This window comes from Fundulus heteroclitus, chromosome 15, assembly GCF_011125445.2.
Source record: "Fundulus heteroclitus isolate FHET01 chromosome 15, MU-UCD_Fhet_4.1, whole genome shotgun sequence".
NCBI lineage: Eukaryota > Metazoa > Chordata > Actinopteri > Cyprinodontiformes > Fundulidae > Fundulus > Fundulus heteroclitus.
In genome coordinates this window covers 472,836-587,987 of record NC_046375.1, presented here as the reverse complement: position 1 = coordinate 587,987, position 115,152 = coordinate 472,836, and the positions used below count along the sequence as shown (strand labels likewise).

The 115,152-nt window shown below is 39.6% G+C and overlaps 4 protein-coding genes across 8 annotated transcripts; 1 reads left to right on the top strand and 3 right to left on the bottom strand.

Moving 5' to 3' along the window:
* Positions 1 to 20,257: 20,257 nt before the first annotated feature.
* Positions 20,258 to 22,530, bottom strand: uts1 (urotensin 1). Of its 2 annotated transcripts, none has more exons than XM_036147154.1 (2): positions 22,193 to 22,530; positions 20,258 to 21,944 (listed from the first exon to the last, which is right to left on the bottom strand). In XM_036147154.1, the coding sequence occupies exon 2, from the start codon at positions 21,889 to 21,891 to the stop codon at positions 21,457 to 21,459; it is 435 nt and encodes a 144-aa protein (XP_036003047.1). In that variant the 5' UTR covers positions 21,892 to 21,944; positions 22,193 to 22,530; the 3' UTR covers positions 20,258 to 21,456. The 2 variants fall into 2 exon arrangements, with proteins under 2 accessions (XP_036003047.1, XP_012737985.2); XM_012882531.3 differs by having other exon boundaries at positions 20,258 to 21,894; positions 22,193 to 22,528.
* Positions 22,531 to 27,689: 5,159 nt separating this feature from the next.
* On the bottom strand, positions 27,690 to 46,627 carry mpv17 (mitochondrial inner membrane protein MPV17). Of its 3 annotated transcripts, none has more exons than XM_012882558.3 (8): positions 46,560 to 46,627; positions 45,836 to 45,909; positions 38,931 to 39,046; positions 37,244 to 37,336; positions 36,994 to 37,089; positions 30,222 to 30,254; positions 28,510 to 28,562; positions 27,690 to 28,303 (listed from the first exon to the last, which is right to left on the bottom strand). In XM_012882558.3, the coding sequence occupies exons 2-8, from the start codon at positions 45,906 to 45,908 to the stop codon at positions 28,234 to 28,236; spliced, it is 534 nt and encodes a 177-aa protein (XP_012738012.2). In that variant the 5' UTR covers position 45,909; positions 46,560 to 46,627; the 3' UTR covers positions 27,690 to 28,233. The 3 variants fall into 3 exon arrangements, with proteins under 3 accessions (XP_012738012.2, XP_021164299.2, XP_021164302.2); XM_021308624.2 differs by lacking the exon at positions 46,560 to 46,627 and adding an exon at positions 46,435 to 46,523; XM_021308627.2 differs by lacking the exon at positions 46,560 to 46,627 and having other exon boundaries at positions 45,836 to 45,912.
* A 633-nt stretch (positions 46,628 to 47,260) lies between these two features.
* Positions 47,261 to 88,418, bottom strand: si:ch211-243j20.2 (uridine-cytidine kinase-like 1). Of its 2 annotated transcripts, none has more exons than XM_036147179.1 (15): positions 88,285 to 88,418; positions 86,146 to 86,354; positions 78,165 to 78,271; positions 74,839 to 75,009; positions 72,596 to 72,667; positions 69,045 to 69,234; positions 68,778 to 68,839; positions 61,189 to 61,208; positions 59,038 to 59,136; positions 58,771 to 58,864; positions 58,575 to 58,637; positions 53,985 to 54,107; positions 53,806 to 53,913; positions 50,855 to 51,011; positions 47,261 to 48,769 (listed from the first exon to the last, which is right to left on the bottom strand). In XM_036147179.1, exons 1-15 carry the CDS (start codon positions 88,371 to 88,373, stop codon positions 48,693 to 48,695), a joined length of 1,641 nt encoding a protein of 546 aa, XP_036003072.1. In that variant the 5' UTR covers positions 88,374 to 88,418; the 3' UTR covers positions 47,261 to 48,692. The 2 variants fall into 2 exon arrangements, with proteins under 2 accessions (XP_036003072.1, XP_036003073.1); XM_036147180.1 differs by lacking the exon at positions 61,189 to 61,208 and adding an exon at positions 64,759 to 64,775 and having other exon boundaries at positions 48,656 to 48,769.
* A 1,704-nt stretch (positions 88,419 to 90,122) lies between these two features.
* slc30a2 (solute carrier family 30 member 2) lies at positions 90,123 to 113,404 on the top strand. Its single transcript, XM_036147240.1, has 8 exons — positions 90,123 to 90,277; positions 101,886 to 102,097; positions 103,392 to 103,538; positions 104,499 to 104,652; positions 106,834 to 107,053; positions 107,403 to 107,508; positions 108,515 to 108,649; positions 112,440 to 113,404. The coding sequence occupies exons 1-8, from the start codon at positions 90,195 to 90,197 to the stop codon at positions 112,583 to 112,585; spliced, it is 1,203 nt and encodes a 400-aa protein (XP_036003133.1). The 5' UTR covers positions 90,123 to 90,194; the 3' UTR covers positions 112,586 to 113,404.
* Positions 113,405 to 115,152: the final 1,748 nt, after the last annotated feature.

The window sequence follows — 115,152 nt, the reverse complement described above, 5'->3', positions numbered from 1 at the left end:
AGAGCATAAAATTGTCAGGGCTGCACTTAGAATACATGTTTTGAATTTGTTGATAAATAGAATATTAATAAATTCTATTTTATTAATATGTTTTTTTCTATATCGTCCAGCCCTATCCTCACAGCTGTTCTTTAGGGTTTAGATCTGTGCAGAATACGGCTGGTTTAGTGTCTGATGAATCAGTTCTGTGTAAATGTTTCCACATCCTTTGGATCATTATCCAGCTGAAAGTCTGAGTGATGACCCATTTTTTTCAGTTTTATAGCAGTGGCTTGTTATTTTCTGTTCAACATGTCCCGGGTTTGTGACGCTCCCTGCTCTAACAAGGTTACAAAGCCCACAGCATCACCGGTCCTCCACCGTACTTAACAGCAGGCATGCCGTTATCCTCCACATGTTCATCTGTCATTTATTTTGACCTGATGGAGCTTTTGCTCCTGAAAAGCTCAGTCTTAGTGTGGTTTAACAAAAGCCCTCACCTCCAGGTACAATCCCTGTGCGACCCAGAAACGGATCAATTTAACACAACATCATTAATTTAAAAATGGGCTCAAGTTACATTTATTTTCTAAGAATTATTATGAGTGCCAGTATTTGTGACATTGGTAATTTATAATTACGATTTATTCATAACTAAATATTTGTTCTACCCCTTACTCAATAAATGTGCTCAAATTAAAAAGTTGGATTTTCTAAATTATTATGTGTGAGTTTATGCAGCTTTGACAAAAGATTGATTTATTTTAAAGCAGGGGTGTCCAAACTTTTCAGTGCATGGGCCAAAATTGTCACGCCAAAAAGAATTAATAAAAAAAATTTTCAAACAAAAAATGTATGTTAATTTTTTACCTGCTTTACAAAATATGATAATTTTAAAGAAATACATTAGTCATATTTTCTGTAGGAAATAAATATGTAAATCATTGTAGATCCAAAGGTTAAAATAATTTGTCACATTAAAAGATGGTCGTCCAGTTTGCAAATATTTTGAATAATTTAATTTAACTTTTTAACAATAATACACTTTACTCTTTTTGGTCTAGCAACATATGAACATTATTAGGGTCAGTTCTTTGTAAACGCTGTAATTAGCTCATTTTAATAACTGAATTCAAAGCAGATTTTAATGCACCAAAGTCTGCATTTGAGGAATTAAATATCATTGGATAGATGTTATTATGAAATTAAAGAGAACGCCAAAAGTGTGTTTATTTAAAGATGAATACTTTGTGTTGTACTTAACATTTTTAATTGTAAGATTTGAACTTTTCTGTAATAATTTTGCCTTAATTAAAAACTAAAATCTTCCATCTGCATCAGACACCTGTGCTGGTGGAGAAAATCTTTATTGAAATCAGCCACAAATGGCCCCTGGGCTGCATTTGGACATGATTGTTTTAAGATTTTCTTTTTTTTTTATTTTTTATTTTTTTATAAATCTTTAGGCTGTGTTTCTATTAAAGTGGATAGTAGCGGTGTCGTCCTGAGTGGGAACCAACAGGGGGCAGTGTTACATTTTCACTGCAGGTTCACAGGATGCTGACCTGCAGTGTTTGGAAGAAATTTCACAGAAGCCATAAAAAATTATAGCAGCTAATCTCTAAACGATGAGCAGCATATCTGGGACTTTTACCACTAATTTAAGATTGTTTGAACCTTTTGAAATTCCCCTAATATTTTGGGATAAACCCCTTATTTTACATTAAATCATCTTTGGTCCTTTTAACTAGATGCAGATGAAAAAGTAAAGAAAAAAAAGAAGAAAATACATTCAGGGTTGTCCCTGGTTTTCTTAAATCCAGATGCAGGAATTAATTACATTTTTACAAATTAGAAACAAAGCAAAAGTGTTATTTCAAAATCTTATCTTTGATAATCAGGCTCAAAGATGTAAAATTTTCTATTGTTATTCAACAACTAAAGTGCTTATAATACAATTATTATAATCTAAATGATCAACTTTTTTCTTTTTAAATTCTTTTACAACATAACTTGCAAAGCAGTTCTCAGAAATTAGATTTATCAGAGGCTCTCTACGAGTGATATTGAAGTCTTTATCAGTGTAAATCTGTCATTTTGACTCCAGAATAGAAGAAGAATGAGTCACTGAGGGAGAAAAAAGCAGGGATGTTGGCAGAAGACACAAGAATTTCCCTAATTATCTCTGTGGGTTAAAATAGATGCTTCACAAATGTTCTTTTAACTTGAATTTTCTCACCTCTTTAAAAGTTGTCAGCTAGCCTTCATCTTTTTTTCATTCACATTTATTAAATAATCTTAATTGTGGTGATTTATTCCAAGAGTAAGTGAGTTTTAAGTTAATGTCACAGCTCTTACTCCAAGTGATAATAAATAAATAAATGAACAAAATCCTTGTTTGAGCCAAACTCCTGGTGAAGCTGCTCCATCATCTGCTGACGTTACGTGACGTCAGCGACAGCAGAAGTTGAATAATGCAGAACGTTTTGCCAAGTCCTTCCTGCCAAGGATTGTGTTTGCTTAGCAGACAAGAGGCGATTAAATAAAAAAAAGTGGAGCAAATATCCTGACAGATTCCCTTAGGCAGCACAGAGAGAGGAGACAAATATGAAATATTTACCAGTGAACATGAGAGACGTTTAAGGGAAAAATAAGACAAGTTACTGCTATCATTAGCAGCTCCAGGGTGGTTCTGGTGAAGATGTTTACAGCCTGACAGATGAGTTCATGTGGGTCATATGTGTTTATGGAGCTGTTTCCAGGTTCAGTGCAGACGAACTGGGTCCCTTTCCCAGAATGCACCTGAACGAGGAGATAAACGTGCGTTAAGACAGAGGCTGGACTGTAGCAATGACCTGTATGACGTCGTTGAAAGACACGTGAATTAAAGCTGCTGAGGAGAGAACGGAACAACAATGATTTAAAAACAGCAGTAGCTACGGTGAGAGATCTCTGAGGCGGAAAAAAACTAGTTTTCTACCTGTTTGTTTGTGTTTGAGGGGCTTTGTGTCTCCTCCCAGGTGGCGGCGGTTATGCATGAATCAGTTCAATTCAATTTTATTTATATAGCGCCAATTCATGAAACACCTCATCTCAAGTCTCTTTTCAAAGTCAGACTCCATCAGATCCTCCAGATTGGTCAGAAAGTTTCCTCTCTAAGGAAACCCAGCAGGTTGCATCAAGTCTCTCCAAGCAGCATTCACTCCTCCTGAAAGAGCGTAGAGCCACAGTGGACAGTCGTCTGCATTGTTGATGGCTTTGCAGCAATCCCTCATACTGAGCATGCATGAAGCGACAGTGGAGAGGAAAACTCCCCTTTAACAGGGAGGAGAACCTCCAGCAGAACCAGAACCAGGCTCAGTGTGAACGCTCATCTGCCTCCACCCACTGGGGCTTAGAGAAGACAGAGCAGAGACACAGAAAGCACACAAGCTCACATTGACCCAGGAGTACTTTCTATGTTCGATGGTAATAGAAGATGATCTGCCTCCCCTGATGATGTCACAGCTAACAGAACGCCAGACCAGGTGTACCTTCTATGAAGAGAAAAATGACAGAGAACAAAAAGTTAAAAGTTGAAAAAAAACCCTGCAGATTGGAGAGCAGTAGGAGAACTCAGAGAGAGAGAAAAAGGCCCTGATGTCCTCCAGCAGCCTAAGCCTATAGCAGCATAACTATAGAGGTAGCTCAGGGTAACATGAGCCACTCTGACTATAAGCTTTGTCAAAAAGGAAAGTTTTAAGATTCATCTTAGAAGTAGACGGGGTGTCTGCCTCACGGACCAAAACTGGGAGTTGGTTCCACAGGAGAGGAGCCTGATAGCTAAAGGATCTGCCTCCCATTCTACTTTTAGAGACTCTAGGAACCACCAGTAGACCTGCAGTCTGAGAGCGAAGTGCTCTGTTAGGAACATACGGGGTAATCAGAGCTCTGATATATGATGGAGCTTGATTATTAAGGGCTTTATACGTTAGAAGGAGAATTTTAAATTCCATTCTTGAGCTAAAATTGGGGAAATATGATTCCTCTTGTTGATTTTCATCAGAATCGGGTCTTTACAGATGCTTTTAGCCTTCCTGTGTTGTAGATGTTCTTCAGCTTTGGGAGTTGAGTTCCTACAACTCTTTATGGCCTTTCTGTGCATCAGAAACCATGTGGAGATGCATCATGATAAAAACGTCTTCATCAGAGCAGCAGTAGAGAGGTAGCAGTCCGGTCTTTTCTTTCTTTATTTTTAGCAACCTCAGGAAGAACAGCTGTCGTTGTTCCTTCTTCGCCTGAGCTGTGGTGTTGGTGGTCCATGTGAAGCTGTTGGAGATGTTCTCACCCAGGAACCCTTTCCACCCTCTCTCCGTTGAGTGGCATCGGCAACTTGGAGTTTCCTAAGGTTGACAACCAGGTTTTAAGTTGTTTTAATTTTTAGTTTTTTTGTAATTTTCTCTTTTTTTTTTTTATTAAAGTTCTACTTAATGTCACAAAGTTTCACAAACTTCAACATAAACCGTCTTCGTCCCCTGGTGTAGTCTTTATTGGATCCCCTGCAGTTTGCCTACCAGCCTGGCATCGGGCTGGATGATGCCATCATCTTTCTATTTTGCTTTACAGTTTATCTTTAAATTAGCTTTTTATCCAGATTATTTTATCCAGTGTGTGAGGCTGCTGCCTTCTGTCATCTTGTTTTTGCCGCTGCGCCGCCCTAATTTCCCCACTGAGGGACAATAAGTCAACGTCAACGTCAAACTTACTAATAAAGCATGTTTAAAAACAACAGGATGTTGCTAAAGTGCTGAAAAAACCCCCAAGATAAATTAAAACACATTAATACAACAACTTCAGGTCAGAGCGCAGATATAAAACACAATAAAGACATTTCTATTCTATGAAGGGTTACAAGCAAAGTTCCACTCACACCAAATGTGGCCGTCATTTCTCAGACACATGAAAGCTGGTGATTATTGTGTTTTTATCCCACAGCAAGATGGAACAAAAAGAGATTGTACCCCCTCAAAACATTGAATAATGGGTATGATTAACCGCTTTTAAAGGTCCTGATTTTGTCAGCTCCAATTTGTGGCTCTTCAGAACCTCTGTGGTGGGTCTTTATAACATTAATACAGAAATAAGATGTAATTATATGAACGATTTACATAGAAAAGGAGAGATTTTACAGTTTTTTTTCCCCCTGTCGAAATTTCTGCAAAATCCGTGGAGAGTTTCAATGATGCAGATTTCTTGTTAAAACTTGATAGCCAGTGAACGATCAGCTGGATGGAAGATGCATCGCTCAATCTAAAGCTAAATCCTATTGACCTTTGTTTTATTAAATACTTTCTAATCCCTGAAGATTATATCAGACATGAACCATTTTACAATCTCTGGTGTTTGTGAAGCCTTCACCGATTTGACCCGATTCTCATTTCTATAATTTATTACAATGTAAGAATTAATAGCGTTCAGAAGATAATTTGAGCCGTCATTAACTATTGAAATATGAACAGATATATATGTGTGTGTGAGAGAGAACAGAAGCTGTAAAACAAGGTTGTGCTAATTTAAAACAAAGACTAAATGGCTACAGAGTTGACATTTAAAATTGTGTTTAGCGGCGTACGTTAGCGATTAGCCCAGCTAGCATGACTAAATCAGCATTTTATGTGGATCCTCACCTTTGTTTTAAAATTTCTTGAAGCGATGCAATGATTTCCAAATCCAGCATGTGCTGCAACAGACAGGTTGGAAGTTTAAAAGGATAAAACAGAGCAGCCTTATTTTATTCTCGCTAACCTTCCTGTTATCTGCTGATTTTATTGCTCTCTCTCTGTCTCTCTCATTCTTAAAGAACCAGACTTGTCTCAGGATATTGCAGATAAAAAAGTTTCCTTTTAAAAAATTTTTTTTACCATAACTTTGCTTCCTGTCACTGTTTTATTTCACACAGAAGAGAAATATTGTCCGTGGCACCTGGTAGCTCTGATTAAAGATCAGAACCTGATTATTACTCTCAGGCCCTCAACAGTAACGCTTAATGTTTGCTAAAATATTGTGTTGAAATGATTTTTTTTTTAATTTAAACAGTTTCTGTAGTTTTTCTTTGTGTTTTATTGTTTTATTAAAATTTTAAATTCTATAGAATGATGCAAATGTCAGCAGGTTTTTTTTTCTTATTTTGTTTTCCCTTTGGTGTTTGGCTTAAATCTGTGTGGTTTACTTTTCTGTAAATATGGGATGTTCAATTAAAAACAGGATCTTGTTCTGATTTATTTTAGATTTTGATGTTTTTCTTTGATCTAAAACCTAAAAGCAGGAGTAAAATTGCGGTTGTTTAACTTACGGCGTACGTGAGCAACCTGTTTCTGACAGGTCATTCGGGTTTTGTAGCCAGACGGTCAGAACCGGCGCATCGGCCTGGATTTGGCTCCAGCTTCAACCTAATTAAAAACAAGTGGACTAAGCTTCAATGTTTAACTGTATAACTATATAAATCTGAACAGGATGACTGCTCTGTTATCCACCAGAAGGTCGCCTCTGAAGGAAATTTAACCAAATGTTATGGAAAACAATCTAATTTTGTTGTAAAATCCCTCCACCCTGCAGAGGAAATGGCCAAATAAATCCGCCTTTAAGCCAGAAGGAGGTGCACGGCTCTCTGCATCCTGCGTCCAGTGTTGTATAAAGCACTGAAATCTCACAGTCAAGTAAAAGTATAGGTACTTCTCCAAAATATGACTTTGGTAAAAGACCAAGTCACTGACTAAGACTTTTACTCAAGTAACATTTCAAAGTATCTGAAATGTCTTGTACTTAAGTATGAAAATTACTGTAAAAATAGATGTACTCAAGTAATGTAATGAAAAGTAAAAAGGTAAAAAGTAAAACAAAGCAAGTGCAGTTTGAATTGACATTTTTTAGATTTTGGTAAACTTTGAAGGTCAAATTCACTTAAAATAATATAAACAAACAAGTGCAAGGGAAATTTAGACCAAGTTTAGACAAAACATACAACCTTTTTGTAAGATTTCAGTTTTCCTTCTTCAAGTAAGGTCAGTGCTATGCACTTTAAAATTGTACACAACCAAGTGCAGGCAAAGGGGGTGTATACTAAGAACATGGTTAGGTGATAAACCAGGTCCAGCCAACCTACAGGAAGTGGTAAACCTGCTAATAGATACACCTGCAGGTTATCATTTAGTTAAGAAAATTAGGACTCTCTGCTATTAGGTGCTTTACCTATACCACAGGATTAATTTAACCTGCTTTACCACTGAACCAGCTTATTATCCTGTTGGTGGTGACTTTGTTGCAGTCAAAACACTTGCATGCGTCTCTCTCTCTCTTTTTGTAACGAGTAACTAAACCAAACATTGAAAATTTATCGGAGTAAAAGTATGCAATTAAGTTTGAAAATATAGTGAAGTGAAAGTGAAAGTTATCAAAAAAATGTTAGACTCGAGGAAAGTATAAAGTACTCCAAAATATACTTTAGTACAGTAGTGAAGTATTTTTCCTTCGTTACTAAACAACCCTACCTGCGTCTTCATCAGCCCAGCTGTGAAGAACATGGAGAGGATCAACATCTGCTGCCAGACGCTCACCTGCTGCAGGTGCCTCCCAGATCAGAGGAGAGCCGAGGAGCCGAGGAGCGACGTGTTGACGCTGAAGGTTCTTCTAAAGGGCAGAAGAGTGTTTAGAACGGGACGCTGACCTTTATCTCCCGCTCTTCCTTCCCTCGTTCCTACTTTAACCTTCTCCTTTTTATTTAGATGGGTCAGTTCTGGATTCCTGTTAAGCTACCAGATGCAGTTCTTTCGGCTCGTGTCTCTCCTCATTAATGTGACGCCAACGTTTGGCTGGTGTGGCACTGAGAAACCTGCCGTGTTCACATGACCGTCCCATGATCTGGATAGTTAAAAGTGTTGTTTGGTTTTCCCTTTTATCACTTAGTGGTCCTCACAGTAAGTATAAGGACGCCTTTCCTCCCCTCTAGTCTCATTTGGTCTTTCCCTTTTTTTTTTTTTACTAACATGAATTCAACCCCCAGAGAAACAAGCAGCTCATACTGTAATGTGCTCCATGTCCACATTGGGTAGTTTACTGATGCTCCGTAATATAAAGCTCCCAGTGACTTTAAGGCAGACCAAAGCGTTCCCATACGAAACTCTGGGGCCTCGGGCCAAACGCTGAAATGATCGAGTCAAAATGAGAATCTGCACTGCAAAAAGGGAACTAAAAGTTAGTAAAATTTTCTTGAAATTAGTGTATTTTTCCATGTCAGCTTACATAATAATACATATGATTTAGCAATGGCATCTAGGTGTTATTCGATTGTATCTGTTGCTTTATGTCTGTTGGTTGTGCTGTTCTTTTTGCATCTCTCTTTCCAGGTGATGGAGCAGAAGGAGAAGGTTTTATCATTCTCTCCCTTTTATCTCTTCTTTCTTTCACCTCTACTCTTTTTTTTTCTTTCACTTCTTGTTCTTCCTTTACTCTCCCATTGTAATGTCCATATAATTTGAAATTCTCCTTGCAGGAATCACAATAAAGCTATTTACACGCATAAATCAAGTGGAGCACTGTGGCGAAAGCTGTTCGCTCCACTTGTAAAAGCAAAATCTGTCGAGCTCTATTTGGCATTGAGACATCAATTCCTATTGCCATATTGCTAGACAGGACACTGGAAAAAAAAAAAAGAAAAAAAGAAAAGAAATTAGTGTATTTTTCCTTGATTTGGGCTTGTAAATAAGATTATTTGCCAATGGAATGAGTATTTTGATGCCTAAAATAAGATAATCAGATATTCGGCACTTGAAATAAGATGGTGGAGATCAATTGTTCCTATTTTAAGTGCAAAAATCTTATTCCATTGGCAAATAGTCTTATTTACCTGCAAATTGTCACAGCCAAGTTCCAAATCAAGGAAAAATACATTCATTTCAGGAAAATTTTACATATTTTTAGTTCCCTTTTTTTGCAGTGTGTTTAAAGCTGCTGTCTGAAACCCTCAGCTTCTCCGTGTCCACGAGTTTCAGAGAACAAATAAGTGGTGTTGAGGTTTTTATTTCCTAGCCAGGATGTCTCCAAACATCAGAACCGGCAGCGTCTGGTGTTCTCTTTGTGGACTTCTGTCTCCTTTGCAGCAGTTGGACGCAGGAAGGCCTGCAGGGGACACAATGTCCAGAGGTTTCAGAGGAGCAGTTGTCTGCGTTGACATTTCAGCGCCGTGTCTCACTCTCTGCCTCTGAATCACTCATGAAATTCAGATGAGGCCCCAGCAAAGTTTGACGAGAGAAACTAGCGGCAAAAGTTTGGTGATTTCATTTGGCCGGCGCCGAGGTGTGAATGTTTCTCCCATCAAACGGCTCGTCGGCTGCAGATTGGCTGTAAGGGACGATGAGACGGGCCGTGATGTCAGAAGCTACTAGAGACAGATGCACAATGTGCTGAGTCATGCCGGCCGTGGGCTCGCTGAGTCACTGCGCCTTCCTGCAGCAGAACCCGACGACTCCTTACAGGAGACGTCCTGCAGGGTTCCCACGGAGCCTGGAGAGGGCTGCAGAATCTGGAATCTGGTTCAAGCTTTTTCCAGGATAAGATAAAAAAAATAAAAACAACAGAAGACAGGTTAGAAAAAAAAAACTGATAATTAAAATTTTCTGATTTTATTCCCTAATCCATTATCTTAACCCTTTAAAACCTGATATGGGTATCTGGCTTTAAAGGGTTAAAACAACGGATTTAAATGCATTAAAAAAATTATCTTTTTTGGTTGCCTTAAAAAATATAAGATAAAACGTCAGGCATTTAAATTTTCTTTGTGTCTTAATTGATACATTAGACCAAAAAATTAATTTTCCTTGTGTTTTCTGCAGTTTGATGTCGGGTGTGTAAAATAAATGAATTTCTATTCTGTAAATTATGTTGAGAAAAATACTGACTTTGTTGAAGAGGAAGAGTTCATCAAAAATTATACATTTGGAGTGATAGGGTTACAGCTTCCTTCCTTCCTTCCTTCCTTCCTTTCTTTCTTTCTCTCTGTCCTTCCTTCCTTCCTTTCTTTCTTTCTTTCTTTCTTTCTTTCTTCCTTTCAACCTTCCTGCTTTCCTTCCTTTCAACCTTCCTGCTTTCCTTCCTTTCATCCTCCCTTCCTTCCTTATTTCCTTCCTGCTGTCCTTCCTTCCTTCTTTCCTGCTGTCCTTCCTTCCTTCTTTCCTGCTGTCCTTCCTTCCTTCTTTCCTTATGTCCTTCCTTCCTTCCTTCCTTCCTTCCTTCCTTCCTTCCTTCCTTCCTTCCTTCCTTCCTTCCTTCCTTCCTTCCTTCCTTCCTTCCTTCCTTCCTTATTTCCTTATGTCCTTCCTTATTTCCTTCCTTCCCTTCTTCTTGATTTCATTTATTCTTTATTTCCATATTTCCTTCCTGCTTTCCTTCCTTCCTTCCTTCCTTCCTTCCTTCCTTCCTTCCTTCCTTCCTTGCTTCCTTCCTTATTTCCTTCCTGCTTTCCTTTCTTTCATCCTTAATTATTGCATAATTACTTCTGCTTGCAGTCCTTTCATCTTTCTTGACCTTACTTTCTTACCTTACTTCTAATGATTTCTTTCTGGAGGTAGTTTCTTGTCTTTCTTTCTTGCCTTTGCGGTCTGGTTTAGTTCTATCATTTCTTTCTTTCTTTCTTTCTTTTTTTCTTTCTTTGCAACCTTCCTGTTTCCTTCCTTTCATCCTCCTTCCTTCTTATTTCCTTCCTGCTGTCCCTTCCTTCCTTCACTTCCTTCCTTCCTTCTTCCTTAGGTCCTTCCTTCAGTCCTTACCTTAATTCCTTTAATTCCTTCCTGTCAGGCTTCCGTCCTCCTACCTTCCTTCCTTTCCTTATTAATCTTATGTCCTTCTTATTTCCTTCCGGCTTCTTAGTGATTCATTTATCTTTATTTACAGGATTCCTTCCTGCTTTCCTTCCTTCCTTCCTCCTTCCTTGATTCTTCTTATTTCCTTCTGCTTCCTCTTTAGGAATGAATTTGCCAGTTCCTTCCGGATGCTTCCTTTCATCCTTTCTCTTTCTTTCTTTCTTTCTTTCTTCTTCTTCGTCTTTCTTCTTTCTATTCTTTCTTTCTTTCTTTCTTTCTTTCTTTCTTTCTTCTTTCTTTCTTTCCTTCCTTCCTTCCTTCCTTCCTTCCTTTCTTCCTTCCTTCTTGATTCCTGTATTTCCTTCCTGCTTTCCATTCATTTCAACACTTTGTTTATGTTGTTTGCCTGAGTACAGGACGTTTGTGCAACTTATTAGAAATCTGCATAGGAAAAAAAACATGATTAGATTCTGAAACATCTCAAAATGGCTGAATAACACCTTCACATTTTTATCCGACCACATGATTTTACAAAATTAGCTCTTTATTGTTGAAGCAACATGCTTCATTCAAACATTAACCTTTGTTTTTTTCTGGTTTATGTTCATCCAAATCCAAACATCTTCCTGGAACATGATGTAGGAGCTATTTAGAGGTGGCAAGTGGTTAAAAAACAGCTGAGAATATCACCTGTGATGTTTTCATGTCACACGTGGTTGTGTCTGATGGATTCTTCTGAGATAACTGAAGCAAAATGTGGGCAGCTGTCTCCATTTGCACCTTTCTGTCTCTGATGCTCCCTGAAAGAGCTTAAAGGTAATACTGGAAAGGAACTTTTTCACATTGCGTCACTTTAAAACAAACTTAAATGTATTTTATTTGGATTTTATGTGATGGAATGGACCAACACAAACTTTCTGACTCAGATGATTGAACTGATCTCTAGGAGATGTTTAAAGCTTTGGATGTTGTTTTATAACCTAATCCTGCTTTAAGGTTCTCCACAGTCTCCGCCCTGGCCTGTCTGCTGGGTTCCTTGCTTTCCATGTCGCTAGTTGTTCTCTAACTTTCTCCAAAAAACCTCTGAGACCAGAAACAAGGCAGATACATTTAAACTGATATATAAGTACATGCAGACAAACTCAAGATACTAATCAGGTGATTTTTATTAGTATTAGAGTAAAGGGAGCAGAATATATATGCATGCCACACTTTTCAGATTTTTTTAATTGTAATCAATTAAATTTTATTTATATAGCGCCAATTGATGAAACATGTCATCTCAAGTGACTTTACAAAGTCAAGTTCAATCAGATTGTACAGATTGGGTCAGATTATAATAATAAAGTTAGAAAATCGTGTATCATTTTTACAGGTCGGTAAGGTGTGCTGCAACAGAACCCCAAGAAACAGTAAATATACTCCCACTGTCTTCGTCATCAGTAATTATGGATTCTTTAAAAAATATTTAGAGCCGAGGTTGCAAAAGCAGTTTTTTTGTGTCCTTTCTGGCAATCTAGCGTTAAGAATTGTTGTCTTAATGCCAAAAAGAGCGCAAAAGATTTTTCTTTCAAAAGCGGAGGCTTACGTCTTTCACCATAGTGCTTTGGTTGATTTATATATGCAGGAAGCTTTATTAGATTTTATGCTCAACGGACACAGAAACGGGAAGGTAGAAGAAGAAAAAAGAAGAGATACAGATGAGACAAAATGCTAAAAGGGAGAAATGGTGAAAGAGAAAGAGGATACGAAAGGGAGAGAGCAATATAACATCCTCTGAGTCTGCTTCTACACCTGCAAAGAGAGATATAAAAAGAACAGCAACACCAGCCGATAAACTATTACAGGTAGAAACAACCAACGCCTTGATACCATCAAGTTGGCCACAGGGTGTAACTAAAGGCCCTCTTGTAGAGATACGCCTGTTTCTGAGTTTTTACAGCTTGTTTGATGTAAAATAAAGAACAATGAGCAAAGTTTGACCCTTTTTATTGTTCAGTTGTTTCATAACATTTAAATATACCTTCAAAAGGCCAAGAACCTATCAAAAGAACAAGAGCGTCACGCCTTCATATTGGGACCGTCTGGGTTTAACGCAACAAGATCAGAACCTGGGTGGAGAATAGGTGAAAACCAAACGTTTCAGTGGCCAGTTTTCTCCAAAAGCAGTACACAAAACATCTGTTGGCTAAACTAAATCATGAAAGTAAAATTTGAAAAGAAAACACCCAATAATGATTGAAATAACTAAACTCCTTTTTGTGTTTGTGGATGTTTTGCACTGGCTGAACCGGTCCAGTCATCACCTCCCTGCCAGACCATGTGTCGCCTCTCATGAATTATTAAACGGATGATCCAACTGTTGACATTAGAAACCAAACAAATCTGTCGAGCCATCGCTGTCGGCCGCGCGAGGACAGCCGGGCGTCGGCGTGTGTGTTTGGTTTGCTGATGGATCGGGTCAATGTTGGCCTTTTATGCGGATTTAATATTTATTGTTACAACTTAGGCTTGGAAATTAGAGGTGAAACTAAACAAGGAGGGATGGGCTGGGTGTTGTTTTCTTTAGCTTTAATAATTAAAAATGAGTTAAAAAAAATTCATTTTCTGAAATCGGAACAAGACACTGCAAGAAAAAGGTAGTTTGACTCCTTTTTTTTTTAAAAGACAAATAACTCAAGCACATTTTGTTAGGGTTCTATTTTTTTTCTTTGTAAATTCAAAAGCTTGTTTTTAATTTTGGTTTTAAAAGCTGACACATATTTTTAGACACATAAGCCATAACAGCTGAAAATCTTTTAAAAGGGAAGTGATGGTAAGAGCAGAGCGCTTCCTGGAGAGGACAAAAAAAGATGCTCGGCTACCGACGCGGCAGACCCTTTCTGGTTTTATCTCCAGATTATCATGATGATGTGTCCTTTAAAACTTTTATCTAACACCAATAAACTGTGAAGAGACTCAAATAAAGCTGGACATCCCCTCACCTTTAACTCTTGCATAAAACTGTTTGAACAGACCAACGCGGCACCTTCAGGGATCTTGAAATTGTGCCAAATAATGAACCTGACCACAAGTCTCTTCCTGATAGCTTGTATGTATATTTTTTCCCCCAATGTTATTACAGCAGGAAGCCGTCTGCTTGTGTTGTTGCTTTAAAAATACATCCATTGATGAGTCCCCTAGTAACTGAACTGTTGTGAATCATCTGACGCATACAAATGCGGGACATCATCATCTAAAGGTTTTTCATATTCTTCAAAAGTGTAGCATCCTTGGTGTTCTTAAATGCAACAAATATTCTTTATGCATTTAATTTCTATCCAAAGGAAATTCAAAAAAGACTGATGACACTGAATCAATAGACCACACTGTGCTTTGAGAGCTTATAAATACCGCAAAAACAGTACTAAAAACAGCTAATATTTACATGACATTTGTGTATTTGTCCTTGATTTTAGCCGGTAAATAAGATAATTTGCCAATGGGATCAAAGTTTTGCACCTAAAATAGGAACAACTCATCTCCATCATCTTATTTCGTGTGATATATTTGATTATCTCACTTTAGGGGTAAAATTACTCATTCCATTGGCAGATTGTCTTACTTAACTGCTCAAATCAAGGACACATACAGTAATTTCAATAACATTTTATTATTTTTAGTTCAATTTTTGCAGTGAAATGACCTATAATATGTGAAGAAGCCAGACTTTTTGGGATTGATAGACCCAGGAGGTCAGATAAACTGCAACAAAATAACCCCAAAGAACTTTATTTCAGACTCTAAGAAATCCATCCATCATGGAGGGGCTGATGCCTATCATCAGTGGTCCAGAGATGGGGTGTGGACAGGTTGCCAGTTCATCACAGGGCGGTCATCGATGCACAGACTCATACCTGACGGCAATTAAGAGCGATCAACTAACCTACAGTCCTGTTTTCAGACTGTGAGGTGAACCTGGAGAGAGCCGTGCATTCACAGGGAGAACATGCAAAAGACCCCAGGCTGGGATTCAAACCCAGGACCTTCTTGCTGCAAGGCAACAGCGCCATCAGAAGCTTCTGGCACAACTTCACAACTTCCAAAGGTGCATAAAGCAGATCAATTAAATGATAAAATGAAACCGCCTCCTCATACTTTCCATCTTACCGTTGCATTAAACGGTTCCCATATTTGCCATGTTGTATAATAATGAATGACGGGACATCTAAAACAAAATCCTTTGGAATGATGAGACCAGTGGAGAGGATGTATGGTCAGAAAGCACAGCACCATGTTTGGAGGGAACCAAACTGTACATCAGCACAGCAGCAGCCGAACACGGTGGTGGATGCATGATGATGTGGGAACCGCCTTGTCTCAGCACCTTGGAGTCGCTGAGCTGACTGTAAACTCCTGCAGGATGAAACGTGAGGCCAGAGAAGCAACGTCGGAAGCTAGACCCAAACTGGGCCATCAGCGAAACAACGTACCCGAACACAAAGTGCGACTTTACAAAAGAACGGCTAAAAGAGAAAAAAAGAATGAAATTCTGAGGAGAGCTGCGCAGAAACAAATTCTGCAACCCTCAGCAAACTGAAGCAACGTTTCAAAGAAGAGGGGGTCAGAATTTCTGCACAGGAAACCGAACCAATAAGAAGTTTCTAAGAATAAACCAACCGCTCCCGCTAAAGTAGCACAAATGTGGCGCTTTGTGTCGCCATGCGCACAGAGGGAAAGTGTGAAATCATCTCCAATAGGGCCGCTTACGTAAAGCGAGCGGCGGCGTGAAGGACTCCCTGGACTCGCTTGTGCTGATTCAGTCACATCGGCACCAGCATCCTCCTCCGTGCAGCAACACGAGGCCGAGCGTCTCCAGATGCTCATCTTTTGTTCTGCTCACACGGTCCCTGCAGCCCCGAGGAGGACGAGGAAAAGCGAACACACGGATGCCTAAAGAAGCCTAACATAATCCCCCCCGGAAGAGAGCGCATCCCGCCACGGCAGACAGACACAACTCAGATTAAAGAGCAAACGTGGCATTGTTCTGTACAGTTTACAGATGATCCATCCGTTCGCTTCTGAGCAGCACAGACACAGGAATCAGATCGACTTTCTTCGCCTCCCACATCTCAGGAGACAGAAAGCTGCTGCTTTGTGTAGAAAATGCATCCGTCTACTTATAAATCACAGGAAATGAATGCAGTGGGTTTCGGGGGCCTGTGGGCGGAAAAGTGGAGAGGATTTTGTTCCTGAGGGTTAAAGCTTTGTAAAGCTGTCAGCTGGGTTACTAATTTAAGATTTTATGTAAATAATAATAACGAAACGGTGGGGATTAAACCCAGGAGGAGAGAAATAGTAAACTGTATGCTGTAGATTGATGTGGTCAGAGTTTAAATCCACTCTTCTTTGCTTGTATTTAGCCTTTTAATCTTTTCCTGTCGTCTTCGTCAATATTTCCTCAGGTTTTCTGAAAGTCTCTCAAAGTTTCTCTTTGGACAGTTTTCGACCATTTCCTGTCCCTTCTATGTACCTGGAAGCATGTAGTGCAGCATTTGTTTCCAGTATCTGAAGATCTTTCCCGCCATTTAAAGCCCAGCTCTCAGGTTTCCTGTAAGGATGCAGAGTTTTAACTCTCTAGTGTTTGAAAACAGAAAGAAACCTGATGTTGGATGAAAAGAAAACTGGTTATAAGTTTAAGGATAAGTTTGACAGCAGCATCACTCAGGACTCCTCTGTGGGTCAAAGCGGATCATCGCAGCCAGATTAATGATCGTGTTTGTCTCTGCGGTTGCCAATAAATTGATTTCTGAAACAAATAAACAGGGAAAGAGAAAAGAAAGAGTGTGTTTTCCCTTTTTCAGGCTCAGAAATACTTTATTGATCTGTTTACGTCTCATCAGATGGGCTGTCAAAGCTGTTTCTGGAGAGTTTGGGGTCTTTGTTTGGGACTTTGAGGCATCAGGCACCAAAAATGTTATTTCTTTGTTCTTTTTTTTACTTGTAATTAAACAGAAAATTTAACTTAAAATATTCTTTATGCATTTAATTTTTATCCAAAGGAAATTCAAAAAAGACTGATGACACTGAATCAATAGACCACACTATGCTTTGAGAGCTTCTAAACGCTGCAAAAGCAAAACTAAAAACAACTAATATTCACATGAATTTAGTGTATATGTCCTTGATTTTAGCCGGTAAATAAGATAATTTGCCAATGGAATAAGAGTTTTGCACTTAAAATAGGAGCAACATATCTCCATCATCTTATTTCGTGTGATATATTTGATTATCTCACTTTAGGGGTAAAAATATTCATTCCATTGGCAGATTGTATTACTTAACTGCTCAAATCAAGGACACATACAGTAATTTCAACAACATTTTATTATTTTTAGTTCCGTATTTGCAGTGAAATGACCTATAATATGTGAAGAAGTCAGACTTTTTGGGATTGATAGACCCAGAAGGCCAAATAAACTGCAACAAAATAACTCCAAGAACTCTATTTCAGACTCTAAGTCACCAAAAGTTTATTTCTTTGTTATTTTTTACTTGTAATTAAGCTGAAAATTTGACGCATAAAATATTTATTGATGCTCTTTGAAGATGATGCAGTATAAATATTAAAGGGAGAGACTTTATTAAATATAAGGTCTCTCCCTCCAACGACTTTGTCAGTTAATGAATTTATTCCTGATAATCTCTTCCGTTTGTTGTTTTGTATCGTCCACCAGGCCCTTACTCTCAGCTTTTAGATCATTTCTCAGACTTCTTATCTCATTTAATGTTAAACACTGACAAGGTTATTATAGCGGGGATTTTAACATTCATGTTGGCACTGAATGTGATAATTTATGTAGCCTTTAAAACTATGCTAGGTTCATTGGTTTTGCTCAAAATTTGCATAAACCGACGCACTCTTGCCTTCATACTTTGGACCTTGTGCTGATGTCTACTTTTAAGACTTGACTTGAAACCTTTTGACAAAGTTTATAGTTATAGTGGCTTAGGTTACTCTGAGCTACCTCTGTAGTTATGCTGCTATAGGCTTAGGCTGCTGGAGGACATCAGGGTCTATTTCTCTCTCTCTGCTGAGTTCTCCTACTGTTCTCCAATTTACATTGCTTGTTGTTATTTCAGCTTTTAACTTTTTGTTCTCCCTGTTATTTTTTCTTTTCATAGAAGGTGCACCTGGTCTGGCGATCTGTTAGCTGTGACATCATCAGGAGAGTCGGATCATCCGCTATTACCATCTAGCATAGAAAGTACTCCTGGATCAATGCGAGCTTCTGTGCTTTCTGTGTCTCTGCTCTGTCTTCTCTAAGCCCCAGTGGGTGGAGGCAGATGAGCGTTCACACTGAGCCTGGTTCTGGTTCTGCTGGAGGTTTTTCCTCCCTGTTAAAGGGGAGTTTTCCTCTCCACTGTCGCTTCATGCATGCTCAGTATGAGGGATTGCTGCAAAGCCATCAACAATGCAGACGACTGTCCACTGTGGCTCTACGCTCTTTCAGGAGGAGTGAATGCTGCTTGGAGAGACTTGATGCAACCTGCTGGGTTTCCTAAGAGAGGAAACTTTCTGACCAATCTGTATAATCTGATAGAATTTGACTTTGTAAAGAGCCTTGAGATGATGTGTTGTGAATTGGCGCTCTTATAGCAAAATTGAACTGAATTGATTTAAAATGAAAACAAAAACAAAAAACAAATAATGTGATCATATTGATGGTGATGATGATGTTAATAATTGTTACGAGTTTGGGTCATTATCACCACCTAGAGTAGACCAGTACCAGTGCCGGCCTGTGATTGGTCTTCTTCTTTTCTGCTACGTCCCACTGCCACCAGTTGCTGATTGGACAGCAGTTCCAGCCCTGGTGAACCGATCAGCACGTTGTGCTCACCTGGTAGTCAACGTGCTTTATTAGCGTCTGGCTGGTCCTACTAGGATTTTATTCTTAGAGGCAAACACTGGGTAGTATTTTATTTCCCCCTTTTCCTTTGAACTACCAGTTTTCTACCATGATTTGGCGTCGGTATGTTTAGGGGTGCTAGTATTGGGGTCTTTATATTTGGTTTGTGTGAGTTAATATTGTTTATCTTTAATGAGCGAGGATTGGTTGGTATTAAATCACTCTGGTTAATAATATTTTGTTATATTGATTTATTGTTTTAGATATTGCATTATGAGACTTTAAAATTATGACATGATTAACCTACAATCTGTAATATTTACAGGATTATGTGCAGGATGAGCTGAAAGAGGTGTGGGTTCACTGAGGCAGATGCCTGATTGTTTTGTTCACATGAGTAGAAACCAAGCCTATCTCTTCTTTGTGATCAATGTTCCTAGAAGTTGTCATAATTACCTTTATTGTTGTTACTTTTCAGAATTAGAATCGCTTTAATCAGGAAGTTGCTTCATCACTTTAGCTGCACTTTACTCTCAACAAGACATTTTTAAGTACAATATATAAAACAGTCAGAATGCCCAGATCAATACCAGGCCTGTTTGCACCAATCCACCCAGGTCTTCCTCTTTTGTCTGAAATATATATTGTCATATTTAGAACTAAACTGTTTCCATTTACATCTTTTATTTATTATACTTAAAATGTGTTCGCTGAGAGCAAAGTGGAACCAAAGTCATACTACTTGTCGCTTGAAGCAAGTTGGCACAAAGAACTGATTCTGATTGTTCCTCTTATAAAATATTATTATTACACACACACACACAAAGATGAAGAAGAACGATCCATTACACATCTCCGGTTGGAACTGAGTCACAGAAACGCAGGAGCCTGGAGGCCAATTTGCCTTCTGCGTTTGTTTTCGTCTCTCCTTCTCTTATCGTTTGTTCTCGACAACTTGCTCATGACTCCATCAGCTGTCACTCTTCATGAAACTTCATGCATCTTCAGCAAGGACTCTTGTCAACACGATGAGACGGAGCAGATAGCAGAGCGATGACACATTTCTCTCTAGCTTATTGGTTTCTCTCCAGCTCATCCGCTGCACTGATCTGGCAGTTTGACTTTTGTTTAAGCTGCAAAACTTCTGCCAGGATATTCAACTCTGCACAGAAAACAAGAAGCTCTACGCCAGTGCCTGATATTCTGGATATAATTGTCAATATCTGAATACGTCTACAAATGTAGGCGAAAAACAACAAAATAAGCGGAACAGAATTCCTGCAGGAGAAATCAGTGCACATAAATTACATCCAAAACATGCACAAAATGGATTAAAGTACCTTGAGCATGAAACGGCTGCATACTCAACCATGATACTTTTCTAAATGGATGATGTGTGCAGATGTGTTTTTACCGATGATCTCCTTTAATAAAGATAAAAGGAAAAAAACCTGACTGTAAATACCTCAAAGTTTTCTTCAGTATGATTGCTGCAGAGTATTTAAAAGACAGAGGTTAGATTTTAAGGATTTCAAACTAGAAACATTTTGTGTTTGATTTAATCTGCCCAGAAACTGATTGTTACAGTTTTAAGGAGTCATTTCTGACCTAATGAAACATTTATTTCTTGTCGATGGAGGTTATCTGAAATAGTTTTTACCAAAATCACGACCCAGGCTTGAAACATCCCAACACAATAACAAAATAAATCTAAATAAAATAAATGAGTAATAATCAGCATTAGAAAAGTCAAAAGCCACAATGTTTACCGTAATCTTTTTTATTACAAAATATAAATGGCAAAAAGCTTTTTAAAATTGTGTTGCTAAAACAAAGAGAAATGTGACAGACATCAATGAAACAAAGCTTTGTTTTTTTTTGTTCTTTTTTCCAGTTTACGTGCTACAGTTTATAACGTACAGGTGAGTGTGCACCTACTCACATAAAAACTTAAACTTACAGACATGAGCGTAAAAAGGATCAGGAAACTAGTCTTGATCTGAAGGAGTGTTGTATCATTCGGCACACAACTAAAGACAAAGCAGAGTTTTTTCCATATTTGCTCAAACAGCTGCAAACACAGAACCCTTTCTTTATTCTGGAGAAAAGCTATTCCCCAATTCTACAGCTTGTCAGAGATTCAATGAACTGAAAGGGTATCTTGTCTGAAATCATTAGACAAAGTACTCTTTTAGACCGGTTAACATGTTATGTTTAAAAGAAAGTTTTGTAAGTTTGGTAGGTTTGTCTCAACAACCTCAATAGGTAAATTGCTGCAAAACGATTCTGCAAATCAGATTTTTTTCAAAGTCATGTTTGGAAATTCAGCCTGCTGAGAAGAAAATTGGTTCTGTGTTGGGATTTGCTTGAGAACTATTTTTGGTGCCATTCACAAACTTGTTCAACACTCCACTGTTTTCAGCGTGGAGGAAAAAAAACAACTGATTTCCAAATAGCACACAATGACGCCGGATGGTTTCCACTTTAAGCAGATCCACTACAGTCCACTTTAGGGGATTGGGTGACCGAAAGGGCGAGGGGTGGAAATGAGGGGATCTGAGAAGTCATTTTCCACATCTTCCATCAATATTTTTTTTGTTGTTGTTGTTGAATAAAACAAAAATACATGTTATTGACGCGATGCGTAAAATGGCACCATGTGTGCGTAAAATGTTGTCAGTGGGAAGGCAGGCGCACGGGTTGAACTAATCTCAGAGGTCTTGGATACTGGAAAGAGGCGTTCTCTGAAGGCTTCACTTCCCCACCTCGTCGAGCACCTTGCGGTTGAGCTGAGCCTGCTCCCGCTGGCTCTCCATCTTGGCCATCTGGATCATATTCCTCAGCAGGTGGAAGGTCAGGTCGATGGAGAGCGGCGGCTCTTCGCTGCGCTTCAGCAGCTGCGCCGCGGTCCTCAGCGCCTCGCCCTCCTCGCCGTCAACCTCGGTGGGCAGCAGGTGGAGGAGGTCCGGGTCTCTCCGCTGGAGGAGCCTCAGCAGGTTGTCGCCCACCTGATCCGCGGCGGCGCTGTCCGTGGCCGCTCTGAGGAGAACGTCCTCCATTTGCTGCGTCTGGACGCGGCTGCTGCCATCCAGCCAGCCGGGGAGAGAGCGCGGTCTGCCGGCGGCGGGGCGGAGGTGTGACGAGAGGAGGGCCGAGGAGAGGAGCAGCAGGAGTGGGACGGGCTTCATGTCCTGCAGCGGAGGGAAATCACCGGGAAGGACTTTAGAAAACAGTCCTGGAACTTTAAAACACGCAACGGGACAATTTTATTTTCTATATCTCATCTATAATTATATGTAATTGATCTCATAAAGGGTATATAAATATAGGCAATAAATGAACAGTTATTGAAATATATAATAAGAAAAAAATAAAGATATATTTTCCCATCTAAAGATAACTATGACCTTTAAATGGGATTTTTCCTCCCCCTCGGAGATGCTTGTAAAGAAGATTTTATCTCGAACTAAATAAATCTGTATTACTCACTTGATGTTCTTCAGTTGATGCGGCTGAACTTTTCAGAGATGTCTGGTCCGATTCTGGAAAGTCCTGTGAGTGGAGCCTCCAGAGGTCCGCAGGGTTTTATACATCCAGCCCGCTCTTTTTTTGACGTCAATGCAACAACACGCCGCCGTTTTGGAAACTAAAGGACGCGCACAGCGTTGCGCAGCCCACAGGGGCAGCTGGAAGCGGCGCTGATGGACTGGGGATGTAAGGAGCAATTTTTACAACTTTGTTTGTTTTCCGTCTTCATTTAAGAAAGAAAACGCTAAAATCCCGACTGGGTCATTTTTAATGGGTTTAACAATTCGACATTTGATGATGGATTAAGAGATTGAGAGATTCTGTTTGGAAAGGAGTTTGAATTAAAGTCGGGTCAAAACATATGTGGCATGAAAAACTATCATTTCTGCAAACAATTATTTTTTTCTTATTTTATTTACATTTTCACAATCCGGCGTGAAAAATACAAGACATAAATTAACACCTCCAAAAAATTTATAAAGTAAATAAGAGTGAAAACCCAAAATATGAATACAATTTCTGGTCACATGGTTTGCACCAAATTCAGGAAGAGGTTAGTGAGTGGTGAGCTGTCCGTGGTGCTGAACCTGATGCTAGCAGAAAAGTGCGATATAAATAAACTTAGCTTACCTCAGACCGTCCACATTTCATCTCACATGATGAAAAACAGTCAGATCTGAAAAAACCTCAGAACGTTTTTCCAAATCTGTACTTTAGATATAATCGTGTTATTTATTTACTTTGGAAAATACAAACTCCATTTAAACAAAGCTGTGTGGAATCTACCAAAATGTCAAATTGTTTGGAAAAAATATGTTTATGTAGTTTGTAATTGCTGAAAAGTTCCCCAGTACTGGGGGCTGTATTCAACATAAAGTTTTTCTACAGGTGTTCGTTTTAAATCATATAAACATCACGTCCTCTTCAAATCTAATTAAAGGCTCAACAATCCTCCGCGTTTGGCATAAACGCTTGGAAACCATTTATCTCCCCTCACTTCTTCACACCTTGAATAATCAGGTTTGACATCACCACAGTAAAACAACAAAAACTTTTCTGTAGTTACATTTTCCCCTCTTTGCTGTCTTGAAGCAAGCCAAGGTTAATCATATTACAAAGTGTTCTCAGTTCAGTTTGTGTTAACCCTGGAAAAATTACTCACAGAAGTTGCTTTTTTTTCTTACCATTACTCTCTGTAAAACTGCCCAGGACCAACCTCTGTTTATAGAAACGGTAAAAAAATGCAGTTTAAATCAGAATGTTTAATCACTGTTTTATTGCATTCTCTCACCTTATGTGAATAATGAAGATCAGCATTATATCTTTGCTTGTTCAGATGTTTCGGCTGAGTCGATTCCTACAAACCGTTCAGGTGCAAAAAGGGTCCATGTTGCATCGACTCGTAACAGGAAACTAGTTTTAAGTGGGATTTTCTGGAGTTTTTTTCTTTTTGTTGAAAAGCTCACTTGACCACAATCCTTTGCAGAATCTCTGGACATTAGCCAGAGATCTTCACCCTTATGCACTTCGCAGCTGAGGAAAGTCTGTTTTCTCCCTAATTTAGGCTCAGATGGACCTCTAAGAGGGATATGGAAGAATGTTGATTTTGTGTCTGTTTAACCATTTCTGACTCCTTTTGGCCACATATTCTTTTTGTGCAACAAGACTCCCAGGGCCTTCGAGAACCAGGCTCACAGCACCACAGGTCCTCTACCATACTTAACGGGCTTGAGGCATTTTTCCATATATGCATCCAAACCCACCTGGACGTCTTGCTAGAAAAGGTCAGTCTGAGTTTCATCGGACCAAATCAAACAACTCCGGGTAGATTCCTTGCATCATTTAGCAAACTTCACGTTTGTGATGGTAGGACAGAACAGATTTTCACTGCCACCCCTACCAAACAACAGATACTTGTAATCTAGACTTGCTGATCCTTGATGCCATCCTTTGCTGTAGTTTTCAAACAGCTCGCTTTATTTTGCTTCCTTTAACATCTTCTTCAGACGTGGGCCACGGTTCCACCACAAACCCAGTTGTTTCCAACTCTTTGTCTCTGAGCACGGATGAGGGATTATTTAGGTATTCCAAAAAAAAAAAAAAAAGTAAAAAACAAAGCAACTGGACTTGTTTTTCGTAGCTGAAGATGTTTCACTTCCTCTCCAGGAAGCTTTCTCAATTCAAAAAGTCTGGAGTAATGATGAGTACCAAGCTTTATACTACTGCCCAAACAAAGGCCTTGTAATGGCTTAGATAACATGCAAATACAACAGAAACAGGTCCATCCCTTAGTAATGGGCGGTCGTTAAAGCCATTAAGCCAGCAGACTGGACCGAAACTGGTCCACTCCTCTGTAATGAGCAGTCGTTGGGGTTGTGATTGGCCTGGCTTAAAGGAACGATGTTTTGATCACTCGTATGAGGGTGAGAGTTAAGGTGATGATTGGCTGGAATGAACCCTATAGCTGTGTTGTAAGTTTTTGAGAGTTGGAACCTAAGGCCTCCTCCTCTGTTTAAGGTTGGTTTTTTTCTCTTAACGTAGATGGCTTCCTTCACACCCCTTTGACTGAGAATCTTCACCAGCGATTATTTAGGTAAGAAGACTTTTTGTGGTCAAACGCTGCTATGTAAACATCAACACATCTGCCTTACGTGAAGAGCATGTTCTCTTGTCTTTCCCTTTTTGTAAAGTGGATAAGAGAAAATGGCATTCGGGGAAACAGGAAGTCATGGATTGCCAATTAGAAAACACTCATGTTAAAAAGGTACAAATTGCAGAAAATTACAAACATTTTCCTAACAAATATTTTTTTTTAATAAATTTTGCATGGTGAGATGGGTTTTTATGTCTGAAACGTCTTTAATCCCTCCAATCCCTTTTTGGCGATTTTCATTCATGCTTGCCGCAACATGCCGTCACAACCAGATGCAAAGATTGGACCGAAGACCTGGGAAACGGAAGCCCAGGTCCACAGAAAAAAATAAATAAAACTTTGAAAGACCTTCAGAACGTCTGGAGAACTTTTGATCAAGGCCGCCTCCAAACACTACATGGGAGCTTGGCTGCTGGAAGTAAAACATGAGGAAATAATAGGTGGATTGAAACTTTTGTGCAGTGCTGCATTCAGATCAGCTCCACCCACCCTCCTGTTCAGGTTACTCTGCAACAACACGCCACACATTTTATCACCTTGGCTTAATTTGACAATCACAGGGAGTTGGAGGGCTGCTTCAAAAAACCTCCAGCTCTCTGGGTAGAGACGCTCCCATCCCCCGAGGGGTAAAAGAGGCTGTTTGGCGGAGTTTCAATTCATTCGTCAGATGCTCTCCGCTTGCAGATATAGCCTGAGTGTTTGTTAATGTGGCTGCCAGCGCGGCTCAGCAGCCTCCAGAAACACAGCAACTCACCAGAACTAAGTTTCCCCTGAAGTTCAACGAGGTTAAACAGTTCACTGACATTAACGCTCAAGTTATTTTAGTTTCAAACAATACAACGGGATTTTTTATTTATTTAAAAAATTAGCACATGTGAGAGTAAATAATCAACTTAAAAAGGAATATTGATTATTGGTGGCAGATCTGAAGATAAAGAGAAACAAAACTGCTTATAGTTACATTGATTGGTAAAATACATGAACATATAACCATTTGTGGAAAAAAGCTTTCTGGTTACAACTGGCCTAAAACTAACCCAGCATTTTAGGAAAATGAACAGCACGCCTTCAGTCAAACACGGTGGTGGCAGCGTGGTAATCTGGCACCGCTTTGCTGCTTCAGGACCTAGAAGACTGGCAGTTTTTGACCTCTATCAGAAAATCCCAAAGAAAAATCTCTGGCTTTCAGTTTTTGACCTTAAGCTCAATGCAGAAGGATAATGAACCAAAGCAAATCAAAGTTCACCCCTGAATGGGTCAAAAACTAGTAGAGGGGTATAAATAAAGTCAAACTCTGAATCGAGCCGATATGCTGTGATTTGGTCTTAAATGGTTTGTTCAGGCTTCAAAACTCTTCAGAGTGGCAGATTTAATACTTCAAAAGAAGAGTGGGCTAGAATCCCTAAACAGAGACATAAAAGAGTTGGTACCAGTTGTCGTAGACACATGGTGGCTATTAGATTTAAGCTTAATAAATGCAATTATTTGAAAACATCTTTTGTTATTTACTCATGTTATCATTGTCAGATACATTTTTGATATGAAACATTTAAATGTGACAAAAGAGGAAGAAATCAAGGTGGAGAAAAGTGCCTGTAAATAAAGAGTTTAACGGTTTGATTTTTCTTTAGGAAACTAATCTTGTTTATCTGCACAGAAAAAAACAAAAAACTTTGACACGTGAGGTTGCTGTTAAATGTTTACACACCCTAAACGGTGGCATTGATGTCTGGTTTGTGAGTTTTTAAGAAATTATTCAAACGGTTGTTTTGTTTCCAGGGTTGAAAGCTCAACCCTTACACAATATTTAAAAACAGTAATTTAGTGCAAAAAATTTGGGGTTTCACAACATAAATAGTCAATTATCGAATATTTGCACACTGTCCTTAACAGAAACAGTGGAGTTCAGTTTTCCTGGCAGATTATGTTTTTTTAGTTTATGAAGGGAAGTTTTTCTTTTCGTAAATGTCAGATTAACCTGAAGTAAGGCGTTGTTTGCACGTCCGAACCATCTAGGTGTTGGCTTGAACCCAGAGTTTAGAGCTGCTTTCAGCCATAATAACAGGAACACTGACCAACATATTGATGAGTATTGATGTTTTCACCTGATGCAATGTAATGTTTGTTACTGGTCTCACAACAGGTTTTGATGTGTTTATGATGGCTTGTGATTACTGAGCCGAAGTGACATGTGAATTTCTCCAATGTGAGATCAATAAAGCTTATCTTATCTTTTTATGTTGTCATGATGTAAAGCACCTTTGAACCGCCTTGCTGGACTGGACTTAGTAGAGCGTGATTAAAAGTCGCCTTTACACCAGGATATAGTCAGCTCTCTAATTACCAGAAGCCAGTAGTAAGACGGAAGCTAAATCTTTGTAGCGGGGACGGCGCTTGCTAAGCAACACGCAGCTAAATATTAGTGGAGGCATCCGGACAGATTTTAGCCTACATGTAGAATCTGGACCACGTGTGGATCAGAGAAAATCCACACTAAATTCACACTTGTGGACCGAATTATTATTATTTTTAAATATTGAAGGCTGTTTTCTATGTTCATACAAAAAGCACGGCTGCATAAAAACTGGTCAGAGCCCAACAGTGATGTGACCTTCAGCCATGATCAGGGGATGGAAGCTTGTCACCAGAACAAAACAAGATAATAGAGCAACAAAAAGGATCAGACAGACCTGTTAGATTCTTCTAAAGCTGGTGTTAAACTACACAGATGATTAAAAACAGATATTAAACTCATTCCCGCATTCAGCATTAAATGCACACTCTCCAGAAATGCTCCTTACTTGCGGTTGGTGTAGCCATGATGGGTAGACTTTTAATCATGTAGAAAACATATGTGCATTCTCGCTCCTGAGGGTCATTAAAACGGCGGCAAAACAAACCAGAACAAAGTCAAAGTACAAAAGTGAGTCAGGTGGAGAGGAGTCCAGTAAAGCAACCATGCAAATGAGAAATACATTAACAGCGACGCGCGTTGAGTCAATGAGGAGAACATTCCCTCCATCAACCAGCAGGTGTTAATGTACGTGTGGCTCCTCTGCAGCTCCGCAGCCAAATCCCATTTCCATAAATAACAAACTTTCACAGACGTTGCTGCAAAAATGCAAGTTTGACTTTCAAGTGCGAAATTTGTCACTCAGAGAAGACGAGCAATCCTCCCCGACCTTTTGCATGTGATTCAGTCACAGTTTTACACTTTGGAAATATCAGAAGACTAAAGTTAAGTTGGGCTCGTTTCTCACAAACACTCGCGGTCTGCAGTACAAATGAGTGTAAAATCACCACCATCGTCAACAACAATGACAAGACACGCTGCACTTGTGAGGTTTCTTCACATCTTGTTGGCCTTCCAGGTCAGGTAGGAGTTCCAGGCGACGGCGACGATCTGGACGACGGCCAGCCTGCAGGGAGGAGGAGGAGGAAAGAGATGACAGCAGCCCTAACCCCAACAACTCCACACTATATAAGATCCTTCACACGGTGGGAATGCACTTAAACTGGGCTTGGCAGATTTAATACTCGCAAACAGAAATGCAAATTTAACCCTTTAGACAAATCTCCCATTTTCTAATCTGACTGGAAGAGAACCGAAAGGTAGAAACCTCACCTGTGGTGAAGGGGAACGAAGTAGAAATTTGCGATCTGGACTGGAGGCCACAGCTAAATCATAAAAAAAAACAACAGAAACACCAACATTAAATTTATGAGCTTATTCTTCACTCACATTAAAGCAGAATTCATGATTTTAGGAGTTATTCAGCAACATCTGATGTTTCCTAATGACCCAAATGGTGACATCATGGCATCAAGAATAAGAAATTCTGGATGTAGGGAAAATAGTTCTTTAGCTTTTTTGTGTGTTTCTTTGACATATTTTAGATCTTTTTATTTCTAGCGCTGGTTCTAGTGGAACCTGTGGCTCTTTGGATCTTCCACAGTGGCTCTTAATAACTTTGGCTACAAATTATATTTTTATTATGGTATTTAAATGTAATGATAATAAATGCAGTTTTTTCTTGGAATAATTGCTTTTAATTTTTATAACAGAATGACGCTAAAAGTGCCAGTAATATTTCATTTTAAATCAATGTTTTTTTCATTATGTTGGAAACTATGATTTATTTTTACATCATTATCCACAAATAACATCCCATCCATTCTCTTTTTTTAAACCTCAAAATAGACATAAAAGGGCGTTTCTTTAACGATGACAACATATTTCCTACAGTAGATCTTTATCAAAAATTATAACTTGTCTTTTTTTCAAAAGGCCAGGCAACATTTGAGGGTCTGAATGAGTTTAATTCAAGTGGACTGTAGGAAAAATGGCTCCTTAGACTGTAAAGGTTGCAGGCCCCTGGTGTAGGAGGATGGGATGGGTGAATGTAAAATGTTTTTTAATGTATGCTTATATTGTTTTTAACTGCTGCTAATCGAGCTGGTATGTGGTGGACAGCTGGGCTATAATCCTGCATTCTTAGAACCTGTACAAATATGTACCTGTAATGTGTAAATGCATTGACCCATTTCACAGAAATAAATACAAATTATTGTTCTTTAAAACCTGCGACAGTCAGGACATCAAACTCTGGACTGAATCTTGACTGATGGGAGAATCTTACTGCTGCTTTCTGAGAACGGACCACAGAGCTTCTCACTGGTCCAAAATCTCAATGTTCTGATCTTTGGGTCACTTTATCTTTACTAAAAGGAAGGGAAAGTTTTCTTAAAATGAGTGTATTTGTCCTTGATTTGATCAGGTAAATCAGATTATCTGCCAATGGAATGAGATTTTTGCACCTAAAATAGAAACAACTCACCCCTGTCATCTTATTTCAACTATATGTCTCTGCATATATCTGATTGTTTTGTTTTTCGTGGGTGAAAATACTGATTCCATTGGCAGATCATCTTGCTTACCGGCTCAAATCAAGGACAAATACACTAATTTTAAGAAAACTTTTACTTTCTTTTAGTTCCTTTTTTTGCCCGTCCCTGTTTAATAGATTTTAGCCTGTTGATTAGATCCAGCAGTGGATGCTGAGTTCTGCTAATGACCCAATAGTTAAAGTTTAAAGAGTCCTGCCCAAAAGAAAGTCTGTAAAGTTAAATCAAACTAACTATTTTTAATGCATTTGACTTCCATCATTTCTTAGTTGCCCTGTAAACTTTTGCAAACAGTAATTTTATCACATTAATGACATGAAAGGCTGCGTCTGGTTCAGGCAGCGGTGATTTTTAAAGGGACAGGGAAGAAAACAGCAGCAGGAGCAACAAATCCAGTAACATTATTTATGATCGCATTAAAGAGACACTTACGTAGTAATTGGAGATCAGCGCATCTGTGTAGTCCTGTGAGAAAAATAACCAGAGATCTGTTATTCTACAAAGGTTAGTTACTTTTTGCACTTCAAAATAAAACAACAATCACTACATAGCTTAAAACGCCCTTTCAGTCAAAGTTCTTCACAAAAAAGAGAACACCAGAAAGAGTCCTCCTGTTTAAAATCAAAGACACTCAAATTTAATACAGAATCAATAATAACAAAAACAAATATTTCAGCACTTTGACTTTAATCTCTCCTGAACTCTTATAAACGCCTTTCTAAAACCCAACAGTTTGTTTTTGTAGCAGCCGGTCCGAATGATCAACGCTCAGGTAGAAGATGTTGGCATGTCTGCGTCTCCCGTTATTTAAACTTTGGTTTCCGGATGAATATTTAATTTCCCCTTCAATCAATGGCGACGGTGATTAAGTTCATCCATGAAACGTGAGCCAGGTTCTCTCGGCTTCCGAGGAACAAGTCGCTGGAACGTCCTCTTCATGGAAGAACCAAGAAGAAAAAAATGTTCGGTTGCTTTGGGAAAGACTCAATAAAACCCAGAAAGAACCAGAAAAACTGGTGCAATAAATCTCCAGTCGTGATTCAAACGGGCTAAATATGCTGAAAATATGGGTTTATTTCTTCCCAATTTCATTTCTATTCCTTTCTAAAAATTAGCATTCTCTTCATAGAAGAAGAGGGTGGTGCTGAAGATGTTTAAATATCTGGGGTGAAACATCCACAGCAGCAGAAGACACAGACACAGAAGGTTTTATCTCATAGTTCTACTATTTTAACCAGAAATACAGGATAAAGTCACCATTTATGGCAGATATTTCTACAAAGAATGGAACCAATAAAACCAGAAGATGCAAAAATGAGGGAAGGACAGAGAAATACTGCAAAATTGGGTCAATAGAAAGATGGACGAATGGAAGGATGGATGGACGCATGGATGGACAAACGGATCCCTTTCTTTTCATAATCAGGAAATAATACACATAAATCAACTTCCAGACAATTCATTTTAAGCCATAAAGAATCTCAATAGATTAAACCGTGGAGCTAATTTCTCACAGAGGAGGAATAGCTGGACGGATCGAAGTGAAGGTTGAGAAGACGTTCCCGAGGTCTGGTGCTGTTCAGGAGGCCAGATTAACAAAAGTACAGGAAGTAGAAACTTAGCGACCGCTTTTAGTTTTTACAGGACGAGGTTGAGCTCATCTGGAGCCGTGCAGTGAAGGGACAGCAGCTCTACCGGAAATAAGACGTTAAAAACAGCGCCGCCGGGGTGAGGAAACGGAGAAAGGGTCGGCGTGACAGAGCAGGATGCAGATTACTTTATATCTAATCCTGCTGATATTATTTAGAAGATGAAATCCTTCTGTGATGCAACATGACATAAACGTGGCCTTTTTTCTTCCTTTACAAGAATAAAAGCGTAGATCTAACACACTATTTGACTTCCTGATTCAGAGCGTTTCTGCGTCGGGGCTGAACTCCACTCCCGGAGAGGCAGCTGAAACGTGGACGTACCACCCCGAATAGGATCAAAGCAACAAAATCTGTGTAAAAGTGGGTTTTTCACTGCTTTATGTTGACAGTAAGAACAGAAGATGGAGGACGGCGGCGTTTTGACCCCGCAGTAAATACTAAAGGAGAGCGTTTGTTAACAATTCCAGAGCGTTTCGGCGGTAAAGTTTGGCGCCGTCCCCCTAAAAGGTCACGCCAGCACGTCTCGACGCGTAAAAAAAAAAAAAAAAACGACAAGCCAATATTCCTGCTCTGCTTTCCGGCTCAAACACTTTTCTAATTACGGACAAACAAGCCAATTCGCCACCTGAGGTTGCAACGTGACATAATCCAAAAAGGAGACATTTCCCCCGCCGACGTTAACGAAGCTTGTCGCGCTCCGACCCGTCTGCTTTTTGCGCCCCCAGCTCCGCTACGAACACAAAGCCAATTTACGTCCTGACTGGGTTTTTTAATAGAAAGCAGCGCTGCGCCGCCCCGTTCCTGATCTTTAATCTTTATCTCGCGTCCTTATGGCTCTTTGCTTCGTCTGTCTTCCTTATTGTAGAGCGCCTGGCTTGTCTTTAGCAGCCGTGTGAATAAACAACCGACTGACTGCTGCAGGTTTGCTGCTGGGCTTCAGATCCTTCACACAGACGGCCTTACATCTGAGACCAGAATACATGGTTTTGTTTTTTTTTTTTTTTACTACAGAGGAGATAGAGTGGAGTTCACGGTGGATTCAATGACCTCAGAGTACCCCGGTCCACACTCCTGCACCACCGTGCCCGACAGTCAGAAGTGTTGATTTTATTTCAAAGAGGAGAGAAATACGTCAGCTTTGGTTTCATCAGACATCGTTTGGCCCATTTGGATGCAGCTCTTGTACTTATCAGTATTTTTCTAACCACCCTCTCATGACCTCGGGCCGTTTAACGCTGCGACTTGGGCCGGCTGAGTCTGAGATGGCACTTTTCGTGCGTTCTCTCTCTCGCTGAGCACTGCAGGGCGGGACGTTGGGAGAATCTGCAGGAGCGTCCGCTGCCGGGGAGACTGGCAGCTGTCTCCGGTGTCTCCCACTCGTGAGTGATCCGTCCCTCCGCTGAACGATGGACTTCAGATTGTTTGGAGACGATAGTGATTGACGGACAGAGAGAGCTGCTTGTCTGAGGTCATTGCTGATGTTCCAGCTGCAGCAAACCGCAGCATAACTCCATAACTCACTGAAGCTCAGTCAATAATAATAATAATAATAATAATAATAATAATAATAATACATTTTATTTTAAGCGCCTTCTCAAGGCCACTGTACATGTAAAATCAATAAATGGTAAAAGCAATGTCGTCATAATTAAAAGAAACAACACAAACTACACACAGGAAAGTAATATAAAGTCATGATGAAAAGGCAATCTTGAACATGTGGGTTTTGAGTTTTGATTTGAACAAGAGTAAAGACTCGCACTGCAAAAACGGATCTAAAACAAGTGAAATTTTCTTAAAGTTAGTCTATTCGTCCTTGATTTGAGCAGGTAAATAAGATTATTTGCCAATGGAATGAGTATCTTTGCCCCTAAAATAAGATTATTAGACACCCTGCACTTGAAATAAGATCATGGAGATGAATTGTTCCTATTTTAAGTGGAAAAATCTTATTCCATTGGCAAATCATCTTATTTACCTGCTCAAATCAAGGACAAATACACTCATTTAAAGAAAATTTTACTTATTTTTATTTCTGTTTTTGCAGTGCGGTATTGTAGATGTCAGGAGGGAGAGAATTCCAGAAAAAGCTCTGCTCCCCATGGTTTTAAGACGGGCTGAAGGAACAACTAAGTGAGTGGTAGAAGAAGATCTAAGTATGCGGGAGGGAGTAGAAATTTGAAGTAAATCAAAAAGGTATGGAGGGGAGAGATTGTGAATAACTTTAAAAGTAAGTAAGAGGATTTTGAACTGAATTCTGAACGTCACAGGTAGCCAGTGGAGCTGCTGCAGGACTGGGGTGATGTGATGGAAAGAGGGGGTTCTAGAAATGATGCGAGCTGCCGAGTTTTGTACTGACTGAAGCTTGTGAATGGATTTTTGAGGAAGACCGAAAAGAAGAGAATTACAGTAATTGTTGCGGGAAGTGACCAGACTATGAACAAGAGTGCAGGTGGAGCTAGGGGAGAGAGAGGGGCGAAGGCGATTGATATTGCGTAAGTGAAAGTAAGCGGAGCGGGTAAGGTTATTAATGTGAGAGGAGAAGGACAAGGTGCTATCAAGGATGACACCCAGACTCTTGACTCAATGACGTGCGTTTGCCCAGCAGGGCCTGCTCAATCGGCCACGGCGGACTCGTGGCCTACTTTTATGTCGGCAGTCGAGGAATCTATCGCATGTTTTGGTAACTTCAGGCTAGATTTAAGTAACCCGGGCAGACAAAATGATTTTTATTATGACCACATTCACCCATTCATGCTCACATTTATGGACACATTCACAGAAGACAGAGAAGATAACAAGTTAAATGAAATCCAGAGGTCTGAGTCATGAGAGGAAAACTATTACTGGTGGTAATCTGGGCCATAAACAGCTGATCTATGCCCTGTAAAATAAAAAAATGTGAAGTTTGACTAACGAGCCCGTGCAGATTCTCAGTCACCGGGTCATGGGAACTGCGCCAGGGTTAAATCGAAGGCAAACCGGACCTTCAATCCGGTTCTGTGAAGATGATTCCACGCCGATCTGGGAGTCTCTGTCGATTCTGTGGAGCAACCAGGAGTTTCTGCACATGGAGGACCGTCAAGTCTCTGACTTGAACGCCTGAATCCAGAGGAGACCGCTGGTGTGATTTCTTTGGAGCGAGTTTCCATGTGGATGTAGATGCTGGGAAGCTGAAACCTCAGCACCCCTCGGTTCAGGTGTTTGACAAAGACGGCCTCCTTCACGCCTCTCTCAAACCGTCTAAAATCTGAACATCACCGTCATCAAAATTTGTGTCTTTTGCTCCAGAGGTGCAAGTGGACCGCTGATCCCCGCCGCTTAAACTTATCCTTAAACGTCTGACACGCGCACATTTACACTTAATGCTCGACAGTCGGATCAAAACGCACAAAAAGCATCCGAGAAGCTTGAAGTTTCTGTGAATGGCTGTTTAGGCGCCCGCTCTATTAATTTTCCGCTCACATTCCCTGATTGCCGGGCCCGGTTGTAATGAGCTCATTTGTCATTTATTTTGTGTCCTTTCTGACATTTACCGGGCTGGCCTTTCGGGTGCATGCCTCTCCTTTGGTAAATAATTGATGGTGATCAGCGGCACGTTGGGTAAGCAGAGCGGTGATGGACGTTTGAGCAGCTGGCACAACACGACAGTTTGCTCTGACCTGGCATACAAACACGCGGCGTATATCTGGAGGCATGAGTCACCCCGGCTCACTCCACAATCCCTCTTCCTCCTTCACAGGAAATAGTTTCCAACTATAACCAGGGGTGAGTGTTACAGGTCGGATACTGGATCCAAGACAATCTTCCTCCTCGTGTAGCATTAGTTAAATTAATTCAAACTGTTTTTTTGTTTTTTTATTGCTCAGTTTGTGTCGACCTTCAGGGGCCATTTTAGTGCTTGAAGATCACCTTTTTAAATAGTACATCACAGAGATGATAAAAAAAAGCTCTAAAAGTTTTACAAAATTGAAAGGTGTCTTTCTTATTATGAAAACAGAACAAAAGATTTTAGTGTTTCATAGATTTGGCCTTTGTGGAAAATAATGGAAGCAGAAAAATGAAATCCTACTGCTGTAAAAAACAAAAAAAATGGTTTGACCCTCAACACTAGATGGCCGTTATTAAGCACCTACTGACACTTTAGCCTTTTTAATGTTATTTATCAATCTTTATCAGGTGTTGCAAAGCGCACATGGTAAAAATGAGGCCTGATCGCAAATATATGAAAAAAAATACACACAGGCTTGCCATATTTCCGTGCTCCAGCTTCAACAGTATCATTGGAAACTAGGGCATAAAAATCGATACAAAGATAAATATTGATGGTTTTTAAAAACAATTTAATATCGATATTCTGGCTTTCAATTCCGATATACCTCCCAACCTCTAGGGGGCGTTATTACAGCGCACCGTTACTATTCACAGCGAGGAAGAGCAAGTTAGACGAATTTGCGGAAGACAGGATTTTAGAAGCGCCTTCAACCTTAAAATCAGACGTTTGGGCACATTCTTGGTTTCTATGATACGTTAAATGCATTGAACCAAATGCTTTATGTTCCTGTAAATATATCAGTGTACAATAAACTGAACAGAAATATAATATTTGACTGGTTTTGATGACTGAATGACTTTGAGCATTAATTTGAAAGTAATAAATATCGATATCGGAGTCAAATCAAATCAAGCTGAGCTATGTATCGAGAATCGTATCGAATCGGCTCATCCTAGACCCAGTCCAGGTAGATCTGTCCCAAAACTCCTGCTTGCATTGGCTTGGCGTGGAGTGCTTTAGAAAGCAGCTTGATCTACTTGCTTTCTGCTGTGGCGCTTAATTAAAACCACTAAAAACACACGTGTGCACCCTCTTCTGAATGACATGGGTGACCAAGGTTTTCCTTCTTTTCAAATTTAAAAAATGGGCGGGGATAAGCAGGAAAGGGGCTGTGTTCAGGATGGGGGGAAGTGGAGAGTGTATTTTCCATTCATGTCTCATTTGCTATCATAGATATCTATAACTTAGTTTTGACTGGTCAGAATAACATCAGCTATATCAGAAATCAAAATTCATGCTAGTCACAGTGACATTACAACTAGTCATAATTAAGTTACAGATATATAATTGTAGTTTCAGGAAAGTTAAACTTACGGATTAAATGACAAAAGAGCTTGCCTTATACCCACAGCAGCACAGCTACCTACCTCAGTTTCTCCAAAACTTTGGAACCAGTAGCAATGCAGATTTGAAATTCAATGCAAACGCACCGTTTAACCCGCCACACTGACAATTTTTGACAGAAAGGCAGGATTTCAACAAATATTAACTGATTTGTCAAAAATAATGACCAGAATATGTAGACAGCACTATGAGAAAACCATGTTAGGAGTTTATAAGGAAGAAATACTCGATTTGGGAGAGAGTTATCCTCCAATGTGCTTAATCTTGTGCAAACCCTTCACTAAATCCGGCTCCCAGGGTTAAATTAATGCTCATAACAATAAAATTGTTTTAAAGCTACACATCAGAACCGTTCAGAACCGTTCTGCCTCACCCTCTTAAGTTTGGCGATGTTCTCCTCCACCGTTAGTCCGTTCAGGGCTCCAGAAATGGAGAGGAAAGCTCCCAGGAAGCACGGCGCAAAACACAGCTGCGAGAAACCCAAACAGATAAGAAACAGAAGAATGGGACTTTTAAGAGGCGAAGCGATCTGACTGTGATAAAAAAAACTGGGATTACAGACACAACAAAACTCATAAACTGTGAATAAGTTACAGGAAATGCCAAGCAGAGTCTTCTCTCACCTGGTCAACAAGCATTTTCTTCATGGCAGCAGATTTAGATCCTCCAACCACCAGCCTGTCCAACACTCTGTACCAGCTGCCGATTACCGGACCCTTTTTCATAGAAAACGGAAATAAATCGGTTTAGTCTCCTTAAACATAAGCACAGCGGCCTCCATGGTTATTGGCAGCCCTGGTATAGATGTGTAGATCTTGTGTGAATCGTTTACTGTAGTAGAATAATCTCAAAGTATTTCCCCCCAATCTTTAACCAAGAGTAATTCATTCAGTGGGGAGAAAAAAGACTAATAAATATAACAAATGATTGGTGCCACAGTTTCAGTATAAATTCCTGTAAAACACACTTGTGCTGTGAGAAAAAAAAAAGGTCCCCTCTCACAGATTTCTTCTGCTTTTGTCACATCTAAATATTTATGGATCATCCAAATAGTTTTAAAAACAGACAAAGACGGTCAGACATGTAAAAATTCAGTTTTAATTTAAAAATGTAATTTTTTAAAGCAAAGAAAAACATTCTTAGACGAACCTGGTTTGAAAAATTATTAAAATCAACCAACTGACAGCTACAATTCCTGAAAGATCGATTTGTTTTCACCAGGCCTGATTACTGCCGGACCTTTGGGATCAAGTGATCGCTTAAGCAGAACCTCTCTGACAACATGAAGTAGGCTAGAAGCAACATAAATAGCATAAATAGCAACATATACTGGGCTGATGTGGAAAGGCAGCAAAGCCATTTAGCGCCAATATAATATATAAGCCGATATCCACAAAACATGGAACCGAGTCAAGAATAAAGAATCTTGATCGTCACTTTGTGTTACCATTATGACATTTTTGACGATGAACCGGGTCACAGATTACACGTAAGAGGCCCATACTGGTCACAAATGAACATTTAAAGTACTGCAGACTTAAATCTCCTAAAGTTTTTTTTTTAATTTATTTGCTTAATATGGTACCGATTCACATTGGATGTTGTCCCAAAAACCATAAAAACCTCAAGATTTTTAGGAAAATGTAGGAAGCTGTTACATCTAATGCTTCTGGGGGGAGACAAATAAAGTCCAGCGCTAATTAGATTTTATTTGTTCTGAATAAATTTACCAAAATTCAAGGCTGGATTGTTCACGCACCTTAAAGCGAGTCTACTCTACAGCTGGAAAAGATGATTTTGGCCTATAATTGTTGATGTTGGTATAATTTTTGGGTTAATATCAGACATAAGGAGGAATACAAACACATTTAAATACAAAAGCCTGCAGACATTTTTTCTGATGTTGGAATTTCTCCTTAACCCTTCACATTTACATCTCAGCATTATCTGCTCATATTTTTAGATCAAGTCTTTGATAAATTCTGCATTTAAGACGATTACCGAAACATAAATAAATAAAATGCCGCTTTCATCACACTGAGTCAAGGATAAAATGTGCAGCTTTAAGATGCAGATTTTTTAGTTGTCACCAGGCTTTGATGGATAATTTTATTTCATTCACAAACCTCAATGAGCCAGAGGATAATTTGTCTCCTAAAAATGTGATAGTCTGACAGAAAATAAATTGCTCATTCTCACCTAAGGTATCTCTCATGGATAAATGAATAATATTAAACATATAAAGGGTCAAAAGAAAAGAGTGCTATGAAATGATCATAAATGACACAACAGAAAGAAAACCACTCTTACCACAAAGAAGAACCCTATACTCATCATCTTGGCGGTGCGTCTCACATTGTGATGAGCTAATCCTCTCCTCTCAATCAGCTGTTGGGAGATGACATCACCGACACCCACTAAAGACCCTAAAGGACAAAAACAAAAAAACTGTCAGCACACTCTGCACGGTGTTATACAAATGCCATCCCTGCAGATATGTTTGTAGCTGCAAAGACGATTCAGTCTGAAGCTGGCGTTAAATAAGACCCTGAAAAAGAAAAAGTTAAATGGACAGAGTGAAGGCGGTGCTGCTCAGTAGCTGGTGCAAATTAAGCGCTGCTTAAATATAAACTATCACAGCTAAAGGGATGAATGCATTCCTGATACCCCTCCCCCCACCGAGGGATCTTTTCAAGACCTGCAGAGGATGAGCAAGTCCTGTTAACCGTCATATTCTGCTGTGAAAAGGGCCCAAGGAACCAATGAGAGGTAAAGCGTGTTTAAATGCTAGTTGGGTTTCAGCTAGCTACTTTCTATGCTAGCTCCCTAGCATAGCATGCTCCCTAGCATGCTAGCTCCCTAGCATAGAAAGTATTCCTTGATCAGTGCTTCTGTGTTCTGTGTGTCTGCTTTGTCTTCTCAAACCCCCAGTCGGTGGTAAGATGACAGTTTACACTGAACATGGTTCTGCTGGAGGTTTCTTCGTGTTAAAGGGGAGTTTTCCTCTCCACCCTCGCCACATGCATGTTTGCGACCAGGGATTGCTGTCCTGCTACAAGTCACTAACTTGATGCAATCTGCTGAGATTCATTAGATAGAAAACTTTTAGCCAATCTGTCTGGATGACTTAATAGAACTGACTTTGTGAAGTGGCTTGTGTTATAAATCAATCAGCGCTATTTAAATGAAACTGAATTGAATTAAAAAGTGATAATTCTGTAGATTTATTAGTGTAAAATCGCAGCGTTTTAAGTTGCTGACGGAGGCCTCTTGTCCACATTCAGTGGCTGAATGAAGTACGGTCAGCTCTCTCGTATTAGCAGGAAGTGATCACGGTGTCAGTGGACCTGAGCTGCACAGAAAGCCCACTCTGTAACAGAAATTCACCCAAACGGGAAGGGGAAAACACAAGGTTTTGGGCTAAAAGGTGCCGGAAGAGAAACATTTTGTGTCCCACACTCAAAATGTGCACAAAATGTAACACTTTAATTAGATACTATATGAGACTACAGATTGCTGGAGCTACTGAGAAATAACAGATAACTTACTGACCATGAGGACGTAAACTCACATTATGATCGGATTAATTGATTGTTTGCCCATCTAAATAGGACAATCCGATTTTTTAATCTGAATACATTTTAATCTGATCGTGAAATTTTGTGCATGTAAACATAGTTAATGATGGGGCATACATGATCAAATGGACAGTTATATCAGGCAGCATGTAAATGTGGATAAAGCTGGGAGTCTATGCTACTTCACAGTCTGACAGTGTTGATGTGAGCTATGAGAAGCTGATGCAACCCTTATCCTGGGCTCTTCCCCATTTTTCCCTTTCTCCTGCATCGTGATCACTATAAGAGCCCAGTACTGAACTGTACCGTTTCTCTGGTTTTAGACTGCAGGACAATTACAAAAGAGAACCCCAACATCAGTCGGGAGGAGATGGAGAAAAGAAGCAGAATAGTTTCCCAATAGCAGCCGGTCACTTTCAGGCTTTACAGCCTTGCTGTGACTTTTCCCCGGGATGAGACGCGTAGACAGAACCCCGTACCAAGTAACAAAGATGCACAGATTAGCCATGCAAAAGGGAAAATCTAACCTGATGGTGTTCCCTCCTTCACAGCACGGCTGAAACTGACGGTGGAGGCGAATAAACCTCACATGCATGGAGATAAACTACTGTGCCAAGCTCTAAGAGCACAGTAAGGTAATGTTTGCCTTTACACTAGAATAGATGTTCTAAATCAGCAGCATTCTTTAAGACTGTAGGGCAGTGTTAATTCTGTGTGAAGATTGAATTTTTGAGCCAATCAGCCTTTTATTTGCCAAACACACTGAAGAACATATCAGGGTTTAATATAGGGCAAAACCTTTGAGACCCACAAAGAACCAACAAACCTTCCTGTTACCACATGACTGCTCTACATCCTGAAGCACGTCTGCTGTGAACATATCTAATCCAGCTGTGTGCTCAGTTTTCCACCGTGCTGCTGAGCTGGAGCTGCAGAGAGGAAACCCTGCTGTAGGAATCCCAGACCTCACACAGGAAGCTTGCAAATTAAATATGTACATTTATCAGAACAAACTGCTTTTTGATTAAATGTTACAATGACTTGCAAAGTATTCCACCCCACCCACCCTTTAGCTTTCTATCCAATTCTGTTACATTCCAGCGTGTAATCCTAAATATTTTTGAATCCTATTTTTTTGTGATGGATCTGCAGAAAATAGTCTAAGCTGGTGAAGTGAAATGAGCAAAAATAAAAAGGTGCTATGAAACAACTAAAACGTTCTGGTGCTACAAGTTACCTTCAATAGTCCCATAATTCACAAAATTTAAGTGTCACATAATCTGTCAGCAAAAAAAACCACCTTTTCTGAAAGGCGCTTTAAGCACCTCAGAGGTGCAACACCGCTAAGTAAGAGGCATTGTACCACACTGCAAAAACATAACTAAAAATAAGTGAAAATTTCTTGAAATTAGTGTATTTGCCTTTGATTTGAGCAGGTAAATAGGATAATCTGCCAATGGAATAAGATTTATACACTTAAAACACGAACAACTCATCTCCATCATCTTATTTCAAGTGCATTATATTTAACTATCTTAGTCTAGGGGTAAAATTACTCATTTCATTGGCCTTTACCTGCTCAAATCAAGGACAAATAGGCTAATTTCAAGAAAACTTCACTTATTTTTAGTTCCATTTTTGCAGTGCATGAAGACAAAGGAGCTCTCCTAACAAGTCAGGGACAAAGTTGTTGAGAAGTACAAGTCAGGATGGGTTTATAAAAATGTATCTAGATCTTTGATGTAGATACATGCAGAGGCCGGAGGACCACGGTCAACCGTACGCGCCATAGAGCTGGACTTCATGCAAGAGTGGCCAGAAAAAAAGCCATTAGCTAGTGTTAAAAATAGAAACCGTATTTATTGTCTGCTAAAAAGCACATGGGCAATTTCCCAGTTGTATGGAGGAAGGAGCGCTGGTCAGAGGAGACTAAAATGTAACCTGTCAGACACAAAGGAAAATGCTGTCGCCCCAGGTTAATGCTCTAGTTTTGACTCTACTGTGCAAGCCAATTCAAAACTTTAAAAACAATACAGACATCTAAAAACGTTTGATAGCTATCCACATCTAAAATATCCTTCTTACTAACGATATTACAATAATGAAAATGAAGAGATTTCCTGTCTAATATTTTCAATGTTTTCTTTAAGCGAGTCTTGATAGATTTTAAAGTGCCCTCTTTAGTATGGGAACAAGTTCTGTAACAATAGCTTATGTGAGTAAAAATCATTAAGTGTATATTGGTTTTTGCAGATTCAGACAGAGTCAGAAAAGGTCGCATATGAAAGAAATTTGACAAGTTAAATCTAATGATATTTTACATGTTGGGTGAATGTTAAGACCTCACCAAGACACTTAAACTGATCCACCACATCAAGACAATGACCATTAACTAAAACATGTTTTTTGGCCGTCAGTTGTCTGATGTGAGAAAAAAACAACAACATACAAACTGATCTTTTTTTATTTTAAGAGTTCTGAAGCCACCAGGAAATTGGTACCATGGTTCCAGAGAGTCTGGCAGCCGCTTCTTGTTTAGTTTTTGCATGAGAACACAATGTATCATCTGCCTATAACTGCATTTTTATATATTGGACACACATTTGGTAAAGAATCAAATTGGTCCCAGTATTGAGCCTTGTGGGATTCCAGCAGTGCATGTGAGATAGGTTGACTGTGCATTTTCTATCTGTACAGCCTGCTTTGTTTCTGTCAAATATGATTTCATGCAGGAGTGGGTACATTTAGAAAAATAAGTTGTTAATTTTGCCAACAGAAAGTCATGATTTATGGTATCAAAAGCACGTTTTAAATGAGAGATCTCCTCTCTTTCCAGTGTCCCGTTGGGAGGATTTGGACATTCCTGCAGGAGCTGATAGACAAAGGAATGGCATAACTCCACAATTAAGGTCTACTTACTCACTTAAGGTTTATCGGCATGCCATGTAGGCTTTGAGGGTAAAACAGGACAATGCATATTATTTAATTAGCCAACACACTTTGGTGGGCCGTTTTATGAAATGGCACCTCCATGGGACCTGGCAGTGGTATTGGAGGGCTTTGCCAGCTCCTCATTCAAACCTTTGGAGGGGGCTGACCTCAAGCATCTGTTCTTAAAGACAGTGCTATTGTTGGCATTGTCATCTACCAAACGGGAGTCTCCAAATCCCACAGTGAGACATCAAAACCAATGCTATGAATGAGAACTACAGGTTACGTGCGTAACCTCGGTTCTCAGAGTAGCATGAGTGAGATGTCTCACCAGACAAGCGGACAAGCGTTCTCGCTGCGAGAAGAGGCGCTTATTTCAAATGACGCTGCGTCGTGGTGCCGGCTATTTATAGGATTGGTGACGCAGGCGTCGCCATCACCAGCCAATCAGGACTGCCGTAATGAGATGAACGCTTCTCAGGAATACGGCAAGGGGCATAGTGAGATGTTACGCAAGTAACATATAGTTTTATATTTAGAAATATTTATATTTGGAAAATTACAGCCATCTTCTGTCATCCAGTTAGACACATATTTATGGCAGGCTTTGTGTTGTTAAAAAAAAAACTGAAGGAGAGTGAAGTGGTCAACGTCTGCTGCAGTCGCTGCTCTTCTTATAAATCTAACAGCAGAGGAACAACAGGAGGCAACCTTTGCTTTAGAGAGAGCCTTTCTTCATAGAGGGGCTAATAAAAGTGTTTACGGTGGTCAGATGGGCTCATCCAGACCCAGAGAAAATGTCAGCTGCAGACCTTTGGAGCAGAATTTCCTTTTATTCTTCACTCACTTTTAAAAAGATTTATTCTGTCCCTATAGAAAGTGATTTTATTTCAAACTGATGACTAATAGCAAGTTACAAAAAATGAAAAAAAAAAATGCCTCCCACTGGTTTTTTCAGCTGCACTTTTACAATTGCCTTGCAAAGATCGGGCCCCTTCAGGTGTTTCATAGTTTCTTACGGTCTTTTGAAGATTATTCTTCTTACACATAACATTTCCACATACATCTCAGCACACCACTGAGTTCACTTACTTTCACACTTCATATAGAAAACCTTTATTTTATTCTTAGTTTGAGTTTAATAAAGTCCCATTTCAGGTTTCCCATAGCTTCTGTGTCTCCCTTTTTGTTTTGACCTTTAAGCCAGAACATCATGTTTATTACACAAATTTTGGCTATTCTTTTAATAACCAGGCAAATTTTAATCTATGTAGGGGTACCCGAGTAAAAGGGAGTTAAATTAAAAAAAATTCGGTTTTCTTTTTACAAAGAATTAAAAAAAAACACAAATTATTATGCTTTCCTCTCCTGAATTATATGCTATTAAGTTATTTAATCTGATAAAATAACAATAAAATATATTAAAGTCTGATATTGATAGTTAGGAATAACATTGCAAAGCACTTTTATTTTTTAATCCTGTTTTTGGTTTTCTAAGAGAAAACTGCAAATGGGAGATTTGATATGTTTACAGCCAACGACAGAGGAGCAAAAAACTCACAATATTAAATATCACAGAAAAAAAAGAGGGATTTCATTATAAAATTATGCAAATCGAACCTCTAAGAAGAAAATTACACGACCGTAGAAGGATTATATGTTGGTTTAGTCTGTTGTTGCAGACGGTCAGTTTCAAGATGAGGGAACAAAATGCAACCAAAGCAAGTTTAATTATCACAAGAAACATAATTTAACACACAAATTAAATCTAGTTCAAAAATATTGTTTTACATATTATGAATGTTTCCTGATGAAATTCTAATGCAACACAGCAATGCAGCTTCTGAAACACATTAAGAGTTTTGCTCTACATCCCAATTCTCCTGACGGCTGTTTGCCGCCATCTGGTGGCCACAGAAGGGAACTGCACCACACTGGTTCAGCGCTGTCTGAATTATTTTTGTCATAATTTGATTTGAGATTAACGGAATTTCTTTGCACTAGATTTCAATTCGTCAAGTCGTTATAAAACGATGTATAACAACGACTATGAACATAAAATAGGAAAACAACACAATAAATAAACTAAAACAAGTGTTCATAGTAATTTAATGGTAAAATAATTATACAGTTTTTTGTTAAAAGCATTATTTTTTTATTATCTTTCTTCAAAATATAAAAGATCAAAGTCAGTGGGTTGGGTTGCAATGCAGGCTAATCAATCAGTAACATGTCATAAGGAGCCAGTTTTAACATTATTGCATAATGGATTGCGAAACAAGGAAATATGACATTGCTAAATACATACTGAAATAACACAATTTATAAAACACTGACTACATTTAATTTTTTTTTGCTTGATACAAATAATATTTATCTAACAAATTATTAGTATTAGGTCAAAATTGGCCCTCAATATTTTTTTGTGTGAATGATATTGATTTATTTCCGCTTGGTGAAGACTATTGGATGATGGTCTAAAGGTTTTCTTTCTTTCTCTGTTGAAAGAAAGCTGAGTTGCTCTGTAAACTGGAGCAAAACTGAGCTGCACTTCCCAATTTCAAGCAAAAAGTTAAGTTTAAACTTTATATGTACATAAATGAACATTTCTCATTTTATAAGGGTTTTTACTCTGGCACCAGTGCAACTTTAGAAACATTCACATCTCCTTGTGATAAAATATACAGATATAGAAGTAATACCTACCAGCTGTGATTATCTGGACTGACCAGGGGTATTTGGTCATCAAGACCTGATAGGATCTCCACAGACCAGCCATTCTGCTTAAAAACAAAACAAATTGTATTAAAGAAGGTAGATAATTGGATGTTTGTATGAAATAACCCAAACCAAAAGCAAGCAACGTGACCCAAATTAAGCAAACCTGCTAATGAGCCCTGTTATGTCCACTATTAGAGCCTGGTTACTAACTAAACTAGTCTAGTATATAATGTGACAGTAAAGTTTAAAATCAGCCTCTTTAACTACGAGAAGCAACATTGTTAACTAAATTACATCAATTAAAGACTAGTCTTTAATTATACATATCCACAATCCACATCAACATTGGGACACAAAATTAACAAATGATTGTTGATTTTTTTTGTACATTTAACAATGCCGAATTAAGCATTATACACACATTACTACAACACAAATAAGATTTGGTCTTTAACTAAAACGCAATGTCCCAAATTCCGGCTAAAGTTCAAAAGCGGAAACTTCTTGAACGGGGTTTGGCGTGACACACGCGTTGAAAGGTTCGGGGAAGTTTTTAGCTCTGCTCTTAGTGGTTTTCAACTCGCACATCCCCCCTTCAACACCGAGACATCTTTTCACGGTTAACTGTTCAGTTTAACCGCCAAACATGTCGGATTAAAGCCCGTTAATTTGCAGGAAAAACAAAGTACATAGAAAATGTGTTACATGCCTGTTTTAGTGAGCCCAGCTGATAAGAGTCAGTGATGCATTCACGTCCCTCTCCTCAGCTCGAAAGTTAGAGTGATTTATGAACAACGGCTGTAACTTAATAGATCTTATATTTACATGCGCATTTCAGTAAATTATAATATATTTGCAGATAAAATTACAAACAGTAACATAATTAAAGCATTTTTTTGTTCTTTTAATGAGAAACCCATAATTCAGTTTCTCATAAATCAGATTACAAAAGGCATCAAAAGCTGCAGTTATCCCTTTTCCTTGTGTACCCCTTTTAAAACACTTTTCCTTCCACTAAAACTTTTAATATGCTTTACAACATTCCTAAACAACATTTTATCCCAGTCCTATGATTTTATTGGTTTATATTTTCATTTTCCCAGAAAGCGGATTTATGATTTTCATTACCCATTTTCTTGTTTATCAATAATTAAAATCTATGAAGCACATTCAATTTTATACCTACTTTTATTTTATATACAACTTAAAATGTATTTACCGACTAAATAAGTATAAAATAAATGCTTTCCATAATGCTAATTTACTGCGCATGAGTGCAATCTAACTTCCAATGGTACTTGAAGGTAGCATCGGAAATACGCAAGTTCCGCTGTAATCAATAAAATGTAGCCTGTGGCGCCCCCCAGTGGACGGCAATGATATACATCAAAACAAAAGTTCCACACAATGTACTTTTTTCACTTTTTAGTATTTATTCATTGTTTAACCAAAGAGACAATTACAGAGACAGAGTCAATATTTATTTATGACCGTGAATACAAATGTTTAAGATAAAACCATACCAATTACCAAAGCAGGTTTATCCTTTTGGATAACAAAGGTGAATACTGGTCGCAGTGTTTTTCAGTCACATTATAGTATGAGGTAAGCAGTGTCCAAACAAGTCACAGCTGAAAATTATTTCAAGTAAAATGTATTTTATTCTAAGTTATGAACTCGAAGGTTTGCATATACTCGGTTACAGATGGATTAAATCTGTAGATGAGTACAACTAAGAGAGGAATGGTCTGACCTTAAACTTAGGAACGCTCTTTTAAAATGACCTGCATTGAATATATTCCTTCAAAAACAAACCCTTGATTCATATAAATGAATGATGTGTGGCATCTTGTAAACGAGATAAATAAATAACTATGTAAAACGTGGCTAAACAGCAGCATGGACAGGTCCCTTTAAGGGCCAGTTTTCCAAACACGGCCTGAGCCTGACAGATCAACTCCCACTGTATCCCATAAATGGCATTAAATATAGACCTGATCGATTGTTAGACAAAAACAAACAAAAAATCAAGCCTTTTCAGGCAAATATTTTTAAGATATTAACGTTTGTGGAGTAAAATAAAAAAAACAATGTAAGAAAGAAAATGTTTAATATTTGACCTTTTCATTCTATTGTGAGATAATAGTCTTCAAGTAGTTATGATCGGCGTCCCTTTTGGTGAAAGCTGCCTGAGATAAAAACATTTAGAACAATTTAATGTGTGCCCCGATTCTTCCAGGAAGCTTCAGCCTTAACGACATCTAATCGCTCTGCCAGCAATGCACCAATATCTTAAATTTAGACGTTTATCTTCACAGATAAAAACGTTGCCTTGTATTCATTCAATCAACATCTTAGTGCAAAACATTAGATTAACGCCGACTGTTGTCAAATCCAATCAAAACTGAGCACAGATGTAATTTGATCTTTGCAGAATTTAGAATAAATTAATTTATTTACAATGTGGCCTCAAAAAGTGCAAAACTATTCTGATAATTGCCAATTTTAAGGCTCTTTAGTAAATACATAAAAGGAACTTTAAAGCATCGCTGGAGAGATTTTTCACATGATTTAAAAGAAAATCTTAAAAACCAGGCGGGGCCGTTAAGTGTGCGGAAATGATTCAGAGCCAGCGGTAACCCTGCAGGACAGGAACCGTTTCACTCCGGTCCCTTTTTATCGCTGCTGCGACCGTACGCACGTAAAGCAAATTTCCCGTCGCATCAAGCTCGCTCTGCGGGATCCAGCAGGAGCGAGTTTAGAGCGCCTCGGTTGGTTGAGTCGAGCAGATTGAGGAGGAAGCCGTTTTTTTTAAGCTGCAGGTTTCACAGCGATTCCCTCCTCAGAAGTCCATCCCTTCATCGCTTTCACAAACGTCTGAGGGAGCGTCTGTACCAAAGTAACGATCCCCAAAGTTACCTGAGAAAAAGAGCAGATAGGACCTTAGCAACGACGACCCGCAATAAAACGTTGACAATGAATAAAACATAAAACAAAGTACAGGTCTTTAAAATGTGGGTGGCATCAAATTGGCCTCTGGTAATAAAGTAAAAAATGTTGGTGTTATTTTTGACCAAGACATGTCATTTAAATCCCATATTAAACAGGTTTCCAGAGTTTCCTTTTTTCACCACAGGAATATCGCCAAAATTAGAAACATTCTTTCCAGGAGTGATGCTGAAAAACTAGTCCATGCATTTGTTACTTCAAGGCTGGACTATTGTAATTCTTTACTATCAGGAAGTCCACAAAATGCAGTTCAAAGTCTTCAGCTGATTCAAAATGCTGCAGCAAGAGTTCTGATGAAAATAAACAAGCGGGATCATATTTCTCCAATTTTAGCTTCCCTTCATTGGCTTCCTGTTAAATCAAGAATAGAATTTAAAATTCTCCTTCTAACGTATAAAGCCCTTAATAATCAAGCTCCATCATATATCAGAGCTCTGATTACCCCGTATGTTCCTAACAGAGCACTTCGCTCTCAGACTGCAGGTCTGCTGCTGGTTCCTAGAGTCTCTAAAAGTAGAATGGGAGGCAGATCCTTTAGCTATCAGGCTCCTCTCCTGTGGAACCAACTCCCAGTTTTGGTCCGTGAGGCAGACACCCCGTCTACTTTTAAGATTAAGCTTAAAACTTTCCTTTTTGACAAAGCTTATAGTCAGAGTGGCTCATGTTACCCTGAGCTATCTCTATAGTTATGCTGCTATAGGCTTAGGCTACTGGAGGACATCAGGGCCTATTTTTCTCACTCTGCTGAGTTCTCCTACTGTTCTCCAATTTGCATTATTTGTTATTTAAACTTTTTGTTCTGTCATTTTTCTCTTCATAGAAGGTACACCTGGTCTGGCGTCCTGTTTGCTGTGACATCATCAGGAGAGGCAGATCATCCTCTATTACCATCTACCATAGAAAGTACTCCTGGGTCAATGTGAGCTTCTGAGCTTTCTGTGTCTCTACTCTGTCTTCTCTAAGCCCCAGTGGGTGGAGGCAGATGAGCGTATACACTGAGCCTGGTTCTGGTTCTACTGGAGGTTCTCCTCCCTGTTAAAGGGGAGTTTTCCTCTCCACTGTCGCTTCATGCATGCTCAGTATGAGGGATTGCTGCAAAGCCATCAACAATGCAGACGACTGTCCACTGTGGCTCTACGCTCTTTCAGGAGGAGTGAATGCTGCTTGGAGAGACTTGATGCAACCTGCTGGGTTTCCTTAGAGAGGAAACTTTCTGACCAACCTGTATAATCTCACTGAATTTGACTTTGGAAAGAGCCTTGAGATGATGTGTCATAAATTGGTGCTATATAAATAAAACCGAATTAAATAAATTGAATTAAAGTGGTCTTGAACAATAGTTCTTCAAGCTTTCTGGATGTTTCAAAGCTGTTCTTTGGATTTTTGCTGAAAGTTTGCCTCGTCCAGTGCTACTGTAGTCCGCCATGTGTATTGATGGAGCTATTGCAGCTAACTGGGGGATCTCCATTCAAGAAAATTTATTTATTCTCTTTTTTTTATGTCTTGCTTGATTTTAGAATCTAAAAAAACGACAGGGCTTCAAGAATGACAACACATTTCTGATAGTAGATAATCATGAAAAAGTCCTATTTTTTCTAAAAGGTCATGCAGCCGTAAACAAGTTTTATTTAGTCTGAGCAAAGGTAAAACGGCTCTCTGGATTGTAAACGTTGACCCTTGAGCCCTGCTCTAGCTGGTTGCCTCATACGGCCACTTATAGTTTTCATCCAGTTAATGGTAAAAGGTTTCTGTCCACTGTCGCCACATGCATACTCGGTATGAGGGATTGCTACAAACTCAACAACCGGATGCAGTCAGCCTGACGGATGCTGGATGTGATCGGACTGGGATGAGTTGGATTGATTTAAACTGAATTTTATCTGACTAAACTGAACTGAATTGAACTTCGTAGAGGACGCACTTAGTCCCTTAAGTTTGATGTTTAACTGCTTTCTGGAAACATCAAATTCAGCCGAAGTGAAAAAAACACCTCACCAATTCCTGGAATGATGTGGAACTGGTCGTTGACCTCCTTATCCACAGCGGTGGTGATGATGCGGACTTTAGGGAAAGCGTAGGCCACCGAGTGGACGCCCATCTCTGCCATGAGCAGGGAGAGAAGGAAGATCTTGTCCTCGGCCACATCGTGGTCCTTCATGAAGAAGAAAAAGGAGATAAATTAATTTTGTTGATTTTCTGTCCTTAGAGCAAGGACATGAAGCCATCTGCGAGTGGTCCGAAAAAAGGGGATCACTGGGAATACAGCAAAAGCTTATTAAGAGGGAAAATTTAAATGTAGTCATACGCTACACAGAAGAAATTTTAATTAAATGTGCAAAAGAACGTTAAAAATCTTAAACATTGATAAAGTGGTACATTTTTTGTTGGTTTTATATTTCAAAGAGGGGAAAAAATAGAAAGTCACCAAAAAGTCTGACTAATCAGAAACGTTTTAATGTGGCTAAATTATTTTCTTAAAGAGCAACAGTCTTTCTAATAAATGTTAGCTAAAAGTTAGTTTTCGTTCAACAAAACCCTGCAGTAATAATCTCAGAGAACACAAACCACCTAATTTGTAGTAGTTAAAAAAGTATTTATCTCAACAAGGTTTAGGAGTGTCCAAAGTGTGGCCCAGGGGCCACTGGGTGGCCCCAAGTACCACATGTGGCGCCCTCAGGCCTGTTTAAAAACCACACCACCCACCAGTGAGCTGCATCTAAGATAGTATTTTATTCTATTGTGTTTCCTTTTTAATCACAGCTGCATTTATATAGATTTAAAAATGACAAAAGTTTTAAAAATATGAATTTCTACTCAACGTTTAGGTGAGGTCTGACTCTTCCAGTTCAAAGCTCAGTACTGGTAGCCCTTTGTATGACACAATGAGGAAGGTTGGTGACCCCTGGTCTATGACAACTGACCCAAAGATGTCTGAAAAATTATTTTTTTTTGCCTTTGTTTTAAAGCAAGAGTGCAAGACCCATTTTATATTTCTACATTTTGGATTTAATATCGATAAGAAAACCATTTTTCTACTAGAGTCAGACACCTTCGTATCTTTAATTGTTTTAGTTTATTGTGTATCATTTAAATCTGAAAAACTCACACAGAAAGAAAAGACAATTAGAAGAATTTTATTGATACAATTATTTTAAGACTTTGGCGCTCAGACCTCGGCAGGAAACATTAGCGCTGAATTTTAGTTTAATATGCATAAAGATCCCACTCCCCTCATATACTGACAGACTCTCCTCTCTCCTCTCCCTCCTCACACCTACCTCCATTCTGTTATTTACATGTTCACATTCTGTTATTTAATGTTCACCTGCACTCCTGACTGTTACTATTGTAACAACTGTTTACATGCATCTTGCACTACTCACCATGACTGAATATTGATTTGCACTGCCGACTGTTTATTCACAGTACCAATTGTTTACATATACATTTGCAATACCGTACTTTAACTGTAATATGCAATTACCTTCCACTGCACTTTAATTTAAATAGCTTCTGTCCGAACTCTATTTATTAATTTTATAGTAATGGCTACCTGTATACCATGTTCACAATTCCGCCTATAGTAATAGCCACCTGTACATATATTCATAGTACATGTAAACTCTGTTATAAAAACAGCCATCTGTATATTATGCTATTGCACATATCTGTAAAAACTCTATTTTATAGTAATATCCACCTGTATATTATATTCGGTACATATCCAGCTGTAAATTTAGTTCACAATACTAGTTATCTATATATTATACTCAAATATACAAATCTATCAGTAAAATTCTGTTTATAATAGCATCCATTTCTATATTTATTCAGTAATAACTCATGTCCTGTACATATGGAACCATTGTTTATCCTGCACTTGCTGCTATTGCACTTCTGGTTAGACCTAAACTGCATGTTGTTGCCTTGTACCTGTACCTGTGTAATGACAATAAAGTTGAATCTAATCTAATCTAATAAGAAGGTTTATGAGAACAGAGATGTTATAGATGAAGATAGATGAGATAGATGAAGTTGGTTCAGTCCATAGACGCTGGTTGGCGAGACGATCTGCTTGAGCTTTATTGGTGAGATCCAGTAGACTGCATGCACTGATACCAGAGCTTCACTCAGGGACCCAGAAAGATAAATGTCCAGCTTGGATAAACACAGGTTTGCATGAACCTGTTCATGATGAGCAAGCATGAAGTGACAGTGGAGAGGAAAAACTCCCCTTTGGGAAGAAACCTCTGGCAGAACCAGGCTCAACATGGCGGTCTTCTGCCGGAACGATTGAGATGAAACAGAAAATGCAGCAAGAGTCCGGGAAGAGTTAGACTCTGATAGGGACGAGGTTGAAGGAGCACCATGGAAAAGTCAGATGGAGCTTGGCTACGATGGTGGAGAAGGGGACAGAGGTGGGTTGAATCAAGTCATCAGAGTCCAAATCAGACATTTAGCAACCACTGCTTGCTATTTGGCTGGGTAGCAGGCTGAGACATGGATTTGAAGACCTTTTAAGATGAACTCTGGATGCTGATTGGGCTTCGAGGAGGTGTGGTTCAAAGCTGATTGGCTTGCGTTGGAGGCTGATTACTATTACTCTGATTGGATGAATGTAAGTAATTCGGTTTCTTCAGTTGAAATTCCACCTAAGCTTCATTTAAATACATATTTGTGGCCCATGATTAATTTATACTTTAATGTTTCAACACGGCTGACAAAAAGTTTGAACACCTCTGGTTTAGAAGGGCAGGCCTGCCTATTGTGTGCCTCTAATTGATTATTTTAAATAATTTTAACATAATGAGAAGTGCTGCTTCACCGCTCTTTGAATTATTAATGATCCGTTTATTCTGTATCTGAAAAGTTTGGCTAAAAAAATGCAAAAGGCGCAACAGGAAACGGGTTAAAGAATAAAATCTGTAAAAAAAAAATGGACCAACCAGCAGAACTCTGACAGCCATGAGCGCAGCAGCTCCGGTGGAGACAGTGCTGTCCATCAGGATGACGTAGTCTTCGCTGATCTCCTTCGGCAGGCGAAGGTAGTGAAGCTAGAGGAAGAACTCGGTAAATACAACAGAGAAGACGCAGGTTCCTTTATGGCTGCTATAATCACACAAACCTCAGGTTCTCCCGTGTCGTGGTTGGTCTGAATCAGGATCTTTCCCAGTCTGATGTCTTTACAGACGGCCGTCAGGGCCTGCTCCATGGTCTCTCCGGCCCTCAGGATAGAAACGCCAGTGATCTTAAAAGAAATAAAATGTAACCATTAACAGTTTATTCTGAATGATTTTCCTGAAAAGGTTTTATTCTAACATTTTTCACAACAGCGATCCTTCTCCTGCCTAAACGTCTGCTTCTACTGCAACAGAGCAGCGTCATCAGACGTCCTGCACGTTGCTGCCACTAGGGGGCAGCAACAGGAAGCTTTTCAGCCAACCTCCAATAGGGGGTTTTCACTGACGTCACTGGCCAACTTCCGGTCCGCCATATTGGGTGGCACACTTCCTTATCTCTAGTTGTCGTACACGTATTATCGTATCGCGAATGGATAAGTACGCCAGCACGCTAGAGCGACCAGATAAGGACGTATATCTGAGGAAATGTTCCGTGATCGACCATATGGACCCGTATGCCCTCCACGGTGCCTTGTTTAGCCGTAATCCAGATGACTGGCCAAATGTAGAGCACGGCGACATAGTGCATTACCTGGTGTTCGGTGAAAACCCTCTGCACACTCTTGAGGAAATGAGAGCTTACAAGGGTCTAGAGGCTCACAACCAGTTCACATCTGGTTATGTACATCAAGGAAATCGCCATCATACGTGGACGGGTGAGTTTTAATAAGATGGTAAAAATGTAAACGATCCGACGCAAATGCGTCGCATGCTTCTGCGGTGGCTGGCGGCCGGCGGTGCGCGAAGGCGCTTGGCTGCAGGGCCGATCGACGCCGCTCGCGGCTTTAATTATTTAAGCAGAACAATGACCAGTGCAAAATTAAGTTGTATTTACCGTATTGGCGCCGGTAGGAGCTGCAGATCATAAAGCCAGCAAACAGTGGGAACACAGCAACTCGTTCAAAGGTAAGCTGCACTCAGCCGGGCTCTGGCTCATGCTAACCGTTAGCGCTAACAACCACTCGCGCATGTAATGTACTTTTAACTTGCTGCTATGTGTTTCAAACGTTTAGAACACACTCTCATTGACATCGGGATACTGTGGAAAGTTATGTTCGGTCGACTTACAGCCGCGATCCAAGCGAGCCGACGACTCTTTGTTATCACTAACAGTTGTTCTCCGTGGTTGCGCCTCCAGGCAGGAAAGCGGTGGAAAATTAATCTGTTTCTATGTTTTTCCCATGGCGATCATGTGTTGCGCTGTTACAGCCCACAATACAGCAACGGTTTACCATGGTTGAAATCAAGTTAAGGTGAAATTAATCAAATTAAAACACGGCTGAGAGAGGGAGTACAGTATGCGGTAGTAATAGGCAGTAGAGGCGGCGGAGGCGGTCAACAGGACAGCCGCGGAAAGTAATAAGTCATAACGCCCAAGCCCTATTATTAATATATTCTTCTTATATGTTTTAAATACTTAACAGTTAATTACCTGTGACAAAGTGAGCACCGCAGACTCTGGCGTATTCCAGCTTAACACCGTCCAAATCGGACCTGGATATCCGTGTCAGCCATAGGTGACGGCGTTGTTCAGACAGCTGTTTTTTTTTCCACACTGATTCACTATTACGGCTGGTAGGCGATAGAAAGAGCGTTGATCTCCACCTCCACGGGCCGTGCAACCAACCATTAAACACGTTTTCCCCATTGTTCACTTCCAATACTGCCTAAGGCGTCATACAATGCAGGTCAACGGTGCGAAACGACTGCCACCCAATATGGCGGACGCGCTGAGTAGTCACGTGAGCGTGACGTCAGCTGAAAACCCCCTATTGAGGTGTTGGTCCTTCACTGCAAAAATTGAACTAAAAATAAGTAAAATTTTCTTAAAATGAGTGTATCTGTCCTTTATTTGAGCAAGTAAATAAGATGATCTGCCAATGGAATAAGATTTCTGCACTTAAAATAGGAACAACTTATCTCTATCGTATTATTTGAAGTGCAGCATGTCTAATTATCTTGTTTTATGGGTCAAAATACTCATTCCATTGGCAGATAATATAATTTATCTGCTCAAATCAACGATAAAAACACAGATTCTAAGAACATTTTACTTATTTTTAGGTCCGTTTCTGTAGTGTTCAGGTCTGCTCGCTTGCTGACTGTACATGTAGAAACAAATTACTTAATAAATAGCTTAAGTTATCCTAAATTTACCCAACAGAATATTAAATGTTGCACAATCACACATTTGTTCCTGAATACAAGTCCACACACAACGTGACCCTCATATATAACGACAACAAACCACATTCACAGCATTATAGAACCGGTAAACATCTAAAAACCTCCCGTTGCCTTGAGAAAAAAAAAAAAAAGATTTCAGTTATTTTTACACTGAATTATGTTTCCACATGGTTTTATTCCAACAGGAAACTCTTATAAACTCTGAATGATAATGATTAATGAGATTTCGACCAACTTCGTCACACCCAGGGATTTAATGTTCTGCCTGCTTTCTATAATTAAAACCTTCGTTCCATATTTGGGTTTTTGTCTCTCCATGACTTTGTTTTATTCAAGTGTAATATTGATTAATTTTTATCAAACCATTTAATTTAATTTATTTATTTATTTTTACATTGGAGGGGATTAGGTTTAAAGGTTGCAGACTCTAACCAGAGCTTATAAACATCTGTGTCACCATTAAATCAAACAGGTCTGCCTGTCATTGCTATAAATATAATTATTCTGGCCCAGACACAGAGCCCTGCGGTAAACCACAGACGGTGTCCGGCCATTCACAAATATACACAGCCATGATTAAAAAGACTGGAGCAACAAAAGGATCAAAATATTCTGTTGGTGTGAAACTGGTTGCTGGAAAAAAAGGTTTTTAATCTTTTTTGGGATGAATGACTTTCAACCAATCAGCTTTACAGGATTCCTAGAAACTCTTTGTCAAAATTTCCAACTTTTTCAAATTCCACTTTTAAAGGGATCCACATATGTTGAAATGTTCCTATTAACTTAAAATTTGCTGTTTGTGATGCGTAAAAACATATTTACTTCAAAAATTGTATATTTGTTATATTTTTCACCTGTGGAGGTCGCCATAATTTCACCTATGCAATGCATGCTGGGTTAATGAGGCTATTAAGACCCACTGGACTGGAACCTATCAGTTGCTCTTTTATCGACTGGTGTAAATTTAGACAATGCCACAGGTTGTCGCTGTTGGTTGTGCCTTGAGATGACATATCTCATGAATTGGCGCTATATAAATAAAACTGAATTGTTTGTAACTTCAAAACAAAAAAAACTACAGAAAAACTGAGGTGCGTCTACATCGTAATAATAATAATAATAATAATAATAATAATAATAATAATTAATAATAATAATAATAATTATTATTATTATTATATTGCCATCAATTTAATCTCGCTCAGGTTCAAACTGAAAAGATTTAACATTACTCATTGCAGTTTTGTACCTAGTATAGGTAATTTACCCAGAATGTATTGCAGCGTAAACATATGGTGATGTCCGGGTGATTATTTTATTGAAATTTATAAGAACTAAACAGCTTACGGTGGTTTTACTATGTTGTTCTTACATCTAAAATAAATATTTCTCAAATAAAGTCTATTGCTACAACCAATCGTGGATCCCTTTGAGGCAGGGCTGTCAGACTCATTTCTATATTGGGTCACTTTGGCATCATGAAGTCATTTAAATGGCCGGTTGCACGTGATAGGTGATATTTTTGATTTCGTAATTTCATTTCAGTTTACATAGAAGTATAAGAAATGCACAGTAACAGTTTATCTGCTAAGAAAGTTGACTTTGGGGGTGAGTTACACTTAAAACTTTCATCATTACGCATAATCTTTTCTCTTTTTGGATATTCCTGGGTTGTTTTAATGTGTGGTGGGAACTACACAGTTAAAATAATCAACACGCTACAGGAGGCACAGTTTTAGCCAGTTTATACACTTAAAAAGACATATCCCTCTACTTTATGACATGCAATGCCTTTTTTGGCTTGAGGGCTGCATTCGGCCCGCAGGCCTCGTGTTTGACACGAGCTTTAAGAGTTCTCAGTCCACCTTTACTCTAATTTTTAAGGAAAAACCTCAATTCTGCTCTGAGTATTCAATAAATTAGAACATGTTTGTTAGTTGTAACGCAACCTTTAAAAAGAACCTTTAAGCAGGTAGTTAACAGACTTTTAAGCCCATGTTTCTGTATTAAAAATGCCCTGATCTTAAATGTTGTGTTTTCCTTAGCTGTAAGCAGTAAATCATCGTAATTAACAGCAAAAGGCATTAAAAACATCTCTGTGTAATTAATCAACATAATGCGCTTCACTTAGTGAACCAAGTTACTGAAATAAATGAACTTTTCAATAATTTAATTTATAGAATATGACTGTAGATGAGATCTTTCTGTAGTGGCTTCTGAATCATTGAAAGGACGGATGGACGATAAATGGATGCAACGGTGCAGGGAGGAAAGTCTGGAAAAATGTTTTTTTTAATCCATCCTCCATCTTCCTTTCCCAAACTAATCCAGGTGATACCGGTACTTACTCTTTGACCGCTCAGCCTCTTTCCCTCGTAGGTGGCGCCTTGGGGCGTCTCCACTGAGACAGCCTGGATGGGACAGAAAAGATGAGCTTGAGTTGAAGCTTTACTTTTGCCGGCCAAATCTGGGTCGGCTGCACCTCTCCGTCTCTGTGAGGTTGGAGCAGGAGGGCCGGTTAATGTTCACGCTGAAAAGCCTCACCTTGAGAGGCAGGAAGGAGAGGGCATGTTCTATCAGCAGTCTCATTAATCTCTTGGAGTAGAAGATGAACTCGTCTCTGTTCGTCTCCTTGTTCCTACACAAACGGAAAGAGCAGCAGCAGACAGGATGACTGGGACCCTCAGAATCAGCTCCTGCACCTTTTTCTGCACCTTACATGATGCCGGAGCACAACAACGATCCTCTCGGGACTAGTTTGTTACAGAAAAGCGACGTTTCATGTAAAGATGTGTGCCTGCGTGTTCTGACCTGATGATTGTGTGCATGCCGCGGACCTGAGGCGTGCTCTCCAACACGCTGAGGGTTTTGGGTAAAGGCTGACCCTGATGAGCCGAGGCGAGGGCCGACCTGTGAGAAACAGACAGAGAAGACATAAAAACACTGAGATTTTTCTCTTTTACGCTTAACTGCGACTAAGATTTCTATTTGCAACGGACTGATGGGGTTTAGCTTTTTAACCCAGCAGTTTTCACACGTTTTTCACACTGCAAAAACAGAACTTAAAATAAGTAAAATGTTCTTAAAATTTGTGTATTTGTCCTTGATTTGAGCAGGTAAATAAGATGATTTGCCAATGGAACAAGATTTTTGACCTTAAAAATAGGAACAACTCATCTCCATCATCTTATTTCAAGTACAGGATGTCTAATTATCTTATATAAGGGGTCAAAATACTCATTCCATTGGCAAATAATCTTATTTACCTGCTTAAATCAAGGACAAATACACAAATTTTAAGAACATTTTACTTGTTTTTAGATTCGTTTTTGCAGTGCATGACAACATCCCAGATTTCTCCAGAACATCAGACAGATGGACTGACGAACAAAGAGGCGGATGAAGACAACTATTAGAGCGTTGGAGAGCAAAGTTTGGAGATATAGATGTTTTTTTTTTTCCCTATCTCTTCCTTTCTTTTCACAAACCTATCCAGATCTGGAAAATACTCCAACCAAATATCATTTTCTAGACTTCTCCCAACTGCAGAGGAACCCCGATTCAGAGCTGAAGGAAATGTTGAAAGCCATTAAAGACTTAAAGTAATTTAATCTCGTTAGCGTTGGAGGACGACGAGTCAGAGCCGAGCCTAAAACCAGACGACGTGTTTTCAGCAAAGCATTTAACCTACATGGTGTCAAAGTTCATTGACATAAACAAAAAAAACTAAGTGGACATACGTATTTTTTTGTGTCAACTACGCAAGTTAGAGGTTTTTTAAAAGTGAGAAGAGCAACTTGGCCACATGCAGGTTGAAGGTGAGTTTGCCTCCTTTCATATAAGGCTGAGGACGTTTCTGGTTAAAGTTTATTCATAGTCTATTTATGAAACAGTGCAAAACATTAATTAGCCAAACATCTGAAAGAAGACATCCTATCGCTCTGTTAGAAATTTTGTCCAAACATGAGATGTTTTTTTTTATGTAAAAGGGAACTATAAAAAAAATATTTATGTTTTTGCAGTTTCCCTTTTTTATGCCCTGAATGACATTAATGTTGCATGAAATACGTTATTTTGATGCTCCTTCCATCTTTGTCTGAACTCAGGTCTAACACTACGTGCCCCCACCAATGTATGGAATTCCAGAAAAAACATTAATTTTACTTCTTCTAAAAGCTAAAAATGTGAATAAAAACTGTTATTTACCTTACAAAAAAGTTTATTTTCTTGAGTCTGTCTTTATAAAAACTGAGTGCTGCTTTTTATGCTTGAGGATCATGTCGCTTTTGCAGTTCTAGAGAAATTTCCTTTAGCTGGGCTGAGATCAGAAACGTCTCTGGATTGGAAAAGTTGCTGATACCTGGTCTAGATGACTCTCCTACTAAACCATTTCATTAACATGTGGAAAAGCGTGTTAATCCTGAAGGATAGAAGAGGGTCTGTGATGCTGCGGGCATGTTTCTCTACCACTGGCCTCACTTTAAGTTTAATGAGCTGCTCATTATAGACAGAAAAGCAGTTTAAGACCAAAAACCAGTTGGGCTGAGTGTTAACGCCCTCATCTTTTACACATCTGCCATTATCTACATGCAACACAATAAATGCCACCTGAAAACAGTCAAACACATGCTGACAGTGTTGCAAAGCATTAAACAAAGCTATAAGTCCATTTTGGCTACTCTCCTCACGCTTTATTTAAAGTGTGCTTAGATTCTGCAAGAAAAAAAACGTCATGCATTTGTTTTAATACACTAAAATGCAAACTAGGCAAAAGCCCTGCCAGCCATGACGTGATTGCAACCTTGAACTTTGAGCAAAACTATTCAAAGCAAGCATGTTGTCTGAATTTCCAGATAAAACATGCAGCAGATATTGAATCGGGTTAGAAAGCTGGGGGTGCATGAAAACAGCAGGATTGTGCTTGTTTTAAATTCAACAGAAGATGTAGAAGTTGGGCCTCACATATCCCAGCGAAGCTTCCTCTGCAGAACACCACAAAGCACAAAAGAAAACACAAAGAAGAGGGGAGAGAAAGAACATTTTGAGTAATGAAACAGCTCTGACCGATCGCCGCTGTGCAGCACGGGACAAATAGTTTCTATTTGTGCGCTGACTAGCAGCACAATCCGATCGATTCATCTAAAGGGGTTTTTAGATTAGGGTTCTTTGTTTAATTCTGCAGAGATCTCACACCTGACGGAGTTGCCAGAGCTCCTGCATGTTTAACAAATTAATCAGCGATTTATGTCAGCATTTATTAAACAGGGCTGATTAATGGCGCTGAAGCGAGTCGGATTGACTCCCATTAACATTCGGCCTAAAGAGGCTGCAGAGTAAGTCATGATTATTGGTTTTTCTGCCAAAAGTCTACTAACTTTAGAGCAGTTTTAAGAGCTTAGTCTCCAGCATTTGTGGGTTGTAGCACAAATGTGTTGTAGCATGCAGCAGACCTTCCACCTGCTATTGCCAATTTAAAATTGTTCAGGCATCTTTGATAGAAAAAAACAAAAAACAAACAAGGAGCTTCAGCGTCGGGCTGATTGTATGATGGTGTGGATTTATGCAAACATGGCTGCAGGAAAGTTGAAGATACGGACAGTTATTTGCATCTTAAAAGTTCTGCGTAGTTTGACACTCAAATGGAGATTATGTATGAAATAAACGCTATAAAATGTGCAACTCGTCAGTTTTTTTTGCTGATGTCAAAGAGTCAAAAACTATATGGAGCGTTTTAGATTTAATCGAGTTCATGAGAGGCAGTAGGACTGAGAAAAACTGAAAAAAGGTTGTTTTAAAGTAACATTTAATCTCTTTTAAGTGAATTTTTAAGCTCTTTAAAAGCGTAAACACAACAATAACCACAGGTTATAATTTACCAAGTCCAATTGGCTCTACACTGAAACATTTATGAATCCACAACAAACCTCTTTAATTTCCAGCTAATTTGGTTAAAGCTAATGTCCCTTCAGTATGTAACAATGTGGCACTGAATGCTGGTACTCTGGTGTCTCAAACCGGTTTTCCAAATGTGCCAAAAAAAGGCACATTATTAACAAAATGCATATCTTAAAAAATCCTGAGTATTTATTCAGCTGACTGAGGCAGACGCCCATCCAGAGTCTGGTTCTGTTGGTGGTAAAAAAAAGGTTGAGCGACGTGGAAACACATGTAGCCAAAGCAGACCAAAAACCCACGTTTTTAACATGAATAATAATTGGTTGATGACTAAAGGCTTTTCAGATTGAAGGTTGATCAGTGGATAAGTAAAAAAATGTATTTTATTCTTGTGGGGTGTAAGTTATTTCAAAGAAAACCGTTCCTTAGGAAATATCAAGACTAATCTGTAGTTCGTTCAGCCTGTGTGAGAACAAGACTATTCGCTGATAATAGGAAGGGATTAAAGAGGATTTGTGTCTCCTTTTTAAATTTCAGCATCATGAAACACAAGTCACACTTTTTCTTCATAGTTTTGCCGATCCTGCGACTTAGTCTAGTGAGACATATATCAATTTTAAATGATAATTGAACCAACAAGTAAACATTACCATCTATAGGCACAAGAGGGTACCATAGGCTTGTGAGAACTATATGCTGCTCCTGTACCAATTAAAAATTAATTGAAACATTAACTTATAGACAACATGAACATACGTTTGTTTGTATGTTGTTTCAATGTTTCAGTATGCATTCAGGCAGTGGAGCGTTGCGTGGTGCAGCTCAAAGAGCCCAGACCGTGACAGAACCCCGTTATTGGGCTGTCGGTGACGCTATTAGCAGCTAGCGCTAGCTTACAGCTCTGTTGTCTGGGCGTTTTACAACTTTGATGATGTGTCTGAGTTTTATGTTGCGCTGAAACATCTGCGTCGTACTGTTAGCTTAGCACGTAGCACCGTTACGCTCACGGTCTAATTTCAGTGTAATTTTGACAACCTTCAGCATAACGGTTCGGTATGCTGAAATGCACTGGATAAAACCTTCCTGGTCCAAGTTCCTGGCTTGTTATGCTAATTTACCCCATTCAGTCTCCCAGGTATGTTCCATGTTGTTCAGCCGGTTGTGGATGCAGCTGTGGAATTGAATAAGCCGGCTTACCATATTAAATATCAGTTTTTAGTCTTGGATTGTGTGAAATACATTTTAAATGTCTAAATAAATGCCAGTGCGACTTATATATGTTTTTTTTCCTATTATGATATATTTTTTGACTGATGCGACTTTCATTCCAGAACGACTTATTGTCTGAAAAATACGGTAAATGTTATCACGCTGTACATCCCAGGGCTAAAAGGCCAATATTCAGATGAATTCTGTCGGCTAAATAATGCTAGGTTTGCTAATCGCTAAAGCTAAAGGCAATTTACAATGTCCAACAGGTTTCTGTTTGTTGTTTTTCTTCTATTTTAAAAAAAAGACAAAAAAACAAGGGCAATCATAAAAAACAACAACATTTTGGTCAAATCTGAAAGCTGAATTTGGAATCAATAAACCTTTTACACCTCAAAGGTAGAGTCGACGATTTTTCCGAAAGTTTCCCCAAGTCCCTTTGTGGATAACGGCGCATGCCCGTCTGACCTCGCTCTTCAGGGGGATCATGTGAAAAACAAAATCTCCCAAATCTACTCTGGTCTTATTTCTTTCTACTGAGTCCTTCCTCTTGTTCTCATAAACATGAACGCATTTTGGTTCTTGCAATTCTCAGCCATGTTCAAAGTCTACGCTGAGAGCAGCGGCGCTACAATGAACTGCTAACACCGAAGCTAACCGCTAAGCTAACCAGATACATAAACACTAGAAGTACAGATGCGTAGCCAGCAAGCGGAAACTAACAAGGAACGGGATCGCACACTGACGTTACATGAATGATTAGCATGTGGGACAACCAGTAGATAAGGCGATAAGATACCCCTGGAATATAATGTCTATGGTTGAGAGCAGGAACAAAACTAAGCAAACCATTCAGACCGAACGGCAGGGATTGCTTATAGTTTTTACAGGCCTGCATCTCCCACAGAGATCACATTTTTTATCGTCCTTTTTCTGAATATATAATGTATTGACTGTCAGGATGGAAGGACCATTTCACACACTATAACAAAAAGTGTTTCTAAGCTGGATTATCAACTATAGCTTTAAGGAGCGTGAATTACATTCAATAAAATTTAAAAAAAGATTCAAATTTTGATTAACCAAGTCCAGTTGAAACTGGAAACCACAGATTTGAGGATTCATTTGACACCATGTCTTGGTTCAATTATCATATGCTTTGACCCGTAGAAAGATTTTTACTAAACATTGCAATGATCTGACCCCAAAAACTTTCCATCCACATTTTTATTATTTTAATACGTAAAAAAGACGGTTAAAGACGTGACAGTGGCTTGGCAGGTTAAAGTAACATAAAAATAAAAAGGAAATAAAAAAACTCTGAAGTCTGCCTGAACGACACTGTGTGAATAACCAGGAAGCAGAGCGGGGGTAAATGGTCGGCTGTAAGGAGAAAAATACTGAAATAAAAAGCTGTTGCAGCCATACCTCACATTGATCTCACGCTGGAATGGTTACACAGCATTCAGCCAGGCAAGGAGGGGTCAGGCACATACGAGGACACACACAAAAACACACACAGTGTGAGCCAAACAAAAGAAACTCGGACCTTTAAAGCAAAACAAAATAACAGCTGTCTGCTAAAACGTACGACTCCACACACGCCGACACCTCAGCCATGAATATTAATTTCATGTCTGGCTGAACAAAAGTTCGACAGTGTCATAAATCAGGCTTTAGTAAGTGTGACCATTTTATTTCGCAGGGGTTGAAACAGTGAATGATTTTATCAGTAAGGCAACAATGCGCTCAGTAGACTGGGCCGAAGCTTTTGTAGATAAACGCTCCGTGAAAGCTGCGGATTTCAGAAACTGTAGAAATTAAACAGACGGTTCAACCGGGGAAGCATTGAGAGAGCAACATTTCTGCCACGGTTAAACTGTCAAACAGGGGCTCATATTAGGGAAGTGGTGTCCTGGTGATTAGAGCAGCGGAGCTTGTGTTCTGTAGAGACTGCAAATGCCTCGGTTTGAATCCCGCAGGCTGCCACGTTAGCCCCTGAGCAAGACACTCAGCCCCAGAATGATCCTGCAGCGCCCTAAAGGAAAAGTCCGGTCAAAATCAGAATTCAAACTGCATGAAGTACTTTGAATATAAAATTATTATGTACTTTTCAATAAATGATGAGTTGTTTTAATTAAGAGTAATTTTCATTTGAATCTACTTTGCTGGGCGCATCCATCTTGGTTTAGAACAGTTCTTCTCCCTCCAAGTTTGTGACGCCACGGTGCGGTGCAATGTTATCAGGGAGTAAAAACTCATCTTTAGAACCAATCTCTGCTCAAAATGGTGATCTGAACCGCCTACTCTACTTTCAGCAGTTATCACCAGTTATTGCAAGCGTAAACTGCAGAAAATACAGGCATGGCTGCTCCTTCTGCCTTTAACTCACTCTGCTCCTGTGTCAGGATGAGTTCTAGTGCTTTATGAGGCGGAGGGATATTTCACCATCACTTTTTTAGTTATATGGCACCGTTTAGAGCCGAAACAATCGACTTCACTTTCAGAATCAAGCCCAAAAAACTTCAACCCGCAACTCATGAAATTTACAAGCGACTTTAGAAAAAAGAAGAAGACCAAAGTCGCATAAATAAGTGGGCTTCGCAACAGTGAGCATTATTTCCAAGTGTGTCGTATCACTCCGCCACTCTGGTCGGTAAACAAATGTCCCCGCAAATTCTACGTTATAAGGAAGAAAAGCCTACCGAAAATTCTCGCTCTCATGCCATCTTGAAGACATTCTTCTTCGAAATGTTGGCTACAGATGACGTGTTTTCTCTCTGGCCAGAAGCACGATGGCAAATCCTCTCTCTTCAATCCAGCGACAAACCCATGAATCGGAAAGGTGAAAAAACTCATGTTTTTTTCACTTTTACCCGATGTATTGGAACATCCACCTGTGTAGAACAGCTCCTATTGAATTAGCTTGTAGAGCGCTGTGCCGCTCCGCTAAGAAACGTCACATCCTGTGACGTCACATCCTGTGATGTGCCCAAATATGGGCAACAATGGCAGCCCCCAGGATCAGTGATTGTGTAGACAATTTATGTTTCTATTTTTTTACTGATTAACCCTAAATTCATTAAACCACACAAACGTATTAGTTTTAGGTATAGATAATGATCCACTGATTTTTCCTTGTTGACCGGACTTCTCCTTTAAGGGATTGATTAAACGCCAAGGAAACATTTCATTGGGATGTATGTTGCAATGACAAGATGGTTATTATTATTTTACCTCTGTTTACAGAAATTTTAAGTGAAATTTTAAGAAAACAAACAATAAAACAGGTGTTTTTCCATTACGGTCATATGAATTCCTAATTATTCTTATGTCCGTTTATCTTTGGCCATTTTGAAACTAGGTGCAGGTAAAGTAAAGAGCTTCCCATTCACTCATGTAGCAAACCGCGGCAGCCGTGCAGCGAGCGTAGCCGATGACGGCCATGAATGGATATGTTGAAGGTGGAGCAGATCACAGTTGGCTGTAGGTCATAAAGGGAATGGATGACGGCACAACGAGAAGAAGAAAGATGGAGGACACCTCTCCTCGCAGCGCCATTAATCTCACCTAACGACTAAAGAGCTGCCTCGCCGAGGTCGCTGAGGTACAGCAAGAAAAAAAGAATAGGACGAGGCTGGGGAACGAAGGGAGCAAAACGAAAGCGTCGAGAGATTATTCTTATGAAAGGAAACTAAAACTCTGAATATTATTGATTCCAGGCTAAATTAAAGGCAATCATTTCCTTTTTAGGGAAATCTTACTTTATGGGCTGTAGGAATAGCTGCCTAAATCTTTAAAAAGTAGCTTCCTGTTTTAGCTGAAAAAAGCTTGAGTAAAAAGCTAAAAGGCAGTTAAATTACGCCTTTAAATCGTCTATTTTGAATTTTAAAGTCGGCGCTTAAACTATGCGAAGCTTCCGCCACCAAGCATCAGGATAGTGACTCAAAAAGTACCTTATTGGAGGACTAATTTGTTTCCCTCCATAAAATAGATAAAAAAGTAAGGATGTCTTCAGGATGCGTTTTAACTGGTTATACAGTAAATCAGCAAACAATGGCTGCGTGTGTTTTATCACTTTATCACTATTAACTGGCAATAGCTCCTCTTGCTTTAACTACTTTAAGTCAAACTCTCTATAGGGACGGTAAAATGTAAAGTTCTTTGAAGACAAAGCTTGAAAATGCTTTTATAAAACATCTTTCTATCACGCTTACACAAGCTTTATGTTTAAATTCCTGCGGAAGAAAATTTGCAACGCATACATGACTGAACCTATCACATCTTAGCTCAAAATGCGGCATAAATTGTTTTTCTTTTATCCATTCGGGAAAAACAATAACTGAGATTGAGATTTCTGATTGGATGAAGAAAAACTATTTCACCATTTTGTGCAGAAATATTAATTAGCTAGAAAGAAATAAGCATTTGGAGTCACTTCAAATTTCAAAAACAAGCGTTAAAGTGACTCATTTGAACGTAATGTTGCAGATTTCATGATTTAGGGAAATCTCTCTGCTGAGATGCTGACAAAATGGATAAAATAAGATTAACTGCAGGATAAAATACAAAAAAATACCGTGTTTGGCTTGTCAAACATTTAGCACAGGGGTGCGCAGCACTGCAGGGACTGGTGTCCTAAATGTTTCCATGTTGGACACGGTCCCCCACCCAGACATTTTATTTCTAGAGTGCAGGGACAGATGGACGGTCAAACATACGGACGGATGGACGAGTATTTGGATGAAAGGATGAATTGTACGGATGGAAAGACGGCTGTATGGATAAACAGGTGGATGAACAAACGCATAAAATGATGCATGGGTCAAACTTTCCGATGGTCGGATAGGGAACTTTTGCTAACGCTATTTTCTTTTTTTATCCGCATCAGATTCTGTATTGTTCCTGTTTTGGGGGAACCTCTTATTTAGCAGTTATCGCAGACTAGCCATATCGTAGTTTTATCGCCATGGGCGGCCATATTTTCCCATCCTGCTCTTACTTTTGTGCCAGGCAGGTAGCTTTTGTCCCTTAATAAGTGAAATCATCATTTAAAATCTGCTTTTCGTTATTTGCTCGGGTTATCTTAGTGTGATAAGAAAATTTGTTTGATGACCTGAAACCTTTTAAGTGCCAAAAACAAAAAGAAAAACCAGAACCAAGCGAGCTAGCAGCACTTATGCCTTTAAAACCTGACAGACCATGTTCACATGTCCACACTTTCTACAAGCAGCTCCACACTTTCACCGCTTCTACTGTTCCTCGCATGCAGCAGCAAGAACTGCAGGATCTGTAAACAGCGGGTCTTATCAGGGCAGGCGGCTGAAGCAGCACTTTTGAATCGCCTCAAATCGAGCTAAAATGGTTCTTATACAACCGGGAGAAACGGCGCCTTGGGATGAGTCAGTGAAACAGATACGGGTTGAGAAATTACTGGGAATCCTCACCTTCTCCAGCTGGCTGTGGACGTGCTGAACAATCAAATCTAAGGCTACAAAGTTTTCTCCGCCTGCAGGGAAACAAGTTGAGACACAAATTAAATCAGAAACTTTAACTAAACCCTGCAAGTACGGATGTTTGGTGCACAAAGGCAATATAAATATATTTTCACCAACCGTGCAGCTGTATTTCTAACATATTTGAACGTATGAGTTATATTTACAGTACAGGAGAGCTCCATCGGTGCCTGCATGGTTCCCCACATTCCTACTAACCTCTGGGCACCACAATGTCGGCCACTTGCACCGTTGGCTCGATGTACTGCTCGAACGCCGGCTTCACAAACTTATTGTACTGTTTGATGATGCCGTTGATGTCGCGTCCGCGCTGAGAGACGTCTCTCTTCAGCCTGCGTATCAGGCGGATGTCTGAATCTGTGTCGACAAACACCTTCATGTCCAGAAGCTGCCGGAAAAAACAAAACACAGACGTGCTTAAGAATAAGAAAACAAAGAGTCAATAGTTTGCAGAGCCACCATTGCCTTCAGGTGTAGCTCCCGGTCTTTTAAAGGTATCAGGGTGGGAGTCATCAGGACTCGGTATCAGAGAGCAGAAAATATCTTCACAAACCCAGAAGTTTGTTTGGTTTGTACCTACGGTCAGTTGTACGGTGAATACTATTAATAAACTCCTAAAAAAGTACAAAACTTAATGTAAGTGAAGTTTGTGTTTACTATTAATGGCTTTATGTTATTCTTTCCATATGAGGTTCATAGCTAGTTAGAAGTTGACTGCAGGTACGAGTCGGGCTAAAAGCCATTTATATTATTAATATAATATTGTAGATAGATTCTCGCTGTTAGAAACTATTGTTATATGTTAGAAATGAACCCATGTATTCGTTATGAATTTTAAAAAGGGATTCTGTAGTTTCCAGAACGACAGCTTTAATGCATTAAAGCAAAAAAATGATTTTAAAAGTCACATTTTTGACCCATTTTGGGATCGTTGGGCCTGAAAATGTTTCCGTCTTCAAGGGGGGGCACGACAGAGAACATTTGAGAACCACTGCCTCAGGGGAAACGTGGCATCCCAACTGGGCTTTCCTCAAACCAGCGAAGGAACCCAAACATGACTCCGTTCAGCTCCGTTACGCCCCATGGGAACAATAAGTGGCTATCAGAGCAATTAGCGAACAATTGGTAGGCTGATGGTCCTCTTTTGCATGTGAGGAACCAGTTTTAATTGCCACCGCTAAACTATGCGAAGGTTCTGCTGATAAGACTGAGTTTACCTAAAACTCCTCAGACTGAAGAAGAACCCATCCAGAGGACCTACTTTAGGGAGCACTCATTAAAACTTGTTGTAGGGCTGGACGACGTATAGAAATAAAACATAACGACAAAATAATATAATCTATATCGATAATGATCAACAAATTCAAAACATATATTTTAACTTTAGCCATGGCCATTTTATGCTGTTGCTTAGCGACTTATTTTTGGATACAGACACAAACACTGAATTCAAACTCAATGCTTTATTAAACCAACTTTTTACCAAAACTGGAAGTTTTTATAAAAGAAAACGAACTCTTTAAAAGGGGGCAGGGCTTGGTTCCTGGGTCTGCGTTTGTGATTGGTTGGGAGGATGTAACGACTAATACTAACCTACATGACTAGAATGCAAAAGGGAATGCAATTTTTTTTATTCTATTTAACGTTTTGACCTTTTTTTTTCTATCAACGATATACGTCTATCGATCGATTATATATTGTTGTTGAATTATCGTCCAGCCCTAACTTGTTCAATACTTAAAGTCTGTTTAAATTACAAAAAATGGTTTATATTGACTTTACAAAAGCTGCTATGGGTGCTAATGGGTAAAAAAAACACACAAAAAAACTCTTAAAAATTGTTACTCCTGAATTTGTTTCATTTGTTATAGTGAGCTGAACTTTTTTAACCATGTTTCCACAGTTTTACCAGGAATTGACGGAGTTGTACATCAAAATGAAAATATCCAAAAGAAAAAAATTAGCTAGCTTCTTCACCTCCATGATGCACAAACCCTTCTGAATCATCTCATGAGGGGTTCCTGAATATTAACTTGCAACACTGACCAGGGTGAGTCTGTTTTCTACAGAGAATTGATGTCTATTGTCAAAAATCCAGCTTTTAATATATTTTTTTTATTATATTCCAAGTTCTTGACATCAAGCATGTCTGGACGCAGCCTCTCAGTTTCTTAACCCAGACCTTTATATTACAGAATAGCAGCTATAATTGGCTCCGCTTACAAGAATGGACACAAAACAATTAATCAGAGAGGACAACGGCTGCTACGGACTGAATAAGAGGGTAATCAGCAACGCAGATAGGTCTCATGGGAGGCCGGCCGCCTTATCGGCACAGTCCAGTGCGCACACATAAACACCAAGAGGCTGCAGGAGATGATGCATTGCAGGACTTATTTACCATTAGGAGCACCGTCCCTTTTAATTCCTATGGATTTTTACTGACCATAAACAGGCTTTCAATAAAAGAGCAAATCAATTTCCTCTCTTCTTCCCATAATAAAGTGCTTTCAGGTCGCAGATCGGGCCGATTCGCCCCCTTCATTCAACGACAAGTATTTAAAACGGTGAATAAGCAAGAACCGTCACTAAATAAAAGCTAAAGAGAGGAAAAGAAGGAGAAATGTATACAAAATTACAACGTAAGTGAATAAATGGGAAAAAAAACATGTCTTCTGTTCCTAAAGCTGTCTGTCTGAATCCCTGGGGGGTAAACAGCTGTGACGGACAGATTTTAGGTATGTCGACGTCTCCCTGAGGGCAAACCAGCGGCACAGATGTTAACGAGGATGTTGCAACCAAACCCTGGGAGATCACAGCAGCGAAACAAATACAACATCGCCCACTTGACGGAAAACTATCTTTAGGCTTAATGGACTACAAATGGCAGACTTGCTTACCTCAAAAGTCCAAAAAAAATCCCTAAAAACTACAAATGGTTGGGTGAGAAAAGGAGGTTGTCCAACAAATCCACATCTTCTGCTTTTATCACATTTAAGTTACCGCAATATTTATTGTACAATAGAGTTAAAAAGGAAAAAGATGCATAAATAAATGCAGACCATCTTTCTGCTACATCTTCATCGATGACATCATCACCAATTAGCTGAAACTAATTATAAGTTGGATGTGTTTGCATAATAAATTTTAAAATGCAAAAATCTAACCGAATGGCTTAAATCTGTGCAAAGACAACTAAGAATACAAACGTAAGATGCTAAAATAAAACAACAAAACTAAAGACAATCTACATTACACAGTATAAAAATGTCAAGTTCTGACATTGATAAAACGGTTATAAAGACCCGATATCAGCAGTGTCTGTGATGTACATCTGATATACGTGAACACGTTAAAATCCCACTTACATCGTTTCATTTCTACATGCAAAAATACAAAGATGAGCTCATCACCAGGGTCAATGTTTATTGGTGCTTTGGTAGACAGAACTACTAATCAGCTGTGGCACAGATTATTACAGGAGATCAGCAATATTTAGCAATAAATACTAAAACTCAGTTAATCAGAAGCTTGATTTCTGCACCAAATAAATCCATCAGTCTCACTGGACGTTTAAAAACAAAAATAAAAAAACATCACTGGAAAATTTCTATTACATTTAAAGGCAAAAGCTCCAAAGAAAGTTTCCTGTTTATCACCTGTGATAGAAACCTTTCAATGTTCAAATGCAAACAAAAAACAAAAAAACAAACACAGAAGATTTACCTTGGATAACATATTTCTCTCACCTTCAGGAGCTCCTTGTTGGCAAAGGCCAAGATGCCCTCAAAGATGACCACGTTGGCTCCATAAACTGTTTTCTGTCACAGAAATGAAGAATAAAGTCATCAGTCTATAAGTTCACACAGGTAACAAGACTCCTTCTGAATAGAAAGGTGCCAATACCCTGAAACATCTTCAGGGTATTGGCATGAAAAGTACAACTCCACATAACACAATCAGTTTAGGCCCTGAACATGTTGCCTATCTGCACTTCAATAGCGAGCGGTTTCTTGCGTTAGCAATACGGTGGATTTGTTGATGTGGCTCAGACATAAAACTATTTTCAGAATAAAACATCATTCAGATTTAGATAAAACAAAATAATGTAAGCTATTTAATATTTCAATACGGCCCGACACGATATGACAGGTGGACCAGTACCGGCCTGATTTAGATGCTCCTTAAGATGTTCCAGTGCTGGTGACAGAAAGAAAAGGAGAGCAAACTCCAGTTTTACCAGATAGAAGTAATAAAAAAACAGAAAGTGAGTGGACATAGAAAACACAACCGTATATCCAGTAAACACAAGGCTGCAGCTACAGTGGATGACCCCTGATGGGGCCAAGAGTTCTAGGCTTCGACACTTAATTACATTCATCGCGGGTACAAGGGGCCATAAAATGATTCCAGAGTCGAGGGGCGATTTCCCATGAGGTGTTGTGCCATTCAGCCATGAAATTACATCGCAAAGAAATAAAGAGGAGACGTCAGAGAGCGAGACAAAAAGACTGGATCCTCAGAATGCCTTTAGTTGAGGAATTGTCTGCATTTTGTGTGGTTATTTTTGAAAATAAAGCCTTTAGCATTAGCAAATTACCAGGGGTCTTATTTATAAAACATTAAGTAGAATACATACTAAAAGTGTACGTACGCCAAGAAATAGAAAACGGTGTACAGCAAAAAATATTCTGGTTTATAAAACCAAACGCACGCACACCAGCACACAGTTTTCCTTTGTAGATCAGAGCTGTACCTGAACGTTTGCGTACGCAGTTCCTATTCAGGTTCTGCCCTCAACCATAAATGATCAATACAAAGCACCTCATGAATGTTAATGTGTGTTAAAATGGGTCAGCTGATCGTTTTCATCATGGTGACGTGGCGGCCATGGAGAAAAGGCTGGAGAGCGGCATTTTAGCACCTGCCTCTGTCCCCTAAAGTGGCCTACAAGAAAATTAGCAATATACTGGCAAAAAATAAACATATCAGTTATTTCAGGAGCTCGCACCATCCCATCCTTAATTGCAAATGTTGATTATAGGCAATTAATGCTTTAGTTGATTAAGGTTGAACATAAGAATAACTTTGAACTGTATTTTCATATTTCGTCTTGATTTGCTGCCATGTCCTCCTTTTAATGCCTGTCAGGTTGCACCTAGACACGTAATCAATGTGCACCCCCGCCCCCCAGCTTGTTTTTTGGGTGTTGAATGAGTGAAGTGTGAGATCCAGCTTAAATTCTGTCAAATAACATGCAGAGCTACTCAGAGCAGCAGCTTTCTACTGGTGCCCTGTGTCTAAATTTGCATCATGTTAACATGAGTGATTTGCAACATTAATGGTCAACTATTAAGAAATTCAATTCAATTCAATTCAATTTTATTTATATATAGCGCCAAATCATGAAACATGTCATCTCAAGGCACTTTACAAAGTCAAGTTCAATCATATTATACAGATTGGGTCAGATTATACAGATTGGTCAAAAATGTCCTATATAAGGAAACCAGTTGATTGCATCAAAGTCCCGACAAGCAGCATTCACTCCTGGGGAAGAGTCGTCTTCATTGTCCATGGCTTTGCTGCAATCCCTCATACTGAGCAAGCATGAAGCGACAGTGGGAAGAAAAACCACCCATTAACGGGAAGGAAAAACCTCCGGCAGAACCGGGCTCAGTATGAACGGTCATCTGCCTCGACCGACTGGGGTTACAGAAGACAGAACAGAGACACAACAAGAGAGACAAAAAAGCACAGAAGCACACATTGATCTAGTAATCTGTTCTACATTAGATGGAAGTAGCGGGTGAGCCGTCTTCTCTGGATGATGTCACAGTTAACAGAACGCCAGACCAGGTGTACCTAAATTAGTCTTTTGATTTTGTTAACGAAACCATCTGAAACTATTTTAACTAATTTACAAGAAACACAGGTTTTAACAAAAAATAAATAAATAATCAAGATATTACAACGACAAACCCATTCTCACCCATTCCTTGCGCCTGCTGTGGGTGGTGAAGTCATACACCGGCACCTTGATGCTTTTCCCCTTCTTCAGCTTCCTGAGGACGGACACCAGCAGCTCAAAGTCGAAGGCATCGGGGTGATCAAAGTTGTACTCGTTCTTAGCCGCAAGCTCCTGCTGTTCTTTATTCAGAACCTGAGACAAAGACAGACGGGAGCGCCACAATAAAACGGGTGATTCTGACAGGCTGCTTGGGTTTATATGCACTTCTGGCCTGCTTCAACCAAATAAGGTCATAGGTGGTGCACCATTTTACACAGGATGCAGAAGGATGGATGAATGGATGGACAGACCAATAATGATAATGGATGCAACTTTTAGACAATGGGATAGGTTTCTAAAATGTGAAAACAATAATATTTAATAAAGGTGAAAGAAGCAGGCAGAGCAGGAATGCCCACCAGTAAGCATCACAAAGTAAGGATTCATGCTGTGACGATGATTTACATTTAACACCAAGCATAAATGATGAGGTTTTCCTTTTTTTGGAGAGGTTTAAACCTTAAACAACTGAATCTGTCAAAAGAAAAAGCATAAAGTGAAGTTATTTCAGCTGAAATGAAATTATTATAGCCCAATAAAAAAAAAAAATCAACCGCAAAAGTCCACAAACCACAAAGACATACAGGAGGTGGTCATATAATTAAAATATCATGGAGAAATTGATTGTTCTAGTAAATCCGTAAAAAAAAAAAAAAAAAAGTGAAACGTGTATATACACTCACCGGCCACTTTATTAGGTACCCCATGCTAGTAACGGTTTGGACCCCCTTTTTCCTTCAGAACTGCCTCAATTCTTCGTGGCATAGATTCAACAAGGTGCTGGAAGCATTCCTCAGGGAGTTTGGTCCATATTGACATGATGGCATCACACAGTTGCCGCAGATTTGTCGGCTGCACATCCATGATGCGAAGCTCCCGTTCCACCACATCCCAAAGATGCTCTATTGGATTGAGATCTGGTGACTGTGGAGGCCATTTGAGTACAGCGAACTCATTGTCATGTTCAAGAAACCAGTGTGAGATGATTCCAGCTTTATGACATGCCGCATTATCCTGCTGAAAGTAGCCATCAGAAGTTGGGTACATTGTGGTCATAAAGGGATGGACATGGTCAGCAACAATACTCAGGTAGGCTGTGGCGTTGAAACAATGCTCAATTGGTACCAAGGGGCCCAAAGAGTGCCAAGAAAATATTCCCCACACCATGACACCACCACCACCAGCCTGAACCGTTGATACAAGGCCGGATGGATCCATGCTTTCATGTTGTAGACGCCAAATTCTGACCCTACCATCCGACTGTTGCAGCAGAAATCGAGACTCATCAGACCAGGCAACGTTTTTTCAATCTTCTATTGTCCAATTTCGATGGGCTTGTGCAAATTGTAGCCTCAGTTTCCTGTTCTTAGCTGAAAGGAGTGGCACCCGATGTGGTCTTCTGCTGCTGTAGCCCATCTGCCTCAAAGTTCGACGTACTGTGCGTTCAGAGATGCTCTTCTGCCCACCTTGGTTGTAACGGGTGGTTATTTGAGTCACTGTTGCCCTTCTATCAGCTCGAACCAGTCTGGCCATTCTCCTCTGACCTCTGGCATCAACAAGGCATTTCCGCCCACAGAACTGCCGCTCACTGGATGTTTTTTCTTTTTCGGACCATTCTCTGTAAACCCTAGAGATGGTTGTGCGTGAAAATCCCAGTAGATTAGCAAATTCTGAAATACTCAGACCAGCCCTTCTGGCACCAACAATCATGCCACGTTCAAAGTCACTCAAATCACCTTTCTTCCCCATACTGATGCTCGGTTTGAACTGCAGGAGATTCTCTTGACCATGTCTACATGCCTAAATGCACTGAGTTGCCGCAATGTGATTGGCTGCTTAGAAATTAAGTGTGGCCGGTGAGTGTATATTAATTCATTACACACAGACTGACTTCTCAATTTTGACAATTATAACTGACAACTAATGAAAACCCCAAATTCAGTATCCCAGAAAATTAGAATATTGTGAAAAGGTCCAATATTGAAGGCACCTGCACTGCAAAAAAGGAATAAGATTTTTTGCACTTAAAATAGGAGCAACTCATCTCCATCGTCTTATTTCAAGTGCAGTACATCTAATAATCTTATTTTAGGAGTCAAAATACTCATTCCATTGGCAGATAATCTTATTTACCTGCTCAAATTAAGCCCAAAATACACTAATTTCAAGAAAATTTCACTTTCTTTTAGTTCCCTTTTTGCAGTGTGGTGCCACATTTTAATTTGAATCTTTAATTTTTGATTAATGATCGATAAAAAAGAAGATTAGTGTTTTACTTTGAATACAGAATCTTATGTAACAATTTTAATTTAAAGAAAATAGTTTTTTTTTACCCCATAAATGCTTTCAACTTTATGATTTTGACCCTTGTGTGGAAAAAAAAAGTTGGACACCACTGGTCCAAGGCATGTTTTACAACAGCAAGTGTTTTTGTGACATATCTGTGAAATTTCCTCTCAGTAAAACAAAGCAGCTCAACCAAACCAGATGGTCAACTCTCCCCCTTTCTTTTTCCAGCACACCCGGATCAAATTAAAGGTTCCTTACAAAACGAGGCAAAGCAGCCATTCAATCTGGCTGTTTGTTGAGCAAAATGTTTAAAATTCATCGAGAATCTAGTCATGTTTCTTTCAACTGTTATTTTATTTGGTTATGTTCCTGCTAAAAATTAGTTTTGTCTGATTAATTTATCTATAAAAATTATTTTATAGCTATATTTGGCATGAAGAAGAGACCCTGATACCAAGGAAGAGGAAGGTAAAGACGTCCAGCTTCCAAACTATAGTACGTACAGAAAACAGACCAGAACAGATTATTTTAAATAAGACATGATTCGGGAAACATTTACTCCAAATAAACAAAAACTAAGGAGTCTATGTTGTCATTTTTCCCCTGAATGCATTGCTACACATCTACTCTGGAATAATCTGCTCACGGTTTTCCATCGATATTCTTCTCCGTAACTTTAAGCTTCCATATTAAAGTGAGAAATTTCATAAAAATGATAAATTTAGTGTTTGAAGCAAGTAGAAAAAGTACAACAAAAAAACAACAACATTGCCTTGACTCCATCCTGCTGAAATCGGCAGAGGGGAAGGTCTGGTGCAAAGCCAGCAAACTATCAGTGAACACTGCATAAACAGTTATTGAATGCCTCTTATTGCTCTGAGTGAATCTGCAGATTTACTGCTAAAATGCTATGAATCAAAGCCCGTATGTTTTAATTACACAGGGGCGGGGATAATCACCTTGTAGAAGGAGTCCATCGATAGCAGAACCACCCAGGGAACATCCAGCGCTTCAATGATCTTATTGGCTACTGTGGTTTTTCCTGAGGCACTTCCTCCACACAGACCTGCAGATGCATGAAACAGAAACACAACAGTCTCTCTAATTAATGAAAATAAATGTGCTAGTAGACAGACTCCTAGTAGGAAAATGCTAAAGTAGTTCAAGGACTAAAAATCTAAAAAAAAACCTCTCATTTGATCGTCATTTGACAAATGACTTCTTTTGTTTCATTCTTCTGCCGCCTTTCTCCTCAACTGGGCGCTTTACTCCTAATTATTTCTCCTCCGGCAAACAAAATGCATCCAGGAATGTGGTAAAAGACGGCAGATTGAACAAACCGGCATAATTAGCAGTAGAGGGAGGTTCTTTTGAGGTTTCGCCTGGTAACTAATTTGAACAAAGTACTGTTTGGCCAAGAAGACCAACGGGTGACCGTAATGTTTAATTCATGCTCCACCGTTTGATTAACAGCAAGTCGTGCGCAACATAAACATAATTTGTAACAGTCAAACAAGAAAACAATAATAAATAAAAAAGGCAGAAAAAAAATCACAAAAATCAGGAGGTGCTGGGTTCCTGGAAAAAAACGGCTCCCAGCTGGGAGAAGCACACACCTCCAAATTGTACGTACACTATAGTAGAAAAACAGAATGTATTTGTCACACTGTCAAAAAGATGAATCTGCATTAAAGGGTGACAAGTTTTATCACACAGTTACACAAGAGGTTGGGGCATGGATTGTAGAAATCAACGCGTGGATCTGTTTCTGAGCGAAAGTTGACACATTATCACCCCCCGTTGGTCTGAAGAAAGAAACTAGTCCAATAATTGAAATGTTGAGGAACAGCTGAACCATAAAAGTAAAACGAAACACGTGTCAGACTGCTAAGTCCATAAACACCATGTCAACGTCAAAGTCTTAAGAGGCTGCAAAACGGTCTTGTGTTTAACTCTGTAATGAAGAGAAGCTGCTTATTGAGAATGCATGTATTGCTGTGTTTATATCAATCTTTGCATTAAACTAGAAGTTTTATTAGAGGTCTTTTGGTGTTTTCAGCAATCTCCTGCTGCAATCTTTAATAAATAAATATATATATATATATATATATATATATATATATATATATATATATATATATATATATTTATTTAGTGTGTATGTAGATATTTTCAGTATTGTAAAACTTTTGGTTTTGATAGAACCATATATAAATAAAATCAAAACATTACAAATAGAATTACACTGGCATCTGAAAACAATATAAAACCACCAACATGTCTATGTGACAGTTTGATTTAACTTGGTTTAAGGAAAAATACCACCATCAACAACGGTCACCTCTGCACAAGCATCAAACGCTGATGACAGTAGCAGCAGGTCAGTCAGTGCAGGAAGCTTCTCTCTGATCGCTCCTGAGGGTCAAACACATTCAGCACCATGGAGAGCAACATGGCCAACATGCCAGCCAGGCAACATTTAAAGAAGACGTGGGGTCCGTTCTTCGTACGTTGCTTAAAACATCCGAGATCAAATGAGACATCCAAGATGATTTCATCCGGCTAATCATGATCCGGCTAATTGGGTTCTTCGAACATACCTGTTGTTTATGATTAGTATGGCTGGATTGAGTTATCTGAGATAACTGTGCGTCCATGCATTTGTTTAAAAGGGGAAATGTATCGATAGTAGAAACAATGATCAGCAACGCTGCTATTGGCTGTTCAGCATGGCCAAAGAACGCCCACAGTTTTTCTCCCAAGCAGAACACACGCTTTTAATGGAAGGTTATGCCGAATTTGAGTCATTAATTAAAACGACAGGTAACACCTCAAAGTCTGCTAAAGCCAGGAGAGAGGGCTGGCAAAAAGCAGCAGACAAATTAATGCGTAAATACTGTCCATGGTAGATGTTTCTATATCTTTCTACAGTATGAATTTTTGCATTTTAATAGTTTCATATTTACTTTGTTCTTTTATATCAGAGCCTCCACTGGACCCACTAGAACATGGGGACAAGTAAAAGTGAAATACAAGAATATTCTACAAAATGGTAGTGTCATGGTTGAGTTTTGGTTTGGCTTTGTTTTTCTGTTATTTTCTTTTTTTTCATCTCTTTTGGGTTAGGTTTGACTTTATTTATTGTTAGTTTTCAGTCATCAGTTATTTTCTGTCATTTTTTCACTTCACCTCCTCAGCAGTCAGTCACACCTGATAATCATTTACCAGCCAATTAGCCAGACCTTTGTTCCACCTGTGAAGTGCTCTATTTAAACCTCCCTCTGCCTTCAGTTCAGCACTGGGCCGTCATCATTCCACACCTCTCCATGCCAGTCCCCGTTTTGCCTTGGAAGCTTTGTTTTGCTCCTGTTGTTAAGGTTAGTCCTGCCAGTCACTCTAAAGACTGTTCATTCACTGTTTGTTCCTGGAGAGGTTCTGCTCTGTGTCCTGGTGACTCCAGAGAACTGCTAACTGGACTAGCCATCCTGGAAAGGCTCTGCTCTGTGCCCTGGTGTCTCTCAAGTTCTGCTAACCTGACTAGCCGCCCAGGTGAAGCTCAGCTCTGTGCCCTGGTGTCTCCAATGAACTGCTAACCTGAGTGCTATGAGGCCTGCTAGCCGAGCAGCAACTAGCAAGTGTGGACTCTCTGTCTCCGGGCCGTCAGCTCCTGCCATCATCTACATCCCTGACTTTCTGCAGTCCTGAACTTTATTTTACTTTATTTTAAAAAGCCACTTGTTATGTCAAGTGATCCAAATTTCAGTGTCATTCCTTAGACACTGGAAGTAAAGGACATGTGCAAACTGGGAATTTTAACAAAAAATTCTTTATCTAGAAAAAATTAAGTTCTTCCTTTACCAAGTCATCCACTGTTTACACGGTCAAAAACTGTATTGCTCCGTGTCTAGATAATCCATCCATAGATTTTTCTAATACAATATACGGCTCGACAGGAAGGAAGCCTTTCAAAGTAAAACTAAACTTCACAATAAAATAGCCTGAACAAATCTTACCGAATATGATAAAAAGCAAACCATCATACAAATAACTTTTTCTATTTAAGGCTCTAACACCACGTTTTCCTCTTTAAAAGCCACTGTTAAATTATGTGCTTGTCTGTTTATAACAGGCACCAAGAAAAATCTCTCTACAATTACACTGTCGCGCTGCGCTAAAGGGTCCTGTCTATTGCGCAATACGCGATTAATTCGAAAAACTCTGCAAATTATTCTTGCACCTTCCGCAACAGGTTGCTGTCGTAAAAATGGACATGGCTACGACAGACTTCCCATCTCCTCCGCTTCTAAAGCTGCGATCTAATACTATTTACATGAAATAAGCCTGCTCTCGAGCAGGTTTAAGCTGGTGCACTTGTTGCTATGACAACAAGTGCAGGAAGTCTTTCGAAGAACCAAACGATCCAAGATCATGCCAAATCGTCAACAATCAAATCCTGCTAACTGAGTTAGTGACGTACGAAGAACGGGCCCCTGGAGTATAATCTAGACTAATGTCAATAAACAAACAATCCTCGCTAATTAATGCACAACTACAGCATCGTAAAACCTGCACATGTTGCTGGAACCAGAAGCAACCTTCTGTAGAACCTGAGTCAAATACAAACACTATTCATCAAACTTATTTAGCCACATTATATGCTTCAAAAAGACCAATAATTGTTTGATCATGATAAAATAAGGTTATAAACAGCAAGCGTCCATCCTGCGATACTGTCTAGTGACAGTATCGCAGAACTATCATAATGACGGTTTGCTTAATTTATAAATCAATTGTAAATGCCGGACTGAGCCTGACCCTCTGAAATGCCTCACAAAAAAGACCAACCGTTATTAACTAAATAAACAGATCTACAGAAACTTTAAGAGCTTCATATCAGAACATTTACTCCTGTCAGTCAACTCTGTGGTCACATCCGACCCTCAGCGGGTTTAGTGTCCGTTTTAGTGAACACCAACATTCATACTGTATTCTGAGAGACATTCCTGCCTTTTCCCTCTTGAAATCATAATTTTTAGTGTTTTTTTTTTACTGCATCTTGGACCATTCTTGATCATTTCACCTGAAGATGCTAATAGCCGTTAGCCACTTCCTTGTTTTAACCCCTGTTGCGCATGCACAGTACTTACTTCCGTTAAAATCTTAAATAAACACAAAAGGCTTTATTTACTAATAAACTGGGCAAAAACAAAGCATAAAACACCAAAATAACAACTAATACACCAACAGGACGTGATAATCTTTCATAAAAACTTTGTGTGCAACCAGAGTGAGCGACTACCGTTTAAATTTTAAAAAAGGTCAAATAATGTGGCTATGCACCTTTAAACTGTTTTTAAGTCCACTGTTCCAAAGTTTGCTGCTTGAGTGACGTAAAACAGCCTGGCTTTCCCGTAGCTTTTACAACCTTCATGTTTTCCTCTGCGTTCGATGGCATGGCTTCAATCTGAGTAGCCTCCACTGACGAACGCCTTGGTGGAAATGGGTATTAGTGAAAAGAAAATTGCCTTTTTTTAGATTGCCATTTAAACGCAGAAAAGTCAACATCTTTGTTCTGGTTTACTTTTCCACTGATGATCCCTTAGCGGCTCAAATAATTGCTGTAAAGGTCTTCTCCTCTCTCTGCTGCTCAGATCGTTGCTGTAAAGGTCTTCTCCTCTCTCTGCTGCTCTCAGCTCCTCTCCAGCAGCCGCCTGCTGCACAGCCAATCATCAATGCATAGCCTGATCGGCGCGCTCATGGTCCAATGGGCCCTAGAGCTCCTGCGGGTGAGCATTACGGCGGCCTTGCACAGAAACCTGCAGTGCAGAATAAATAACCAAGATGCATATCCTGAGCAGCCCTTTGAGCCCAATGCTGTTATTTTAGTGGATTCAGACCACAGACCCAGAGACAAGGTGGCACGGAGGTGAAAGGAAAGGTGCTTTTCCTCCAGTGCCGCCTGTTTGTTGGCGTGTGTGTGCAGGAAGAGCTACTGGTGGGATATGAACTCCTCCAAGTGACCATCCCTCGTAAAAAGGCTAACCTTGAGATGGAGAGGGAAACATTAATGCCGCGCTACTTATTTCTGTTTTAATTAGAGATGTAGGAGCGTTAGAGAAACACTTTTTCTTTTAGATTTAGCCGAACCACGTTTCAGTGTCACCCCTGCAGTGAAACCTGCTCTACTGCAACGCAACAAAACCTTTTCTATTAGCAATAAAAAAAAAAACAATAAGAAAAGACCTTTTATTTCTTTATTTACACATTATTTTTATTTTCTTGCTACTTTATTGTTTCACTCGTAATTATTCCTCCTCGTTTTTACTCTCCTCTCCATCTTGCGCCACATTTTTACTGCCTTACTTAACCCTGGTTTGACCGGTTTTCCGCTGCTCCTTTAACATCAGGACAGCAGTGTGTGAAATTGGGACCGGTTACTACGGTCCATTGGCGATAACAGATTGCAGGCTGAAGGTAATGTCCACCTCTCCTTCCACGCATCCATCGGCTCACGGCGGCCCGATGAGTTCAACCACGGTACAGCGGCTCCATGGACGTCAAACACGGCGCTCCCTCTCCAGCTGCCGGGACGCTTCCTGAACCGGATACTTGACCGTGCAGGTCAGCACGATGGCAGCCGGCTGCAGGGTCCACGGCCCGACATGAAATATAAATGTTCCAGCTAACCAACACGATGTGCTGCCATAAATGTGCATTAGCAAAGTAAGCACTAAATTACGGTTTAAAACGTACAGCTGTAGCAGAAAAGGTTTCCTCAACCTCTACCGCTTTAATGCTGGATCTCTTTTCAGACGCCTCTCTGGGATTCTGAAGCTCAATAATCTTAAAAGTTTAAAGTTCATGACACCCATCGATAGGTTCTCACAGCAAGCATCAGAGGAGTTTCCTAACCATGGACACTAAATGTTAATGTTTTTACCCCTCCATTGCAAAAAGTGAACTAAAAGTAAGTAAAATCATCTTGAAATGAGTGTATTTTCCTTTAATTTGAGCAGCTAATTAAGACTATTTGCCAATAGAATAAGACTTTTGCACTTGATATAAGAACAACTCATCTCCATCATCTTATTTCAAGTGCAGGATATCAAGTTATCGTATTTTAGGGGTAAAAATACTAATTCCATTGGCAGAAAAGATTATTTACTTGCTCAGGTCAAGGACAAACACACTAAATTCAAGAAAATTTCACTTACTTTTAGTTTTGCAGTGTGAGCCTTCGTCACCACCTCTCTCCTTTGTGACGAAAAAGAAAAAAAAAAAAAAAAAAAAACAGATTTCATCACCTAATTGCTCCATCGTTATCAGGCAGATTTGCCTTTTCGCCTTTTTAACTCAGATCTTTTTTCTTTTAAGTGTCCAAAAGGCATGAAGCGATTGCAGGAATCAGCTTCAACCCAGAACCCTTCAGTCCAACCCTGCTGCAGAACGTCCACCTGTCGTTGAAATGTTTCTCAGAGCCAAGCAGCTTCCCCGCTGCCTTTCTCTACTCCAGACCTGTAACAAATATTTCTACCCCGTCGTGCAAGCAGAGGCAATCCCATTTGCCTGCTGCCATTCCCCTGCAAGCTCTGCACTGGCGGCGACCAGATTCCTACGATTTCTCCTCTCTAGGAGACAATCCTGGGGTTGCTGGGCTTTCTCTGGTCTCCCCACGCTCTTGTCGAGGTTCTGGACTTGAGTGCTGGATTAAGGTGTAATCCTAACAGTAACAACATCTTTGCCTGTAAAGCCGTTTTAATGGAGGTGACCGTGGTGGTCAAAAGCACAGATTTCAAACCCAGCTTCTGACTAAAGCAACCAATCTGCACATCTCCCTGAGGTAAAAACAAGGTATATATGTTGTGAAGAAGTTAAATCTAATTCCCCGTTTTATTCAACTAATTGCACAAAATTCCACAAAATCAAAAGCGGCCACCATGAAACCTTAGGTGGTACGGTGTCTGTCTCAGGCCTCTTAGATGTTAATTATTCTCACACAAACAACTGAACTCATCGCCTCAAAAAATATTCAGCCAAATATTTTTAAAATTATTCATTTTTAAATCTGTCTTTGGCAACAGTCTAGAAATGATCTTCATTACCCCTCAGTGGGGAGCGTCCCAGCACCAGAAAGTCTCTGACTGATGGAGTTCTCCAGCCCTGCGACAGCTTCTAAAGCCCCGTTTACTCTACCCTGTTTTAACCGTGCTGAGAACAGTCTGAGCTCAGTAACTGAGATAACTATTGAGTGTAAATGGAACGCAACTGAACTGAACCGTGCCAGACACAACCGAACCGCGCTAAATCTAGACCAGTTCGATGAGTGGGCTTGGCCCGGTTTTTCTCTGGCACGGTTCTCTGATAACAAAGAGTGCATGAGCAGACCGCGTCATGTCAGACATTCATAAAAATACTAGCTTCCCTACCGTGCCACACGGTTTCCAGAGATGATTCTGCTTAGCAGCGTGATGAACCTCAACGTCTGTCGTTGCTTCCTGCATCTGTAAGCCCTGATTAGACGTTCGTTTGTTTTATCCACTTCCCAAAAGCCGACTCTGTCAAGTAAATTTACCAAAGGTTGCCTTCTTCGCTTGACTCTCCTCAAACAACGAAATCTCACAATTATAACCAAACATAACTTCCTGAATGTTACCAGCGACGCCATTTTTATTTGCTTGAGTCCCTCCTTCAATCCTAGAGAGCTGTAGTACCGTAGATCGTCACTAGGAGGCGAGGAACTGTGCTAGATTGACATGTAAACGGCCATCAGAACCCAGCACGGCACGGTTAACTGATCCACGCTCGGTCTGAGCTCGGCATGGATCGGTTAAAAAAGGGTAGTGTAAATGGGGCTCATAAAAACACACCGGTTAAAAAACAAACCCAACCGGCGGGAAGGTCCTAGGAAGCCTAAATTAATGTGATCTAAGCTGTCCTCACCAATGACGAAGGCCTCTTTGAAGGTGGTCCCGGTGACGTTGTACCACGGCGGTCTGCCCGCAGTGTAGATGGTCCTCTTGTTGGTCCGCAGCAGGGGGGGCTCCGTCTTGGACTGGCTGGTGGTCCGTTTTCGTGGCGACAACGCCGGCGTCAGGGGACAGCAGGGAACGTGGTTAGCGAGGCTGTCCATGGAGTCGTCTCCGCTCCCGCTGCGTTTAGAGGGATGAACATCAGTAAGATGAAGCCTGTTTCTGCACATTAAACTCATGCTGACGTACGAAAACCTTGCCAGTGGTTATGCTGTTTAGCAGAGGATTGGATGGGATGATTTATGCCATCAGAGATGCCTTTTTAGTTCATGTCTGACCCCCTGCTGCTCCTCAAATGGCATTTCTGTTGTTACAATGTATGTGCAGGTTCAGCTGATACTAAAAGTGTTGCTTTTCTTATTGGAAAAACAGACAACATTGTTTAAAAATCAACATCTGATGCCGTGGACCTGCACGTAGATTGTTGTTCTGCAGAGGAAGCCGGAGACATTTTCACTGGAATGTCTCCATGCGAGCTCTCCACAGTCAGAGCTTTCATGTCGGTGTGACTGAGGGAGAGGAAGGGAGGACTCGCCGATCCTCTCCAGGAAAACACACCGTTGCCCAGAGCGCAGCGTGACTTTTGAGTGGGGAGGTCACCATTCACGTGAGTAAGGCTGTCATCATTTGGCGTGCCCAGTAGGAAACCACCCCCCCCCCCCCCAATCCTCGGCTCTAAATATCTTCGACTTCCTCAACGACTGGCGGCGTCCCCGACAAAAATGGGCCAAGAAACCGAATGAAACTTTTATGGCAGAAGCTCATGCTCACACTGAAAGGCTGAGAGAAAAACCCCAACCTTTAACTTGACTGCATTTTATTTGATCAAGAGAAAAAAAACACGTTAACATTTATTTGGGCGTTCTGTCTGTGAGAGGAAGTGAGCGGCGTTGTGTCTGGGGTCCGATGCAGTGAGGACGCCATCTTGGTCCAAAGAGAAACACCATTACTGAACAGAAGGGAAGGATTGAGCTTCCAGCTCCCCAGTGTTTACAGCTCGGTCCTCCAATTTATTCCAGAGAGATTATATCAGCATCTCATCAGGATTCAGGTGACCAAGTACTCCACTCACACCAAGCAGTAGCTTCTAACGACCCAGGACAGAGACGCTGGGTCATTGAAACAGCAGCGCTCCAGCTGCAGGTTGCTCAAGTTGGAGCCACCAGAATAGACAAAGACTCCTGGATCGGTGTCCAAATGTTTTCAGAAGAACTGAACGAAAGTCTGGCTGCCTTTAATTTAATCCTTTTTGCTGCTGCTCCTGTTTATATTTGTGATGGTAGGAAAGAAAAGGCTTTTTTCCCTCAACATGTCTCAAAGTCAACCACATGGACCATTTCAGTGTCTGCTGCGTGTTTAAAGGATGGTAGAGTCAATGGCTTTTATGTTTACACAGGTTATCTTTGTCTGATTATAACTTGGTTAATGAAACAGTCAAATTCTTGCTTTCATTGTCAGGTTTTGGCAAGTAGCGTTCTTCCCTCGTGAATATCAACACGCTTGGATGGTATGTTCTCTGGTTTTTCCCCAACTTGAAGACTTGCTAAGAAATACAGCAGATTAATAATAAAAAGCTCTAAAATACGCCGATTATATTAAAATGAAGTCTAATAAATAATAATAATAATAATAATAATAATAATAATACAACAAAGGTTTCAGTATCTGAGAGCTGATGCTTTCCCCTGTTAGGTAAAGCAGAATTGTTAATTTAGGGGAAAAAACTGAATCAAATCTTCGTTTTTAAACTGAAACTGCAGCCAAACATAAAATTCTAGTAGCATTTACTCTGACATCACCGAGAATTTAAGAGAAATGTGTCACTAAATGGATCTATTCAGTCTTCGCAGGTATTTGGCATCTGGGGTGATACAGAAAATCTAAGCGGTCTTTGTTTTGTGCCTCACTGTGTTCTCTCCCAGCGACCATGCTGACACAAGGCGTCTATCAGAGGGAGGACTAGCCAGCTAGCTCCGTTAGCCAAGATGGCTCCGTTCAGAGCTCTAACGGCCGATTCAGAGCCGTCCTCCTCCCGCCGGGTTGTCTCTACCTGTCGGCCCTCAGCATCGACCTGTCCGCGTCCTCCTCTCCTTCAGCCGGCTGCTCGCCTGGTCTACTGTCGCTCACCGTCGCTGCCATGTCGGCTCGGCGGGGAAACCAAACAATGAGTGCGTGATGACGTCAGAGGACTTCTTCTTCCTTTTGTTTGATGGCAGATCGCAACCATGACTATGACCTGCATACCGCCACCTACCGACCATATTGGAGTATGGAGCAAGAACCATGTTCGACGGGATTGCTTTATGTTGTAAAAAAAATATATATATTAATATTAACAATGCATTAATGATGAAAAAACAAAATCCTATGATATATTCCTATATTTTAGAGATATTACACAATAGCTTTCTGTGTTCCCTTTATCCCCTCTACCGTAGTTCATAATAAACCTATCAGGTTCAATTCTCTTCTTAATTGCCTCATCTTTTTTTCATTTAGTCTCATCCTCGTGTTTCCTACAGTGCAATAATATATGTTCTACACTTCCTGTGGTTTTATCTTTGAAGCATTCATCAGTTTGGCTTTTACCTAATATGAACTATGTTTGTTTAACCCTGTATGATACATTTTTTTTATCAAATCTTAATCTCCTCTCTTTGGTTCTTCCTAGTTTTTGTACAAGGCATGCATGCTCTGTATATATTAACCATGTAGATGTATGAGATATGGCTGAACTTTCTGAAGTCTAAAGTCTGCATTGTACTGCTATAATTCATAAATTTCACAGGTGGAAGAAAATATTCCATTTGTCATTATTTGTTATAATTCATGTCTGAAACAGCTTTTCAGACATGAATGCAAGACGTCTGCCTCGAAGAGCTCATGAAAGTTTATTATATGATAAAGTGGCCTGCTATAGCGGAAAGATCAGCCAAAATCACGCATGATTGCCTTGCAAATTTATGAGTTGCTTATTTCAATTATCAGTTAGTCTGTGGGTTTAAATTTATTTTTAATGGTTGCTAAGAGTAATTTTGAGTCGGTTCTATCCAATAAGACTGATTGATGAGTGGGCAGGAAAAAGAAACAGGTAAGAACAAAAGTGACTTAAGTGCGTGTTATCATTATAATTATACATTCGAAAATCATTAGGGACAGTGTGGATTAAATATTTTTTTCCAATAAGGCCTTAATCAAATAGCACCAGAACACTTTTATTAAAAATAAAAAATAAAATAAAAAATAGTCCCACATAAACATAATTTTATGCCTTCACCTTTTAGCTTTACACAATAGGGTTACACAAAATAGGTTATACGGTAATAATGCAAATTGACTTATTTGAATGCAAAAATAGAAAAAAAACGTCATTATTAATAGTTATGCATGCGTGCTGATATTTGTAAATATATGTTTTCCTTGTGCAATATGTTAAATAAGCGGTTTGAATATATATGATATGTGGCTCTGTTTGGTTGAGCCCACAATTAAAACAATGTTCTGGTAAAGTGACGTTCGCGCATTCTGCCGCCTGTCCCATTAACTTCAGGTGTCCTGTGATCAGTCAGGCTCTGCACCCTCTGCGCTCTGCAGGAACAGCCGCAGCTGCAGTGTTCAGAGCGCTGCGCCTCATTCCTGCTGCAGCTTCGCGTCAAAGGCAACAAGTCCAGCAAGATTTGTTTGTTTCTTTAAGGAGCGAGAAGTCAAAGGAAAAAAAAACAACTACAAATGTTTTAATCCTGCTGTCTTTTTGCGCTGCAATGAAGGAGTTTACGGGGTTGTCCTGAAGAAATCCCAGAATATGAGGTGTTGGCTGACCATGTTCTGCGTCGACTGAAAATAGTCAACCGGACGGATCCCTTGATTCTCACCCATTTCTCGCCCATTTCTCGCTTTTTTTTTTTTTGCAAAAGGAGGAAGAAATATTTATACCTTTTTATATCTTTCTGGACAACAAAAATGGATAACACTCCGTCTAATTCAGAGAAATCCCACCTGATAGACGAGAAGAGCGCGAAGCTGTATTCCCTGAAAATGCAAAGGTGAGACAATACGTTTTATAACAGAAGATGCAAAGAGGGTAATTAGGCGACCGGCTAATTCTACGTGGAATTAAAAAGAAAATGTTTATTTTAAAGTGTGATATGCTGACAATAAGTTATTCGATGTGAAAAACTTCATAAAAATCCACGCGTGTGGCACGGACACGTCCCGAAGCTTGCGCGTAACATGCGCAAAGCAGAGGGAGCGGTTCGTTACCGTGGTGCATGTTGAGCATGGCTGACGCGGGCTGTTTTATGTGAATGAGCAAATTCATTTCCATGCTTGGCTCGTTTCTGGACAGCCTGTGACAAATGGCCCCGGGGCCCAGTTCACTGAGCAGTGCTAAAAACTCATCATCTGTCATTAGAGAGGGAGAGCGCGCTGCGGCGCGGCTCCGTGCACGTCCAGAGCTCATGTCAGCCAGACTTGCAAGAGGGGGATGCAAGCAAATGCACAAATTGGCCAAAATGAAATAGATACAAAAAAAGAAAAAAGAAAGGAAGCGACAGAAATCCAGAAAATGTAATTTGTTGATTTTGCAGGAATGAGAGTAGGCCCCAAACTAAGGCTAAAGCATAAATAAACTAGATGCAAAAATATTCTGGAAATTCTCCTTCAATCCCTCAAGACCCAAGAACTTTAGTTCAAACAAAGGCTTTTAGACATCTGAAAAAAGGCGGAAAAAGATCGTTTTGTATATATTTGATCAATTGTCAACCTCATTCCAAATCTGTCAGGAGAAAAAAATATATATATTTGAACAGGAACTGATCATTTTTAGTCACCAGAGAGCCCGTATTTAGACTAAAATTATCGGGTTTTAAGAGGTTAAATGTGTATATCTTTAAATGTTTCCAATCAAACAAATTATTCAGAATTATAACAGAAATTTCGATAAACACGATCGGTAATCAAAACAGGCCTCCTGTGGATTTCACCATATAATCAATAAATATTTCATTTGCACAGATCACGTCAGATTTCCCGCCGTTGTTTACCTTTTTTTAATTTCCAAGAAGTGGTTTGAACAAACTGCAGGGGCTTTAAAAAAAAAACATTTTCAGAGAGATCTTAAATTTGTTCTGCGGGCATTGGCCCCTATGAAATCCTCCGTCGACAGGGAATCAAACAAAGGTGGCGAGAAGTAGAGAGTTGAACATATGGCACAGCGTTTGGGATTTCACGCACCATTTGCGCCATTCCTGCGCGCTTGCCTGCTTGGCGCTTACTGAATCATCGTTTGTTGAAATTCAGATAGAAACATTTAAATATATTTAAACAAGTGAAACATTTTGTATTTTGTTTGCAAATTATAACAAATAAAGAAATGCGTGATAAGTAGATTTTATATGAGGAAATGTGTAAAAAGTGTCTTAATTTGAAACATCACAGCAAACAGAACATTTGAGTCGAAATTCTGCTCATAAAAATGAAAACACATTACATTGCTTTAGTGACTAATAATTTTGTTTAAGTTAATGAGATTTCAAAAAACAAAACGCATGATCTTGAACCAGCCCATCAAGGCCCGCCTTGCAGAAACAGCAGAATGAGCTTTAATAAGGTTTACAACAGGGGCGCCTCCAGGACGTTTTGCAAAGGGATGGCCAGTTGGGGGCTCACTAAACATCTTGAGGTGGCACAACGAAACCAAAAACCAGAGTTTCATTCGAATGTTTTCATGGTGGGGTGTCAACATTTATGTCTCAATAAATTATAATAAAAAAAATTGAGCCTCTTCACAATTTTCAATTTTTTTTCAAAATAACCAATGACCAAAATTAACACTTTGATCTTATCTTTTAAAAGATGAGATGTTTTTATGATGCAAGTTCTTTAAGGACTGGGAGTTTGACTAGAATAACCTGGATATGCTGCTGTGTGCGACTGACGGGCCAAAACACAAAGATGTGCAGTTAATCGGGTTTTAAAAGTAATGTCCCATCTTTTCAAGCCTTCCTGAGGTACTGCATGGATTTATATCGCATTTTCACAACTTAAAAAGTTCAACACTGTTCATAGTTGTAACACAAGGCACACGTCAAGCTCCTGTGGACACTGAAACACAAGTCTGTCCACTTTGTGACAGTTCCATCAACTTGAAGACTGACGTTTATGTGTTTACTAATTTTGTCAGAAACAAATGTGAAAATGTCTACAAATATACTTATGTTTTGATTTCTATGTATTTAAACATGCACAAACAGGCTGCACAGTGGCACAGTTAGTAGCAAGATGGTGCAGGACAATATGGTTCTGGGTTCAAATGGTGGCTTTTTGCAAAGAGTTGCATATTCTCCATGCATGCATGAGTTCTCTCTGGGTACTCCGGCTTCATCCCACAGTCCAAAAACATGACTGTTAGGTTAATTGGTCTCCTGAAATTGCTCTTATTTGCGAGTGGGTGTGCTCTGCCTCTTATCCAATGATCCACTGGAGATAGACACCTTCTAGAAGAGGAAAAAAAGATCAGGAAGAAATGCTGAAAGGGAGAAAAGGTGACAAAAATAGAGGAGAGAAAAAGGAGAGAACAAGGTAACATCTGCAATCCTGCATAGACTATAAGATGGATGGACCTACATATGCTATACATGTATTCATTGTTATAAGTCAATTCAATTTTATTTATATAGCGCCAATTCATAATATATGTCATCTCAAGACACTTTATAAGAGGCCAGACGAACATTTCATTGTTTTAAATTCATGAAGAAGCTGTAAATGGTAAATAGTCTTATTGGATCCCAAAGGGACATTGGATGGGACTAATTCATGAGTGTTTCATAGAAGATTAATTAATTAAATTTTTTGGCCTTACATGCATGTGGCCTGACACTGTGGAAGAAAACCAAAGCAGGTTTATCACAAGGTGATTCCCTCACACCCATCCTGCAGTTTTTATATACAGGTGTAGCATTTTTATCGCTAATTATGTGTTTTTTGAACAGATTAGTTATAGCTTCTGGGTTTGTCATTTATTGTTTTTGGTCTTAATTTTGCAGCCTAAAAGGATTAAACCCAACAAGGGTAGGATACATAAACCAAAGTCTAGGGAACTGCAGCCTGGAGCAAAACTAGGAGTGGCTACAAATGCTCATCTCTTTACTCAGGTTTAAATGTCCTAGGTTAACACTCCTACCCCCAGCACAAGAAAACAAAGCATGGGTGGGATTGCTCCACACACAAACTAACCCTGCCTGTTTTCTAACGCTCAGCCTATAGAAACTTCAATATGAGGTAAATCTGTACTTATATTAAGGCAAAACCTTTAAAGCGTAAGTTAAATGCAAAGAGGTAAAATCAGTGAACCCAAAGTAGAGAGATTTTCACACCCCCAGTACAGCTGCTCTATTAGAAGCACAGATGTGATTTTAAATTTCCATAAATTTATGTTATTGGTGGGATGATATGTGGAGGGGTTTAAAGATGTTTTCAGCTGTCAGTTAAAACTAGTGCAGTGCCTCAAAAACACACATTAGTGCTCTATTTTTCTCTCTTTCTGCTGGGATATTCATATTCTTTACCTTTGGAATCATATTCATGTCTGATAATGCAAGCATTTATGAAATTACTATCATTAACGCTTATATCTGAGGTGGCATTTCATTTCACAGATCGATGGCTGCATTCTGAAGTCTTTGCTGCTGTTGCTGAGTGTCTGAAGAAAGTCATAACTATGCAGCTGCCTGGAGGTTATTGAGTAATGGATAAATGTGATATTAATGACGGTGTTTTCCATGTTCTTTCTTTGCCACACAAGCACTGAGACCCGGGTGCTTAAAGACGGCTAAGATGTTCTAGAAAGTGCCACCGAAGACTTTTTCCCCTATTTCTCAAAATGCAGAAGATCCAAATTAGATCCTTGGTGTTTGAGGATATTTCTGACTTCTCTCTTGGATTTTCTGTTAAGTTGAATCCATCTGATCAATGCAGCAACAATTCAGACGTATCTATTCCAGTTTATACAGCCCAACCTATTAGTTATTTAGTCCAATTTGAATCCAAGTCCATCTGTTTTTCTGACCAAAGCCAGTTTTTAATTGGTTTTAGTTCAAAAGGTGTTCATTAATCTGTCAAAAAAAAAAATGACTCTGATAAGAAATGTTGACACCAGCAAACCTTGCTGGCTTTAAGATTTTTTTTCTTTCTTGCACTCAGAGCAGAAATAAATGTAGCCAGGCGCAGGGGAGAAGTGTGAATGAACATAAGTGGGCAGACCAGCCAGAAATTGTGCACAAGAGTAGCATATATTTTCACTCAAGTAAAAGTAATTTGGTAAAAAGCAGCCTCAAGCACTGAGTAACTGGTCATAACATTCAATTTGATATGTACAAAATGATGTAATTAGGCAGAAAATACAAGGTAAATGTATATGCAAATTCTGGTATTCTATAGAATAAAATAAAACACGAGTAAAAGTAAGTAACACCATCACTTTACAACAAAATCAGTAGGAAGACACACATTTCCCAATTTTTTTTCACATAAAGCTTTTGATATGAATACAGGAGTAAGTGATAAATATGTTTTTGTATATTGCAAAGCTTCAAGAGGGACAATTTTTACTGTTAATCTACTGTCTACTGTGTAATCACCTGACCTGCAAATGGCACAACAGGCTCATCAGATGGGAAATGGCTCGTTCAAAACATGTTCGTTCTTTATTCAGTTACGTAAATTGAGGTCTGTAGGCTAGAAATTGTTTTTAATTCTTCAAAATAATATTACTTTATTAGAAGTAAAAGATACGGTGGAGCAAAACCACTCCTAGAATACATTTTCCAAGTACAATACATTTACCCACCTCTGGATACGGCTTACATAGGAGATGGTGGCCATTGCATACAACACCATCAGTTTCATCGTAGGCAGACTACTGGACGATGCACTGCACTGTCGGCCATGGATACACGATGTATCAGGATGTTCAGCATGTTGAATCCAGTTTACCTCCGAAAGCGATGCAAGTATGTCCTGAAACTGCAATTGTAAAAGAAGAACACATTTATGTTCAACTTTCTTTAATAAATCTTTCTTTATTTCCAACAATATACTGTATGTTACGTTTTATTATCAATAAGATGTTTAAGAAAGATTAATAATAGCTGAAACACCGGAGCCACACCCTCGATTTGGTCATAACAGACACTGTCCCCATTACTAACATGAAAGTCTATGACGTAGGCGTGTCTGACCATAAGGTAATCCCAATGGGACAGACTGCCCTTAGCAGGCCAATCTATTAAAACTAAGTGACAAATCCACTTCAGAAATGTGAAGGCAATAGACACCACCCTCTTTAACCAGGGCATACAAGACATCTCACCAGTCACACAGTCAGTTTATAGATCTGTTGACAACTACGACTCAAGCCTTCGCAATACCCTCGAGTACCATGCACCAATCAAAACAAACAATTTTTTTCTGTGTCTCTGCTCTGTCTTCTCTAAGCTCCAGTGGGTGGAGGCAGATGAGCGTTCACACTGAGCCTGGTTCTGGTTCTGCTGGAGGTTCTCCTCCCTGTTAAAGGGGAGTTTTCCTCTCCACTGTCGCTTCATGCATGCTCAGTATGAGGGATTGCTGCAAAGCCATCAACAATGCAGACGACTGTCCACTGTGGCTCTACGCTCTTTCAGGAGGAGTGAATGCTGCTTGGAGAGACTTGATGCAACCTGCTGGGTTTCCTTAGAGAGGAAACTTTCTGACCAACCTGGAGAATTTGATTCAATTTGACTTTGTAAAGTGTCTTGAGATGACGTGTGTCCTGAATTGGTGCTATATAAATAAAATTGAATTGAACTGAATTGAAAAGAACGGTAACATTCTCTAGGTCAGCACCATGGTACATGACAGAACTCTGGAAAATGAAAGGCCGTGCCCTGGAGCGGCGTTACACCTCCAGTGGCCAAAAATCTTACTTCAGAGCACTCACCAAAGCCAGGTCCCTCACACACACACACACACACACACACACACACACACACACACACACACACGACAAGATAGTGGCAGCTATTCGGTCTGCCCTTTCCGCCCCATCTCCCCCAACACCACTCTCCCAAAGCCACTGAACACTGTTTCTGTTTTCTCAGGCGTCACTCAGACAGAGGTGGAGAGGATCATTAGAAGCCTGAAAGCTACCACATGCTCACTGGATCCTCTCCCCACACCGCCGCTGAAATCAAACATCAGTCCATTAATCACAGAAATCATTAACCAGCCACTACACTCTGGTCAGGTCCCTCCAGCTCTCAAAACCGCAGTCATTGGCCCCCACCTGAAAACAGCCCTCACTCGACCCCTGGTACTCTAGTCAATTACAGAACCATTTCAAACTTACTGTATCTCTTGAAAGTTCTTGAAAAAGTCATAGCAGGCCAAGGGTCTGTCCTCGAGCTGACCATCCAGGCTTTCAAGTCTTCAAAAACATAAAAACAGAGACTGAAGAGAGGTGGAGTGACATATAAATCTGTATGTCATCTGCATAACAATGAAAATAAATCCCATATTTCTTAAAAATAGAGCCAAGAGGGAGAAGGTACAACGTGAAAAGGAGATCCTCTGTTCTTTAATTTCTTTAATTGTGAGATGATATGTTGCTTTATAAGATGCCGCCTACTTCATGTTGTCAGAAAGGTTCTGTTTAAGTGATTTAAGTGAACTGTACAATTAAGAACAGTTCAGGCAGTAATTGGGCCTGGGAGTGGCTGATGACGGCGAACAGAGAAATCTGGTTGATCACAGTTTTATCTTTGACGTGAATGAATTTTTGAAATAAAATGTTTCTAGATTCTTAGGTTTTATTATGTTAGAAAACATAATACGTGCTCTGTATAGTGTCCTTGACTGTTCTGAAAGCGCTTATAAATAAAATGTGTTGTTATAATAATAATAATAATAATAATAATAATAATAATTATTATTATTATTATTATAAAAGACATGCCGGTGCAATCTTTGTAGCCATTATAATAGACCAAAATTATTCACCCTCTGGCAGATTTACATTTAAATGTACTTTAGTTCATCCAAAAAAAAATGGAAATAAAAACAAATGTTTTTTGCAGGTTTCCATTGGTGTTCTGATGATCTCTCTTTGGTGATAAGCTTCAAGTATCTGAGGCTGGAAGGCCTCTGTGCCATCACCCTAACTTTTATCTAGTTTGGCTGCTCCAAACTGTTGTCGTTACTTCCAGTCAGAAGAAGCATGTTTATAGAATTAAAAGAGAATTTGCCAAGGGTATGAATAATTTTGCGTTTAACTCTAAAGTAAACCGTCGTTTACCATGAAACAAGGGCTGCCGTCAAAGCAAACAAGCTAATTAGATTCCACTTTTCTCAAAACATGTTTTTCTCTAAGCACCACAGAGAGCCATGTGTTTGAGTAATCTTGCACATGTAAAACTAATTTAAATAAATTCAGGTGGAGCTCAGTGTGCGATCTCCCTTGTCCCTGTGGGGTGATTGAACAGAATCTGTTTTCCGCTCGACCAGTTCTTTTCATCCCGGACGTCCCCTGACAGGAGTGGCTGTGTGATAAAGGCAGATCATGCAACGCTTGCACTGATAATGTGGAGCGTGTGAATTAAAGTGTGTGTGTGCTTATCTCAAGTCAGGCCAAATTAGTTTTTTCCACCTCATTAGCGACATCATTGCGCCCCCAACCCCCTCAGTTGGACCGGCAACCTGGAGGTGTGCCAAAGCATTAAGGCTTAGGAGTCATTGATTCTTGTTGTGCTGTTTGTGTTTTTTTTTTTTGCAAGAGTGGAACAAATATTCTTTTGTTTAATTGTTTAATTGTTTTTAATCTTCCATCAATGAGATGTAAATACACCTCATTGCCTTGATAATCTTTACCAGAGGAAAATATTTTTCTCTCTCACATTTTCCCATGTTACAACCACAAGGCTAAATGTATTTAACAAGAATTGTATTTCATCACAAAAACACACATAATTACTTAGGTATGAAGAGGAAGGAAAGGGATACATTGTTTTCTAGTTTTTATTTTACATATAAAAATATAAAGCTTTTCATACATTGGTATCCAGCCTCAGTAGGTCTGCTCTTTGTAGCCGTTACAGCTCCAAGTCTTCTGGGTTTTTTCCCTGCCAGCTTTACACTTCATAAGATAATAGTCCCCAAACTCAGTCAGATTGGATGGAGAGTGTCTGTGAAAATCAACTTTTAGTTGTTGCCACAGATTCTCTATCTAGTAGATTTAGTTACAATAAGTGGGGAACGAAAACTCAACACCTATCAGCAGCAACTAATTTTTTTGTGATGCATACAACCTGGCTTTGATAAACAGATAAATTAGCATGAACCAACACACTAGAAAATCCTTTTTATAAAAGCTAAATAATTCTTATACATAAAATTATAAATGAGGGCTCACTTATATACATCAATTGAACATAAAAGATTCACATCAAACCTTCAATTAGCTAGCAAGGACAACCAACATTAAATTAGTATTTGATTTTAGTTTACATTTTCCTTTTATTTATTTTAAATGTTCCTACATTTTATTCCAACTGTTTTTTCATATTTGCCTTTATTCTGTTTTTTTCTTTTCCAGTGTTTTAATCATGTAAAGCACTTTGCATTGTCAGAATAAGAATAAGAATCAGAATCAGAAATACTTTAATAATCCCAGAGGGAAATTACTGTTTCAGTACAACCGCCATCACATACATCAAAAACATTTTGGTTGGAGACGATTTACTGAGGACACCACTTACACGGTGCCCACAAGGCGCTGCCATTGACTCTGTGGAAAGATAGGAGGGAAAAACACATAATTCAAACTTTATCCTAATAACAGGGTACCGTTTGAGATATCAAAAACCTCTGGCACGAGAAGCACAAATATGACGAAACACATATAAGCAGAGGTTAACATTGGAGACTAGTCGCGTGTAAGTTCATCAGTTTTTATGAGCATCAGTTATGTGTGTCTGTTGGGGTGAAAGTGTTTATATTTCCGTGAACACTCTCCAGAGGCCATTGCCCTTGATGTTATCAGCCGGCCAACAGTTGAGAAAGCATCCGCAGGTGTCAGCGAGGGAGGAGGGAGCGGGGGAGGGTTCTGAGCTCTCTCGCCATAACATCCAGGGAGTGATTTTGATAGTGGAGGCGTAATCCAATACTTTATTTGTTATGAGGACAATCTGCACTGACTTACCCATCAGCTTTAAGTCTTTTACTGGCTCCAAATGGCAAATCCAATATTCCAAATTAGTTGGGCTTTTCTGCATTTCACTTCCAGATTTTATCCCATCTCCCCTTGAGTTCAACCACCGAAGGCAGTCTGCGTTCCAACACATACAGCTATTCGGCTCTGCTCCTCCACATCCGGGTCTGTTCGTTCACCGCCTTAGTGAACGTGTAATATGCAGCCGGCAGTCTGATCAAGGCTAAATGGCTACCGACATCCACTGTATTTGCTGATACATCAAAAATCCACCAAATCCAATAAGTAGAAATCCAAGTATCATGAATCCAAACATCTATACGTCTCCACGTCCAGGAATAATAAAATCGAAAGACACACCACTTTCCATCCAAAAATATAGGGTGTATCCCACAAAATGAGTCAAATCGGGACAGGACGGGTCCCCCTTACGCTGCCTACCTGTTGAAAAAAATGTATCAATAGCGTTAAGAGACCAGCTTACCAGATCCATGTTTTTCAGAATTCAGGTGATATGAAGAAAGTGCTCAGAAAGACAAAAGACATAGCAGCAGAAGCAGGAGAGGGAGGAGGGAGGGTGAAGCTGGAGAGGAGAGAAAAACGGGACCTTGTACTGAACAGGCCTTGTACTGAAATATCCTATACAAATAAATCTGCCTTGCCTTGATGGTCACACACTAGCCGGCAGAACCTAAACGTAACGTGTACATTTCAAGTATTTTGATTGGGCCACAGGATTTGTGCCCCATAGCTGTCTACTGAGAGCATGTTGGTCATGTGCACTGCAATTTCAGATGTTCAATATTTAAACAAATGTTGGTGCGCCGGCCCCAACATCAAGGTGCCTCAAGAGGATTTAGCTACTGAGCTTGTTAGTTTTCTGGCAGACTTAGATATATAGACACAAATGTTTATCACAATTTTTATTTGGTAAGGGAATCATGCTTTTTTTTTTTTACAATATTACTCTATAAAGAACGATCATGTCCCGCTGATTATTGCAAACATAGAGCTCCACAGCGACATTAAATGCAGAGACGCCACAGTCTCTGTCCCTTGGGTAGACAGGCACCTGCAGCATGATGCTACCACCACCATGTTTCACAGTGGTGGTAGCATAGCAACATATGTTTGTTTTGGTGTTATTGATCAGAACGTCTTCTTCCAGATATTTGCTGTGTCCTAAAAGTTTTAAATGAGATTGCATGTGGCTTTCTCTAGTTAGTTGACAGGAAGTCCTGCAGGAGGTGGCCAAAGCTCAGAACATCATGTATGTGACCCGACTCCGCTGTAAACTAGTCCGCAGCTTCTCTTCTCTGCCAGGTTGCTTTGTCTTCATGAGGCTGTTTGTTCCCTATCCAACCTCTGAGGGTTTCACAGAGCATTTATGCTGAGATATAAGTACATATAATTATTATATATAATTACTATAGTTACTCCATTTATTTATCAGGTGACTTCTGAGTGCAGTTGCTGTCCTGGATTTTATTTAGGGGGCATCAAAGTAAAGGAGGGTGATGTGCGCTTTACACTGTTTTTAGATTTTCGCTTGTAAAGAAGTTTAAAAACCAGGCATTATTTTACACAGGAACTTTGTAATATTTGGCAAGATGTGACAAAGGTCAATTTGGTTCAGCTTATTGTATCATGATTTTTTATTTTCTTTCCGCTGCAAGTGCCAATAGTAATAAGCAGCAAAACCACAAGATGATGAAATGCCCAAATAAACACCTTTATTGGACATTTTTACCATTCCAAAGACTGGCAGGGACACTAAAGTATAAAGTAAATTAAATAAATGTGAATTATTCAGAATATTTACTGGAACATCACTCTTAATTTTTCTATCTGCATATTTTGGGCGTCTTCCAAAGCCCTAAACTGATTTTCAAGTAAGCTTGTTTGCTGGGTGTGTGTCCACTATATTAAGAAAACAAACCCTGTGCTGTAAAAAAAAAAAAAAAAAAGAAAGAAAAAGGAGCGTGTTTGCTCTTTTTCTCCGCCAACATCAGCCGATTTGATCTGTTCCGTCACCGAACGAGCACACTAGCCATTCATCCACCTAAGTGAGCATTGATTGCAGAGAACTTTGTCAGGTTTCCAGCTTAAAATCCATTGTAGCTCTTCTAAACGATAACGCCCTCTGCTGCAACATTTACTCAAGAAAATCAATTGCGTCGACACCTAATACTCTGTAGATTTGCTGCAATTACAAGACAAACACATTATAACCCTGTAAGCTGGAACAGGTACAATGAGATCTACAATGATCCTCACTTTTTTTCTCCTTATAAAAACAGAAAATATGACAAAAGTTTCATTTCTACTGACGTTGGATTCTATTGTACAGAATACTGTAGGAATTAAACTTGGGAATCATCTTTAACACACTTCTTCCTGCATCCTTCCAGCAACTTTGCTGACTCCAAAGAGCACTACCAAGACTTCCCGCTAAAAAACGGGGGAATGTCCGGCGCTATCGAGCTGAAGCGGCACGTGGGCGCGCACTGCCACGGACCCAAGGCCTTGGTTGGCGAGGAGGGCGGTGACAAGCTGCTGGCCAAGAAGAAACTTTACATCGCTTCTGCAGTCTGTCTCGTCTTCATGATCGGCGAAATCATAGGTAAAAAATAAATAAATCCTAATTTCAGAAATTATACTGAAAGATTTTGGTAAAAAATATTAAACAATCACTTATTTTTATGTGAATTTATTAATAGAAACTACTTTATAATAAATGTTCTTTAAAAGTTAAATTTCATCCATTTCATTTTTTTTAAATACAAAAAAATCTGCCTTTTGCTTTTCTTCTTGATTAAAAATGGTGGAGGCACTTCTCCAGTAAAAACACGGTGCAGGAAAATCCTTTTCTTCCCCCTGAATGGTTGATTGATCCTGACGTCCCCTCCCCGGTGGACAGCCACTGCAATAATAGCTTCTGGAGTCCAGAATCACTTCGCTGTTACATGATCTTGGTTTAAGAGCTTTGAAATCTAACAAAAAGAACTTGTCCTGGCAGACAGGTAATTGGTTCGGCCTCATTGATTTCCTGGATTTGCTCAATCTGAAATTTAATTAGACCTGGTGTTGTTTCAATTACAGCTGGCTGTGGCTGTTTTTGATAGTTTCTACGTGTGTTTGACTGTTGCACAGCCACAAGACGTAATACTGTGTCAGTTTTACTCTGGCAAGAGGCCCCAACACATACTGGAAGTGTTTCAGTAAATATGAATGGAAGCAGTACCTTCTCTGTAAAATAATGTAAACGTTTTACAGATTGCATTGACTTCATGCCAGGATTTGGTTGCACATGAGCAAATTAGCTTTTAGGTATGAATTAAACCACAAAATGAAGAAGCTGTGCAATTATATTTTTTAGACCAGAGATTTCATGCAACATTTTTAATGTGGCTCCACTAGTATCCAGGAGTCAAAGTTTGATTTGCATAAAGAAATAGCATCCTGTCAAAATCTTTACTGTTAAAGTAAAGATAAAAATAATCTGACTTTTGTGCACAAGCTTAAATAAAATGTACAAACTAAACATGTGCAAACATTTCTTTAAAAAAATAGCTATTTTTAAAAAGCGCAGAGTTTTTAGTGGTTATGCAGATGTGGCTTGTGCAAAACTGTAAAAATCTGACTTTATTGCTAAGCGTATAAAATGGCTGACATCCCTTTGCTGACTGTCAAAATATTGGAAATGACTTGCAATAAAATAACAAACTCTGAGGCAACAATGCAACTAAACTGCATGTTTAATCTACCCCTAAAGATAGCCATAGTTAAAAGCCTAGTTTTATTTTTATTACTCAGAGGATGCTGACGAGCATTTACAGGCTGATAATCCGTTTTTAGCTTGATGTGACTCGACGGCGGTGTGCGTGGTTTTATGCTGCTTCTCTGGTGTCCATCAGGAGGCTACCTGGCCCACAGCCTGGCCATCATGACCGATGCTGCCCACCTCCTCACCGACTTTGGGAGTATGATGGTGAGCTTGTTCTCTCTGTGGATCTCCTCCAGACCGCCCACCAAAATCATGAACTTCGGATGGCACAGATCAGGTCAGCAATTAAGAGTAGATTAATCCTTTTTAGGGGGCTGGACGATAATTCAATAACGATATGTATATTGAGCGATAGACATATATCGATGATAGAAAGAAAAGGGTAAATAAAAAGTTCAATAGAATAACAGTTTTCTTACTTTTGCATTCTAGACTATCATGTAAGTTAATATTACAGTCATTACATCCTCCCAGCCAATCACAACGCAGACCCAGTAACGTTCCGGTACCAAGCTCCGCCCACTTTAAAGGGTTCAGAGAGCACTTTTCAATTCAATTCAATTCAATTTTATTTATATAGCGCCAAATCATGAAACATGTCATCTCAAGGCACTTTACAAAGTCAAGTTCAATCATATTATACAGATTGGGTCAGATTATACAGATTGGTCAAAAATTTCCTATATAAGGAAACCAGTTGATTGCATCAAAGTCCCGACAAGCAGCATTCACTCCTGGGGAACCGTAGAGCCACAGGAAGAGTCATCTGCATTGTACATGGCTTTGCTGCAATCCCTCATACTGAGCAAGCATGAAGCGACTTGTTCTTTTTTGTTGGTTAAATAAAGGATTGAGTTTTAATTTAGTGCTTGTAACAGCATAAAATGGCCAGGGCTGCATTTAAAATTTATGTTTTGAATTAGTTGATAATTATCGATATCGATCAATATGATTTCTATTTTATCGATATCGTTTTTTTTTTAGATCGTCCAGTCCTAGGATGATAATGATTTTTTTAATGCACCAGAACAAAAAGTAGTTGCAACAATAACCTCTGGACTAAGTGTTTTTAATGTCTAAATAAATACAGTTTATATTCTTGAACTTTTCACTGTAGCATAATGATAATTTAACTCTATCGTTTATTTTTGGTCCAACTGTTCTATCTCAGGCAGACGTGTTGATCTGTAACACTGCTTGTGTGCGTTGAAGTAACAGGCCTCTTTTCTGCTACCAGAAATCCTCGGAGCGTTCATCTCCGTCATGTCCATCTGGATCGTTACGGGAGCTCTCGTCTATTTAGCCACTGAAAGGATCGTACGCAACGACTTTGAGATCGAGGGCCATGTGATGTTAATCACTTCTGGATTCGCCGTCATTGTGAATATTATGTAAGTATGTTGCGACGTAATATAGCTCTGGACATGAAATATTAAAAATGCATTTTATGCAAATCGCTGTGGTGTCGATAGATGCTCAAGATTTAAAACGTCACCCAATATAATAATTTTTTGGAAGCAATGTCTACAGTTGAATTATTTATAGGAAGTAATTAATTCCATACATTTTGTTTAATTCATTGTTTATTTAGGCCACAACTTCATACAATTGTAACAAAACAGGGTTGCTGTATGATTTAGGTTTGAAAGTCTATTTTAGCTTTTTGGGAACAGAAAATCTAATGAAAATTAGGTAAATTCTAAACTATTACTTCTGTTTCATTATATTTAAGCACAATGTTTAATCTCCTTTGGTAATTTCATATTTAGCGTTCAATTCAGCATTAAACTTCAAGGTTATTTTAATTTCCATCCAACCGGATTCTTGTGCAAAAAGTAGAATTTTTGTCACATTCTTTAAAGGAGCATAGTGCAAGTTTTGAAGTTAAATCTTATTTATTTTCTCTCCTATACATGGGAACGAACTGGGGCGACTGTGGTTCAATGGGTAGAGTAGTCGTCTTGCAATCAGAAGGTTGTTCAATTCCAGCTTCCCCCGTCATGTCAATAAGCCCCTGGGCAAGGCGCTTAACCCCAAGATGCCTACCGATCTATGTATTGGTGTGAATGTGTGCTCGTTAGTGGTCAGTATGACCATAAAAGCACTTTATAAGTTTAGTCCATTTACATGTCCTTACAATTGCCTCATGAGTAAAATTAGTTTCTGTTAGTGTGTTTCAGTATCCAGTTAGTGGGAATTCTAAAATAATTTGTAACTGGGACTAATGTGGACTAATATTAGGACAGATATTTCAATTTAGATGAGAAGGTAAAAGATGGGTATGTTGATGAGGGCTGCATTCCAGTTCTGTATACCGGCATGGATGTTATATCATAGCATGTCTGCAGAGCTGGAAGCTCATATAATTGGAATGCTATTATTTATAAGGTGTGTTTCCCTGCTTATGTCAGTCAAAGTGTCTGAAATGAAATAGTTTTTCTTCAAGATTTATTCCATTGATAATAATGAGTCTTATAAAGATAAAGCTTTTAATTATTAGATTAGTAAATTTACTAGATTTTTGGGTAATTGAGAAGTTGATGTTTTTGGTCTTATCTTTTACATTCATTACTTGGACAAAATCAAGTCAAGTACATCCCGGACAAGACCCCAAATATTTTATTATTATTATTATTAATTACAAGTACCTCTAGGTTACATTTTCATTGTAGTTGGAATTTGTTGTCACAGTTTGGAAAGGCGTCTAGCCCAACTTAGTCATGTTCCAGTGGATTTTCAAATTCGTGGAACGTAACCAGGATAACTGCTGTTCGCATTGCAAACCAGAAGCATAACTTTTCTCAGTTCAAACATTGTATCACCTAGGTTAAGAGATTGGTCAAACCTGTCTCTGACAGATTTAATAGGATACAGACTGCAAAACATTGATAAATATGTCATTATTACAGCTACTGCTATGCTTTGTACCGTAGGGAGGCATTCTTAATTTTAAACTCTGGGTTTGTGGAGGACCGGTATAACCAAGTGCTCTTAAGTCATAGGTTTTACTGGCAATAAAATGTTCTTTAGTTAGTTTTATGGCATGTGTGATGGGATCCACAAGTTCCCAATAGATCCTGTTTCGTCTAATCCGTCTACAGTCAAAGTGTTTGGGAATTATGAAGATATTTTTCTTTTGTTTTGGAGAATGTGAGATGAGTCTGTGTTCGTTTAAGTCAGCATCATCAGAAATGGCTTTGTAAGCCTTCTCAGGCTTTTAAAAAGAATTTTGACTTGGGCATGTTGCAATTAGATTTTCACAAAGAACCAGGTTGGTTTAGATAGCCTTTTCCCTTAATAATAAAATTATCATTTGAAAGAAACCTTTTCATATCTGACTGTGATAGAAAAAATTGTTTCATGGTCTAAAACATTCAAGTTTGACAACAAAGTAAAATCAGAATGAAAAGTAACCAACAACTGGCTAATTGGTGAAATATTGGGAATGTTTTTCACTGCAAAAGAATAGAAAAAAAAGACAATTTAAATAGAAATTACTATTCCAAACCCCTGTTTTATTGTAATAAAGTTACCAATAATGTATTAATGTTGCTCTCCGTGTCATCCTGCAGCATGGCCTACATCCTTCACCACTCCACCACCCTCCACCCTCACGGCAGGGGTTACCAGCAGATTGATGAGGATGGTCAGAGCCCCATCAGTCATGGTCACTCCCACACGCTGCTGGGTGGCCATGGCAGCACAAGCGTCCGCGCCGCCTTCATCCACGTGCTCGGAGACCTGCTGCAGAGCATCGGCGTCATGGTGGCAGCGACCGTCATCTACTTTCGGGTCAGATATAGATCACATTCTTGTTAGGGTGAGACCGAAACCTCAGTGTTGGCTCTTTAAAAAGTTCCTATGCAATTTGAAAGAGAATTAAACTAAGGTTTTATGTAGTCAAACTTCAGATTCTGTGATACGATTTTTAATAAAATAGGGGAAATTGTAAAAATAAATTAATACAACAAACAAAATATTATGTGCAAAGAAAATATTTACTTTAACATAGGAATAAATCTTGAGAGCATGATTTTTTTTCCTGCAACATTTTCTTTTTTTTTTTGCCTTGAGTGTATTAATGTCTCTTATCAGTGGAAACCCCATCTAATGTTCTTTTACGTTTTCTTTTTGCTCTCAGCCTGAATACAAAGTTGCAGATCCCATCTGCACATTCCTGTTCTCCATCTTCGTCCTTTTCACCACCCTCACCATCCTCAGAGATGTCTTCAGGATACTAATGGAAGGTAGCGGGCGCTCTATCGCCTCAAAAAAAGCAAACGTCACATTATGAGAGATGATCAGTTTAGGTTGGAGTTTGATAAATACACACAGATGACTGACCATAGTTAGCTAAATACCCCTTTTCAAGAAATCTAGACTGTTTTTACGGAACCTTTGAAGACCTTGAAATGTTGTTTTCATTGTAAATAAAAAATCACCTTTAAGCCTTAGTTCAAGGCTTAAAGGTGAGCAAGAGAGGATCAAGTGAGCCTTACAACAGAGAAAAGAAAATCCTATTTGGTAAGAGATAATAATATATTAATCTGTCCTGGTTTCCCAGTTCTCAGTTAAAGATAATGAACATGTTTAGAAATAGCCTATTTGCCATGATCTGTAGGACTTTCATTTTACTTTACTGGTTTTGGTCTATTTTAGGCTTGGCTTTTTGGGTGATATTCCCATGTTTCCATTTTGCATAGTTATCCTTGGTGTTTCTGCTTGTTTCCTATGTTGTCAGGTTGACCCAGTACTTAGTAGTACCCTCCCACAGCTGTTTCTCAGCTGCTCGGCATAAATACTCCTCGCTTCAGTCACTCCACGGTCAGAATCTATGGCGCTACTCTGTTCATTAACATCTGGTTTCCTCGTGCACCTCCCGTCCTCGTTTCTGCATTTGAGTCCTCAATAACACAGTTTAACGACAATATTTCGGAAACTTACAGCAGAGCATCACCAAACAGTTATTGTTGCAAGTTTATATAGGAAAGAAAGCCACAGCAGGTGGTAACATTCTGAGGATACAGTTAGACTGAAAATGTCTTCACAGATCACTAAATGTTCTCAGAATAAATACCTGGAAGTCTTTCTACTGCAACAGGAACATGTTGACAGTACTGCAGTCAAAGGCGACACTACAGAATAAAAAAGAAAATCCTTTTGTAAATTTAAATTACAACGTCATTAGTAGCAGGGGGACGTGTAATACGTTAACGTGTCATGTGAACTCATGTGCTGTTTGCTGTTTTTCAGGATCTCCCAAAGGAATCGATTTTAACTCTGTGAAGGAGGTGCTGCTGTCTGTGAAAGCCGTGAAGTCCGTCCACTCGTTGCACCTGTGGGCCCTGACTCTGGGGCAGTCGCTGGTTTCTGTTCATCTGGCAATAGGTAACCGGACACAGAACGAATGATGGCAAAAATCTGGGAAGTTTAGAAAGTTTAACGTAAAGAAAGATCCAGGCGAGCCTGAAACTAAGAGGAGAGAAACAACAGAGTCTAAGACGTTTTGGCAAAGTTAGATTTGGTTCATCTTCATTTACAAAATATTGTCGAACTTTGGAGAATCAAACCATAGATCACTGCATCGTTGTGGATGTTAAACGACTTTTACAACCAGTAAAATGTTGCACAACGACTCCTAGTTAAACGTTTCTTAGCACAGTTTAAAAACCGTATGAGGCTAAAGGAACACCTGACTCCATTACCTGTACCACAATCTGATCAGATGTCTGTTGCGTGCACTTAAAAATGCCTGATGCCCTTAAAGCTCCACCATGTAACTCGTCTTATGAATGCATCAGTTTGATCTTGCAAACGCCTGATGTGGCTCCATTTAAAAAAAAAAAATTAACAACTGTATTTCAGGTCATCGGGCGGTAGAGGAATTTATCAGTTACTGCTGTAATTTCTACACCCATATGCTCTTGTTATAATTTAGGGCAGGAGAGTAAACAACCTCAGGCTTTTGGGTCTCCGCGGTCTTCACAATGAATTCCCCTCAGACTCTCTACCAATCAGTCTTTTTGGCTCCTACTCTAATCTTTCATAATCATAAACAACAGCCCTTCTGACAGATTTCCCATCTGTAATGTCAGCACACGGAAAACGTGCTGTACAAAAACAAATAAATACAAAGCATAAGTGATTTGTCTCCTATACCAGTTCACAAGGTTGGAGCAATCATGATCAGCGTATTTTGATTGGCATAATAAACTACTGGGTATTACACATAGTTTATGATGCCATCTGCTCCGAGAAGGTTCCCAGGGCTTTTGGAAGAGAAACAGGCCAACAGCATCGCCACACTCAACTGTGGGGGTACGGTACGCCTCCCAAACAGCCAGTCAGGATAGCGTTTCACTCTTTTTATGGACACTTGGCGACCAGGTGACGCCAACATTTGCTCTTTACCACCCTCCTAGTTGTGTGCGGTGGGTAGACAAACTTAGACTCTTGTCCCTGTCTGCTGTGTTTCTAGTTGGAGTACTGAGACTCTTTGTCACATATTTTTACCTCAAGGGGCCAGTAAGTCATAGTTTGCTAATTAAATGGGCCTATATGCTCTGATCAAGTATAAATTAAGACCCATCTATCTGTTGTTTATGCCAACTTATCCATGCAGGGTGCCAATCTTCAGTTGTCATCGGGGGAATGGCAGGGTAGACCCTAGACAGGTCGCCAGTCCATCACAATCTAAACACTGAGACACGCAGCCATACATGCACGCACTCCTGCCTAAGAGCAATTTAGAAAGAAGGGTTAACCTAACGGTCACATTTCTGTAGCCTGGCCAGCCAAATTGATAATGTGTAGCATTGTACTTCTATACATCATCAATCTGGGTCTGCTCCATTTGAATCTGTTTGGGGAAAGGAGGGAATTTCAGCAGAAGTCTCTGAGGTGATTTGGCGAAGTGACTCCTAGTGCCCGCCTACCAAAGGTTAGTTTTAGCCAATCACGGTATCAAATGAAAATGTAAGCAACAGCTGCCATGAGAAACCACAAGTTAAGTTAGTTGAGGCACTTCTTGCTGTTCTACGATCAAAGAAGGAATCATGGATTCTTAAATGACAGATGCGATAGCAGCAGCTACACATGCGTCCTCCTGCGCTGCCATGTTGGTTCGGCTGTGGGCTCGTCAGCTCTTGTTGTCGCATCGGTAAGTCCCGCCTTAAACCTCAATACTGCAGCGTGATTGGCTCGAACATTTTTTGGTTCGGACACAAACGGTTGAAGCCGGAGTGGTACAAGATGTCTTCTAGTGTGTTTGTAAACGCGCAAATACCACGAGAATCCATCTTGCAGGTAAGGTTAACGTTTTTGAACTGCGGCAGGAAGCCAGAGGTCCCAGAGGAAACACGTGCATAAACAATCATCCATCCATCCATTTTACAAACCGCTTAATCCCTCATGGGGTCGCGGGGGTTGCTGGTGCCTATCTCCAGCGTTCACTGGGCGAGTGGCAGGGTACACCCTGGACAGGTCTGCATAAACAATCAGAACATGCAAATTCAATGCAGAAAGACTGCAGCCCAGGATTTGATCCCAGGACGTTTCTTGATGCACAGCCAACTGCACCACTGTAGATTTGTTAAAAAACTATTTTTAAATATGGTATATGTTATATATAATACGGACTATATCAATTCAATTCAATTCAATTCAATTTTATTTATATAGCGCCAAATCCTGAAACATGTCATCTCAAGGCACTTTACAAAGTCAAGTTCAATCATATTATACAGATTGGTCAAAAATGTTCTATATAAGGAAACCAGTTGATTGCTTCAAAGTCCCGACAATCAGCATTCACTCCTGGGGAAGCGTAGAGCCACACGGAGAGTCGTCTGCATTGTACATGGCTTTGCTGCAATCCCTCATACTGAGCAAGCATGAAGTGACAGTGGGAAGATAAACTCCCCATTAGCGGGAAGGAAAAACCTCCGGCAGAACCGGGCTCAGTATGAACGGTCATCTGCCTCGACCGACTGGGGTTACAGAAGACAGAGCAGAGACACAACAAGAGAGACAAAAAAGCACAGAAGCACACATTGATCCAGTAATCTGTTCTATATTAGATGGTAGTAGCGGGTGAGCCGTCTTCTCTGGATGATGTCACAGTTAACAGAACGCCAGACCAGGTGTACCTACTATGAAGAAAAAGAGAGAGAGCAAAAAGTTAAAGCAGAAATGACAACACATAATGCATAATTGAAGAACAGTAGAACTCTATAGAGTGAGAAAAATAGATCCTGATGTCCTCCAGTAGCCTAAGCCTATAGCAGCACAACTACAGAGGCAGCTCAGGGTAACATGAGCCACTCCAGTTATAAGCTTTGTCAAAAAGGAAATTATATATATATATATATATCACTGAAAAAGAGAAAAACTGATAAATAACTGATGGTAACCAGTAAACGGGCGGATGGACAGAAGCAGGTTTACTGGGTTATAGGACAGTTTTTTGACAATGTGAGTCAGAGTCTGCTATTCATTAGAGCGATTGCTTGTGGGAAGAAACTGTTTCCTGAGTCTGTTGGTTTTTGCGTAAAATGCGCTATAGCGCTTCTCCCGAAGTCCATGGTCATCTCCACAGTTCTGAGCATGTTAAGATCAACGTTGTTCTGGCTGCACCAGAGAGTCAGCTGATCTGTAGGCTAACTCATCACCGTCCCTTTGAAACCAATCACCTTTGTGTCGTCAGCAAACTTCAGGAGTTTGACAGATGGGTCAAACTCTTTAGGGTCTCCCAAAGTGCAGAAGAGCAGTGGTGGTGAGATTATTCTACGGAAGTAAAGGAATAATTTCTTAAATTTTTACTCCTTTGCCAAAGGTGTCAAAACTCTGGAGGTGTCTCTAGGTACAATAGTCTTGAGTTTTGTAGGATATTAAAGGTTTGGGAGTGTTGGGATTCATCACCAACACGTATTGTTTGTCCGTAATTTACGCATTCTCTAATCCAGGGGCCACAAACCTTTTTGAAAGTGAGAGCTACACCAATGGTGTTGTGTCACATAAGGTGCTACCAGTACTGACCTTTAAACTGGCAGGTTGTGCCATTTTTAAAACAGGTGAATCTAAGGGTCAATGTCAGAAACAAATGTCTAAGGAAATATATGCATATCACCGAGAGATACAAATAAAACAGTTTCTCTATTGGTTTGTGTTTCCACATCAGAGGAGGGCGCTGACACTCAGTCGGTGCTTCAGGAGGCCACAGAGCTGCTCTACAACAAGTTTGGTTTCCAGAACATCACCGTCCAGGTGGAGCTTTTCTCTGAGGAGATGAGCCACTGCTCCCTCTGCCAGGATCCCAGGGACTGACACCTAGACCGGAATCGACTGGACCCAAACGGACTCGGAAAGGCTCAGACACTCTCACAACATTTTCTCCTCCAGGTTGGGGCCAACCGCGCGTCGCTGTGCCACATTCATTATGCAGGTTCCTGATGAAGGAGCAACATCGGTCTTTGGCTGATCAATGCCTTCAACAGGAAGTCAAAAGAAATTAGGCAGCAAAATCATCCATGGCTCCATGCTGACATTGGAGGTCACTGTTAAAGTCTATAATTTAACCAAGGGTGCGATGCATTTGCTTTCTTTCTTCTTTTTCTTTTTACCTCATTAAGAAGTGAAGCATAAGAAGTATACTGGCCCCTTAGAAATATCCCCTAAGAAAGAGTATTTTTAATAAGGAAATACTCAATAACTTTGACTAGCTTAATGGGGCATTGTAAGTCAAACTATCTTTTACTGAAAGACCGTAAACAACTATAATAAACAACACATTAGTATAAATTAAGAATAAGAATGTATTTTATCAAACATGTAAACAAATGTTTTTCTTGTCACTTTTCCACTGCCACTTCTCCTGATACAATCTGAAACAATCTTCTCGAGTCGCTGGCTGTTTTTGTTCGAGACTCTTTTTCAAGTTATGGAGAACACTGCCTGACACTAGTTTTTGTACATCTGAAGGTACAACCGATTTCCAAACTTTGATATTATATTATTGCTTATCGCCGTTCTTTTAAGTCTTGGTAATAAGCTTTTTGGTTCCAGGAAAATAAAGAACAGTATATTGAATAAAATTTTAATTACATAGCGCCAGTTCACAAAACCTCATCTGAAGGCTCTTTCCAAAGTCAGATTCCATCAGATCCTCCAGGTTGGTGAGAAAGTTTCCTCTCTAAGGAAACCCAGCAGGTTGCATCAAGTCTCTCCAAGCAGCATTCACTCCTCCTGAAAGAGCGTAGAGCCACAGTGGACAGTCGTCTGCATTGTTGATGGCTTTGCAGCAATCCCTCATACTGAGCATGCATGAAGAGACAGTGGAGAGGAAAACTCCCCTTTAACAGGGAGGAGAACCTCCAGCAGAACCAGAACCAGGCTCAGTGTGAACGCTCATCTGCCTCCACCCACTGGGGCTTAGAGAAGAAAGGAACGTTTTGAGCCTAGTCTTGAAAGTAGACGGGGTGTCTGCCTCACAGACCAAAACTGGGAGTTGGTTCCACAGGAGAGGAGCCTGATAGCTAAAGGATCTGCCTCCCATTCTACTTTTAGAGACTCTAGGAACCACCAGCAGACCTGCAGTCTGAGAGCGAAGTGCTCTGTTAGGAACATACGGGGTAATCAGAGCTCTGATATATGATGGAGCTTGATCACTAAGGGTTAGGGTTATATGTGAGAAGGAGAATTTAAATGCACACCTCAAAATTGTGCAGCAGTTGAACAGGTTGGGACATTAATAGAAGTTTTTTTCCTTTTTAAGGTTGCAGTTTAACCTGATTCTGTTATTTTCTAAGCTACATAAGCAGTTGTTTGGTTCAAACAGAAGCCATATTAAGTCATGATAATGCCCAAAGAATTTTACAAAGTTTCTTTTTTTTAAAGCAAAGGTAGGATCAAGAAAGAATAAGGAATAGAAACGTTAATTTTAAAATAAAATTAACGTTTCTATTCACATACAACCAACTCTGCTACTTGAACAGCAGATAACAGATAAAATTGGACCTAAGATCATCCAGAAGATACACCTTTGTGGTGATGACCAAAAATGCTCCCAAAGTTGTCTGATGAGGAAGAAAAGCTTGAAATTCAAATCTCTTAAATCAGTTTGGTGCATACAGGTCATTGGTAACAGAGACGGATCACTGTGAATACTGCACACTAGAAAAGTTTGTAGCAAATAGAAAATATGGAAAGATAAAGATTTTTACATAAACTGTCGGTTGTTGTCCAAGTGCCAATCATTATGGGAGATGAGGCCTAGTCTAAATCCCTAACTATGATATTAAATGCCTTTTTTGTCTAATATTTCCCTTAAATTTTGGAACATTTTAGACTTTATGGATGGATCGCTGATACTTCTTAGATATTATGACCTCAATTTTGTTGTTTCAGGCTAGTAGCAATTTGTACCAAGTGAGGATTAACTGAATTTTAACCCAAAACTGGGCCAAAGAGAAGCCAACATGTTTCAGTGCATAACATCAGAAGTAAATCTGGCCTTTTATGTGAGTCCTTCCCTTATATTCTGCAGTGCATTGAACCATAAGGGGGGAAACACTATGATTTGTATCATGTTAGGCTAACAAAGCATCCAGATGACTGTAGGATGAGGTCCGACGGGACCGCCACGCAGGAGAGCAGACATGATTTAGTTCTGCAAACGGATGATTAGTTTCATCTTGGCCTCCTTGTCCATCTCATCCATCTCTCATTGCTGCAGGATTCCTGCATCTAGAAAATGTTCCTTGATTCTAACAGATTTTATCTCATTAATCCATTTCTGCTAATCACTCAGCAGCAATTTTTCTGTCGCTTCACATTTAACCAGGGCTTTACAAAACAGTTTAGAAACTTCCAATGTGTCTTTTCGCTATTTTTCT

Bases quoted from the DNA above. Each gene is read 5' to 3' on its own strand.
- slc30a2 (XM_036147240.1), top strand. From the start codon at position 90,195: ATGGATAACACTCCGTCTAATTCAGAGAAATCCCACCTGATAGACGAG. The intron at 90,278-101,885 runs GTGAGACAATAC...GCATCCTTCCAG, and splicing joins TATTCCCTGAAAATGCAAAG to CAACTTTGCTGACTCCAAAG. The intron at 108,650-112,439 runs GTAACCGGACAC...TTTCCACATCAG, and splicing joins TTCTGTTCATCTGGCAATAG to AGGAGGGCGCTGACACTCAG.
- mpv17 (XM_012882558.3), bottom strand. From the start codon at position 45,908: ATGGCTGGTCTGTGGAGATCCTATCAGGTCTTGATGACCAAATACCCC. The intron at 37,337-38,930 runs GTAAGAGTGGTT...TCTATGAAAAAG, and splicing joins GTATAGGGTTCTTCTTTGTG to GGTCCGGTAATCGGCAGCTG. The intron at 37,090-37,243 runs GTGAGAGAAGAC...GGTTTCTCGCAG, and splicing joins AGAAAATGCTTGTTGACCAG to CTGTGTTTTGCGCCGTGCTT.
- uts1 (XM_036147154.1), bottom strand. From the start codon at position 21,891: ATGAAGCCCGTCCCACTCCTGCTGCTCCTCTCCTCGGCCCTCCTCTCG.
- si:ch211-243j20.2 (XM_036147179.1), bottom strand. From the start codon at position 88,373: ATGGCAGCGACGGTGAGCGACAGTAGACCAGGCGAGCAGCCGGCTGAA. The intron at 75,010-78,164 runs GTGATTATCCCC...TCTTTGTCTCAG, and splicing joins CGATGGACTCCTTCTACAAG to GTTCTGAATAAAGAACAGCA. The intron at 61,209-68,777 runs GTGAGGATTCCC...GGTGTTCTGCAG, and splicing joins TCCACAGCCAGCTGGAGAAG to AGGAAGCTTCGCTGGGATAT.